We start from the raw sequence: 101900 nt of genomic DNA, 5'->3' as shown, positions 1-101900 counted from the left end.
CCCATGTTGAACTTTCAACTCTATGTAAAACAATGTGTATCTTCTGGGTTGAAGGTGGTTGAAGTTACTAGGTTTTTGTTGTTTTTGAAGTTACTAGGTTTGAGAGAACGTGATCATGTAGGCCTCATGATCAAGGATGGCTAAATCATGAAGATAAAAGCCCCAGTAAGTGGATTCCAAGTAATGCAAACCTGATCCAAGTGAACTGACACAACAGTATGGCCGCGAGAAGTAGGTTGGAAGGAAGAAACAGTGGAAAATGATGCATCAGCACTAATGTTATTTGGAAAAAATGCAACTAGTTATGAAACTCAATCATAAAAGAACACTCTAAAGTATACATTTCATGTAACCACGAAAAAGTATATCCAGTGAACCTGCCATTCTCCACAATCTCTGTCTCGACCCAAGGACTCCAAGTGAGCTCATGTTTATAAGGCCAACGCTGTGTAACGTTGTTACCAGTCAGAACCATCAGGAAAGTTCTTCAGAGCATCTTCCTTCCCATTCACATAATATTCCACAACTGCCTTCATCCTAGGAAGCTTATCAGGATGATAATTGATGTGAACAGTCACCGGCTTTATCTTGGACAAATTGGGATCTTTTCTTACGCTCTTGAACAAAACTTTGCTATTCAAGAATTCATAGAAATCCATGGTTCTCTTCGATGCATGAAGACCATCATATCCAGGGTGGGAAGGAAAGAAGAGCTCCTCGTTAAAGACTGCTTGATCCCACAAATTACGATCATTCGCAAGTCTATGTGCAACGCGATCCAACAACTCAATCGATGGAATAGTGGGTCTGATATAAAAGAAGCCAGAGTTGTAAACCCATATGCGCATCGTATGAGCATAGCGAGCCCAACCCATTGCAGGCTCATCAAAGACGTGATTATACCCGTAAGCTGTCATGTTGTCGTGACCATCAGTCATGGACTCCACATCGCAGTCTCTGTACAGATGTTCAAAGGGGTTCCGCAAGTAGACAATATCGACATCGGAGAGAAGGACGCTATACCCGATCTGCAAGAATTCCCTGAGAACACGGAACTTCAAGCCCGAAATAGCATGGTTGTCGCCGTGCTTAGCAACAGAATCCACACCTTCATCTGGGTTTCTTCTGTAAACTGGAACATCCGCTGCTTTGCAAAAGCTGTGTGTGTCATCGTCCAATGCTACAACTAGATAATTGGGTATGCCCACACGCTGGATGCTCTTGAACCAGACCTCCAGCATGTCCTTAACATTGATATTTGCCACGGCAACTATGAGCTCTTTGTTAACAGCCACCTTCTCGAGTATCTTCTGCAATCTCGGATTGATGGTCGGATCAGGAATAACAGTTGGATTTGTCCTCAGACTCTTAACAGTACCAAAGGGCCCAGCTTTATGCTGTTTCCCCAACATAAGGAATTGCTTCTCTGCATGATCCTTTGCTCTTTCTTCCAACTGAATCTTCAAGTTCAACTCCCTAATCTGCTTCTTCAACTCCTCGTTCTTCTCCGACAACGAATTCAGCTCAGACCTCAACATGTTGATCCGTTCAAGAGATGCACAATTGGTTGAATTGACCTAATAAACCAATCAAAGAAACCGGTCGTTTATCTCTGCTTCCATCTGTGCAATCTCTAGACTCAAAATCTCCAACAAATCGAAGTTTCTTTTGGGGACACAAATCACCCAACTAACCAAACGTATAAAGCGTCGCAAAGGCATAACTTTTGCATACTTCCCAGCATCCAAAGATACTAGAAAAATGATGGAATCTACCACAAGTATTTGGAAAAATCCTCTACAGAAAAAAAATGAGATATATATATGGATTTGAAGTTCAAAAGGGAACCAAAATTCAAAAGCCAAAGATGGAAGGCACCACGATCGTTCGGGGAAGCACCATATCCCATTTTTGCGTATGAGGGCTATAAAATCGACTAGAAACAACAACATTGGAAAAATGCCAATTGGAGGAAGAAATTCTTCTATATCCCTAGGGATCTCCGGGACACGGGAAGAGAAAATCAACCACTGAAGACTACTAATACGTATCATCAAATCTCATCAGAAACATAAGATTTTGAGCGCCATTCGTTTTTGGGCAGGCAGAGTTTTTAATGAGGAAGAAATTTCACCACTTTTTCTCTAGGGTATGAAGATGGGTACCTGGAAACGTTCTTCTGCTTGTGGGAAGCGAAGGAAGAACCCATTGGGGTAGAGGAAAGCAAAGACCGATCCTAGGAGGATGCCGATCCCGATAGCTATGGCGAATCTCGACCCTCGGATCGGCTGGCCGTTGGCTCTCATCAAGGGTGTGTCCCGCCGCCCGCTCATGGCTTCGATTTCCCGATCTCGGAGACAGAGGGGGTGAGGGAACTTCTCTTTCTTTCTTTCCCTTCCTCCTGAGCGGTCAGAGAAGAGTGAAAAGAAGAAAAAGGGAAGTTGGGTGTTTAAGTTTGGATGGTTTAGGAGAGAGAGAAAGGGAGATCCCACGTTGGTTTAATGTTTATGGCCTTGTGGGTTGGCTTCAGAAACCCTAGAAATGTGGTCCTGACAAGGCAGGAGAAGAGAGCGAAAAAGAAGGAGATGGAAGGATTGAGAGAGATCAAGCATCAAAATCGAAAGACGTCTGTCATACAAATTTTTATCACTCCCCGGAGAGAGAGAGAGAGGCTATCACAGGAAGCAGATCAGGTCATGCTGAAAATGAGCGTTTTTGCTCATGCTGACATCGTGGCCATCCGATTTGCATTTTAAAAAGCTCAAAAGTCAACAAAACCACGTGGCATTCATCCAAAATGCAAACAGACGGCCACGATGTCCGCATGAACAAAAACGCTCATTTTCAGCATGACCTGATCTGCTTCGGTTATCACATGTTAGGAGCAACATTGCATTACACTGACGGCCGTTACCAACTCAGCTGCATACTAGCAGCGACTCTCTCTCTCTCTCTCTCTCCAACCAGTGATAACGGCTTTTACTAGATTTTACGGTACTACCATATAGCAAACAACAGATAAATAGATAGTAAATAAATATAAAGCAAACACATTTATTTTCTATATATATATAGGATGACAGTCAATTGAATCTACGACCTAATTGGGATCTCATGATTCAAGTCATTTTGACTCAATCTAATCCTGTAAACATTTTTAGCATGATTGGTTTAGTGGGAATCAAGCTACCGATCGTGTTCTTTATTTCGATGAAAAACTGCCTTTTTTTTTATCTGCTTGCAACAAATGATTTTTCATCGCCTAAAATATCTGCACGTACATTGAATTTCAATGATCGAAAAGACAATTCCTACTAACAGAGAATGTAGATTATTTTTATGAGCTTAGATTTACCAAAAAAATGAAAACATGGGTTTTGCTACCTCGATTGTGGGTGCAATCGAGTGTGGCAAACATTAACCCACATTATATGTGATAAACATTTGATACTAATGAAAGCACAAAACTGTTGAGTAGGAATTACCTTTAACTTTTTAGATATATATTTTTTTATACCTCAGACCCCGTAGATGTGATCTATATGGTTTGTTTGGTAAGAAAAGAGCTTTGAATCATGTGATCATGACATGTAATCAAGTTTTTCAAGAGCTTTGGGTGCATGTGTTTGGTTCGGTTTGTGGATACCAATGTTTATACTCACATGAGGACCAACATTAACAAATTCATCACAATTTTATATCCTTAGCAAATTTCAAAATGTCATGCTTGTTTTAGGCATTAATCTTATTCCCAGCCTGCATTTTAATGATTTTATAAAAACACATTATAAGATGTTTTGCACTTTCAAGATTCAGTTGGTAAATGTGTCATTTATAGCTAATAAATCAGTCATTTTATCGTAAAATTTTCTTAAACACATGCTGACAACTAATTCATAAAAACAACGTAAGCTTTTTACAGGTGCAAGTTTGTGGTGAACATGTTACTGTTTGGCATATATATGGCTATGCATTTTTTTCATATATTTGCACGGAGAAACCACCCCCAGGATCAGAGATCTAGCCGTGTCAGCTTTGCCTGCCGCACTTACAATTGTTGTCCTGACAGCGTAAAACTCCTTGGGCTTATCCTTTGCCCCCAAGGAGTCGTCACGCATTATCCTGTGCAAGAGGTGACTGCCATGAAATTTGAACCTAGATCACCTGCTTAGTTGGCATATAGGTCCCATCCCACTACCCCAAACCCCTTTGAGGCAGACATGAAGTTATGCATGAAAATGCTTTTCTGTACACGAGTTCATCACATCATCATAGACTCCAGAATTGGCTGAGCCATTTGATGTTGGATTGCCCATGACATTGTCAGTAAAATAGATGTTTTTTTTTTACATTAAACACAGTCCAAAATCAATCCAACTATTGGCATCAACTGTATTTGTGACAATGGGGAGTGCAAGTGCTAAGAGTTGATTTCTTCAAGATGGTGTTGACTACAACAATAGTCTGGTACCGACATGAGCTGCGTTATCTTATCTACACTCCTTGGTATATACCAACACAAAAATTGTAGGATGAAAATTAAGCCCAAACCTTAGAAGAATTCAACGAAGAAGTTGACACAAACAACAACGTTAGCCATGGGACAACTGATTGGAACAAGGTTCATGAATTAAATCACTCCAACCGATTTTCGGCAAGGACCATGAAGGTGGCCTTAGATGGTTTAATATGTCAAAGGTTTAAGACTCTCTCTCTCTCTCATATTACATGTTTTTGAGTTCTACTCTTAGTTTGGACGGGTTCACGTTTGGACAAATACAAAATTTCAAATCACACGCCTACTTTTTCCTTGAAATTTCAAAAATATCCTTCGAATTACAACTCTGCCTAAAAGCGTGTTGTTTCCAAAAATGACCATAAGGACGTTTTTTGTCATTTCCATAAAACTTTAGGCACCATTTTTGGATTTAAGAATAAAAAATGTGGCGCAATCTTTTTGGGTAATCTTCATAGTGACGTCTAGGTTATACTAAATTTTTATTTGACCACCTAACATTTCAAAAATCTAAGATAAAGCACATAACCTTTCATGACATACCTTGAGTAGGACTGTAGGTGCTTCCCTTTCCTTTTCTTCAACCAAACATTACGGTATCCAAACCATGAGACCACCCCTCGTTCTTTCCCTCGTACGGTCCTCTTCTTTCCTTTTCTTTTGAAAGGCAAGCTGGGGTTAGGCAGACCCCTACCAGCTATACAACTGTACCATTGGGTTTTGAACCTGCAACGTCCCAATACAAGGTGACGTGCACTAGCTGCTCCTACCAGACAAGAGGAGCCCCCGTTGGTACGTATAGTCCTCTTCTAGCAGTGAACGTCTCTCTCTCTCTCTCTCTCATCATATCTGGGTTTTGAATTCATCTTGGGAGTCCCTGTCTTCATTTTCCCTTACATAAAAGTTAGTCCAACATTGCAGCTAACGCGAAACATGCAATGAACCAGAAAATGCAATGGAGAATCTAATTTCACCTTTCGCCAAATAGTTTCCATTCAAGATTTGGCCGGTAACTCAGGCACTTTCCTAATGTATTTAATCAAATGTAAGGACCCTATTTCAAAATTCCAAAATATTAGGCACTCGAATGTAAATTAATTACGGTAGGCATCTATATGTAAATTATTGAGGAATGATTTTATTCTCCTGTGTGTGCTAGTTTATCAATGATATGGCGTGATCATAGATAGCCGTTGATGCAGCTGCCACATGTACTATCACACCCCTACACAAGATAACATGGCATCGGAAGGCTAGAATTTCAAAACATAAACGTGTGATCACAGCACCATTTTCCACTATTGAAACCACTTTGTCAAGCAATTGTGTGAACACCAAATGCAAACAACCAATCACAACACAAAATGTAAAACCGCTAAGAAAAGATGGAAGCTGCCCTAGGCGTTCTCATTAATCTGTCAAGTGTATATACATGGAGAACTATATAAGAAGATCGAGTTTATCTATTTCCTGCTATCGACAAAAAACACACCTTAATCATGATCCAAACCTTCGCCCTCAGTCGCAGCAGGGAGACGTGGGGGCACCGGCTGAATAATACCCTTCACAGTCTGGTACACTGTCCAAGAAATATCCACAACATTCGTTTTTGAGATGGAAACTACTAAGAAAGGTCACCCAGAATATGGAAACGCAATGGATACCTGCAAATATAGACCTCTGCAACATGACCCTTAGAAATTGGAATTCTTTTTGGTGGGAAGTGACAAATTTGTCCTGGAAACAAAATTGCATTAGGTTTACCTTCATTAATCAATAAATACAAAGCTTAATCCCAACTAGCCAGATCCTAACTGAAGAGAGTAAGGCAACTGGAAAAGGATGAATGCGAAACCCTATAGGTGAAGATATGCACACAGACATGCAGAATGAGATTACTTGAAAGAACTAAATTCCTGAGTGGATCAACTGTAATTGATGGACAAAATGCATTCTTTCGCACTAATAATTAGTAATTTCATGTAAAGATTTGGCACAAGAGTAGAACAGTATGGAGCCCATATAGCAAAAAATAATTTGTCAACAAAAACCCATGCACAAAATATTACTCATGAAGCCTACCATTTCACCATAAATCAAACCCACTGCTTGGTCGAGTTTAGCTTGATGCTTCAGTAGAAATGGACGCAGATACCTCATATACAAATGCCTTGCACCCTGCTCAGCAAACATTTTAAATGAGTGTGGACAAAAAAATTAAAAAAGAAAAGTAGATCTGCTGGCACTGTATGCGGCACCCAGATTAACTTTCTATCCCAGAATATGAAAATATTCCACAAGCCTAAAAATGCAACCTCAAAAGTTGCATCAATTACATAAATATGTAATATTGAGAGAGAGAGAGAGAGGTCAACAGATGGCAGTTGAAGCCAAACAAGAAATGAAAACTTCATGTGACGGTATTTGTTTACTTTATTCTGTTGTATATTTTCTGCATTATATAGCTACATTCATAATTTCCATTATGTATTTTTTCAAATGTCATTATGTCATGAAAATTTGTGATACCAATTTCTTGCAGTTACGATCGAGTTACAATATGTATTTCACAACATTGATAAATGCTGCAAAATATACTTATAACTTTCTCCTTTTTCATTTTTTTAAATAACCTTTTCCCTATTCAACTTTTCTTGGTTTAGATGCCCATGTCTTTGCCCCAACTGTACACATCACCTCCTTCAGTCAATGGTTTTCCTGTTGATTCTATGTAAGAGACAACTCCACTGTTCAGAATATATGACTTAGATTAATACAAAACATGAGCTGGGAAATTAGTACCTTAAATATGTGCAAGAACATGGTGGCTTGGAAATAAAGGGAAATACAAGGATATATAACATATATATTATATGTATGTATGCACACACGCACACACACACACACACAGAGAGAGAAAGGCATACTTCAATGGATGGTAGTTGAAGCCAAACAAGAAATGCAAACTTCATGTGATAGTACAATGGAAACCTGCGAGAGTTCAGCACATTCAATAAGAAACTACTAAGAAATCAGCATCAGACCAGTGAAAAAACTACACTTGTTTTTGTGAGACATCTGGTGGATATCCTACATTATGATTGATCATGCACAATTTTATGCATATTATATACATGTTTATGTGCATGATTAATTTCGAAAAGAGATTAATAACCCTTGTTTATCAACTTTTGTCAGGGTACTTCTTATTTTTCAAAAAAGAGGAAAAATGATTAAAGTGAGCCAATTTGAGTGTTTTTGCGAATTCTAACTTTTATTAACCGTGTTTTTAGTTTTTTTATAGACCTTTTTAAAATTATTGAGGTTTTGGGGGTGTTTTACAAATTTTCTTAAACACACCCCAAAACCTAATCCATCATTATAAATATTAGTCATTAGAGAAGGAGGGTGTCTTTCTCTAGAGATTCACGCCAGCCAGCCTCTCTCTCTCTCCCTCTCTCTCTCTCTCTCTCTCTCTCTCTCTCTATATATATATATATATATATATATATATATATATATATATATATATATATATATATATATATATATATATATATATATATATATATATATATATATATATCGCCGGCTCTCCCCTTGTCTCTTCTCCTCTCCTTCCTCTATTTCGTCGTTGCCTTTTCCCCATGTCTCGCCGGCGTCCTTTCCTGTTCATCGGAGTACGCGTGCAAGCTCGGAGAAAGACCACCTCTCTTCTCAACCCCTCTGTCAGAAGCGACTGCTAGGTACGCTTCTTCTCCCTCGTTTCTTTACTTTTTACGATTTAGTTTAGATTTTTATTTATTTCATCGAGTATATAAAATTGTATCTTAGCATTGCATATAACATAGTTTTTATTTTCTGCAGTTTCATCGCATGTAGTGTAGCATAAAATTTATTTCAGCATCATAGTTTTTTTTATATTGTTTTTAGCACTGAAAAGGAATAGCAAGATCAGGTTCTTGATCAGATCTGCGTCAGATCTGACACAGCACAACCCATTGATCTGATCACAAAGTTTTTTTTTTCTGATCTGCCCATTATTGGTTCATCTATTCTATCCAAATCGAATCTGGACAGAATCGGCTATTAAAACAGCAGGCTAATCTGCGGTTGGGTCAGTCCAACACAGCTCCACATGTTTGGCGTGTGATCGTGTTGATCACGCAGATCAGATCGGCACTGCAGAACAGACTTGCAACAGACTCGATACAGTATTCTTTGGATTTGACAAACTCTTTTCAAATCTGCCTTCTTTGGGAGATCTGATTGGATACTGTCAATCCAAGTCTGATCTGGTCAAAGCAGGCAAAATCGAGCCCAGACGAACGTGCTGGTCTATTCAGCCAGCGGCAGCAGAGTGGATTTGGCCGAAACTTTAAAAAAAAAAAACATCGACCTGCTGGCCGAGTCTGTCACGGAGACCAAACTTGTGCATAGGAATCAGCCTGGTTAATGCCCAATCGGGCCAGATCTAATCGACTAGCTGAATTCAGTCAGCAGACCCAGTGCCCTGATTGTCGAGCCAAATCTGAAATCATCTTTTCGAACCCTTACTGTTCCAGGTCTTGAGCGCCAGAAAAATATTTTTTTAACAGATCAGATCTGGGCTGTGTGTGTTAGCTAGTTAGTATTCCCTTTCTATTTAGGTTGTTTTACTTTTTTTAGTTTGTTCGTTTAGTACTTCATTGCATGTTAGTTTAGATTCTTTTGTTTCTTTACATAGTTAGTCAATTAGTTATTGCTAATAGTTTTTATCGTTTTTAATTATTTTTCATATTCGCATAGACTAACATTCGTTATTTTAGAAACCGTGTGGGCATTTTTGTGTTTTCGTTGTGTTTTGCAGGTGAATTCATGCAACAAAGGGATTGCCATCACGAGGGTCGTGCCTGTGCGAAGAAAAAAGAAGCTAAATCGTGAAAGAAGAGAGCCTTGCAGATTTTTCCCTTTTCTTTATTTTATTTTTTTTGGGCCACAGGCCATTTGATTAAGTTGGGTTGTAATAATTATTTTTATTTTTGTTTGAGCACTCCGCAAAGGGTAGCACGCTTTATTTATTTTTCATTTAAGGCAATAAAGATTGTTTTGTGTGGGGTACAAAAGTATTTTTAAACATGTTTCATGTGTTTGACCCGAACTTCACTACTAGTGTGAACCGAAATTTTAAGATTTGAAGCACGGTTTGCATAAACGATTTTTATTAAAAAGCACCTTTTAAAATAATTTCACGAAAAGTTGCAGCAATGATGCAAAGAGGTGAGATATCAACTTGGATAGTATGACTCAAGAAAGCCAGCTGTTACATTTAATCCCAGAAAAACAGCACATTTTTTCATATCCAACAAACAATTTTCCAATTTAATAGATGAGTTATTCCATAGGTAGATTTCTTTATTCACGAAACAGTTAGCTTGAATAAGAAACTGAACAAAAGGAAAAATGGAACTGGTGTAACAAACACGCTACAGTAAAACACATACCAGGAGATTATTCTGTCTGTAAACATTTCTGCAAGGCTGAATGATCCATATACTGAAAATATCAAAAGGATTTTAAGGTAATTACAATCAAATACAAATGTATAGACTTCAAGTCAATTATTCAAAGCACTCCACATATATTGAGATGTCGAAAGAGAAAATAAAGTAGCCATGTGCAACAATATAAAAACAAAAAACAGAAATTACGATGGAGTCGGATGATCACTTGTCCAATGTCTTCAATGTTTAGCTAATACTCCAAGTTCACTAAACTCTTTTATCTCTGATTAATTGAGTATTATGAAAGTATAATGTGTGTCTCAGTTCCTATTGTACACGTGCATATATGTAGAGTAGGGTTATATTCATCATTTTTAGTATTTAGGAGGGTATTTCTATCTTTTGCCATTCCTGTTTTCTGTCAATTTGTGCTATGAATAAGGTCATTTTCTGTCCATTGTAGGGTACCTTTATAATGAGGCAAACTTAATAACCCTAATAATGAATTAACACATTCTGAATCATCCATTGAAACACCCTCTATTGTGTTAAAAGTTGTAATCTCATAGACAATCTCATATGTAAATATCCTATCATTTGTAATCTTTTATTTGTTTTCTAGTTTAGTTACATTAGGACAACTAGTTAGTTTTATTTTTTTGGTTTTTGGACTAGTGTAAGCTTATGCTTTTTGACCAAGTCAAAAAGCAAAAAGCAAATAACTTTGGACATCCTTTAGACTTTTGCTTTTTGACTAAGTCAAAAAGCAAAAGCATGTAAGAGCTGTTGGACTCTCCAACGGCTCTAATAGAGCTGTTGGAGGGTCCAACGGCTCTTTCTAGCCCCTTCTTTCATGTATAAATATGGGGCCATACCCCATGCATTATGTATTCTTTTTGGAGTGGGTTTTCCCCACATGAGTGATATATTTATCCTCTTTTCCTTCTTGGTGTATATACTCTTTTGAGTATTTTTTGTGGTTCTTGTGAGTATATTGAATGAACTCGTGTGTTCATTAAGAGATCCTTTGTGAGCTTGTCTTCGGAGTTGATTTTGAAGTTCTATTTCCTTACATGGTATCAGAGCTTGGTTGAAGCAAGTTTTTTCGAAGTGTGTTCTTGCAAGAAAGTGATCTTTCTTGAAAGGGTGATCGTGTGGAAGCGTAAAAAGCTTGGAGAAGTATTTTTTTACTCACTCTTGTGGTAGAGTATCCTTCCACTTTTTTTTCTCTTTCTACTCTTACCTACTTCACCAAAAATTGTAAAATGGATGACAATGATAATGTCACCATTAAGCCCATCAAACTAAATGATTCCAACTATATCACATGGGCTTCAATCATGAAGCATCTTATATCGGGGGAAAGGTTTATGGGGATTAGTAGATGGAACCGATGAGGAACCTACTCTAATCCTTACAAAGGTTGAAGGAGAAAGGGAAATACCTCTTACGGAGGTAGAAAAAGTTAAGGCCATAGCCACTTACGAGAAAAAGTGGAAAGAATGGCGTATGGGACATGCCAAGATCATGTCTTGGCTTATTTCAAGTGTTGATTTGAGCATGCAAATGAAGCATGAGACTATCTTAAGAGAATGTATTCTCTTAAAGATATTGCACATGTATGTAACCTTCAAAATAAAGTAAGAAATATGGTTCAAGGGGACAAGAGTATTAGAGAGTATTATAATGGCTTGTCGGAATTATGGGAAAAATTAGTTCTTCTTGAACCAAAGTTGCATTGTCCACATGATATTGAACTCTGCCAAAACCAAATCAATGCGGAGCATTTCTTTCAGTTTATTAGTGGATTAAGACCGGAATTTGAATCCAATAAGTCTATTCTTCTTTATCGTGAAAAAGTACCATCAATTGAAGATACAATAAAGGAATTAAGTATGGAAGAGAATAAACTAAAAGGTAGAATAGCTAAAAGCGATGACGACTTAATTCTAGCCGTTTCGAAACCTGGAAACTTCATAAAGACTTATAGACCTAACTACGGAAGAGGAAATGATGATTTTTGAGAAAAAAAAACCATTTGCTACTATTGCCGTGAACCTGGACATGTGAAAACTCACTGTTTAAAATTAAAAAGGCCCTATGAGAAGAAAGCAGCATCTGTCGAACTACCACAATAATCGAGTGAAACTTCCATTGGAAGTATGTCTCTCGCTCAATTGGTGGAAGCACTTGGACCTCTACTCAAAGGAGCATCTTCATCTACGGGAGTTGCAACCTCCTCCGTGAGCACCTCCAATCCAGGTAAAACTCTATGGCTTCTTGATTCAGGTGCTTCTTTCCACATGACTCCAAATATTGATATATTATCTGAATGTCATAACTCAAAAGGATCAAATGTTTTACTGCCGATGAAACATCACTAGAAATTGAAGCAATAGGGAATTTTGAAAAGGTTTCTCAAAATTCAAAAGGATTTCATGTTCCACAAATTAGATATATTCTCAAATTAAATCTCAATCTCCTGTCTGTTTCTCAACTATGTGACCGTGGATATAACGTTTCCTTTTCTTCTCGTGATTGTCGAGTGAAGGATCGTCAGTCAGAGAAGCTGATTGGGGAAGGCCATAGAGAAGGAAGCCTACACTACATGGATTTTTTGGAAATTCCCAAAAATACTTTTTGTTTTAATGTTCAGAAAATAAACTTAAATATATGGCACAGGAGACTTGCTCATCCTAGCATATCCAAGCTTCATCTGTTTCCAAATATAGAAAACTTTTGTAATTCTGAAACATTCAAGTGTAAAGAATGTATCTTGGAAAAAATGAAGAGATTACCTTTTCAAGAAAGAAATTTTGTTTCATCTTGGCCTTTTGAGTTATTGCATTCAGATGTATGGGGTCCTGCACCGGTTATGTCCGAAGGAGGTTGTGAACACCCCAAATTTTATAAAAATTTTCAAAATGACCATTTTGCCCCTGACCCCGTCTTCTGAGAAAATCAAAGCGATTTCAAAACCAAATTTCAGTTATTCTTCAGATTTTCTGAATTAAATTTCATATTGATATATTCAAAATTAATTCAGGATCCGAATCCAGTGTTTTAAATCCGTATTTCCTCAAAAACCGGATCCAAACCCATTTCTGAAGAAATTTTCTCAAAATCACTTTTAAATTCTCAGAAAAATTCCTTTTTGTAAATATTTTTTTGCAAAAACACAAAAAATTAGTTTTAATCTTTGTTTTCTCGCAAATCTTAGGATTTTTACTTAAAATTACAAAAAAATAGAAAGATAACGCAAAAAAAAAAAAAAAAAAATTGGGAAAATTATGAGAAGAACAAATGAGTTTTTACTAAAAACCTCGTTTTAGAAAAATACTTTTGTGAAAATTTCTTTTTGGGGGAGCCCCCTCTTTGTAAATTTTCGAAATAACAAGGGGCCCCTTTTGCAAATAGGTTTTTTTTAGGGTTTTTTCTTTTTACCTTTCGTAAGGAAGGAGATGGCGAGGACAGCGCCGCCTCACTCTCGTCTCTCTCTCTCCCCTTCTCGGCTCGGATTCACAAACCCGCCCATGGCAACCCTCTTCACGAAGCTTCTTCATCTTCCTCTCTCGATCTCCCTCCATCTCCGAACCATCTTCATCCTCTACCCTTGATCCTCAACGGATTTCCTCCCGAACCTCCCCTGTTCCTCCTTAAAAGGGGATTCAAGAAACCCTAAACGGCATCGTCTTCTACCCCTCCATCTTCTTCTTCTCGAACCGCACCCCTCTTCTCTGTAGACATCCGCTTCCCATCCACGCTCTTCTCTCCTTCTCTCCATCTAAATCTATGACAGGAGCTCCTGGCCCCAACGATGGTAATCAAAACCCTCTGAAGTCTTAGCAGAATCACAGAGTACCAAGGACATCAGGGGATCAGTCTCAAAATCTTACAAAAGCCGGATCCTCCATTGATTCGCCGTGAACATCCCTTCTTCTCATCGATTTCTTTTGGTTTCTTAGAGTTGCTTTGCATTTCCTCCGATTCACTCATTCAAGCATCCCCTGTGATACCGATTTGTTTATAGCAAATCGGTCCACAACAATGCGAAATTGACGGAATCTCTGATTCCCATATCTGGTTTCATGCTATTTTTTTTTATTTGTAATCTTCTTTGTTTTGTTATTTTTTTTCCTCTATTTTCATTATCTCTTGATCTTAATCTTCTGTTGATGCTATTGATTTCCTGCTTTCATCTCTTCTTTATTTCTGATTTCTGGCTTTAAACCCTTGTTTGTATATCAGATTCGATGTTTTTTTTATTATTATTATTATTTTCTTTCATTTTTTTTTATTCGTTTGGGCGTAACACATTTCAGTCGTAGATATTTCTTGTGTTTAGCTGATATCCTTATATCCATGCCAGCTCCATTCGCTTTGATGTGATTCAGTACCTCTCTTTCTATCTTGTCTGCATCTATCCACTTGAGATTTTACAGTTTATCCCCTGCATACTAAGTAGCTGGTAATATTCTTCGCACATTAATGTTCAGTTTCATGCTACAACGTCTGCAGTTGTTAGGTACATTTTTTTTATTGTATGATATCATTTGGAAGCCCCAACGTGATGAAGTCTTTGTCGCTCGTAAGACTTGTTCTCTGCGAATGTTGACAGTAGGATCAAAGAAATTTTTGAGTAATACAAGGGGAAATGCCAAGGGATGTGGTCTTGCCCAAAATCTAGGCACAGAATGCTGATCGAATTGTTGTTTCTTTGTCTCCTTGTGTTGATAGATTCAATATACTATATCGGGACCCTTCTGTTTTCTTTTAATTCTCAATTTATCGCTTGGGTCGAATTGTTACTGCTTTCGGATTTTATGCTGCATTTCTAATTAATCGTGGTTAGCAATTTACTGAAGCTTGGGAGATTGACCTGTTGTACATTAAATAGACAGGATCGACCTACCATATTAAACAATGTTCGATCCACAGGTGAACTCAATCGTTGGCAATCAAAAATCAGATCGTATAAGTAAGTGTATTCCCTCTTCTGCAATCTATTTTAGGTTTGTGCACTTGTTTCTGTATAAATCTGGATGAGCAGCCGCCTCTCCTAGGCAATTGGCTCACAACAACAATTGTCCTATAGATTCTCCTTTTGCGTACTCATTTTTTTCCAAGATTTGTTTTGTTGCAGGGATTTTCTGTGTTTAGATGGGTTTTCAGTATTACGATAAAACTATAGGGTCAGATACACTATTGGTTGGGGTGATCTTAACTGCCCTATTGCGCTGGTCTTATCGGATAATCATCGGGAGCTTTAGAGATGGCGGCAACTATCATTGTGGACTTAATCTGGGACCACCAGGAAATGGGGCAGATGGCGGGGTGGTGGACAATCGAGTATTACGCCAGAAGAAAAAAATTGATTTCACTCATACTATATGTCAGGAGCTTCTATCTTGATCAACTTTATGCTGAACCAATTCAGATGTTTTTGCCTGTATGGTGAGCCTTGAGTTCAACGACCCGTTCCAGTAAATGCTCTCTCTCTCTTGCAGGAGTTCTAGTGATGCAGCCTCCGGCTCAGCTTGTTCTTTTATTTTGATTGCATAAAAATGGTTATCAAGGATGATATATTGGTAGTATGGTGCCTACAGGGTCTGTTTATAATGTTGACATAACCTTCACGCGATGCCATGATGCATGGATTCAATGGGACAAGAAGTAATGCCATCCATGCAGAGGTGGTCGGAGGCATTGTGATCGGTAGCGACAGCATATTGGAACATCCAGCATATTGAACCTTTGTTGCCAACGGTAGCTAAGGATTGCCGATGAAGTCATGTAGCAGAGATTTATCTGCTATAAAAAAAAATTCTCTTTCCTGCATTTGTTTCCCCCAGTTATAATGATAAGTCTGTGTGTGTTTTCCTGTTAGAGCCTGTAATGGCGTCTGCTGCATAATTAGATGTTCTACTCTCAATCTATCATGCTCATATGATTAGCCTCCCATCAATGCACGCTGCTGCTATAAAATTTAGGGAAATTTTTTTTTATATTGATAATGCCTTGGTTGCTTTGTTCATGTCGATTCATCTTTTCGATATGTTTAGTTTCTTCATTATACCCCAGAAAAATATTTGTGGTTTCTCCTCTCATCTTCATGTTTGGGATGTAGACATCAAGAAGCCTCTGCCCGGAGTGAAAGCAGAAGCTCCTGAATATTGATTAAAGCAATGATGAAGCAATAACTTTCTTCATCAGCAAACTTGACCCCCCCCCTACTTTCCTGCTGTAACATCATCAGCACACACTTGCCTATGGCATTTCACCTGAGCACCACATCTCTTGTTCCTATATCTCGCAGCATCCATGATATTCTTCGCTGTACCAATGGCATGTGTTTGAAGAGATAAATGGTTTCCTCAGTTGATTCATTTTCAGCAGAACTAAGAAAGAAGCTCTTGTTTCTCTATCTTTTATGAATCTTGTCCCATGGATGTAGCTGTAACTTATAGTATATGACAGTGATTTTCTTTTCTTTTATTTTTTTAATGGCTTCCTCTGGAATGTGATATGCAGATAAAAACGGAGAAGGAAAATAAATTCCATTTTCAGTCAGTACCAGGTAAGTTATAATCGAGCACAACTTTTTGATTATTGCTCCTTTACATCTCTTTGTATAGGTATTGTATTTAACAAACTTTCATTTTAGAAAATTCACCATAACAGTCTTTATTGAGAACTTCCAAAAGTTTAAAGTTTCTGCATACTTTTAAGCTCCAGACAAGTGATGATCTGTCCGTTAGCAAAAAAAAAAACTCTTATTCAGCATCTAAAAGGTGTTGTAGAGCATGATATCAAGGGTGAGGAGAATTATTCAGGATATTCTTTCATATCCCCTTTTCTTTCTTAGGTGTTTGAGAAGCGAACACCTAAAAATCCTTCCAATGCTAAACACCCCATGTTTGTTCGGGAGCCTTGAAATCAGAGGTTCATTATAGTCTCTTCAATACTCACTTGCTGTTTGGAAGCAGTGGTACTGCCAAGGCTCATATATGCCTACAACAGTGTTTGCCAAAACACTGTTGTGGCCTTCACTTCAGTTCACCTCAGTCCGCTGTATCCACCATACCCAGTCCATTGTGGGATATGCATTTATTTTGATTAATCGTCAGACCCATTTGCTGACACCATATCACTCACTCTCACCCATTCATTTTCTATGCTCTGTAAATGTATATACTCATAGTTTATCACTTGTGCACTACATTACACCTTTGCACATACCTGCACATTTCCACTATCATAACTCACCTGTTATTCTAGGTTACTGATTCAATCCAGCTGTTAGCTATGTCTTCCATGTGTTATTTTTGATATATATACTGTTTGCCTAAGTCATTTGCTGCATATTTTAGCCATTTGCTGTTTGCTTTAATCCCACTATTATTTCAATCATCTGACAGTTGCCTAAATTATATGTTGTTCATCTGATTCATTGACGAATTTGTTTATTTACTGTCTATACTTTCACCTTGCTACCTAATGCACCTTGACCTTTTTGCCGATCCAATACTAATGCCCTATGATGACAGCTGTTTATTCATCTGAAATTTTGTAATTCTTAATTTTGTTTAATCGATTAAGAAGGATTATTTCTGGCAAGATATGAACCGACACATGTGCAGATTCTGTGTGGTATGGCAAATGGCAGTATTTCTGTCATTTAGTAGTGCACAGGTTGGGAGATTTGCCTGGTCTAACAGTTGAGTGTCCAGAACAATTGTTGGAAAGAGCTGCTGGTTTCGTTTGAATGGAGTTAAGAGGGTTGCTGTATAAGTTTCTTCCAATAAGATTGTTCACTTCTGATTGTAATTGTAGCAACTTGTTTATTTCCTATATTAACATCATTTTATTGTTAGTATATGATGATTTTGCATGCCATTGATTATAGCATATATAGTTTGCCTAGTATTGCATTATTTCAGTGTTAATAGATATTGGTAGTACCATTCATTTGCAAGCCTACAAGTTCACTTGTTTTAGATAGAATATGTACAATTTCTTTCTAATAAAGTGTTTTGCAGGGAATATGTGGAAAGGGTTATTCTCTGGAGTTGTAAATTTGATTTTATGTATTGTAATAGTTAGATCTTAATAGGAAATTACATTTCCTGTCTTAGATAGAATGAATGAGCATTGTGAATATCATGAATTGCTTATTTTCCATGCATTTTTGCCTTTATTTCTCAAATTCTCACAATGGTGAAACACGAATGGCACGTGCACTATTTCATAAGAGGTAAATTAATTCTAAGTTAATGATTTACATCAACGGCCATAGCCGGAGTGTAAACAAGACTTAGTATTTTTATCTTTTATGAAATAACACTTGATCCACATTGGATCCTTTTCGAAAGTCATCATATTCTTCAAATATTTCAACCTTTTATCAGAGTTTAACTTAGAATTAATTCAATATATATACCAATGGCCATAGTCAAGGTATATTGAGAGTTAATTCCATTTTTAACTCTATAAAAGCACAAAATATGTTTCATTCTTCACTTGAGTTTAAATATAGATTATTATATAATACATTCAATGACAATAGTCAAGGATGTATTATATTTTCAATCTTATTTCGATTCATGTAAAGAATGAAATACAATTTTCAAAATCTAATTTCAAAATTTAAAATTCATTCATTTAGGATAGAATTGCATCATATTTTCAAAAATTCTTTTCTTTCAAAATCCAAGTGATTGTGAATATCTCTTCTTCAAATTCCTATTTTCAATTTTTATCTCATTTTCCAAAAAATCAAAATTCAAAGTTTAAAATTCAACTTGATTCATTTTATAAATTCTAAAATCAAGTTCAAAGTCCAATTTGACTTTGAAATTCATCCTCAAACCAATTTTGAAATTCCAAAAACCAAAGTTAAAATCTCAACTTGGATCCAGATTCCCAAGTATGAATCCAATTTTACTTTGGATCTCAAATTACAGATCTAAATTCCATCTAGGGTCCAGAACTCAATTCTACTTTGGATCTCAGACTTCAGATCCAAATCAATTCTAGGATCCAGAACCCAATTTCACTTTGGATCTCAGACTTCAGATCCAAATTCACCTGAGGATCCAGAATCCAACTTCTACTTTGGATCTCAAACTTCAGATCCAAATCCATTCTAGAATCCAGAATTCAATTCCACTTTGGATCCTAAATCTTGGATCCAATTCTATTTAAAATCCAGAATCCAACTTCATCTTGGATCTCAAATTGCAGATCCCCAATTCCATATAGGATCCAGATTCCAATTCCATCTTGGATCTTAGATTACAGATCCAAATTCCATTTAGGATCCAGAATCCAATTCTACTTTGGATCTCAGACTTCAGATCCAATTCCATTTAGGATCCAGATTCCAATTCCACCTTGGATCTCAGATTACAGATCCAAATTCCATATTAGGATCCAGAATCCAATTCTACTTTGGATCTCAGACTTCAGATCCAATTCCATCTTAGGATCGAGAGTCCAATTCTATCTTGGATTTCAGATCCAAATTCCATCTTAGATTCCAAATTCTCAAAATCCAATTCCACTCAAAATCTTCAGATCCCAATTCCAAATCTTGAATCCAATTCCATTCAAACCTTCAGATCTCAATCTCATCTTGGATTCCAAATCTTGAATCCAATTCCATTCAAAATTTCAGATCCAAATTCCATCTTGATTCCAATTATTAAACCAATTCCATTTCTCAATTTTATCCAAATTTCCCAAATTCTATCTTTCCTTTTGTTCAAATTCCATTTCTATTCTGATTCAAAGTCCATTTATGACTTTGAACATTCCTTTTATCTCAAAACTTCAAAATCATTTTTCCAAAATCCAAATTTATTTTCCCAAGCTCTTGATTATTCTAAAAACTTAGAACTTTAATCTTAAGTTCTAAGTTAGGAATCATTTCTTCACTTTATCAGATTCACTTAGAAATTCTTCAAAATATTTTTCAAAAAGAGCATACATCTTTGCATTTGCACAAGCATGATTCTTTGTGCATCTAGACTTAGGATAAATACTTAGATGATTTCTTAGCAAAGCAAAAGGCATTAATTCGACCCTTGGTTCGATTACCCCTGGTAAAGGCGCTAGGAACGGTGGAACCTCGTACCGACGAGCGGATCCCGTCTCCCAGTTTTCCCGCAAATATTTCAAAAACGGAGGCGAGTTATTACAAAATTTTTCAAAATTAAGGTCAAGTGAGACCCGCAAAAGAGTTCCTCTTCTCTTCTCTTCTTTCTTTTCTCTTCTCTCTTTCTTTCCGTTCTTTTATCTTTTCTCCCTTCAAAAGGGAGGAAAATAAGAGGTTGGAAAGGAAAAGAGAAGGAAGAGAGAGAATATTACGAGAGGAAAAATTTTGCGATGATCACAGGTTTGGCGACCGAGATGGGACCTTGTCTCCGTCCGGTCGAATTATGCCTTTTCTTTTGCTTTGATATTATCTAAGTCTGTATTCTATATATGTCAGCTTCATTTCCATGCAAACCCTTAGGAGCCTAGACTCTGTCCTAAGCTGACATCATTGCATATAGGATTTAAGTATGGTTTGGTAGGACCATATTGAGGAGATTATATCCATGTTCACATTAGACTTAGGTCTGAAATACAACTCTCCTCAATTCTAGGGATTGAATGTAAACAAATGTATGCAAGTGTATGCTTCTTTTCATTTAAATCTATCTCTTTAGGACTTGCATTAGAGCCTTCTGACTTTATTGCATGTTGATCATATTTTGGAAAACATCCCTACCTATATTGTCCTGGTCTTCACGTTGCTGGGCTGTCTCATTGAACCATAGTTCGGGAGAGAGCCTCACAACTGGACCACTTGTTTGGGCTCGCGCCCCCCTACCACGTACCTAAGGGCCATAGTCCGAGGTATATCAGTAGGTGCTCAAGGATGTTGGGAAGCCATTACCTTAGAACCGGAGGAATATTTCTACGCCACGTACTTCGAGCTTCGGCTTGAGTATATCGGCGTATCTTGACTGAAATCAGATAATCTGAACCCTAGAGTTAGGATTAAGGTCCTACAAGCCATTTCAAAATATTGCATTTAGAGTCAGCCTCTAGGGAGTGTTGTTTGTGCATTCTTGTTTGTATATCTATGATTATATGATATTTGATATTCCCTATATTTTCCAAAACCCTTGGTATATATTATTCAAAATTTCCTCCTTGTTTTAAAACCCAGGTGTATTTTCCTTTTTCTTCTCTTGATTTCTTCTAATTCTTTTTTATCCTGCCTGCAAATTCTTTTCTATATTTTATTCCTTACCCTCATTTACAATAAAACATCTTTTGTCAGGATATGTCCTTTTCAAAATTTATCTTTATTCACATTTTACTTGTCTATCCTTTTTTTAGAAAAACAGTGCGGTTGTCGCAAATTTTGGTGACAACCCGATCCCTCGTAATGGGATGTTTTCATTTTTCAGATTATGATTTCCTTCTTTATTAAAATTTCTTCCTAAATCTTCTTTTCTAAAAAAGCCCATTTATAATCCACAGAGAACATCAGCGTTATCAGTTGAGTCAGGCAAAGCTCAGGAGATTACAATGCTCTGACATCCCAGTTATAAGCAGAAAGAGTAAGGAATGGATTCTCAAAAGTTTGTCAAAAGAGTGGTTCAGGACAACGAAAGTGAGATCGATCCCACGATATATCAATTATTCAAAAAGATGATGGTGGAGATATTATCTGAGCAAGCTGAAGCTGGTTGCGGAAAAGCTCCCACAGAAGGAAAGGCACCTGTCACTTTCCCCATGAATAAGCGCAGCAATATCGATATAGGAAATTCCAAAGTCAGCAGGGGCAGCCATCAAGGCAACCAGGGCAGCTACTTGGGAGAACATAAAAGCCAGATTGGAAAATATTGTGAAAACCATGATAGACCTCTTCAATACAGTCCTCAACAAAAAGGCAAGAAGCAAGAAGAACCAAAACGCAATGATTGGAGCAGGGATCGAGATTTCACTCCTTTGGATGAGCCGCTCGACCAAATCCTCGAATACATGATGTCTAACGGATTACTCAGGCTCCCAATAGCCGCCAGCCCTTCCACAGTCATGGGAAAATATATAGACCAGTTCTGCAGGTACCATCAAGTAACAGGGCATGACACTGAACATTGCTTCGTCTTCAAGAATATCGTCCAGGATTGCCTTGATAAAAATCTCTTTGTCAAAAACGAAGAAGAAAAACATCCGGATCTCCTAAACATGCAAGCTCAGTCCAGCTACCAGGCAAGGGTCAGTGCTCAGCAGAAGCCAAACAAGCCGAAGAAAGCAAAGCATGAAGGTTGGGGTTATGATCGTCAGCTTACTCTTCTAGGTCAGTCGATCGAAGAAGTTCTCCAATACCTGCTCGAGAAAGAAATGATCAAGCTCCCAAAGCAGGATGATCCCTCTGTCACCAAAGGAAAATGGAAGAATCGCTTTTGCAAATTTCATCAAGCAAGGGGGCATGACACGGAGCGTTGCTTCGTCCTCAAAAACATTGTGCAGGATTACATTGATAAAGAGCTTCTGGTACCAGAGGAAGGAGAAGAGCAGCCTGCAGTTTCAGTCGGACCTTTTTCAGACCAACCAGAGAATTGAGAATGTCAAGAATTTTTCGCTTTCATCCCTTTCTGTCAGTCGCTTTGTAGGGGCAAGTCAGCCCAGTCTTTGTGACTTCTTTCTAGTGAAAATACTTGTAAATATTCAGTTCTGTCATCAACTTTTGCTTATCAATGAAATGTCGATTTTCTTTATATCTTTGATATTCAATACTTTCTTCCTTTTGCTATATTGGGGCATTTAAATTTCTTTTTCAAAATTCGGGACAATCCTGACATCGTTCATGAGAGAAATGATATTACCTATGAGGGTCTTTCGAAAATCATGAAAATTTTAGTTCATATATTTTATTACAACCTCATTCAAAGATCAACCCTTGTGTTGATCATATTTTCTAAAAATTGGTTTCAAACCATTGCATTCAAAGATCAACCCTTGGGTTGATCTCATTTTCCGAAATTTGATTTCATTACATTCAAACATCAACCCTTGTGTTGATCATATTTTCAAAAATTGACTTTGAATCATTACATTCAAAGATCAACCCTTGTGTTGATCATATTTTCTAAAAATTGGTTTCAAACCATTGCATTCAAAGATCAACCCTTGGGTTGATCTCATTTTCCGAAATTTGATTTCATTACATTCAAACATCAACCCTTGTGTTGATCATATTTTCAAAAATTGACTTTGAATCATTACATTCAAAGATCAACCCTTGTGTTGATCATATTTTCTAAAAATTGGTTTCAAACCATTGCATTCAAAGATCAACCCTTGGGTTGATCTCATTTTCCGAAATTTGATTTCATTACATTCAAACATCAATCCTTGTGTTGATCATATTTTCAAAAATTGACTTTGAATCATTACATTCAAAGATCAACCCTTGTGTTGATCATATTTTCGAAAAATTGGTTTCAAACCATTGCATTCAAAGATCAACCCTTGGGTTGATCTCATTTTCCGAAATTTGATTTCATTACATTCAAACATCAACTCTTGTGTTGATCATATTTTCCTAAAAATTGATTTCAAATCATTGCATTTCAAAGATCAACCCTACCTTGTGTTGATCATATCTTCCAAAATTGGTCTTTCAAGCCATTACATTTCATAGATCAACCCTTGCGTTGATCATATTTTCTAAAAAATTTGGTTTTCAAATCATTACATTCAAAGATCAATCCCTTGTGTTGACCTCATTTTCCAAAAAATTGATTTCATTCAAAGATCAACCCTTTGTGTTGATCCCATTTTCCAAAAATTTGATTTCATTTCGTTCAAAGATCAATCCCTTGTGTTGATCTCATTTTCCAAAAATTGATTTCATTACATTCAAAGGTCAACCCTTGTGTTGATCATATTTTCTAAAAAGATTGATTTCGAATAATACATTCAAAAGTCAACCCTTGTGTTGATCATATTTTCTAAAAATTGATTTCAAATCATTGCATTCAAACATCAACCCTCGTGTTGGTCATATTTTCTAAAAATTAGTTTTGCAAATCATTGCTTCAAAAAATTAACCCTCATGATGATCTCTCATGAATGATCCCTTTTAAAGATTAGCTCTCGCGGTTAATCCTTTCTTCCAAAATGATTTTCTCATCATCTTCTCTCATTTTAAAAGGTCCCACATGCAGGCAGGATCAAATTCTATCAACCTTTTGTTTATCCATTTTTATCAGTTTTATCAATTTTTATTTTCATTTTTTATCCATTTTTGTTAATTCTCTTTGATTCTCATTTTCAAAAAATTACCCTTTCAGGTTAAGGGATAAACCTGATGCCTCTTTTCCATGAGGTATTTTCTTTTTCCTTCTTTTCTTTCTTTCTCCCCCCCTTTCAGGTTAAGGGATAAAACCTGAAACCTCATCCTACGAGGTCTTTATTTCTTCAAAACAAGGGATAGTCCTGAATGTCTTTTTCTTTTAAAGCTTCGTTAATCTCTGCTAAATTTTTTTTCATCCAATTTTATCAATTTTATTTCTTAATTAAATTTTAATTCTCCCAATTCTTTATTAAAGCTTTTCACCAACTTTTTGCCTAAATTTTATTCCTTTCCCATTCAGGATAAGGGATAATCCTGAAACCCCTCATAAGAGCAACAATGCTACCTGTGAGAATTATTTCCATAAAAATTCCTTGATTCTTCTCTTTCGTCAAATCTCCCATCAATTTCTATCTCTTCTCATTTGTTCTTTTAAATTTTATTTTCTCTCCAATCAAGATAAGGGGGCAATCAGATCATTCAGTCCCCTAAATGGTCATTCTCAATCCCAGGTCCGGTCCTCGCACTGGCAAATTTCCAAAACTCAATCTCTTGTCAAAAACCCGAGTTTTCACTCGGGCTTCTCCCTTTATTCTTTCGTTCGAAGTTCTGAGTTCCGACCAGGACTTCCTTTTGAATCCAATCCTCGCATTGGAAATCCTTCATTCCTTTGAAAATCCGAGTTCCAGCTCGGGGTTTTCTTCTATTATTTTCAGTCGAAGTTCTGAGTTCCGACCAGGACTTCCTTTTAAATCCAATCCTCGCATTGAAAATCCATTATTTCTTCCTATCCCCTTCAGGTTAAGGGATAAACCTGATGCCTCCTGCTAACGAGGTATTTCTTTCCTTCCTTCCTAGTTCAGGATAAGGAGATAAATCCTGAAAACAGACCGCCACACAGTTAGGATGTGATGGTCCATTGAATTCAGAATTCTTCATATTTTACTTTCCAAATTTAACTCATCTTCACAACCCAGTCCTCGCACTGGTTATTTCTCAAATTTTTCAATCACATATTGAGCTCATTTGGAGGATCCGATCCTCGCACCAATAACTTTCTACATTCAATCTTTTGATCAAATTCCTTTCTTCTACCAAAATTCAAGTTCTGATTTAAAATCTCCCAAAGGTTGATGTATTTCAAACGTCCCAGTTTTTACTGGTCAGGTATTTCAAACGTTCCAGCTTCTTGCTGGTCAGGTATTTCAAACGTTCCAGCTTTTGCTGGTCAGGTATTTCCAAAAGATCCAACAACTTGTTGGTCATATATTTCAAACGTTCCAGCTTCTCGCTGGTCATGTATTTCAAACGTCCCAGCTTCTGTTGGTCAGGTATTTCAAAAGATCCAACACTCGTTGGGCATATATCTCAAACGTTCCAGCTTCTTGCTGGTCAGGTATTTCAAACGTTCCAGCTTTTGCTGGTCAAGTATTTCCAAAAGATCCAACACTCGTTGGTCATGTATTTCAAACGTTCCAGCTTCTCGCTGGTCAGGTATTTCAAACGTCCCAGCTTCTGCTGGTCAGGTATTTCAAAAGATCCAACACTCGTTGGCCATGTATTTCAAACGTTCCAGCTTCTCGCTGATCAGGTATTTCAAACGTTCCAGCTTTTTGCTGGTCAGATCCAACACTCGTTGGTTATATATTTCAAACGTTCCAGCTTCTCGCTGGTCAGGTATTTCAAACGTCCCAGCTTTTGCTGGTCAGGTATTTCAAAAGATCCAACACTCGTTGGGCATGTATTTCAAAAGTTCCAGCATTTTGCTGGTCATGTATTTCAAACGTTCCAGCTTTCGCTGGTCAGGTATTTCCAAAAAAAAGATCCAACACTCGTTGGTCATGTATTTCAAACGTTCCAGCTTTTTCGCTGGTCAGGTATTTCAAACGTTCCAGCTTTTTGTTGGTCACGCATTTCAAACGTTCCAGCTTTGCTGATCATGTATTCCCAAAAAAAGAACTCAGCTTTTGGTCGTGTATCTTCAAAAGACCCAGCTCTCATTGGTCATATATTTCAAAAAGTCCCAGCTCACAATTGTCAAGCTCCCAAAATCAACCTATTCCTTCAGGTTGCGATTTCTCCATTCTCTCATTACCAAACCTTCGGGTTTCAATCTCTCAAAAGTCTATCATTTTCAAACCTTCATATCTCTAAATCTCTCAAGGTTATCAATTCTCCAAACTCTGGGTACAATATTTTTCAAAAATTCACTAATTTCTCAACTCTCGGGTTATAATCTCCCAATTGCATTTCAAAAGATTTCAAAAACCTATTTGTCATATATTTCAAACGTTCCAGTTTTTTGCTGGTCAGGTATTTCTAAAAAGATCCAACACTCGTTGGTCATATATTTCAAACGTTCCAGCTGCTGCTGGTCATGTATTTCAAAGGTTCCAGCTTTTGCTGGTCATGTATTTCCCAAGATCAAAAGATTGCAACTCAAGGTCCTGTCAAAATCTATATTGAGTGATTATTTCACAAAGAATTCGGGAAAACTTTGCCAATTTGCTAAAAGCATTTGTTGATTCTAAAAATCTGATTACACAAAAAGAATTTTCTCAGATTACCTCCAGTATTTCTTTCCAAAAAGGTGAAACTTTTGCGAAAAAGAGGTAAAATTCAAATCTTTTCCTGTTGATCAACCAAAAGGAGGTAAGAAATATCTTCGATATGATCAATAAAAGAGATCTTCAATGATATTGAAAAGCCAGAAGCGAATTGATATTGATCTTGGCTATGGCACATGTTTTAAAATGACTTTCTGGCAATCAGGCAGTGGAAATATCTTGAGCTATAAAAAGAATCCACTCAAACCCATATCTTTTCATTTTCGTTTAAAAAGTTGCAATCAAATATCCGCAAAAAGGATCGCTCAATTGTCGTCAAGATGAAGGCGAATTAAGCGAGTAGACCCCCGGGACCAAAGAAGATTTGAAACATCTCCAAGATGACGGAGTTTGTGACGGATCCTTCCAGGGAAAGTTCAGATCACCGTCGAGATGAAGGCAGATGCGATGAACCTACCGACAAACCCTAAAAGATATTTGATAACAGCTATCATCTAAAAGACCTTTTGAGCCAATATAATCCTTGAGAGAAAGAAGGATTGGAGCATCTCCGAGATGAAGGAGTTTGTGACGTACCCTTCCCTGAAAAAGAAAAGAAAAAGTCAGGACATCCAAATGAAGGATGATGAGAAAAACCCGAGAAAGCCCAATGACTCAAAAAGAGTGCAAAAAGATCATCGTGGGAAAACACCCAGATATCAAACTGCCAAAGTTGCCAGAAGTCATCTTTTCTCATGCAAAATTCTTTTATCAATATCTCTTCATTTTCTGCTTTTATGAAATTAAAAATATTTCTTCTATTCTCATATCAGGGAAATTGATAACTTCCTTGAAGAAAATCATCAGTGCTAAAATTTCGAATTTGACTCTTAGAACTGAGGAGTTGACCTCATTGGAGGAAATACTCTAGGTAAAAGAGAGAATATCTTTGCACATAGATGCACATTTAGAAGCGTTTGAATCTACTATGATTTTATCTTATTGGCGAAATTTTCTAGCTATTCCAAGAATAAAATAAACATTCAATATCCATTTTGATGCAACCTAGCGTTGTTTATATCTTCCAGAAGAGTTGCCTCATCCCGTTGAAGTATCTCTTCCCGTCCCATCGCGGTGTCTTCAGTCAAGGATTCTGTATGGTAGATTTGACCCACTCAGGATAAGGGTCAAACCTGAACCATTTGCGAAAGATTCTTTGATTTCAAAAGCTATTTCAGTCTCAGCAATGAGACGCCCAATTTCTTCCCCTTTTCAAAGCTTTAGGGACTCTATATTTCCTACTTTCGCAAAAACCCCTCTCGGATTTGTTCGTCCAAATTCCGAAGGTCCCATTATGGTTTTCTCCATTTTTGAGAAACCTGTATGGTAGATTTCCCCCACTCAAGATAAGGGTCAAACCTGAACCATTTGCGAAAGATTCTTTGATTTCAAAAGCTATTTCAGTCTCAGCAATGAGACACCCAATTTCTTCCCCTTTTCAAAGCTTTAGGGACTCTATATTTCCTCCTTTCGCAAAAACCCCTCTCGGATTTGTTCGTCCAAATTCCGAAGGTCCCATTATGGTTTTCTCCATTTTTGAGAAACCTGTATGGTAGATTTCCCCCACTCAGGATAAGGGTCAAACCTGAACCATTTGCGAAAGATTCTTTGATTTCAAAAGCTATTTCAGTCTCAGCAATGAGACACCCAATTTCTTCCCCTTTTCAAAGCTTTAGGGACTCTATATTTCCTCCTTTCGCAAAAACCCCTCTCGGATTTGTTCGTCCAAATTCCGAAGGTCCCATTATGGTTTTCTCCATTTTTGAGAAACCTGTATGGTAGATTTCCCCCACTCAGGATAAGGGTCAAACCTGAACCATTTGCGAAAGATTCTTTGATTTCAAAAGCTATTTCAGTCTCAGCAATGAGACACCCAATTTCTTCCCCTTTTCAAAGCTTTAGGGACTCTATATTTCCTCCTTTCGCAAAAACCCCTCTCGGATTTGTTCGTCCAAATTCCGAAGGTCCCATTATGGTTTTCTCCATTTTTGAGAAACCTGTATGGTAGATTTCCCCCACTCAGGATAAGGGTCAAACCTGAACCATTTGCGAAAGATTCTTTGATTTCAAAAGCTATTTCAGTCTCAGCAATGAGACACCCAATTTCTTCCCCTTTTCAAAGCTTTAGGGACTTTATATTTCCTCCTTTCGCAAAAACCCCTCTCGGATTTATTCGTCCAAATTCCGAAGGTCCCATTATGGTTTTCTCCATTTTTGAGAAACCTGTATGGTAGATTTCCCCCACTCAGGATAAGGGTCAAACCTGAACCATTTGCGAAAGATCATTTAATTTCAAAAGCTATTTCAGTCTCAGCAATGAGACGCCCAATTTCTTCCCCTTTTCAAAGCTTTAGGGACTCTATATTTCCTCCTTTCACAAAAACCCCTCTCGGATTTGTTCGTCCAAATTCTGAAGGTCCCATCGTGCTTTCTCCATTTTTGAGAAACTCGTATGGTAGATTTCCTATCCAGATCAAGAGTTAACCCGGAACCTCGCTTCGCGAGGTATCTTCCTTGCAGGTTTTGGATTAAACCTGAGTCTCGTTCCAACAAAATTCCTCGTTTTGACGAGATGTTTTCTTCCAATCCCATCATGGTTCTTCCCATCAAAGAACCCATGCTTTGTATATCCATCCAGGATAGGATCCTACTTGAGCTTCATTTCACGAGGCATTCTCCAAAAATGTCCCATCAAGATTCTCATGTATTCCTTTCCTCATTTCAAATTCATTTTGATATATCTTCGTCCCATCCAGGTTAAGGGCTAAACCTGAATCATTCCAATAAGAGTATCTTGTCTCACCCATGAGACCTGATCAAAATTCTCATTTCCCACCATTTCGGAATTTCTACCCAAAAGTCCCATTACGATTTCCTCACTTTTTACTCAATCATATCCTTTTCGAGGATTTCGTCTTCCCGAAACCATTCAGGATAAGGTTTCAAGCCTGAGAAGCCCTGTTTCTAAAATAATTCTTCCACACCCAGTTCAGATCTGCTGACAAGGGCATTTTTAAAATTTGGAGTGTTGTCTTTGCCACTAAGCTCGGCTTTCAACCGGCTTAGTAGCAAAGAGGGGCATCTGTGAACACCCCAAATTTTTCAAAAATTTTCAAAATAACCATTTTGCAGCTGACCCCGTCTTCTGAGAAAATCAAAGCGATTTCAAAACCAAATTTCAGTCATTCTTCAGATTTTCTGAATTAAATTTCATATTGATATATTCAAAATTAATTCCTGATCTGAATCCAGTGTTTTAAATCCGTATTTCCTCAAAAACCGGATCCAAACCCATTTCTGAAGAAATTTTCTCAAAATCACTTTTAAATTCTCAGAAAAAATCCTTTTTGTAAATATTTTTTTGCAAAAACACAAAAAATTAGTTTTAATCTTTGTTTTCTCGCAAATCTTAGGATTTTTACTTAAAATTACAAAAAAATAGAAAGATAACGCAAAAAAAAAAAAAAAAAAATTGGGAAAATTATGAGAAGAACAAATGAGTTTTTACTAAAAACCTCGTTTTAGAAAAATACTTTTGTGAAAATTTCTTTTTGGGGGAGCCCCCTCTTTGTAAATTTTCGAAATAACAAGGGGCCCCTTTTGCAAATAGGTTTTTTTTAGGGTTTTTTCTTTTTACCTTTCGTAAGGAAGGAGATGGCGAGGACAGCGCCGCCTCACTCTCGTCTCTCTCTCTCCCCTTCTCGGCTCGGATTCACAAACCCGCCCATGGCAACCCTCTTCACGAAGCTTCTTCATCTTCCTCTCTCGATCTCCCTCCATCTCCGAACCATCTTCATCCTCTACCCTTGATCCTCAACGGATTTCCTCCCGAACCTCCCCTGTTCCTCCTTAAAAGGGGATTCAAGAAACCCTAAACGGCATCGTCTTCTACCCCTCCATCTTCTTCTTCTCGAACCGCACCCCTCTTCTCTGTAGACATCCGCTTCCCATCCACGCTCTTCTCTCCTTCTCTCCATCTAAATCTATGACAGGAGCTCCTGGCCCCAACGATGGTAATCAAAACCCTCTGAAGTCTTAGCAGAATCACAGAGTACCAAGGACATCAGGGGATCAGTCTCAAAATCTTACAAAAGCCGGATCCTCCATTGATTCGCCGTGAACATCCCTTCTTCTCATCGATTTCTTTTGGTTTCTTAGAGTTGCTTTGCATTTCCTCCGATTCACTCATTCAAGCATCCCCTGTGATACCGATTTGTTTATAGCAAATCGGTCCACAACAATGCGAAATTGACGGAATCTCTGATTCCCATATCTGGTTTCATGCTATTTTTTTTTTATTTGTAATCTTCTTTGTTTTGTTATTTTTTTTCCTCTATTTTCATTATCTCTTGATCTTAATCTTCTGTTGATGCTATTGATTTCCTGCTTTCGTCTCTTCTTTATTTCTGATTTCTGGCTTTAAACCCTTGTTTGTATATCAGATTCGATGTTTTTTTTTTATTATTATTATTTTCTTTCATTTTTTTTATTCGTTTGGGCGTAACACATTTCAGTCGTAGATATTTCTTGTGTTTAGCTGATATCCTTATATCCATGCCAGCTCCATTCGCTTTGATGTGATTCAGTACCTCTCTTTCTATCTTGTCTGCATCTATCCACTTGAGATTTTACAGTTTATCCCCTGCATACTAAGTAGTTGGTAATATTCTTCGCATATTAATGTTCAGTTTCATGCTACAACGTCTGCAGTTGTTAGGTACATTTTTTTTATTGTATGATATCATTTGGAAGCCCCAACGTGATGAAGTCTTTGTCGCTCGTAAGACTTGTTCTCTGCGAATGTTGACAGTAGGATCAAAGAAATTTTTGAGTAATACAAGGGGAAATGCCAAGGGATGTGGTCTTGCCCAAAATCTAGGCACAGAATGTTGATCGAATTGTTGTTTCTTTGTCTCCTTGTGTTGATAGATTCAATATACTATATCGGGACCCTTCTGTTTTCTTTTAATTCTCAATTTATCGCTTGGGTCGAATTGTTACTGCTTTCGGATTTTATGTTGCATTTCTAATTAATCGTGGTTAGCAATTTACTGAAGCTTGGGAGATTGACCTGTTGTACATTAAATAGACAGGATCGACCTACCATACTGAACAATGTTCGATCCACAGGTGAACTCAATCGTTGGCAATCAAAAATCAGATCGTATAAGTAAGTGTATTCCCTCTTCTGCAATCTATTTTAGGTTTGTGCACTTGTTTCTGTATAAATCTGGATGAGCAGCCGCCTCTCCTAGGCAATTGGCTCACAACAACAATTGTCCTATAGATTCTCCTTCTGCGTACTCATTTTTTTTCCAAGATTTGTTTTGTTGCAGGGATTTTCTGTGTTTAGATGGGTTTTCAGTATTACGATAAAACTATAGGGTCAGATACACTATTGGTTGGGGTGATCTTAACTGCCCTGTTGCGCTGGTCTTATCGGATAATCATCGAGAGCTTTAGAGATGGCGGCAACTATCATTGTGGACTTAATCTGGGACCACCAGGAAATGGGGCAGATGGCGGGGTGGTGGACAATCGAGTATTACGTCAGAAGAAAAAAAATGATTTCACTCATACTATATGTCAGGAGCTTCTGTCTTGATCAACTTTATGTTGAACCAATTCAGATGTTTTTGCCTGTATGGTGAGCCTTGAGTTCAACGACCCGTTCCAGTAAATGCTCTCTCTCTCTTGCAGGAGTTCTAGTGATGCAGCCTCCGGCTCAGCTTGTTCTTTTATTTTGATTGCATAAAAATGGTTATCAAGGATGATATATTGGTAGTATGGTGCCTACAGGGTCTGTTTATAATGTTGACATAACCTTCACGCGATGCCATGATGCATGGATTCAATGGGACAAGAAGTAATGCCATCCATGCAGAGGTGGTCGGAGGCATTGTGATCGGTAGCGACAGCATATTGGAACATCCAGCATATTGAACCTTTGTTGCCAACGGTAGCTAAGGATTGCCGATGAAGTCATGTAGCAGAGATTTATCTGCTATAAAAAAAAATTCTCTCTACTGCATTTGTTTCCCCCAGTTATAATGATAAGTCTGTGTGTGTTTTCCTGTTAGAGCCTGTAATGACGTCTGCTGCATAATTAGATGTTCTACTCTCAATCTATCATGCTCATATGATTAGCCTCCCATCAATGCACGCTGCTGCTATAAAATTTAGGGAAATTTTTTTTTATATTGATAATGCCTTGGTTGCTTTGTTCATGTCGATTCATCTTTTCGATATGTTTAGTTTCTTCATTATACCCCAGAAAAATATCTGTGGTTTCTCCTCTCATCTTCATGTTTGGGATGTAGACATCAAGAAGCCTCTGCCCGGAGTGAAAGCAGAAGCTCCTGAATATTGATTAAAGCAATGATGAAGCAATAACTTTCTTCATCAGCAAACTTGACCCCCCCCCCCTACTTTCCTGCTGTAACATCATCAGCACATACTTGCCTATGGCATTTCACCTGAGCACCACATCTCTTGTTCCTATATCTCGCAGCATCCATGATATTCTTCGCTGTACCAATGGCATGTGTTTGAAGAGATAAATGGTTTCCTCAGTTGATTCATTTTCAGCAGAACTAAGAAAGAAGCTCTTGTTTCTCTATCTTTTATGAATCTTGTCCCATGGATGTAGCTGTAACTTATAGTATATGACAGTGATTTTCTTTTCTTTTATTTTTTTAATGGCTTCCTCTGGAATGTGATATGCAGATAAAAACGGAGAAGGAAAATAAATTCCATTTTCAGTCAGTACCAGGTAAGTTATAATCGAGCACAACTTTTTGATTATTGCTCCTTTACATCTCTTTGTATAGGTATTGTATTTAACAAACTTTCATTTTAGAAAATTCACCATAACAGTCTTTATTGAGAACTTCCAAAAGTTTAAAGTTTCTGCATACTTTTAAGCTCCAGACAAGTGATGATCTGTCCGTTAGCAAAAAAAAAAAAACTCTTATTCAGCATCTAAAAGGTGTTGTAGAGCATGATATCAAGGGTGAGGAGAATTATTCAGGATATTCTTTCATATCCCCTTTTCTTTCTTAGGTGTTTGAGAAGCGAACACCTAAAAATCCTTCCAATGCTAAACACCCCATGTTTGTTCGGGAGCCTTGAAATCAGAGGTTCATTATAGTCTCTTCAATACTCACTTGCTGTTTGGAAGCAATGGTACTGCCAAGGCTCATATATGCCTACAACAGTGTTTGCCAAAACACTGTTGTGGCCTTCACTTCAGTTCACCTCAGTTCGCTGTATCCACCATACCCAGTCCATTGTGGGATATGCATTTATTTTGATTAATCGTCAGACCCATTTGCTGACACCATATCACTCACTCTCACCCATTCATTTTCTATGCTCTGTAAATGTATATACTCATAGTTTATCACTTGTGCACTACATTACACCTTTGCACATACCTGCACATTTCCACTATCATAGCTCACCTGTTATTCTAGGTTACTGATTCAATCCAGCTGTTAGCTATGTCTTCCATGTGTTATTTTTGATATATATACTGTTTGCCTAAGTCATTTGCTGCATATTTTAGCCATTTGCTGTTTGCTTTAATCCCACTATTATTTCAATCATCTGACAGTTGCCTAAATTATATGTTGTTCATCTGATTCATTGACGAATTTGTTTATTTACTGTCTATACTTTCACCTTGCTACCTAATGCACCTTGACCTTTTTGCCGATCCAATACTAATGCCCTATGATGACAGCTGTTTATTCATCTGAAATTTTGTAATTCTTAATTTTGTTTAATCGATTAAGAAGGATTATTTCTGGCAAGATATGAACCGACACATGTGCAGATTCTGTGTGGTATGGCAAATGGCAGTATTTCTGTCATTTAGTAGTGCACAGGTTGGGAGATTTGCCTGGTCTAACAGTTGAGTGTCCAGAACAATTGTTGGAAAGAGCTGCTGGTTTCGTTTGAATGGAGTTAAGAGGGTTGCTGTATAAGTTTCTTCCAATAAGATTGTTCACTTCTGATTGTAATTGTAGCAACTTGTTTATTTCCTATATTAACATCATTTTATTGTTAGTATATGATGATTTTGCATGCCATTGATTATAGCATATATAGTTTGCCTAGTATTGCATTATTTCAGTGTTAATAGATATTGGTAGTACCATTCATTTGCAAGCCTACAAGTTCACTTGTTTTAGATAGAATATGTACAATTTCTTTCTAATAAAGTGTTTTGCAGGGAATATGTGGAAAGGGTTATTCTCTGGAGTTGTAAATTTGATTTTATGTATTGTAATAGTTAGATCTTAATAGGAAATTACATTTCCTGTCTTAGATAGAATGAATGAGCATTGTGAATATCATGAATTGCTTATTTTCCATGCATTTTTGCCTTTATTTCTCAAATTCTCACAATGGTGAAACACGAATGGCACGTGCACTATTTCATAAGAGGTAAATTAATTCTAAGTTAATGATTTACATCAACGGCCATAGCCGGAGTGTAAACAAGACTTAGTATTTTTATCTTTTATGAAATAACACTTGATCCACATTGGATCCTTTTCGAAAGTCATCATATTCTTCAAATATTTCAACCTTTTATCAGAGTTTAACTTAGAATTAATTCAATATATATACCAATGGCCATAGTCAAGGTATATTGAGAGTTAATTCCATTTTTAACTCTATAAAAGCACAAAATATGTTTCATTCTTCACTTGAGTTTAAATATAGATTATTATATAATACATTCAATGACAATAGTCAAGGATGTATTATATTTTCAATCTTATTTCGATTCATGTAAAGAATGAAATACAATTTTCAAAATCTAATTTCAAAATTTAAAATTCATTCATTTAGGATAGAATTGCATCATATTTTCAAAAATTCTTTTCTTTCAAAATCCAAGTGATTGTGAATATCTCTTCTTCAAATTCCTATTTTCAATTTTTATCTCATTTTCCAAAAAATCAAAATTCAAAGTTTAAAATTCAACTTGATTCATTTTATAAATTCTAAAATCAAGTTCAAAGTCCAATTTGACTTTGAAATTCATCCTCAAACCAATTTTGAAATTCCAAAAACCAAAGTTAAAATCTCAACTTGGATCCAGATTCCCAAGTATGAATCCAATTTTACTTTGGATCTCAAATTACAGATCTAAATTCCATCTAGGGTCCAGAACTCAATTCTACTTTGGATCTCAGACTTCAGATCCAAATCAATTCTAGGATCCAGAACCCAATTTCACTTTGGATCTCAGACTTCAGATCCAAATCCACCTGAGGATCCAGAATCCAACTTCTACTTTGGATCTCAAACTTCAGATCCAAATCCATTCTAGAATCCAGAATTCAATTCCACTTTGGATCCTAAATCTTGGATCCAATTCTATTTAAAATCCAGAATCCAACTTCATCTTGGATCTCAAATTGCAGATCCCCAATTCCATATAGGATCCAGATTCCAATTCCATCTTGGATCTTAGATTACAGATCCAAATTCCATTTAGGATCCAGAATCCAATTCTACTTTGGATCTCAGACTTCAGATCCAATTCCATTTAGGATCCAGATTCCAATTCCACCTTGGATCTCAGATTACAGATCCAAATTCCATATTAGGATCCAGAATCCAATTCTACTTTGGATCTCAGACTTCAGATCCAATTCCATCTTAGGATCGAGAGTCCAATTCTATCTTGGATTTCAGATCCAAATTCCATCTTAGATTCCAAATTCTCAAAATCCAATTCCACTCAAAATCTTCAGATCCCAATTCCAAATCTTGAATCCAATTCCATTCAAACCTTCAGATCTCAATCTCATCTTGGATTCCAAATCTTGAATCCAATTCCATTCAAAATTTCAGATCCAAATTCCATCTTGATTCCAATTATTAAACCAATTCCATTTCTCAATTTTATCCAAATTTCCCAAATTCTATCTTTCCTTTTGTTCAAATTCCATTTCTATTCTGATTCAAAGTCCATTTATGACTTTGAACATTCCTTTTATCTCAAAACTTCAAAATCATTTTTCCAAAATCCAAATTTATTTTCCCAAGCTCTTGATTATTCTAAAAACTTAGAACTTTAATCTTAAGTTCTAAGTTAGGAATCATTTCTTCACTTTATCAGATTCACTTAGAAATTCTTCAAAATATTTTTCAAAAAGAGCATACATCTTTGCATTTGCACAAGCATGATTCTTTGTGCATCTAGACTTAGGATAAATACTTAGATGATTTCTTAGCAAAGCAAAAGGCATTAATTCGACCCTTGGTTCGATTACCCCTGGTAAAGGCGCCAGGAATGGTCGAACCTCGTACCGACGAGCGGATCCCGTCTCCCAGTTTTCCCGCAAATATTTCAAAAACGGAGGCGAGTTATTACAAAATTTTTCAAAATTAAGGTCAAGTGAGACCCGCAAAAGAGTTCATCTTCTCTTCTCTTCTTTCTTTTCTCTCTTTCTTTCCGTTCTTTTATCTTTTCTCCCTTCAAAAGGGAGGAAAATAAGAGGTTGGAAAGGAAAAGAGAAGGAAGAGAGAGAATATTACGAGAGGAAAAATTTTGCGATGATCACAGAAGTTTTTCGTATTATGTCATTTTTGTAGATAATTTTACAAGGCATACTTGGATTTACTTTCTCAAAAATAAATCAAAAGTATTTTTTCATTTCCAAATATTTCATAAACTAGTCAAGAATCAATTCAAGAATGATATCTCTATCTTTCACACTGATTCAGGGGGAGAATTTTTATCAAAAGAATTTAATGATTACCTAAAATTACATGGAATCTCACATCAAAAATCATGTACATATACTCCTCAACAAAATGGTCTAGCAGAAAGGAAACATAGGTATATCATAGAAACAACACGAACCCTACTCATTACCCATCTAGTACCCAAAAAATTTTAAGCCGCTCTAACTGCAGTATATCTCATTAATAGAATACCATCATCTTTATTAAGCAACATTTCACCTGTTAAAAAACTCTTCAAACAAACCCCAGATTACTCAAGGCTAACGGTATTTGGTTGTAAATATTTTGTTTTTTTCAACAAAAATGACAAACTCTTACCTCGTGCTATTCCATGTGTGTTTCTTGGTTATGCAAGCGATCAGAAAGGTTATAAATGCCTTCATCTTAAAACTAGAAAACTGTGTCACAAAATGTATCCTTCTTAGAAAATGAAAGTTTTTTTTAAATTAAAAACTCTACAGAAGGTGATGAATACTCTTTTCTACTAGACCTAGTTCCAAAGATAAATGAGGAAGAAGCTGATCAAGAAGATCAAAATGTGGTAAGTACTAAATCGTCTCACCCAGAATGCATTCAATATTTCAAACGGGGTAATCTGGAGCAACCTTGTGCTCTAGAAAAGTATACTAAAGCACAAGATCATATGGAAATTAGAAGATCATCGAGAATGTCAAAAGTATCTAAAAATTTTGTATCCTATGAGTCCTTTTCACCAAAGTACCAAACATATATCGCCCCGTTACATTCTTACATAGAACCTTCTAACTATGATATTGCAAAAGAACATCCCGAATGGGTTGAAGCCATGTCAGCAGAGTTAAGCGCCTTAGAAAAGGCAAACACATAGACTATTCAAGATATTCCACCAGAGAAGAAACCTATAGGATGTCACTGGGTATACAAAGTCAAAACCAAGAGTGATGGCACCCTAGAACGATTTAAGGCTCGTCTAGTGACTAAAAGCTATTCCCAAGAATATGGAATAGACTATAATGAGACCTTTGCACCAGTAGCAAGAATGGCCACTATAAGAACTTTAATTGTTGTTGCCTCTGTAAAGAAATGGCATATATTTCAGATGGATGTCAAGAATGTGTTTCTTAATGGTAGTTTAGCTGAAGAAGTCTACATAAACCACCCCCTGGCATCAAGATTCCTCAAGGAAAAGCTCGTCGTTTACATAAGGCCTTATATGGACTTAAACAAGCCCCAAAGGCCTGGTATGATAAATTTAGTCAAGTTATGCTTACTTTTGGTTTTCGATTTTGTCTTACTGACACTGCTTTGTTCATTAAGAAATCTAATGCAGGTATTATTATTTTTCTACTTTATGTGGACGACATGATCATCACAGGAAGTGATAAATAGGGAGTTGACAACATCAAAAAATTTCTCAAAACTAATTTTGAAATGAGTGACTTGGGTTTCTTAAGATTTTTTCTTGGAATAGAAGTAGCCTATTCTCCTAAAGGTTATTTACTAACTCAATCAAAATTTGCTCTTGATATTATCAACAGGTCCAGAATCACAGATGAAAAACATGTAGACACTCCTCGTAAATAGCAAAATGAAGATGGATGATGGAGAACCACTTGAGAACCCAATACCTTACAGACAACTTGTTGGGGCATTGTCTTACCTTTCCATCACTCGACCGGACATTGCATATGTTGTTCACACAACAAGTCAATTTCAGCATGCACGCACTACTGTCCATATGTGAGCAGTATTGCGAATTATTATATATCTTAAAACCTCTATTTGTAGAGGACTTCTTTTGTCTGCTTCTTCCTCATTAGAATTAACTGCTTATACTGATGCAGATTTGGGAGGTGATTCAAATGATCGACACTCAACTACTGGGCTTTGTGTGTTTTTAGGAGAATCATTGATCTCATGGAGATGCAAAAAGCAACAAAAAGTCTCTTTTTCATCAACAGAAGTCGAGTACAGAGTCGTGGCTACAACCACCATGGAAGTAGTCTGGTTGAGGCGACTGCTTCAAGATATGAGTGTTGAGAGCACAAAAGCACCACGGTTATGTTGTGACAATAAAAGTTCTATTTATATTGTCAGCAATCGAACATTTCACGAACGAACAAAGCATATCAAAATAGACTGGCACTATGCGCGTAAGGAATTTCTACAACGAACCATTGAGCTTTCATATGTCTCCTCTAAATATCAACTGGCGGACTTCTTTACCAAACCTCTTGCTGCTCTACGGTTTCACTTTCTTTTGGACAAACTTTCGGTTGTTCAACCGTAAGTTTAAGGGGGGGTGTTAAAAGTTGTAATCTCATAGAGAATCTCATATGTAAATATCCTATCATATGTAATCTTTTATTTGTTTTCTAGTTTAGTTACATTAGGACAACTAGTTAGTTTTATTTTTTTGGTTTTTGGACTAGTGTAAGCTTATGCTTTTTGACCAAGTCAAAAAGCAAAAAGCAAATAACTTTGGACATCCTTTAGACTTTTGCTTTTTGACTAAGTCAAAAAGCAAAAGCATGTAAGAGCCGTTGGACCCTCCAACGGTTCTAGCCCCTTCTTTCATGTATAAATATGAGGCCATACCCCATACATTATGCATTCTTTTTGGAGTGGGTTTTCCCCACATGAGTGATACATTTATCCTCTTTTCCTTCTTGGTGTATATACTCTTTTGAGTATTTTTTGTGGTTCTTGTGAGTATATTGAATGAACTCTTGTGTTCATTAAGAGATCCTTTGTGAGCTTGTCTTCGGAGTAGCTTTTGAAGTTCTATTTCCTTACATATTGCTGCCCAAGATGGTTTAGGGGCAAAAGCTCAAAACTACCAAGGAGGGATTGAAATCAATATTTGAGGCTAGAAAGAGGTAAGAACATAATTTTAACCCCTTTTCCGGTTCAAATCTAGTCTCAAGAAGTAGTATTTGGGTGACATCAACCTTGAACCCAACAAGTGGAAGTCTGGGACTATTTTTTATTCAAGGTGTTACTGCTACAAATAATGGCATTCAAGATGATTTAGAAGCAAACAGCAAAGGTTCTATAGCAGTATTAATTTAGACACAAATTTTCTAATATTTTCTGGTTTTGTTTGAGTAGAGATTTTCTGGTCTGGCTCAAAGTCCAAAGGATATTGACTTGATCTGATGGAAGTGCCAGACTTTAGTTCCTTGAGGGTCGTCTTTTACTAAAGTAACCTAGACAATCACGTACAGTGGCCGTTAGACTGATATTTTTACATATGAACAGGTGATAGAAAGAGTTAAGCAGAGGTTGCCAAGCTATTTGAAATGAAGAACTTAGGAGTGCTACAAAATTTCTTGGGATTGAAGGTTGCAAACTCTAAAAGAAAACATTTACTGTCTCAGCACAAGTATGCTATTAATTTGGTGGCTTGAGCACGACCAGCTTGCGACATCAAGTATGTTGATACACCCATTGAAACAAATTCCAAGATTTGATTAATTGATGGAAAACTACTCAATGATTTTACAGTATATCGTCAGTTAGCAAGGAGCTTGATTTATTTGACTATCGCTAGGCCTGAGATCACCTATGTTGTTCACTAGTGAGTCATTTTATGAGTGCACCATGATTATTTCATATGACAGTGGTAGTAAGCATTATTTGCTATGTGTGGGATACTATGCACTATGTCGTTTCTTCAAGATTTACATTTTGGAGGATTTACAAAAGTTAAGCATTCAACCACAGGTTTCTATCTTGTTCATGCATTACTGTAGGAAAATAAAAAACAGACCAGCTGTACACCAGAAAATTTCCCTATATTTAATTCTGCTACTAAATATCTTTCACCCCTACCACATTAGCAAGTCACATTTGTCTAAACAAAGCTGACCATGTTTATCACACTATTTCTATGCATTTGGAAAGTCAAAACACCCTAGTCTGCATGCAATAGGAAAATGATTTGACCACCCCTAATCTGAAGTAACAAACCCTGATACAAGCATCACATTCAAAAGCCACTAGGTGATTGTACCCACAACTCAAACTTAGCATATGTCACTTCACTTATGCATGTTTGAACAATCGGCGTCTCCCACACCTGAACTCAGCTGCTAGAATACTGTAGGTGATTTTCTAATGAGATGCAGGCCAAGCGGGGGTAGGACTCTGCGGTAGAGATAAGGGAAGAAGAAGGTAGGGTAAAGATCTCCACTTGTGGTCATAAGAAAACAAGTTGCTTTGCACCGATGCAATTTTGAATATGTATTTTGAGGTCCTTCATAATGTTTTTCAGTCCAATAAATGGAAAGAAATTGAATCAAGCCGCTATATGATGTTAGTAAGGACAAGTGAGGCAGGTAAAAGTATGGAAAAAGTAGGCAGTTATTTGTAACTAGTACAAACTTCAAGAAATTACCTATAAAAAATTATCCTTTTTTGGAGTAAAAAAGTAAAAATAAAACAACCTTCAAATGACTTTTTTACCCCGAAAAGTAAAAAAAAATCTCAAAATGCCACCATCTTAGGGACAATTTGGCAATTTTATGCTAGTTGAACACAAACATCCATGCTCTCACTAGGGATGGCAGTGGACCAGGGGGAAATGGGACCCCACCGCGCCTCGCCCCGTTTGGACCGGGGATGGAGGACATGAAACGGAGAATGGATTGGGGATGGAGGTTAAAATCAAAACCCGTGCGGGGATGGACTTACTTTTGCCCCCGCCCTGCCCCGTCCTCGATCCCCGTTAAGAAAAATACTATTATACCCTTATACATATTATAAAATCTTATATATATATATACCTAACCCTAACATAAAACCCTTTCTCAAATTTCTCGTCTTTCCTTCCTCTAACGAGCCACGTGGGCTCCCATTTCTTTCCTCTCCTTTCTCTTCTTCCTCTAACGGCGACAACAACGGAAGGCGAAAGGCAACAATGGTGGAAGGACAGGGGAAACGGGGTCCTACCTCACATCACCCTGTTTGGATCGGGGATGGAGGACATGAAACGGGGAATGGACTGGGGATGGAGGTTAAAATCAAAACCCATGCAGGGATGGAGGGCAAAATTTTGAGACGGGGCGAGGGGTGGAGACCTTATCCGCCGGCGTGATCCATTGCCATCCCTAGCTCTCACACATGCACATATTACCTCATGTTACATGCAAAATCAATTGCAAGGAAAAGATAGACATACCACTTGAGAGATGATGGAAATAAAAAAATTATGTATTTATTAAAATATTCTAAAAAATCTATTAGTGATTGTTGAGACTTATGTAATATAAGTGTCTTACTCTTCTTATACCACCCCTTGTCATATACATTCTTTTGTACATTACAATATTGTAAAGGAGTAGTTTAGTCTTATGGTTCTTTATTGTTTCCTTTTCCTTTGTAATGTTGAGAGGGTTGACCTATATAAGTAAAGTGGGACTCTCATTCAAATATGGTATCAGAGCATCATTGAAATCGAAAGGGTGCCTTGTTGAAGATTGTGAGAGGAAGAAGCTTCATCTGTGTTGGGGCCCACCTTGTTTTGCATGCTAACGTCAGTACCGAGATTTTTTTTTTGGGTTGATTGAGGTTGTATTTCATTAGCTCTTGATTTCTGTGACTGAATGAACCAAAAAATTCAATGATTGATGAAATCTCAATTTTTTGTGGATTTTTTTTGTATTTTCTGAAAAACATGATGAACAGTGCCCTGAATGCAAGAAGTTCGGGATTGTGATGTTGGTGGGTTTTGTTTGCCCAAATCAGTTGTAATCTGGTTGTTTTTTGGTGTGTGATAGATTAGGACTGATTTGAAGGCTGTTTTGGTGTTTGGATGCAGTTTCGATGATAAGTTTTGGGTTATTTTCTGAAAAACGTGATGAACAGTACCCTGAATGCAAGAAGTTTGTGTCTGTGATGCTGTTGGTGGGTTTTGTTTGCCCAAATCAGTTGTAATCTGGTCTTTTTTGGGTGTGATAGATTAGGAATGATTTGAAGGGTCGTTTTGGTGTTAGGATCAATTTTGATGATAGATTCGGGTTTCTAGTTCAGGTGGTAACCCATTTTCTGTGGTTTTTTTCTGTTTTGACCAGCATACTGTGTTGGGTTGCTGGTGCTTTGATATATCTTGATTGTTGTTGGATTTCTATTGTTGAAAGCCTTGATATTACTTGGGTTGCTTGTCGTTGGTTATATACTGTGTTTTGTGGCTGGTGGATTGTTAAATTATGTATCAATTGTAATCTCGTGTGTGTGTGTGTGTATATTGAAATACATATACATATGTACTATGTATATGTATCTCAATATATATATGAATATATTTACTTATTTCCTTTTTTGTTTCTTTTTACCCAAAAAGGGTATTTCTGTAAATTCCTATTTTACGCATATTCCCCTTGGAATATGATTGTAATTCTTTTTTCTTTTTACTTTTTCTTTTCTCTCTTTCTTTTCTTTTTTTCTTTTTCTTTTTCATCTTTGGTTTTTGCGCCACATAGGGAGGCTCCCCAAAGAGTCGTTGGGGAGCCTCCAACGGTCACATATGTGACCGTTGGGGGCTCCCAACGACTCTCTTGGGAGCCCCCTTTTGTGGCTCCTTTGTGTGATTATAAATAGGGGTTTCACCCCTTTGTATTCATCATGGCTTTGGGTCAAAGCCCAAGTGCTCAATAAAGTGATTCCAATATTTTTTATGCCGTTGTGCATTTGTGAGATTTTGTGAGTTGTGCTTTTGTGTACAAGTATTCTTATCGTGCATATGTGCCTAGTTTGTTATCAAGAATATTAAGGTCTTGATCTTAGTATCTTGTTAGAGATACTTTTACAGTGGATTTGTGTTGAAATGCATAATTATCGCTTCTTGTTACTCTATATTTGGTATTGCTTGTTGTATTGGTATTTGTGTGTGCAACTCATATTGTAGTTTGGGGATTGTGAGGTATGGAGAAAGAAGGCATACAAATCATTTATGTAAAACTTGACGGGACAAAAAATTCAATGATCGCTCTGACATTGGTACTCAGTATGTTGGTCTTTCAGCTGCAAGATTTTTAGAATCGTTAGGTGGTAATCAACTTCAGTTGTTGGAAAAGGTGCAGCAACAAATGCAACAACAGATTCAGCAATTGCAACTTCTTGCTTAATCAGTAGTAGCACCTTCTTCTGCTACTCTTGCCTCTTCTTCTGCTACTGCTTTCTCAAGTATCTCAAGTTGTTTCTTTAGATGGTTAATAGACTCAGGGGATTTATGTCATATGACATCTCATGAGCCTATTCTAATCAATTGTCGACCTTGCAGTGGCGTTTTTCGTACTGTAGAAGGTTCTTCTATGTCTGTTTCAAAAGTAGGTTTCATTACTTTTGATTCTTATGCTGGTAGTAAAATTAATCTTTCTCAAGTTTACCATGTTTCATCTTTTGCTATGAATTTTATTTCTATTGGTTAAATTACTAAGCTTAATTGTAATGTTGCCTTCTCTCCTTTTGGTTGTGTAGTGTAGGATCAGTTGTCAGGGAAGAAGATTGAGATTGACCATAGAAGAAGAAACTTATACTACTTGGACTGGATTGATACGAGGGAGCAGAAGAAGCCTGACATTAGTTTGGGAGCTTTTATCATAGATGAGACTGGGTCATATTTCTAGTTCTATGTTGCAAAAGTTGGTATCTTTAAGAAGTTTTTGTAAGCCTAAATTAGTTGTGTGAAATCATGTTAAAGATTTTGAGAGTTGCAGGTTGGCAAAGGGTCATGCCTTGCCATTCAGGTATAGTGATAAGGAATTAGAAAGTCACTTTGATCTAGTGCATTTTGATGTATGGAGTCCTTCGCCTGTTTTGTTATCTTCATAGATGATTGTAAAAGATTTACCTGATTATATTTTATGAAAAATAGAAGTAAACTTTTTAAAATCTTTAAGGACTTGTGTTATGATTGAGAATTAGTTTGCTACTAAGATTAAGACACTTCGAACTGACTCTAGTATAGAATATGTCAGTTGTGCATTTCAAAAAAATTTAAAGGAAAAAAGTGTAGTTCATCAAAGATCTTGACCTTACACTCTTGAGCAAAATGGAGTGGCTGAAAGAAAAAATAGGTATATCCTAGAAAAAGCAAGAGCTCTTCTTTTTGTGGGTGAAGTACCCAAAGTGTTTTGGGCAATACAATTCAACTAAGTATCTATCAGATAAATCATATGCCCTGAAGTGTGCTTAAGGGTATATCTCCCTTTCAAAAATCATGTAGACAAACTTCAAATTATGATGTGATGAGAGTATCTGAATGTAAATGAAAATTATGTAGACAAACTCCAAATTATGATGTGATGAGAGTATCTGAATGTATATGTTTTGTTCTGTTACCTGATAGATATAGAGATAAGTTGTCACTTAAAACTGCTAAGCATTGCTTTTTTTGTTTTGCTAATGGTCGGAAGGGATACAAGTGTTATGATACTGTTGGAAAGAGGATGTGGGTATCTCGACATGTCTTTCATTAAGATATGTTATATTTCAGCCAATATGAAGAAAAGACAAGAAATGAGATTGAGTTGTCCTTCTTGATTCCTTTTGGTGAAAATGAATATGTGAATGAAAAAGTAAAAATTCAAGAGGAGCAAGTTCAGCCTAGAGAGAGTCGGTTTGGACATACCTAATCAAGAAGACATGAAAATGTGGTTAAATCCCTTTCATAGATAAGTGGATAAACAACTAGAGAGAAGAGAAGAAGTTAATTATGATTATATTCCTTTGTCAGCTAAATTCGACCACCAAAATTTAGAGTATTCATCTTCCTTTCTTAATCCTCATCAGATATGTAGAAGCTCTAGAAATTCGATTCTTCCTTCTCGTTTGTATCCTACGAGTATTTCTCCTCTCAACATCGTGCATTTTTAACATTAATCCATTTTTATGTTGAGCTTGAGTCTTATATAGAGGCAACAAAAAAGACAAGTGGCAAAGAACTATGGCTGAAGAAATGAGTACACTGTGAGAGGATGTCGGCGTGAGAATTAGTAAAACCTCCACCAAAGAAGAATATTATTGAGAGCAAGTGAGTTTATAAGATAACGACCAAGGCAGATGGGTCAATTGAGATAGATAAGGCAAGATTAGTAGCTAAGGGCTATAGTTAACGGTTTGAAATTGATTTTGCTTAAACCTTTAGCTCATGTGACAATTATTCGTACATTGCTTGTTATGGCTGCAGTATAACAGTGGAATATGTGGTAATTAGATGTAAAAAATGTTTTCTTGAATGGAGACCTGAAAGAAGTATATATAGAACTATCACATGGGTTTTCAGATCCAGAAGGAAGGGTTTGTAGACTTCACAGAGCGTTATATGGACTCAAATATGCACCACGAGACTGGTTTGCAGAGTTTAGTTCAACAGTAAAATCACTTGGTTTTGAGCAGAGTCATCATGATCCTGCCTTGTTTGTGTCTTCCTCTATGCTCGAAAAATGCATATTCCTTCTTTATGTAGATGATAAGATACTCACGGGAGATGACATGAAAAGAGTTAAGGAGACCAAGAAGAAGTTGGCCATCATGTTTGAGATGAAAGACTTAAAACGTTTAAAATGCCTTTTTGGGTTGAAGATAACATACTCACCAAGAGGATTGTACTTGTTTCAACATAAGTATGTTGCACATTTGTTGGTGAAGGCAAGACTCACAAATGACTCAAAAAGAGTCAATTCTTCCATGAAAGCAAATTTAAAGACAAGAGTCACAGATGGTGTTGAGTTAGAAGATCTTGTAGTATACAAACAATTAGTTGAAAGTCTCGTATACTTACCATATCCAGGTCGGATATCACCTATGCAGTTCATGTAGTCAGCCAAATTTATGAGTGCTCCCAGAACAGTTCATTTAGTTGTTGTACTCATGATCATCAAGTATGTAAGCGGCACAATACATTATGGTATGTTCTTCTCATCCTCATTTGACACAGTGTTAAGAGCCTTTTGTGATGCTAATTTTAGAGACTACTCGGGATAGACTCTCCACTACTGGCTTCTGTATTTTTCTTGGAAGCTACCTGATTTCATGAAAAAGTATGAAACAATAGAGGGTTGATTTATCCACAACACAAGCAGAATACATAGCTATGACTCAAGTCACGTATGATATTATTTGGATATGATGGTTTTTTGATGAGTTGGGAATCTCAATGTAGACAAGACTCAGTTATATTGTGACAATATGAGTGCTTTTCATATTGCAAAGAATCAAGAATTTCATGAGCAAACCAAACACATTGAAATAGATTGTCATTATATAAGAAGGGCTTATGAAGATGAAATTATTGCTTTGGAGCATATGCGCTCAAATAATCAGATTGAAGATGTGTTTACGAAGAGTCTTTCTCCGCATTTCAATTCTTTCATGCAGATGTGTTTACAAAGAGTCTTTCTCCGCATTTCAATTCTTTCATTTCCAAACTCGGAATGAGTCCATTATATCATCCCAAGTTTGAAGGGGAGTGTTGAGACTTATTAAATATAAGTGTCTTACCGTTCTTATACTACCCCTTTGTTACAAAATGATGTGGAACCCAAGACATTCCAAATCATAATTCAAATGCCAAATAAAAAGCATTTGAATACTAACAAGATACAAACTAATACAAGTTTTGAGAATAAATGATTGCATTCACAATGAACTGTTCGTGATTCGCTTCTAAGTTGTCCCACACTTCCCGCTTCCTAAAATTTTGAAAGTGCCTCGCTTCCCGCTCCCGTATCGCTTTCTGCTCTCGCTTCCTCGACTGACAACCATGATATATATATATATATATATATATATATATATATATATATATATATATATATATATATACTTATATTACATTAATCTTAACACCCCCCTCAAACTTACAGTCTCTTATGTAAGTTTGAAATTACAGAAAAAGAAACCCATTAAACAAAATGTCTTCATAGACTTCATCAAGTTCTTCCATTTTGTGTCTTTTCAAAGGGTGCTCAATCACATGCTCCATTACATAAAGGATCTTCAATATCATCAATTCTTGATATTTTCGAAATGCCTTTAGAATCATTCATACCACCAACATTTGGAGAACATGTAAAGAAAGCAAAACAAAAACAATCTAAAAAGAAATAACTATATATATATATATATATATATATTATAGAGAGAGGATGACTAAGCACACAAACATACGATCCGTACAAAATATTTAAGAAGTCAATTTAACATTTTTTAAAATGATTTAAAGTAAGAATTGATTTTAAAAAATCATTAGCTACAAACATGATAGTCATTGACAAACACTACCATAATAATATTAATAGAGATGCAAACAATGATAAAGTTATTTTATGAAAATTATGCATATATATTTATCACAAAAAAATATTAATGTATAACAATATGGATTTTCATCATTATTAATACTATGAAGAAATAACTCAATAACAAATCATCTTTACACATCAAAAGATATAAATAAGTATAGATCAATTAGAAGCAATATTTAAACCAACTAATGCATGTATGAATGAACTATGCAATAATTTAGAACCAATGAAGAAGTTACATATGGACCAATAACAATAAACAATCTTTCAAGAACACATGCTTGAAAATAAGGAGAAAAAAGGGATCCCAATGACGATCTACACAAATACAATAGAAGTGCCCAAGCAACAGTTTTACCAAAAAGTAATACAAAGTGAGATCAATCTCAAGAGCAATCAAATGCACACAATAGCCGCTATGGGCATACATATAAGAAATTTCACTAATGACCAACAACAACAACTACTCCTTCATCCCAAAACAATTGGGGTCGGCGATATGAACCAAAAAAGAAAATCATTCTGGGTCTAATGAAATGTGGAATTACACTAATGAAATGCTTAGAAAAACATGTAATGAAATATGCAGAATTATAAAAACAAAGTGCAAAAGCACATACAAGTCTAAGCATGGACAACACAAAGACACAATACAAGTACAAAAGTGCATAAGTACAAGTCTACCATGGAACAATACAAAGAGCCAACAAAAGGTAACATAAGTATATATATATATATATATATATATATATATATATATATTTGTTTATTGAATATATGCTTGAAAAAACATAACCTTATACAAATTATACAAAACAATTAATTATGGAATAACTCATGCAACTAAAGCATATACAATGCAAAATGCATGAAAATATTTCAATAACTATTTCTCATAAAAGAGCAAATGAGTTTAGAAAAATTATACAACAACAACAACAACAACAACAACTACGCCTTCATCCCAAAACAATTGGGGTCAGCGATATGAACCAAAAAAGAAATTCATTTTGGGTCTTCCACATGAATCCTTTTCCTCCAATCATTTCTATCCAACGCCATGTCCTCGGTGAGGTTCAAAGCATTCATATCCTTTCCTATCATCTCCATCCAAGTCTTCCTAGGCCTACCCCGACCTCTTTTAACTAATATATTTTCCCATTTCTCCAACCTTCTAACTGGAGCATCATTAGGCCTTCGCCGAATATGTCCAAACCACCGTAAACGATTCTCTCGCATCTTATTTTCAATGGGTGCAACACCTACCTTCTTACGTATCTCTTCGTTCCGAATCTTATCTTTTATTGTATTTCCACACATCCATCTAAGCATCCGCATCTCAGCTACACTCATTTTTTGAATATGATGTCTCTTGGCAGCCCAACATTCCGTACCATATAGTAAAGCGGGTCTAATAGTCGTCCTATAAAACTTTCCCTTCAACCGCAATGGCATTCTACGATCGCACAGCACTCCAGTAGCACTTTTCCATTTCATCCACCCAACCTTTATCCTATGATTTACATCTCCATCAATTTCTCCATACTTTTGAATGATGGATCCCAAATATTTGAAATAATCATTCACCGGTATATCTTGCTCACCAAGCTTCACTACACTCCCATCACTACTTCGTTGCTTACTAAACCGACATTCCATATATTCAGTCTTACTCTTACTCAACTTAAAACCTCTAGCTTCCAATGTCTGTCTCCATAATTCTAACTTAGCATTAACCCCAGCTCTAGACTCATCAATCAAAACAATATCATCAGCAAACAACATACACCACGGTACATTTTCTTGAATTGATCTCGTAAGCTCATCCATCACTATCGCAAATAGGAAAGGGCTTAAAGCAGATCCTTGATGTAACCCAACCGTTATCGGAAAATTGGTTGTCACCCCTCCACAAGTGCGGACATTGGTTACTACTCCTTCATACATATCTTTAATTATACTAATGTACTTGAGAGAAACACCTTTCTTCATCATTGTCCACCAGAGAACGTCCCTAGGTACTCTATCGTATGCCTTCTCTAAATCAATAAAAACCATATGCAAATCTTTGTTCCTCTCTCTATATCTTTCAATAAGTTGTCTAAGAAGATGTATAGCTTCCATAGTTGATCTTCCAGGCATAAAACCAAATTGATTCTCCGATATCATGACAACCTTCCTCAACCTAGACTCAATCACCCTCTCCCAAAGTTTCATAGTATGACTCATGAGTTTTATACCACGATAGTTTGTGCAATCTTGTATATCACCCTTATTCTTATATAAAGGCACCAAAGTACTCTTCCTCCACTCATTAGGCATCTTATTTGTTCGCCAAATCAAGTTAAAAAGATTTGTCAACCATTCTAAACCTTTCTCTCCCAAGCATTTCCAAGCCTCGATAGGTATACCATCTGGGCCAACTGCCCTTCTTGATTTCATTTTCTTCAAAGCCTCTGCAATTTCTTTCTTTTGAATCTTGCGCATGAAGTCACGATTTATCTCATGAAAAGGAATGGAGAAGTCTCCAAGATCTTGAGCATGACTATCATTAAATAGCTTATCAAAATAATCTTTCCATCTCTCCTTAATCTCCTCATCTTTGACTAAAACCCTTTGCGTTTCATCTTTGATACATCTAACCATACCCAAATCCTTCGATTTCCTATCTCTCATCTTTGCAAGCCTATAAATATCCTTCTCGCCTTCTTTGGTATCCAACTTGTCATAAACCTCCTTATATACCTTAGCCCTCGCGTTTCGAACAACTTTTTTAGCTTCCTTCTTTGCTATCATATACTTCTCCAAATTCTCATTATCACGACTCTTACTTAGATTTCTATAACACTCTCTTTTAACCTTAATAGCTAATTTGACATCCTCGTTCCACCATGATGTATCCTTACCTAGTGGTGCACCGCCTTTAGACTCACCCAATACCTCCTTAGCTACTTTTCTCATACCACCCGCTATCTTATTCCACATTGATTCTGAATCCTCCTCGAGACACCAATCAACTTCCTTAACTACCTGCGCTACAAACATTCCTTGTTTAGCTCCTTTCAGTGCCCACCACTTAATTCTAGGATCTATCCTATGTCTATCCCTTTTGCGGCATTGTCTAATTCTAAGATCTAAAATTAAGACTCTATGTTGTGTAGCTACACTTTCTCCTGGTATAACCTTACAATCGATGCAACAACCCCTATCTCTCTTTCTAAGTAGGAAAAAATCTATCTGACGGTACATTTTCTTGAATTGATCTCGTAAGCTCATCCATCACTATCGCAAATAGGAAAGGGCTTAAAGCAGATCCTTGATGTAACCCAACCGTTATCGGGAAATTGGTTGTCACCCCTCCACAAGTGCGGACATTGGTTACTACTCCTTCATACATATCTTTAATTATACTAATGTACTTGAGAGAAACACCTTTCTTCATCATTGTCCACCAGAGAACGTCCCTAGGTACTCTATCGTATGCCTTCTCTAAATCAATAAAAACCATATGCAAATCTTTGTTCCTCTCTCTATATCTTTCAATAAGTTGTCTAAGAAGATGTATAGCTTCCATAGTTGATCTTCCAGGCATAAAACCAAATTGATTCTCCGATATCATGACAACCTTCCTCAACCTAGACTCAATCACCCTCTCCCAAAGTTTCATAGTATGACTCATGAGTTTTATACCACGATAGTTTGTGCAATCTTGTCTATATATAATGACACTTAAAAACAAGTGTATCAGCGATTAGAACAAGAGCATAAGGCTAACGAAAGACTAAAATCACACATGAAGGTGTGAATAAACATCTCTTATTTACATATAATGACACTAAAAAATCAAGTGTATAAGAGACTAGATCAAGAGTATAATGCCAACAATGGGCTAAAATCACACGTGAATGTGTGAATAAACATCTCGTATCTACATATAATGACACTTAGATAAGAGGCACTATAGGAGGAAACACAAAAGGTAAAGGAGCTGATAATGAAAACACATTAATGTTATCAATAAAATTAACAATTTTAACCATCTTTCGAAATACCATGGCCTCAAAAATAGATAATCACAGATAAACAAAGTTACAATCATCCATAATAACAATGGTCATACAACAAAATGAGTGATACAATACACTCAGATCCAGAGATCAAATAACTGTCAATTAGAGCCAAACCATAAGTTGACAATCTAAACTGACATAAAACGAGGTGCACACAGCTCACCCCAATATCTCTGAATAAAGAATAAAAAGGCCAAGAGAAATTATGCATCATATAAATTTTTTGTGATGGACACAATAAATTCTATAAGAATACAATAAATATTTGCGAAAATCATTTTCCAAATAAGTGAGTTCATAAAAGGAACTGATTTGAAAAGACAGTTTCAAATAAAAAATCCAATAAAAAAGATGAAATCTTAGAATGAAAGTAGTGTATTGTTAAAAATATATATGTATATATACATATTTATGTATATAAAAATCTGTAATTCCTTTATATTGACTGATAGGGGTATTTTGGTCTTTTCACTTATACAATAAGTTGTTTATTAAAAACAACTTATTTTTTTTTAATCTTTTTTATTCTTTCTTTTTTAGAAGCATTGGGGACCCCACCATTAGAGTCGTTGGGGCCCCCAACGACTCCAAGTGTGGGGAGCTCCCAATGGCTCCCTCTCCTTTTCTTGTATATATATAGGGGTGTCCCCCCTTCATTTGTAAGTAGTTCTCTCTCTCTCTCTCATTCTCAATAATATTTATCTTTTTGCCTTTTGGCATTATCCTTTTGTGAATTTATGTGTGCACTTAAAGTGCTTATTTACTCTCTTTGTTTCTTGTCCATTGTTGGACTTGTAAGTGTTCAACACACGATATTTGTATTTTCGCTTACTTTATTACATGGTATCAGAGCCATTTGGGTTCTCTTGATCTTGAAAGCCTTTGTTATGGTATTTAAAGATCGTGACAAAAGTAATATCATTCCCTTTGTCTCAATCTTTTTCTTATCATCATGGAGCATGAATCAAGGGTGGATCTCTCCTTCAAGTTTAATGGATCAAACTACTTGTTGTGGGCATTGGCTATGGAGAATCACCCTAGAGGGAAGAAACTTTGGGGCTTTGTGATGGGAACCTCTCTTGAACCATCATTGAAGCTCACCAAAATTGAAGAAGGTGTTGAAAAGGCTCTCATTGGGGAGGATCACCTTAAAGCCATTCATGATCATCAAATAAAGGTAGAAGATTGGAAAAGTAACCACGCTAAGATTTTGGCATGGTTTATGAATAATGTTGATATAAGAATTTATGCCAACATTGCTCAATTTAGAAGAGCGAATAAGCTTGGTTCTTCCTTAAGGGTATGTATACCCAAAAGGATCTTGCTAGACAATATTTTTGTCAAGATAAAATTAGATCCACTAAGCAAGGGGGCATGTGTCCGTGATTATTTTAGTATTTTGTCCCCTCTTTGGGATGAATTAGCTCTTCTTGAGCCTAAATGGGTGGCTCCCAAAGACATTGAAATGAGAAGAGAGCAAACTGAAAAAGGACACTTTTTTCAATTCCTTTGTAGTCTAAGACCGGAATTTGAACAAGTGAGGGCATCTCTTCTTCGTAAGAGCAAGGGTATGCATATTGAAGATGCTCTTGCCGAAGTATGCAAAAAAGAAACCCGTCTTGGCATGACTCAAAAGAGTGATGATATTTTGGCCGTTACTAGGCCGGATTCCAATGTAAAAACCTATAAGCCACCTCACTTTGCAAAAACTAATAACTATGAAAATGGACCAAACTATAATAGTGGTTATAAGAAGGGTATCACCTGCCATTATTGTAATGAACCGGGACATATTAGATGGGTATGTCCTAAACTTAAGGGTAAAGTTGCTTCCATTGGTGAAATCACACCTAAGAAAGAAAGAAGCAAACAAAAATGGAGGAGATATTAAAGATTCACTTAATCAAATATCGGAGGCACTTCAACAACTTCTCAAATCATCTTCAACTTTGGATGCTGCCATTGCATCGTGCCCATCTCCTCCAAGTATGTGGATTCTTGACTCAGGTGTCACTTTTCATATGAGACCTCATAAAAACGTTCTTTCTAAAGTTTATTATAATCCTTCCTCATTTTATGTTTCAATGGTCAATGGAACTTTTTTTAAAATAGAAAGTATTGAAACACTTGATTCAAAACATTCTAAAAAAAATTTAGTTCAAAAAATAAGAGTGGTTCCAAAAATAAATTTAAATCTTTTTTCCGTCTCTCAAATTTCTGATCATGGTTGCAAAGTTTCTTTCTCACCTAAAGATTGCACAGTGCAGGATCCCCAATAAGGGAAGATGATTGTGCAAGGCCATAGGAGAGGTGATCTTCATTTTATGGACTTTTTGTCTCTTTCATCCAAGTCATTTTGTAATTTTGTAAATATCAAAAGTATTGATATTTGGCATAAGAAACTTGACCATCCTAGCTTTTCAAAGATGTCTCTTTTCTCTTTTTTGGAAAATACAAGTAATGAAAAAGAAATAGCTTGTAAAGATTGCATTTTTGGAAAAATAAAAGTAATTCCCTTTTCCCAAAGAACTTTTGTGTCTACACGACCTTTTGAATTAGTACATTCGGATGTATGGGTTCCCTCACCTATCATATCAAAAGGAGGTTTCTCATATTATGTGATTTTTGTTGATGATTTCACTAGGTACACATGGATTTATTTTCTAAATCATAAATCTGATGTGTTCTCTTTCTTTAAAGAATTTCACATAATGATTAAAAATCAATTCTTAAGCAATCTTTCTATTCTAAGATCGGATTCGGGAGGAGAATATATGTTTAATGATTTTCAAAACTACTTAAAACAAAATGGAATTTGTCATCAAAGGTCTTGTCCTAGAACTCCGCAACAAAATAACTTAGAGGAAAGAAAACATAGGCATATAATAGAAACCACTAGACTCTTTTAATTTCCAAGAATATTACAAAAAAATTTTGGGCCGAAGCCATTCTAACTTCAACTTAATTAATATAACTCTTTCAATCTCATTAAACAATGTTTATACATTTGAAAAACTTTTTAAAATGACTCCGGGTTTTAAAAGACTAAGAATCTTTGGTTGTAGGTGTTATGTTATTACTCATAAAAATGATAAACTTTCTCCAAAAGACATTGAGTGTGTTTTCTTAGGCTATAGAGAAAATAAAAAAGGATATCGATGTTTTGACCCAATAAATAACAAACTTTATATTTCGAAAGAAGTTACTTTTCTTAAAAATGAAAATGGGTTTGAGAGTAAAGAATCGAGAGAAAACATTGATTATTCATTTCTATTTGATTTATTACCAAAAAATGATAAGTCTAACTCTATTGAGGTTTTTGAGTCTTTTGACAATGGTTCTAATAATGAACATTCTCTTGATGATAAGGATAATAATCAACATGAGAATTTGAATGAACTTATATCAAGTAATACACATGTGTATACTAGACGGGGAGAAAGTAATCATCCATGTACTCTTGACAAATGCTCTCAAAACATATCTTGAGAAGAGTCCTAACCTAGAAAATCAAATCGTATTTCTAATGCACCAAGTAGATTTGTATCCTACAACTCATTTTCTCCAAATTTTAGAGCATGTTTAATAACCCTTCACTCTTACTATGTACCATCTCATTATAATGATGCCAAACAATATCCTCATTGGAATAGAGCTATAAAATTTGAACTTAATGCTCTTAAGAAAGCCAACACATGGGAAATAGTTAATCCTCCCCTAGGTAAGAAACCTATAGGATGTAGATGAGTGTTTAAAGTAAAAACCAAAAGTGATGAGTCGTTAGAAAGATATAAGGAAAAGTTAGTTGTCAAATGGTATGCTTAAAAATATGGAATAAATTATGATGAAACATTTGTCTCGATTGCTCGAATGACAAGTGTTCGAGCTCTCGTTGCCATTGCATCTATTAAAAAATAGCTTATTTATCAATTAGATGTTAAAAATGCTTTTTTGAATGACGATCTTGGTGAGGAAGTTTACATGAAACCTCCTCATGGGGTGAATTTAAATGAAAAAGTTTTAAAATTAAAAAAAGCATTTTATGGTCTTAAACAAGACCCTAAGGCTTGGTATGACAAATTTAGTAATGTGTTGATTAATTTGGAATTTATCTCTTGCTATACTGCTCGCTTTGTCAAGAAAACGGGTGACACTATTGTGATTCTCCTTTTATATGTTGTTGATATGATCATCATAGAAAACAACAAAAAAGGAGCGAATGAAATTAAAACAATTTTAAAGAAAACTTTTGATATGTCTGACTTGGGTTTCTTGAGATACTTTTTAGGCATTGAAGTAGCCTACTCACCTCGAGGATATATTATCTCTTAAATGAAATTAGCTGCTTATATTTGTGCTAAGTCGGGGATCTCAGATGAAAAAGAAGGTGGAGACCCCTGAAGTTATAAATGCTAAATTAAGACTAGAAGATGATGTTTTACTTGAAGATCCTACTCTATATCGTCAATTAATTAGATCTCTTACTTATCTCTTCATCACCTTACTTATCTCTCCATCACCCAACCTGATATTGCTCATGTTGCTCATGCGGCAAGTCAGTTTCAGCATGCCCCTACCATTGTGCACATGGCAGCAGTAATGAGGATTATGCAATATATTAAAAACACTATTTCAAAAGGCTTTTTCTTATCCTCTTCCTCATCTTTTGATTTAACTACTTATACTGACGTTGATTGGGAAGGTAATCCCAATGATAGAATCTCAATTACTGGTTTTTGTATTTTTTTAAGAGATTCGCTAATTTCCTGGAGGTACAAGAAACAACATCTCAACTCCATCGAAGTACAAGAAACAACAACATCTCAACTCTATCCTTAACTGAAGCCGAATATCATGTCATGAATACAACAACAATGGAGATTAAGTGGCTTAAAAGTCTTCTCAGTGATATGGGTATCATCATCTCAACTCCATCGAAGATGTGCTGTGACAATAAAAATGCAATCTACATTGTAAGCAATCATACCTTCCATGAGCGCACCAAATATATTGAGATGGATTGCCATTATGTTCATGATGAATATTTAAGAACTATCACTTTGGCATATGTCACCTCGGAGTATCAGTTGATCCACTTCTTCACCAAAGCTCTTCTTACTCCTCGTTTTCTCTTTCTTCTTAGCAAACTTTCGATTCTTTTCCCGTAAAGTTTGAAGCAGAGTGCTATATATATATATATATATATGTGTGTGTGTGTGTGTGTGTGTAATTCCTTTGTATTGATCGATAGGGGTATTTTGGTCTTTTCACTTGTACAATAAGTTGTTTATTAGAAACAACTTATTTTTCTTTTCATCTTTCTTTTTCTTTTTTTTAATCTTTTTTATTCTTTCTTTTTTAGAAGCATTGGGGACCCCACCATTGGAGTCGTTGGGGCCCCCAACGACTCCAAGTGTGGGGAGCTCCCAATGGCTCCCTCTCCTTTTTCTTGTATATATAGGGGTGTCCCCCCTTCATTTGTAAGTAGTTCTCTCTCTCATTTTCAATAATATTTATCTTTTTTCTTTTTGGCATATCCCTTTGTGGATTTATGTGTGTGCACTTAAAGTGCTTGTTTACTCTCTTTGTTTCTTGTCCATTGTTGGACTTATAAGTGTTCTACACTTGATATTTGTATTTCTGCTTCATTACAGTGCATGTCCCATGACAATTTTTATAATTTTTAACAAGCAAACAAGAATCATGCTTAATATAAGTAATTCTTCAAAAATGAATTCATAAATCCAACAATCAAGGAATAAGTGCACCAAGGCACATCACATACAAAGGATCCAATAACTCTCAACGAGAAGACAAGAGAAATATATATGATCTAAAAAAAGCCTTTTAGATTAAAGTCATAAGTCTACTATGAGACAACAACGCAATGTAACATTAATAGAGATTCTCGATAAACTATTTATAAACCCAAAAGCATACATAATTATCACTAATCATGAATACTCAAAGCAATAAGATAATCTAATAACTTATAGCTACATAGGCTATACAAAAGCTATGAATTTTAATACTACATACTAAATATCACTCACAATACATCAAATATAAACCTTCTAAGGGGCAAAATATAATTCATGTTGAGAATAGGTGGTTTTAAGTAAAGTTATTTTACATTAAGATGCTATTTGTAATTTAGTTTTTATAATGGGGCTTTATTGTAATTATGTCTTTAAGCCTCTCTCTATTTAACATAGAGAGAGGCCCTAATATCAAATTAAGCTCTGAGGTTTTCTGTGCAGCCGCCTCTCTCTCTCTCTCTCTCTTCTCTCTCTAGGACTCGGTTCAGTTTCTACATGGTATCAGAGCGTCGCCAATCGTGGGAGCGTGATCGACTGTGACGTGGGAGCGTGATCGAGTGTGATCAAAGCTCGGCGTGGGAGCGTGATCGACTGTTACGTGGGAGTGTGATCGAGTCTGATCAAGGCTCGATCGATCGTGGAGGCCATCTTGATCGTGATCAAACTCCGATCCAATGAGTAAAAGAAATCAATAAAGAGATCATGTCAGCGATGTAAATTTTTTTTGGATCTGATGACAGATCTGGTCATGCTGTGGGTTCGTGGATGCTTGTTGTTGGTTCGTAGCTTCTTGTTTTATTGTTTCGTGACTATCTACTGCCTCGGTGGTAGTTCCTGCCGTCAGTCTTGTGACTACCTGTTGAGAGTTTGATTGTTGTTGGTATAGTGTGCACTGAACATGTCGTGTGAAATATTGATATCGTTGTTGTTGAGAGTGTGATTGTTGTTGGTGATTCTACATATGGTTGGGGCCCTGTTTTGTTTATCTTGATATCGTTGTTGTGGGGAGATTGATTGTTGTTGGTACAATTTCCACTGAAAAGGTCGTGACTTCCTGCTTATTTTGGGTAGCAATCCAACACGTAGTGGTGTTGCTCGTGAAGAAAAAAAAATGAATGACTTAGTGTCGAACTGTATATGTCTGGGGAGCTGCCCCTGTTATGAAAAAAAATTTACTGTTGCATATGCAGAAGTCATGTTAGTCGTGATTCACTGACGTGCTGAATCATTTTTTTGTTTGTGGGCTGCTGCTCACTACTGTTGTGGGGTTTTTTTTGTTGTTCGTGAGTGAACAACTGCTGATTGGAATATCAGTTGGCGTGTGAGTGTAACACACGGTTTTTCCCTGTTTAGTTTGGAGATTGTCCAGTTTTTTTTTAACCAGAAGTATGGCTGAAACTTCGAAATGTGATTCAAAATTGGAACATATTGGAGAATATAAGGCATTTGCCAATCCATTTTCGTACGGTTCGTCTGTAAGGTTAAATGAAACTAACTATGTCAGGTGGTCCAGAACATTTATGATGTCGGTATCTGGACATCGTAGAAAACATATCTTGTTGGAAGATGAACCCACTGAAAAGGTGGGAAAATATGTTACCTGGGATGAAGATAATGACATAGTTATGTCATGGATTATGAATAGTGTCGAACCCCATATTGCAGATGGTTTAATTTATTATAATATAACCAAACAGATGTGGGACAATCTTCGAGATACATACTCACAAGAGACTAATGTGAGTCGTATCCTACAAGTCGAACAGGAAATATACAATTTACAGCAGGGAGATCAAACCTTGGCCCAGTACTATGCCTCCGTAAAAGCTGCGTTTGAAAGACTTAATGCTCACAGACCTCTCTGTTGTTCGAAACAAAAAGATCATCAAGAACAAACTATGGTCGCTAGGTTTCTTACAGGTTTATCTTCAGAATTTTCTGTTGCAAAAGTCCAAATGTTGACTGGTTCGAATGTACCTACTCTTGCTGAGGCATATAACCGTCTAAGCAGACTTGCGATATCTCTTCCACATTCTAAGCCTGTGACTCAGTCATCTGCCTTAGTTGTCTCATCTGGTTATGGACGTGGAAATCTTCAGAACATCAGAGGACGAGGTCGCGGACGAGGTGTGGGAGGCAGAGGAAAGCTTCAATGTACATTCTGTGGAAAATCTGGACATTTAGAAGATCATTGCTGGGATAAGCATGGCCGACCAACCTCCTCTTCATCAAAGTCATATGCTCCTAGAGCTAATATTACTTCTCTCGAGGCAACAAAGGCACAAGAAAATATCTCTGCAAGTGACAGTAGTATAACCCTCAGTCGTGTTGAATATGATGAGCTGATAGCTCTTCGTCCTTTGAGTTCTACCTCTCCTGTTGCTGGTGTTGCCTATTCAACCGGAAATCTTCTTCATCCGACTGACAGTAAGTGGATTATTGATTCTGGTGCATCCATACATTTGTGTGGAAATTCACTTGTTTTTTCAGATCTAAAGGATATTAAGGCTCAGCTTGGAGTCTCATTAGCCGATGGGAGTACCTCCCCGGTTGTTGGTCAGGGAAATATTTCTATATCCTCCTCATTACAGTTGAAAAATGCTCTTCATGCTCCAAAATTTCCTCAAAGTTTACTGTCTGTTAGTTGTCTTGTAAAAGAACCAAACTGTAGAGTAATATTTGATCCAATGGGTTGTCATTTTCAGGATTTGCTGACGGGGAAGAAGATTGGTGGAGGCTATGAAGAAAATGGAATCTACTACTTACATCATCCAATGGGTATTGTTCATGCTGCAGTGGAACATTCATTTAGTCCTGTTCAGTGGCATCGTCGTCTTGGTCATCCTTCATTGTCAAAGCTTCGTTCGGTCTTTCCTCAGATTCCCTCCACCACATCATTTCAGTGTGAAGCATGTCAGCTGGGCAAGCATCATCGAAGTTCGTTTCCTTCGAGTCAGAGTCAGTCTAGTAATAAAGTCTTTGAACTTCTTCATGCAGATGTATGGGGTCCTAGTAAGATTCCTACTAGGACTCAGTGTCGATACTATTTAGTTATTGTTGATGATTTCTCTAAGTTATCATGGGTGTTTTTAATAAAGGAACGATCTGATGTTCCAAATATTATCAAATCTTTAATTCTTGAAATAAAAACTCAGTTTGAATCTAGTGTCAAGATTATTCGCACTGATAATGCTCTCGAGTTTAAATCAAAAAGTATGTTACAATTTTACCAAGATAGTGGCATCCAACCCCAAACTTCCTGTGCCTATTCATCTCAACAAAATGGGGTGGCTGAGCAAAAACATCGTCACCTACTTGATGTTGCCAGAACCATTATGATCCAATCAAATGTTTCTGCGTTATACTGGGGAGATGCAATTACAACTGCTTGCTATCTGATCAACTGCATGCCTTCCTTTTCTGTGGGTGATCAAATTCCAATTCATATCCTAAAACCAAATACCCCTCTCTTCTCCCTCTCGCCCAAAGTGTTTGGATGTGTTTGTTTTGTACACAAACTTGGCCCTGACCGTGATAAATTAGCTACTCAAGCTACAAAATGCATATTTATAGGTTACCCCAAAAATCAAAAGGGATATCGATGTTATGATTCTACAGAGTATGTCAGTGCGGATGTATCTTTCTTGGAATCCACTCCATATTACTCTAATACTGGTTCCCCGCTGCAGGTTGATCCAGCTGAGTCTTGTCCATTACCTATACCTCCTTTTCCCTTGGAATCCGTGCCCTCATTCCCGAACCACACTTCATCCTCTTCCAGATTTCATAATCCTCCATTGGTATATGTGCGTAGAGATCCATCCCCTGAGGTAAGTTCTACTGACAATAATGATCTTCATGATGATGATAACAGGCCGATTGCTCTACGAAAGGGGACACGACAATGTACTTTATATCCCATGTCTCATTTTGTCTTCGAAGCCAGAATTGGAAATCAGATGAAATCTTTTATTTCAGCTTTATCTGCTGAAGTTATTCCTCTGAACTATCAGCAGGCAGAGCTTGATACTCGCTGGAAGATGGCTATGCAAGAAGAAATGGATGCCTTAATATCTCAGCATACTTGGGATCTAGTTGATTCCCCAGCAGATGCTGACATTGTTGGATGTAAATGGGTATATACGATAAAGTACAAATCTGATGGTTCAATTGAACGGTACAAGGCCAGATTAGTAGCCAAAGGGTATACTCAGACATATGGTATTGATTTCTTTGAAACTTTTTCTCCTGTTGCACGAATGGGTACCATTCGTCTTGTTCTCTCAGTAGCTGTGCAGCATGGTTGGAGCCTGTACCAATTAGATGTGAAAAATGCATTTCTATATGGGGACCTATCTGAAACTGTTTACATGCAACAACCTCCAGGATTCGAGGTTGAGGGGGAGTGTCAGAAGGTGTGTAGATTGAAAAAGGCAATTTATGGCTTGAAACAAAGTCCTCGTGCATGGTTTCAGAAGTTGTTTGAAGTGATGTCAGGTTTTGGCTTTAATAGGTCAGCAGCAGATCATACACTATTCATAAAGAAAACTAGCTCGGACATAGTTGTTATGGTGGTATATGTGGATGACATCATTCTTACAGGTGATGATGTGAAAGCTATTGAAGCCACAAAGGCTCATCTTCAAAAACACTTTGTTACAAAAGACCTTGGTTCACTCAGGTATTTTCTGGGTATAGAAGTTGTCAGGAGCAGTGAAGGGATGGTTTTGTCTCAACGGAAGTATGTTCTTGACTTATTAAAGGAAACAGGAATGTTGGGAGCTAAACCAACAAATATTCCCATGGACCATAAAGTTGAGTTGTTTGAAGAAGGGTCAAAACTGGTTGATAGCAAAAGCTATCGCTCCCTAGTTGGGAAACTACTGTATGTAACTGTGACCAGGCCGGATATTGCTTTAGCAGTAAGTAAAGTCAGTCAGTTTATGGACAAACCAACTGAGGTACACTGGAATGCAGCTATTATAATTCTCAGATATCTAAAATCTTCTCCTGGAAAGGGGTTATTGTTCAAGAAAGGTGGAACTCTGGATATAGTGGCCTATTCTGATGCTGACTATGCAGGATCTGTAGTAGATAGAAAATCTACCACAGGATTTTGTGTGTTCCTGGGAGACAACTTGATCTCTTGGAGAAGTAAGAAGCAAAATGTGGTTTCTAGGTCGAGTGCAGAATCAGAATATCGGGCTATGGCCCAAACAGCTGCTGAATTGATGTGGGTTCGTACTGTTCTTCTTGATCTCCAGGTGAAGGTTTCCTCTCCCATGACCATGATGTGCGATAACAAAGCTGCAACATATATAGCGAACAATCCTGTATTTCATGAGAGAACAAAGCACATTGAGGTTGACTGCCACTATGTAAGGGATATGGTTCAAGCGGGTCATATCACTACCCAATATCTAAAGTCGGAAGACCAAGTTGCAGATATGTTCACAAAACCTCTTGCCAGACCAAATTTTTCAAAATGTTGTGACAAGCTGAGCATGATTGATATCTATGCTCCAACTTGAGGGGGAGTGTTGAGAATAGGTGGTTTTAAGTAAAGTTATTTTACATTAAGATGCTATTTGTAATTTAGTTTTTATAATGGGGCTTTATTGTAATTATGTCTTTAAGCCTCTCTCTATTTAACATAGAGAGAGGCCCTAATATCGAATTAAGCTCTGAGGTTTTCTGTGCAGCCGCCTCTCTCTCTCTCTCTCTCTCTCTCTCTCTCTCTCTCTCTCTTCTCTCTCTAGGACTCGGTTCAGTTTCTACAATTCACAAGGAGAAAAACAAGTTAATATTATGACATACAAAATGCATTCAAGTATATATGAACAAAGTATCCAATGCACGAGTCATTTGTAATACGAATGATAAAGAGAAATGAACACAAGTCACATAAAAATATCCAATATCATTCTCAAGCATAATCAATCGAGGATGTTTTTCAAAGAATTAATTTAGCATAATGAGAGCAATATCTTAAAGTCAATCATTGAAACCACATGAAAATATGAGACATGAGCATGTCGAGATGAGAGCATACAAGATATTCATGATATTACCAAAGAATTAAAATTATGATGACTCAAGACATACATTATACAATAATCTAAATTTCTTAAGGAACACATTTTTAACATAAAATTCACATAATATACTTAATAATCATGCTTTGACACATGCTCAAGGACACCAAAGATCATTACAAAAAAATTAGTATTTTGCAAACAACATGAAAAACATATAAGCATAGTATTTAAGATTTTAAAGAAAACCACATACTCTTGTAAAATATAATTTTCATGACGACATTTTTCAAAAACATATACATATTCATAATCAAAACATATATTTCATGTAAACATGCTTAGACAAAAACATATATCAAAAAGTCCATAACTTTTCACAAGTTCTAATTTTAATTAACTTGAAAACATATTCATTTTTAACATATTAATAAATATCTACTATATTTCAAACACATTTTTTTTAATATATACCATAAATATTTAAGGTAGAGAATCCAAAGAAAATACATACCGGAATACAAGAGTCTCGAGTCCAAGCCGTTAATCAATTCAAATCTTTCTTTTGAAGCACAAACACGAACAGATACCAAGACCAAGATACCTCACGCTGATACCATGTTACGAAATGGTGCAGAACCCAAGGCATTCCAAATCATAATCCAAATGTCAAATCAAAATACATTTGAATACTAACAAGATACAAACTAATACAAGTTTTGTGAATAAATGATTTCATTCATAATGAACAATAAAATACATAAAATAAATAAATACATGAAAACCTCACTACAAAATGCACTCAAGAATACTAAAAAAATATCTACTACTACCCATCTCTCTCTTACCTTACAAAGGTACACACCCACCCATATTTATAGAGAAAAGTAGAGGAGAAGAAAAGAAGTGGAATGGAGAGGGGAAGTCCTCTCTCATTAAAGAATGAGAGAGAGCTCCCAAAGGTTAGAATTCTAGCCGTTGGGAGCTAGTCAAACTAGCCTTGACTTGACTCCCATATATATTATATATATTTACAATATATATACTTATATTAAATTAATCTTAACACCCTTGTCATAAACATTCTTATGGACATTACAATATTGTAAAGGGGTAGTTTAGTCTTATGGTTCTTTATTGTTTCCTTTTCCTTTGCAACATTGAGAGAGTCGACCTATATAAGTAAAGTGGGACTCTCATTTATTTTTAAATAGAATGAAACTTGTATTCACGAGAACTTCTCCTGTCTTGTGCCTCTCTTGTGAAACCCTAACCTAAGATTGAGATTCAAATAGTGATCATGTGTTACTAATAAATAAGTATTGTGAGGTTAATGTGTCAGAACATATAACCATCGAATATACTGTAACGTGATACAGTAAAAAACAAATTGAACAAGATGTTAACATGTATCAACTTATTGTTAAAAGTTTCATTTTGGGAATTTTCTCGTCAAGGAAAATCTTGTGATATTTCAAAAACTCTTCAGGAAAATATTGACAGAATTCTAGAAAATAAAAGAAATGCAAATAAAAAGGAAAATACTTAAGAACTTAAAGAGAATGAAAATAAAAGAATAACAATAAAAAGAGATGATAAACTCAATTTATCACAAATTAATTAGCAATTTCAAGTTACATTCATATCCTCAATGATATTTGTGACTATGTCGCATCAAGTAGAAATTCTTGAACAACCACATCATCTATAAGATTAGAATGCATTTCTCCATCAGATAAAAGTAAAGTGAATGTCAATGAAACAACTTGTATTTCAAAGACAAGAAAATTGGATGATAAATTGGAAAAGAACCAAATATTAGGAAATCATGACAAACCTGCCCAATAAGACAACCACTTCTCTTGTTCCTTGCGATCATTCCTTTCTATGGCCTTGAATGTGGAGTATACAGGCAAAGCAACTCCAACTGAACAGCTACATTTAAAAAGTCCAAAGACAGGTATAAAAAGAAAGGTTATGCTTCAGCTAAATTCCACACTAAACCTACCACCAGGCTCCAAGTCTGAGCGAAATAAGTTTTGATGTACATAGTTTAACACTATAAATGTTGATATAGCCATGAAATGACTCACAGACCATGACAAAAGAAGAAGATCAATGTCAAGCCTTGTGAATCCAACCATATATTTACTGCAGATCAATTCATGTAGCAATTTTACATGCATAGATAACAAAAAGGAATACATTTTGTTCACCAAGAAGGGGAATTTTTTTTTTGGAAGGGAACCAAGAAGGAGAATATGATCACGTAAGCAACATTATAAGTCAAGACAACAGTAACTGTCAATGGATTGGACCAGGCTGACCGAACAGTGCCTCAAGTCAAGAAAGTTTGGCTTTAAATCAACAAGGTACAAGAATTTTAGACCCATAATTGAGCTGTGTCTTGGTCATTTGCCAGCCCTGCCACGGTTGACATAGAAGTAATTGACCAGAAATGATATCCCTCAATAGACAGATCGTGCAAAGTGGAAACCTGACGAATGAGAAGAGGCATGAAAGAAATGTTAATGAATTTGGCAAAAGGCACCTGAGAATTCTGTGAAAAGCTTCATCATTTCTGTGCTACTTCCTATGAAAAGCATTATGATTTCTGTGTTGCTAAAAGCAGGGTATCTTTTAGGTGCTAAAAGGTGGCAGCTGAAAATATTGAATTAAAATAAGGAGATTTTCAATTGAATAAAGTTAAAGCCACAACATCCTACTTTCAGGTCCAAAGAGATGAAATCTCACCAAGCTGTTCGAATGACAATGTTAGAGCCAAGTGGGCACAGCAGTAACCGCAACCCAACCTGCAACAAATTAAGCTTTATAGTACAAATCTGAACTTACAATACGCACAACAAAGAACCAACAAGAAAAAGGGCAAAGAAAAACAGAAGCTAAAAGTAGGAGACACAAATTCTCCAAACTTAGAAACATAGTTATTAAGCAGACCACTATTCTTGTAACATATGTTTAAGATGCGCTTCTCACATGCACGTGCACATGGGTGCACATGGGTGCACACACACACACACACACACACACACACACACACACACACACACACACACACACACTAGTTGCCCAAGATATAATGCTGATTAAAAAGTTCTACCCTGTGAAATGTGAAATGGTCAGAGAGATGGTCAACGTGATAGAACGCAAACTAAAAAACTTTACCCCCAGAAATTGTTAGAGAGATAGGTGCTTCACGCTCCAAAATAAAATCACATTCAGTAATGCAGAGACCATCCATTTATAAGCTCCTACCAGACAACATATTTGGAGAAAGAAAAAAAGTAAAAGAGAAAATAAAAAAAGTTGACTTACGCACCTCACTAGAAACTGCAGATCCCAGAAGAGCCATTTGACATGGATTAGTGATACTTCGCAAGTCAGATTGGAAGTTTACATCAGCATACAAATTCAATTTAAGCCGTCCACTTCATTTTCCTTTCTCTTCTGATACTATGAAAGTTTCAACTTCTGAGTATAAGAGACACAAAAAACTGTGAACTTCAGCATAGGAGCGAAATGATCCAAACAGGATTTTTAATTGATTCTACCAAGCAAGAAAGATCCAGCAATCCGAGGCAACAGCACTCATGAACAATAAGAGGTAAAGGAAATATATCCTCTAGTAAAAATATGAAGTTTGGAGTTTCGACACATCCATGCAAACACAAACACGCAAACCCAAGCATCCCCATGGACACAAAAAAATGCCATATTCTGATTTTTCAGGGTTCCAAACAGAGAATCATGCACATATGTTATTTGTCACCAAAAACAGTAAAGGATGCGTGAACTAAATAGGGGTCACAAAAAGCATGTGTGTGCGCGCGCTCGCATGCGTGTTTGTGTGCACGCCAATGGTTAATCCTTAAAAGAAGTGCGTGTATTCGTGTGGACGCCCACATGTGTGTGTGTGTGTGTGTGTGTGCACGCGCCATTGGTTGGTTTTTCTGGGACAGAAAGGCAACGACGATCGCACCAAAATATGGCACAACATTTTTTCGTCGATTGGACTTGAATACAAATAATCGAAAAAATAACGCAAAAACGTAAAGCAAGAAAGAAAAACCAACATCCGAAGCATCGATTAAACCCCAACTAGTGGCGCCAAGCAAGACCATCACAATCTTCGATCAGAAGATAAAACGAAAATCCCATAACCAGAAACAAATTTCTAAAGGCCAAACACAATCTTTATCATCTTACGCACTCGGCCGACTAACTCCAAAAGAAGATAACAGAAATCGCAGAAACATGAAATACAACGACGAGGGAACCCGATTTCAACAAGAAAACGACTGAACGGATTCGAACGAAAGAAGGAAGAACCGAATAAACAAAAGCATAAACCGAGTTCAACGAGAGAAATAACCATAATTCGATTCCGAAACCCCTCCAAAAATCGGAAGGTTCAGCGACTTTCAGATTCAAATTTTAACAGTAAAATGGGGGAACGGATCGAAAAAAGAAAACCTTAGATCGTTCTCCCAATAGTAAATTGAATCAAAACGGGAGATGAGAGGTGAGAAAGAGAGAGAGAGAGAGAGAGAGAGCGTACCCAAGCAGAATCGATCACCTTCTGAAGAGCTTCGCCTTCGAAACGAAGACGCCTCGAGTTATAAATTATTCCCCTCTTCATCGAGTCGTAAGTCGTAACCACCAACGACCCTTACGGGACGGCCATATGTATCGGTCTGAACCCGGTAAACGAGATACGGACCTTCCTAGTGCCTGATGGGTCCAATTACCGATAAGCTTGCCCCATCAAGGGTGGAACACGGTCCGGTATACCCGACCGAAACCTGATCCGACTCACACTTGACAGACACACGAACCGGGTTCGGATGGGGTCTGCAATTTAGACCCTTCGGTTCTTGGGTAAGCAAAATATAGATCGGAATCCGTTTATATGACGTATGTTTTTATGTGTAACCCAAACAGCTATGTGCAATTTGTGCCGGAACTGAGCTGAAGACGAACCCAGTTTGTATTTAAACCCTTTTTCCAGCCTGACCCAAACTAAAACAACCCATCACTGGATCCAACCCAAACCTAAACTTGTTTTGTACGGAAATATTCTTTTCATTTCCACCGGATCAACGGCCCGTCTTCATGGATCGGCCAATAAAGAAAAAGAAAAAAACCTTAGGGGAGGCAGAGCCAGCACGGCTAGGTCTCTGATATTGGGGGTGATTTCTCCGTGTAAATATATATAAAAAAAAGCAAGAACAGATCACTTACCTAGAATAAGAGCAAACTCTCCTTCAATGGCTATCTTGAAATTCATAATAATAGTAAATCTCACATTCTTCATCATGGGTATGTCCTATAGGATGAAGGAGCCTAATGAATCTCATGCTTAATGGATTTTGGAATTTGATAACTTTTAAAAATATTTATAATTTCAATCATTCGATTATTCTTTAAATAATTAATACTTTCTCTCCCTCTTTTGGTTATTTATCTGTATCTTTGGGTAATTGTTAATATCGTTCATAATTTTTCTTTGGTAATTTTGGTAGGATTTACCTACTCTTTCTCTCTTGGTAACGTCCTCATTGAACTCTCTCTCATTGTTACAAATGTCCTGAAATTTTGAAAACGACACTGAAACCCAACAAACATCTATGTAAATTTTAAAAAGTTTCTTAATTCAAATATTTTGGCACACCAATGCCCTTCTTCCGTTGGTAAGTAGTTAGATAAGAAGTTTTTGTATGGTTTAGAATAATGATTTTTATACGCTTTTCAATTTGTAAGTGTTTCATACTAGAGTTTGTTAATATGTGATCCTGTTAAAAGGATAATATTCAACCCGATTAAAAATCGGTTCAGCTGAGAACCCATCTGGGTCACAATTTTAGTCATACCCAGACCTGAGGACGAATCAAAATCAAATTGGATCAAATACATGCCTAATTTTTCGAACACTATGAAAAATCAAGCCTGTTTATAACTGACCATTTGTGACTGACCCAACTTATATCCGAACCCAGTAACCCATACAGGTGTACAATTTCAGTCATACCTAGGCCCAAACCCCAACCTGAATCAAATTAGGTCAGGTTTGGGTCCAACCTTTAGACTCATTTCAAAGGTTAACTACTGTTGGGATAAAAATGGGTCGTATATGAGTTGGATCATCCATAACCCTGCACTAGATCTGAATTTTGAGAAATGGGTCTGGTTACTGATTTGAATCATACTGGAATCTCACAGCAGGGTGTGATCAGATCCAGTTATCATGTGAGTCCCTGTGAGACTGGGTCAATTGAGAATATCCAAAACTATTTAGTTTCATGTGAAAAAAGTAAAACGGGCCAAGCCAGACCCAACACAGACTCACAAAGAGAAAAAGGCTTCTGGCCGCCCAAAAAGTTGCCAACTCAATTTCTTGAGACATACTTAACGAGCAAGGAAGCATCAGGTTGCCCCCACGTCCTGAAACTTTTCATGTCATGAAACCCACCACTGGTTATCTTTTGAACGTATCAGCTCACTAGCTCTCCTCTTCCTCGGTCACTAATTATTTATGGCAATTATCCTCTCTGGGATCGAGGGAGGGATAAGCCCACAGAGTTTTACGTTGTGAGGACAGCGACCGTAAGAGCCAGCACAGCTAGGTCTCTCATCCTGAGGGTGGTTTCTTCGAGAGGGTGTTGTGTGTTCTCCCCCGAAGACAAATTCACGTATTCCGGTGTGTACAGAGGAATATCTTGGGACCCATGATAATTCATATGCCAATGTTACCCATGTCAATTCTATAAAAAAATAACATATAAAAAAGGTAGATATGCGTTTGACGAAAATATCTTTCTATAAAATAGATATTCGTTTGACGGAAATGTCCTTCCGTAAATAGCTTTGCACATTCTCGCTACTCTTATCGTTGCCTTGGTTTTTAGCTTATGTTATAATGCATTGCCGCCTTCTCGTTCTTGTCTTGTGTTACAAAATATTTTCGGGTTCGTTCCTACATCGTAAAAGCGATTTATCATGTAGCCAATTGGCTCCTTCAAAGGGACAGTGTCTGAGCTGAAGTTTGTAAAGCATATTCTCAAGAGTACACAATTGCTATAGTCTCTAAGAATCAACCTCAGTCCGAGAAAAATGGTGTAGTGGGCTGCCATTACTAATGAGCTTGTTTGCTTGGAGAGGATGTATCCTCAGCTGCAAATAGAATTGCTTTGTACCAGAAAATGAACTTGACGATGAACGATATGAATATTTTGGTGATCTCTTCTTTAAAAATGGGAGTCTCTAAAAGATAGATATGCTTTTAACAGAAATGTTCTCACATAAATAGTTTTCCATATTCCCGCAAGTCCATATTCCCGCGAGTCTACATTCTGGATCGCCATTTGACAACGCACCATCTGCTATAACAGGAGCTCCCTTTGACGATGCACCATTTGTCGTCGTCTATTATCGCTAGAGCACCCTTTGTCGTCGTCTGCTCGTGAGAAATAATTGAACTATCAGATAAATCAGTATTTTTGTCTATTGTTCATCATGATACCAGGGTGCAAGCGTCAAACTGAGTAGACAGAGAATAACGATTTACAGCAGTGATAATGGTGACAACGTCGATCTAATTTTTACTGTAAATTGCTACTATTTAATCTGATTTCTGTTGTAAATCACTACTCTTTGATCTGATGTCTGCTGTAAATCGTTACTCTATGATCTTATTTCTATTGTAAATCGCTACTCTCTGATCTGATCTCTATTGTAAACCATTACTCTTTTATCTGATTTCTACTGTAAATCGCTACTCTCTGATCTGATTTCTAATGTAAATTGTTACTCTCTGATCTGATCTATACTGTAAATCGTTACTCTTTGATATGGTTTTTACTGTAAATCTCTACTCTCTGATCTGATTTCTACTGTAAATCATTACTCTATGATCTGATCTCTATTATAAATCATTGCTCTCTGTCTACTTAGTTTAACACTGCCACCATTATCTCTACTGTAAATCATTATTCTGTCTACTTAGTTCGATGCTTGCACCCTGGTATCATGATGAACAATAGACAGAATATTGATTTTTCTGATAGTTCAACTATTTCTCATGAGCAGATGATGACAAAGAGTGCTCTGGCTGCAACAGATGATGACAAAGGGTGCTCCGACGACAACAGACGACAACAAAGGGTGCTCTAGTGGCAGCATACGACGGTAAAAGGTGTATCGTCAAAGGGAGCTCCTGTTACAACGGATGGGGCGTTGTCAAAGGGTGATCAAGAATGTTTAGGGAAAAATATTGTGAGGAGCTTCTGTTACAGCAGAGGAGTTTACTGTTTAGGGTGAAAACAAAATGTTTAGACTTTAAAGAGTTAAGATCATCCTCTCTTTTCTGGATGGAGGATATTTTTATTCTTTTCTAGAATCATCGTTTCATGGCAGGAATGGCGAGAAAGGGTACTTAAGTCTTTACAACCGCACCAGATTATGATGCTAATTGATGCTGACACAAACAAGGATACGAGCCCCACGTGCTTACATGTGTGATGCTCATTCGAACCCCCAAAGACGCACCTGCGTGTTCGTGGGGGGGGGGGGGGGGACATATAACCCGCTTTGGTTTCTCCCTATAAATATATTCTTAAAAAAAATCAAGAAAACATTTGGACTACATTTTGAAACTAACATTTTAGCTAATATTACCTACAATGGTTGTACACCTGCCTACAACTCAACAATTGCATTTGCAGACCAAACTACTTTAGCTTCATCTTTGAAACCTATCATATGTCATTAATCATTGCCCAGAAGGGAATGAGTTACAGATATTGTGATTCCTAACTTGACATGAAATGGACTACAGATCTTGATTTGTGATCCAAAATGGTAGAGATTTTGGATCTCGTGATTCATGACAAGAAATGGCATGGGCTATATGATTTTGACACATGGCCCAAAAGGGCATGACTTTGAAATCCAACCAAAACTTAGATACATACATATGCCAGGCCTAACCCCCATTTGGGCCTAGGGAAGGAAATGGGTCAGATCCAGCATAGATGTTTTGCAAATTTTGGTTGTTTTGGATCCAAATCCTTATGTATTTAGCTACTCTGGATCCAAACCGTTTGCATCCTTGTTTGGGCCAGCACAAGGTCAAAAAAGCTAACCCATGTCTGTCGTTCATCTCTAGTTGAGGCTGCCAACCAAAGTCGGCCCATGAGTTTTTATCCTTGTAAGGAAATTTAGTGGGGTGTGCGTAGGTGGTGTCCTAGCTAGGTTTGCTAACCGCTAGCAGTTGTCTTTTGATTAGCAATTTTAAGAGATCCCAAGTTTAACGACCAAATTGCACACTTTACAAGAGTTTGTGGTCCTTATTCTTTCTCTGAGGTGAGAAAATGGTTTTGTTTTATATCATTATGGACACAACCAGTTTGGACCAAGACTGATGTGAATCAAGTCTTCTGTCTACCAGCCCAATCCCAAAGCTAACCTACACGAATACTTTGAAAAGTTAGGACTAGGCTAGCTAGTAAAAATAAATATGCCATTGTTATTTGTTGCCCTAAAGTCATCTCTACACTTACAGAGGTGGTGAATCAACTACCACGATCACACAGGGATCAAAGCAAAGATAACCCTTATGACGAGAGGTATAGCAAAAAAAATGCAGGGTTTAGTTTTGGGTTGAAATTTATATGTATGATAGAGAGTTAAAAGTGAATAACAACGTGCACCAAAATCACGGAGATGGTGATAGTCATGAGGTTTGTGAAAGAGAAGCTCATACGAGGACTTGCAATTAAGCACTAAGGTTGGAAGACGATTGATAATATAGATGGTTGTGTGAAAAGCATCTATCGAGAAGGGATAGAATAGAGAAGAAGTGTGTAACAAGCTTAGACCGGTTTCAACGGTGTGCCGATGTTTGCGCTCAACATGCCCATTTTGTTCAGGGGTATATGGGCACAAAAATTGATGGAAAATACCATGTTCACATAAAAAAAAATTAAAATCATGACCAGTAAATTCTCCTCTATTATCAAACTGAAAAGCACAGCTGGAGAGTTGAAGTTGCTTTTCAGTGACATACTTAAAAGTCTTAATACACTCAAACACTCGAGACTTTTTGCTAACTAAATTTACTTACAAGACTATAACTAACCAATTTATTGAAGAAATGTTTGGGTTGAGTGTTTTTTTTTCTTCCTTGTTGATTGCGAGGAGACTTGTCTCCATGTACTACCAACTTATGCATTAGGTACTTCATATTAAAATATCAACATTTTATGTTTTGCATGATGACCACTACCAATAGCAACATCGACATGAGCCTACCTTCTCTCAGTGGTTAGGGCGATGCTTGGTGAGACATTGGCTTGCCTGATGATGGGTGTTGCTAGTTTAGGGACTAACCTGAGGTTTTCTGTTTAGGTTTTCAACCTACAGTGGATTAAATTTCATTCTGACTCAGTCTCATTAAATGGATCATATCTTTCATGATATTAGTTAGTTTATAGAGTTCTTGAACTCGTTGAAAAGCTTCCGAATAGCTTAACAACTTTATTGTTTTGACCATCGCATGATTCGATCGTCTATATTTTTTTAAATAGACTTAAGTTTATGCTTCAGTTTTTAGTATGTTTGTTTTTCAGAGTTTTGACCTAACCTCACTCACCTATGGTATTTTAGATATAACTCTCTCATTTGTGATAAAAAATTACGTGAATTATTTTGTTGAAAAGTTGTCGACCTTTTTGATAATCTTCATGTTTTGGCCATTCCCTGTTTCCAGCATTATCACTATAAAAAATAGCCCAAAACTGGAAGGATAGTCACTCGAGTGACTATTTTGTCCTTAATCAGCCTGCTTAATTGATTAAATCATATATGAACCATTCATACTCAAAAAATTCTAATTTTTTATTTTGTTGAAAAGATAATTAATTTATCTAAAACTTTCATATTTGGACTAGTTGCAGATTCAGTCCATATTGTCTCTGAAACTGGATGTGAACAGTCTATTGTTTGCTTGCCCTGACACCATTTATTTATAGATTTTTTTATCGCAGTGTTTTATTGATAGCTTTACAACCAAAGATCTGTTTCAGGCGATTTAGGAATCATTGAAAAGATTGTTTTGTCGCATATCTTTCCCGTGTTGGGCATTTTTCTTGATTTTGAGTTCTTCTGAGCCGAAATCCAGCATAAACCAAATTTATCTATGAGCAATTCCAGTTTTCAAAAGAAGCATCCACATTTTAGTAGATTTAGGGTGTTCATTGTAGACTGACCCACTATCGGGCTACACCATTGTTGGTATCAAAGGTTAGTAGGATCTTTTCTTTTCTGATCATAGTGTATCTCTTGGGTGTTTCGTCATGTCTAGGAAAATGGGTAGTCATGATCGATGTGAGCATAACCTTGAAAATGAGAATCATGATTTTAAGTATGAAAATCGTGACTTGCGGCAACGAGTTGATCAATTAACTTGAAGAATGAATAAGTTTATCAGGGAGAGAGAGCATCAATCGGAACATAGTATGCACAAATCCTGAGAAAGTTATGATACGAGTATGTATGATCCAAATAGTGAGTTTGACACTCATAGGCATTTATATTTGGATAGGAACATGAGTTTGCCTAGAAAATTTAATTGGAAATCTGGTCTTAAGTTCAAAATCTCTGAGTTTAAGGGATCTAGTACCCCTAAGAGTTCTTGGATTGGATAAATGAGGTTAGAGAAATCCTTGAGTTTAAGGAAGTTTCTGAAGATAAGTGTGTTGGTTTAGTCGCTTTTAGATTGAAGGGTAGGGCTGCAGCTTGGTGGAGACAGTTAAGCAGACCTGCAGGCATTAAGGTCATGCACCTATTGAACATTGAGAGCATATGAAACAAAAGCTTTGAGCTCAGTTCCTACCTTTCAATTATCATAGTATCAGAACCTCAAACAGGGTATAAAGTCAGTTAACCAACATACTGAGAAGTTTCATGACCTAGTTGCTAGGAATGACATATGTGAAAATGAGAAGTAACTAGTATCCAAGTACATTGGTGGTTTGAGTTTTCATCTACAGGATATGTTTTTTTTTTAATATTGGTGTGAGTCTAAAGCTCATAAGAGAGCTAGACAATGGGAGAAGTCTTCGTAAAGAAAAACTTTAGCTAGGATTGGTCAGCCAGTGAAGCCCACTAATCATGCATCAGTTGTACCTGTTCGCAAGTCTGTCCTACCATATAGACATCCTAATGCCACTTAGTTCATCCCAGTCTACACCGATGATTTCAGTTGCCCCTATTAAGTGTTATATTTACGAGAAACTGGATCATAAGTTCACTAAATATAGAGGAAATGTGTTGTTTACTTAGGGTACTTATGAGGAGGAAGATTCAGAATTTGATCTAGCCTATATATGTCATGAAGGATAAAGAAGTTAACGAAGAAATTGAGGTAATTGAGGATGAGGGTTTGTTGTTGCTCGATAGAGGAGAGACACTCATCGCTAGAAAAATGTGTTTGGCTCCTCATCAAGAGCCTAATGTTAGATGACTTAGAACTCATATTTTTTAGTCTGCCTGTACCATTGATGGTAAGGTTTGTAGGTTCAATAATTGATTTTTAACAAATAAAGCATGCTGAACACTAAAACTACAGCAATGTTCATATACAGTAGTTGGAACCATTTTCCTACAAATTTACAATTCAAAAGTTAGTATTTCGTCCTATTTATAAATAATTTTATTTGTGTGTTTTCTGGCCGTTTCAACGTTGACCAATATATGAAGGTCAAGTTTTTGTATTCAGGCTTCATCTTCGATATGTTATACTACTTACTGTCGCATTGCCATTATGATTATGATGATGGTAGTGAGTGCGTTACTTCAGGCCTCCCATGAAAGGAAAAGAAAAATGAATATGCCTGTTCCACCTCACACAAAGCCAGCTTGCCGATATTTAACCAGGGAAAACCCCGGTTCAGATGGCAGGCCTAAAAAAAAGTTGTTGCCTCGTTTTATGAATCGCTTTCAACCGGTTAAGACCCCTTGTCCTTCTGCCGTCCCTTGGTCCATCAGAGTTAATGGCTTAACTGTAAGTAGTGGTCTCAATGGGTTGGGTTTACCTGGACCCGGCCCGTACCAAACCCTATAGGGTCCGGGTATGATGATAAATAAGAAGACCTGAGTTCGGACTTGAATATCCAATTAATACATGGATCCGGGTATAGTTTGTGAAATTTTATATCAGACCCGGGCCTGACCCAAGTTCCGATTAAGATTCACATTTTTTCAATGTAAGAAATGATAAAAAAAATAGTATTTTACCGGGTATGACCCGGGTCTGGTTCATGTAGTTCTTATCGGGGTCCGGGTATGGTGGTTCCAATTAGACTTGGGTTCGGACCCCATACCATACCCAAAAATTGGGGCCAGGTCTGGTTCCACCTGGATCTGAAAACCAAACCCGACCCCTTGACACCCCTTAGCTGTAAGGCAAGAATGCCCCCAATATGAGTATCGATGAGGGAAGATCAGGTGCAACATAATTGCACACTTTTGGTGTGCTGCTGCACCTGATCACCCTCCACCTGTATCCTAAAGGTGGAGGGTGATCAGGTGCAGCAGCACACTAAAAGTGTCAATCTCGTTGCACCAGATCCTCCGCAAGTATCAAGCTGGTTGGGTGTGTTACAGGCATAAATCGGGTTTGGATGCCGGTCCACAGTATGCCTAGCTGGATCTTGATCAGAAAATCACACTCAAATAATGGAGGATTTTGGAACCCCCGCGAGTGAGTAACTTGATTGGCATGACAGGCAATACGTGAAACGGCAAAATATGATTGAATACTGAATACATGATTGAAAAGGCTTTGCATTCACAAAGATGAACGAAAAAAAAAATACTAGAAAATGAGATTAAAAAATCAGCAATTAATATAGTAAGGTTTAATTCAATTTTTATTTTATAGAACGGGGTAAAAAATCCGGACATATATATGAGACTTTTCATTGAAAATCATCTTAAGGTAGTAGGAACTAGCTTTAAATTCAAAAAGATGGGCGAAGAAAAAGACATAATAACATAACTTAAAAAAAATCAGCAAATAATATAGTCAGACTTAACTCAATTTTGATTTTGTAGGATGGGTTCAAAAGGTCGGACTTATATATGCGATTTTTCATTAAATTCAACTTAAGGTATTGGGACTATGAGATTCAAATTGAAGACTTAATGTGATCTTGAGCCTTGATAAAATTGGATCCGTAGTTGCATTCTTTGGAAAAGTATGTTTCTTAACGTAATTTTTTGTGTTTTAAACCAATGTGTTTCAAGCTCAATTTGAAAAAAAATATATGATTTAAAAGGGGTTTTTTAACTTTGCGTAAAAAACCAGGGGCTTGAACCTTTTTTCTGGCATGTTGTTTGTTATCTTGCACAGTCTGTTAATTTATATAAGCTTATTTTAGAGTTTATTGGTGTTTTAGATTGCTAGAATCAACGGGCTAAAGTCATCCTTTCGTTCACTTGTTTCTTATGTCAAAATTTAAATAATATTTAAATAAATAAGTCTTACTTTCTTAGTTCTTCACGGGGGTTTTCTGGTTATTTCATGAGCATACTAATGCCCAAATACTTTAGTTTTTCATCAATTTATGAATCCATGATACAATATGATATGCCAAATATAACATATAATTTTACTTTTTAAAACTTTCACCATAGTGAAAACTTTTACTATTCATGTGTATCATCATTACATCATCACATGCAACATGCTTAACTTCTCATAAGTTAACCATCATCTGATTATTTTGGATCGATATATATATTTAGATTCAAATAATCATAAATATTGCTAAAAAATAAATAACATAACATTGCATTACTAGAATAAACTTCTAACACATAAAAATATTTCTTCATACATCATACAAACAAACCATAAAGAGCATAATTTATGATGATTATTTATTATTATATGCAAATAAATATCTTATACATGTATAAAATTATAATTCATCTCACATCTAAGTGTTATTTCATGTGGTAAGTGAGGTTTTGTGCCAAGCTGAAGGCCTAAGTTCGAATCCCTCTGCCACATGAGGCTTGAGAGATATACGTAGGGGTCTGACTAACTCCAACTTGACTATCAATAAAAAAAAGAGTCAACGTGCTAAAGTCAGGCAAATCCATTATTTGCTCATTTCAATGATTTTGCGACCACTCTTGGGTATGAGCAAAGTCTCGGACCTTACCCAGAGCCGGACCTGTAAAGAGGCCAATGAGGCTTGGGCCTCAGGGCCCCTGGGCCCAAAAAATTTTTAGGGGCCCATTTTTAAGGCCCGAGCTCCCCCCATTTGTTTAGAAAAGGAACAATCAATTCTTTTTAGGAATCAATTCTTTTTCCAATTTACTAGTCCCTATAATGGATCCGAGCTAAAATGTCCAGATATTAAAATAACCTACTTTTTTTACGATAGTGTACGACACAGTGTGTTGTATGATATGTATAGATGCAATGCAATGATCTATATGTTACGGTATCATAAGATATGATCATAAATCTTGTCATTTTTATGACAATTTTTACCACATTGCTTCAAAGTAATTTGTTCTTCGTTTTCTTTTTCACATACAATCTCTAGCATCACGTCTCCTTGATATTTTATTGGACCAAATTTTCATCTTTCTTCTCTTGATGGTTTCTGGCTCCTGTATGTTGGGCATATTGTTTCTCAAATTAGACCTTCCTTACATGTTGTGTTTCTTTTCTAATGTTCTCTTGTTTTAGAACTTCCTTTGTCCTTTGAGGAGTTTGCACCACTGACCACTCTCATTTCTCCATTTATTTTTTCCCTACCCTCACCATCTTTCTTGATTTCTCGTGTTCTTTTAGTCAATTTTCCACCATTAGGTTCTATTGGTCTGTGCCCATTTGCGTGCTTACATGGCTTTTTACTTGCTACTGATCTTTTTTTTTATTCTTTTTTTCTTGAAAAAGGCAATTCTTCTGGTTAATTTTGCCACCACCATGCACTTTTTTCTTCATGTCTTACAGTTCTTATAAATTTAAGGGAAATTGTCAATAAAAATTTACCATTTTACTCTTTGGAATGTGTTGTGTATGATCATGGTGCTACCGTGTTGCCATAAGGATGGTTCCCATCTGTGGTGGAATTGAAAAGAGTCTCGATTTGATCTTCTGAGAAACCAAATGGGTTGGTGCTGAAACCAAATATTAGTTTGTTTTTTCCATATTCAGAGGATTTGTGCATGAAATCTCCCTCTTTGACCATTGTGGGGAGTTTCGCATTCGCTCCCGGAGTTTCCCATTTTCCAGTGTCATGGATGAAGCTAAGAAACTAGCAAGTGACATGAGGTTTGAACCTAAATTTCGAGAAAAATGCATAACCCGAAGAAAGAAACAGTTTGATGAAAGTGGCAGTGACGATGTAATACTATCAAGTGAAGAATCTTTTAGAGTAGAATATTTTCTGTTTATAATTGATCAAGCTCGATCTTTCCTTCAACTCCGGTTTGAACAATTTAAACAATATGAAGAGACTTGGATTTTTGTTAAACTTAGAGAAGTTGAAGACTGAAGCCGATCCCTTAAATAGCTTAAAGAAGTATTGTGAGAAGCTTGATAAATTTTTAAGTCATGATGGACGTTCAAATATTGATGGTTATGATTTATCTACAGAGTTGATGACCCTGAGGTGTTATTTAACCACTGAAAGAACGGCAATTGATGTACTACGTTATTTGGCGAAACTGAATGGTTTATTCTCAAATGCTTATATTGCTTATAAGATTTTGCTAACAATACTAGTTACCGTTGCATCATCGAAAAGAAGTTTCTCAAAATTGAAGTTAATCAAGAATTATATTGGATCAATTATGTCTCAGGACAGATTGAATGGATTGGCTATGTTGTCAATTGAGAAAGAAATGGTTGAACAACTTGATTATACTGATTTGATAAATATTTTTGCATCTAAAACAGCTAGACGAGTAGTGTTTAAGTAGTTTATATAAATATTTTAGACATTGTTATTTGATATAATATAAATATTTAGAATATCATATTTGTTTAGTAAAAATATAAATCTTATCATTATTTGAACTCAGGTTGTGTCTTATTCTCTTGACTTTTTTGTTTCACTGTAATTTCTAATTTCTAATTTCTAATTTCTAATTTTTGTTAGTAGTTAATTTTTGTTAATTAATTACTATTAATTATTGTTAGTTAATTTCTGTTAATTGATGTTATTGCTTGTTAAATATAAAAATAATATAAATATTTGTATTAGTTAATCTCTGTTAATTAATGTTGAACAACTTGATTAAACTGATTTGATAACTATTTTTGCCTCTAAAACAATCAGACGAGTATTGTTTAGGTAGTTTATATAAATATTTTATACATTTTTATTTAATATAATATAAATATTTGGAATATTATATTTGTTTAATGTGAATGCAAATTTTATTGTTATTTTGATTCTTTAAAAAAAAATTGGAGGCGCTGCCCCCGAACTCCTACTATTAATAGGGGGCCCATTTTTTCCCTCCGCCTCAGGCCCCATAAAACACATGTACGGCTCTGACCTTACCACATGGGTCCCACACTGGGTCCAACCCATTTTCCTAACTTATCACTAACTTTACCTACTTAAGTTACATAAACTCTCACGGAGAACAGATCACCTAATGAGCCTGCAAGGTAAACCCCGATAGGATCACCAACATGGCGACACCAAAACCTTTATACAGCCCACTATTTAAAGACACCACCACATCCGGTTGGAGTCAAACCTGGGATGAAAGGGGTCAGCACCTTCACCTCAAACCTGCTGCCACTCGGCGACCTGGATGGGTGTCTAAGTTGCATATTTTGAAATGCCAAATATATCCTTGTACTCTTTTCTTTCTCATTCATCAGTATATTTATATCGATCTCACCCATGCTTGTATGGACTAGGGATGCACAACTGACCGAGCCGGCTCAAAGCTCGTTCATACTTTAAATGAGTCGAGCTTGAACATGGTTCTAAGGCTCAGGTGAGCAAACGAGCCAAGCTTGATGGTTCCATAAGGCTCGGATACAAGTATATATAAAAATATGTTTGCCATTTTATTTAACAAATTATTTTTTAGTGTAATGAGTAATCCGTTGATAAATGGCTCGTAGTTCAAATCACATATTTCACTTTTTTTGCTGTTAATACAAAGTACTTTTAGTATGTATATATTATTTTCATTGTTAATGACTAAAATATATGCTTTTGGCTTAGTGGTGGGTCACTTGGAAAACTTGAGAGAGGTTTGGGTTCGTCAACAATACTTTTAAAAAAATGATTTTTTTTTTGGAATGCCTTGAAGCTCGGCTCAGCAATGAGCTCGGAACCGAGCCGAGTCTGGATAAAGCCATTCATGCTCGGCTTGAAGCTTGAGCCGAGCTTGAACAGATATATTTTGCACCGAGCTGAGTTCGAACAGCCCAGGCTTGGCTCAAACTCGGCTTGTGTGCATCCCTAGTAGGGACTATTACCAAAATATTGGTTATACCTGATTTTGAATTTGGGTTTTAGTTTAGAGATCTGAATCTGACTCAGATCTCATGATAAACCTATTAACTTCAAGTACTAAATGAGTGTCATTAGACCCAATTTTGACTCAAATAGGACTTTAATGCATTTTCGGTTCTAACCTGATTCTGAATAAGCCCAAATATATTTGTTAAAGAGTTAAATAAATCATGAAATTTATCACAATTTTCAGGTACTTCACCTTGTGTTAGGACGTTGCATGTTCAAATCCCAATAGTAGAGTCGTATAACTGTTAGGGTCTGCCTTTAAAAAAAAAGCATTACCTTTTTCACGTTTTCCTATGGATAGAAAATTTAGTTTCTCATCTTTATAGGCAACGAGTGGGGATATCCCACACTCGCAGGCTTATAATGATGACGTGAGGACTAAAACCTATTCTCTAAAGAGGGAAAACCATCAGAATTAGTCTTAACATAGTAGACCGTCAGTGTCAACTTTTGGGGCTATGGTCTACCAGGCTACTCTCAGGTTCAACATATCAGGTGCCATCACATGGCACTATTTTTTGTGCCTTAGGCAGGCACCTGATAGCCCTCCATCAGGTTATGAGCCCCACACCTAAGATGGAGGGTGATGAGGTGCGTAAGGCACAGAAAATTATGCCATGTGATGGCCACTGATCTTTTCACCTTCCACGGGCTGCTAAAAATAATCTAAAATCAAATTTTCTCAACAATAACTAAGGCAACTTTGTTTCATGCAACTGGATGTTGAGTTAGCAACATGACTAATCCAGGATCAGGTGTCATTACATGGCACACTTTGAGTGTGTCTCTCCACCTGGCTGCCCTCCATCTTTGGCAGACAGTCTGAGTTGTGGGAGCCGAGATAAGGTGCCATTACATGGTACACTTTTAGTGTGCCTCTACACCTGGCTGCCCTCCATCTGAGTTTGAGCCCCACAACTGAGACTGTCAGCTAAAGATGAAGGGCAGCTAGGTGTAGAGGAACACTCAAAGTGTGCCATGTGATGGCACCTGAATCCTGGAGCCTAAAAGCAAATGGAGGGCATCCAAAGCACACTCAAAGTGTGTCATGTGATGACACCTGATCCTGGAGCCCAAAAGCAAATGAAGGGCAGCCCGGTGCAGAAGCATACTCAAAGTGTGCTAGCATCACCTGGTCCTAATCCTAGCTCTTCTTTCCCATCATAAATGAAACAAACATCAAACGATGATGAAAAAATGTCATTCTATCAGTTTTTCCACAACCAATCACTTTTATAAGTAAATTCATTCATACTTCTCGTTTATGAAAGCTTTCACATGGCTTAACTGAAAGCACTTTTTAGAAATCAGTGCTCATTTTCATGTAAAACCTTTAATTTACACGAGGATGAAACTGAAGAAGCCTAAGTGGTCAGCACCCAAATATCAATAAAACACATTTTCAAAAAATAAATAGGGCAACTGTTTTGCAAATGCTGCAGAAGAGATTGGTGCTCTCAGAATACCCTTTTTTCTTGAGGGAAGGTGCTCAGAGTATCATTCAAACAAAGTGTATTGCAAATGTTAGTATTGTTACAACTGTGCATAGACTTGATATCAGATAAGTAATTCATAAAATCATGAAACTAAGGAATGAAATATTATTCTTGTCTTTAAAAACAAAACTAATTTTGCATTTTTTTGACAAAAAAAATGACCATACTGCATGATAAAAATGATGGGTTTTCTTAAATACTTCACAATTTGCAAAAATCTACTTGATGACCAAAATCATAAATAGCCAACTTTGTTAGGACCTTTTTATCCTTCACATGTGCGAAACTCATAAAGTTTTTACGATATATCGCTCTACTCATCAGGTATCTCAAACTCCCACTTAAAAGGAGGTCTGCACATTTTTTTATGCGAACCTCATAAAGTTTGTATATTAATATTTGCGAACATCTTTTTAAACTCAAACCTTGAAACTTCGCAAATGCTTAACTAATTGTGCATGTATATCCTTCTAATATGTGAAGTTCTCCCAAATATACAAACTTTCTTTCAAATATGTGAAGTTTCTCCTAAATATACAAATTTCCTTTCAAATATGTTAATTTTCTAAAAGATCTACAAATATATATCGATCTATACAAATTTTTAGCATGTGAACCTGCGTAACTTCGCATGCTTTGCTAAATCATATATAAAATCATTTTTGTTTATTTTTTATCTGTTTTGTTTGTTTTTTAAAAGAACCATAATCTTTTTTCCTCTAGAACCCTAAGTTTTTTTCCTCTCCCCTTGCGGCGAATCTCATAAAAAAAATTTGCTGCATTTTGACAAGGTTACATTATCATCCTTCTCATTAACTTTCTCGGTTAAGTCGAAAGCTGAGTTTCATATAAATAATATAAATGTGCATATTATTATATTTCATTTCAAACTTTTTTTTAGATATGAGCATTTAATAGCTCAATGCGTATTTGTGTTTGTTTGTTATTGTAGGTGTTTTTTGTATGTTTTCTATATTTTATTTAATATTTACCATCAGATTTATCATTTAGGGTTTACTATGTTAGGGTCTTTTTCATATATATATATATATATATATATATATATATATATATATATATATATATATATATATATATTTGTTTGTTTGTGTTGTAGCTTATTTATGTTTGTTTATTTGTTCTTTAGTTAATATTTGATATTTTTGTATTGGTGTAATTAGGCTAGGGTTTACTATGCATAGCCATTGAATATGGGGTTATTGTAGGTAGTTGATTTTCAGGGTGGTTATTGTAGGTGGTTATGTTAATTGATTATATGAAGTGTACATGAATGATTTTTTCTCACATGCCATTTTCATTAAATAAATAATATGTTGTGTAGTTGGTGTAGGTCATTAATGATTTACTCTGAAATGTTTATAGTACACTACCGTATCACTGATCACTCTACTTGGATATCTATAATCGGCTCAAAAAATCATAGCTATAAGAAATTTATGATTTTGATGTATCGTAAAACCGGATATGTGAAAGAGTCAATGATCTCAAACATTCAAGCATGTGGAGGACATGTAATTTTTTGAATAAGTTAGAGATATAAATGTTTGATGTGCATACAATAAAGAACGAATAATTGATGTTGTACATAATCAAAGAATTAATATAGAGGATATGAAACCATATGAAAAACCGGTTTCAGTGATCTTTTTCACAGTAATTTGAATGATATTTAGCCTTCCTTGGCAAATGACACAGCTAAGTACAAGTTGTTGAACTTTATAATTTATGTTTGCAATTTACAATGAATGTAAAGTTTTTAAGGTTAATCTTGAATGTTGAAAATGCAAGGATGTTGAATGTGTGAAAGCAACGAAAGTAATAGATACAATAAATTTTAATTTAGTTCATGCAACTGAACAATCAATTAATGATAGCAGTTATCACGTCGATGGTTGAGAATCGAATGATAACGATGATGATAACTATACCATGTCGATGAGAGAGGAAGAAGACAGTGATGGCATAAGACAAATGAAATTTGAGAAGTCGAACTCTTGGTATGTTGTATAACTTATATAAACATTTGTTGGGTTGTATAATTGTTTTATGTTATTATACTAATGAGATATAGTTTGAATATGTTCTCGTTCCATGGATTCTTCTACAATAAAGATTAATTAAAAATCATTAAAACAAAGGCATTTTGTTTGTACAATGGCTTGCATAATGAACAACTTGATGATTGTGAATAATTTTACTATTTAATAACAGACTCAAATAATTAAGAAATTGCTTTTGGCAAAAGGCTTAATGATGTTCAACATTGTTGCGACTTTTTGAAAGATCATGTGATCAAGAATAACTATAAAACAAAATTACTAAAGAGTTGCAGTAACAAAGTCATTGTCGTATACACGAGAAAGAACCCATAGATGACGGTTGATTGCCTTTGAAAGATCCATTGCACAAAGGTGTGCGGAGAAGGGTTCTTTTAAGTGAAGAAGTATCAAAATGAACATACATATGGAGGATCACTAAGCAACCTTATAATGAAAAAAATATCTTTCAAGTGGATTTCAGGTGTTATTCACAAACGCATATATGCATGACAACTTAAAGATAACTCTAAAAAAAATCATGAATGACATAAGTTACGAAGAAGGTGTGGAGGTTACTTACAAATAAGTATAACATGAATGACAATAAACTAAGGAGGTGCTATATGGTTCATTCGAAGAGTCCTTTAAGATGCTTCTTGTCTATTTGAATCATTTGATGAAGGCTAACCGATGATCACTAGAGTACATTGAGACTAATCAAAAAGATCAATTTTACTATTTGTTCTTATCCTTTTATTTAATAATAGATGGATTTTTTAAAAGATGCTATTTAGTTCTTATGGTAGATAGCACGTTCCTAAAAAAAAAATACATGGGTATATTATTGTTAGCTTATAGTATTGATCCTTAAGGTAAGATATTTTTTGTAGCATTTGTTGTTCTTAATAAGGAGTCGAAGAATTAATGAGCATGATTTTTGAAGCATCTAAAGGAAAAACACATACGCTATGACGAATATAATGAGGAAATACAACTTACAATTATCTCAGATAGGCATGATGGTTTAAAGTATGTTGTCTCTCATACATGTCCTATATGTCGTATTGGATATTGCATGAAGTATTTGACAAAAAACTTTTTTAAAAAATTTGGTTCACCACTTAGTGTACTTTGGTGGAGTGCAACTCGAGCAGCCATGACATTACAATTATTTTCTTCAAAAAATTAGAAAGTAAGACGAAACCACATGCAATTATGTTGCCACTGATGTGAAACTGAAACACTGAGCTAATACTCACTTTTCAACTAAAAGATATGGGTATTTAACGTATAATATAGCAGATAACTTCAATTCATGAATTCTCGATATACGTGATAAACCCCTAATTTTTTTTTATTAAAAGGCTCCATCACATACTGATAAAATTTTTTGAAAAAATAAAGAATATCGGACAACATATGTTAGGCGTTATGGTGCCGAAGGTAAAAAAAAAGCTGAAGGAATTGAAGAGAAAATCACAGCAATTATGTGAGTAAGTAGTGTATTGACATCAATGTCGATACAAAGTTCATGATCAATCTTACAATTACAGTGTTGATCTTCAGAAGCATTTGTGCTCCTATGAAGAGTGTCAGGTTAACAGGATTCTATGCCCCTCCTCTGCCTCTTTCTTTGCCTCTCTCATACATCTTTCTTCGGCTCATCTTATCCTCTCTTCCACCTACTCCTCTGCCTTTTTTTCTCCTTACTGCCCTTCTCTCTCTCTCTCTCTCTCTACAACTCCAACAAAAGGTTGTGATATGGATTAGTTCTTGTTAGATTCAAATCTAAATCCAAAATGTATGCAACAAGACTGGATCTAAGTATGGATCTTAACAATATCCAATGAAATGGGTTTACATCAGATCCAAAATACAAAATAAAAATATTGGATCCATTAAAAGATTACCAAAAAAACAAGATTTTTATATATAAATATTCAAATGGATCATATTTGATATGAAACCAAAGATTAGATCCAGCAGAAAATAGGGTTTTGGATATTGTCTGAACCAAAAACTATCCAATTAAATAATCCAAAACTGATGCAAATGCACATTTAAATGTTGTATTAAGGATCCATACACTACATTAGACTTGGATCAGATATATCAAACCTGATCCATTTCACCCCTACCAGGAAGTGGTTGTGGTGTTCTTTGACTTCTACCTCTTTTTTAAGCTACTAGAGAGGAATGTCAGTGAATTGGATTAGGTTGGCATCCGATCCAATCCAAATTTATAAGATATAATAAATTAGGCACTATTTTATTGATCGAATTTGAATCTCAGAGAAAATCTGACCTGACAAGTAGCTAATGAGCACCAGATTCAATATCATATTTTTTATTTTGACTCTCAACGCAAATCTAACTAGGCATGATCAGATCAAGTCGATTTAATAATGTATAGATCCAACCGAGACTGATCCATTTACATCCTAACATACTTTAATCCGGAAGAGTGAATATTCTTACGTCAAATCCGTGATAAGACCAAATAACAATACAAAAAAGAATGAATGGTTTTCAAAGCATAAGAACGAGTGGGTCCAGGTTATCCAAACACTGGAAATTGAGAGTGAGAATTCTCTTGGTATTTCATTGGATTGAGAATTCATTTTTTAATGAGAATTCTCCTCTAAAGTATCCAAATGCACCCTAAAAGAATTTAAAAATCAACAATCTTTGCACCAAAACTTCACAACTAAACAAGTTCAGCTTTTACATAACCATTAAAACATAATAACCCATGGCAGTGACTTTTGCAGTGTTCGAATCGCTACTTGCAACCATGAATCTATACATCAATTGAGAAAATCACTAATCCAGCAGGTAGAAGGAAAAAATAAATAAATACAATGTGCTAAATCGATTCACCATGCTTAACTCAAATTTAAATTGCAGTAGCAAGGGAGCGCAACCCCCAAAAAAGAATATAAGAAACAGTTTCAGTAAGTAGCAAACATTCTTCTGGTGTACAAGCACGGTCCTGGTTGGTTAAAACAAAAGATGGTTTGCTCATTTCAAAAACAGCCTTTGTCAGAAATGTGACGCCAAAAAAATGGGAATTTCTGAGACTTAACAAACGCCCCGTGATTCATTAATGAAATGGTCATATTCAGCAATCCAGACTCGTATCAAACATAAAACTGGGATGGTCAACAAGCCACAATGCTTGAAGATCTGCTGTCTCAAGATATCTATATTCTGAAAATGCAAAACATCAGGGAATATAACCCGAATGTATGATCAGTTTCACTAACCTACTCAGGCGTCCAAGTAAAAGAGCTCCATATCCATCACATTCACAAGCTCAAAACCATAACCCTGAACTAAACCCACTTAAAAAAAACAGACGTCCAAGTAAAAGAGCTCCATATCCATCAAATTCACAAGCTCAAAGCCATAACCCTGAACTAAACCCACCTAAAAAGGGGAAAAGAAAAACATAACCAATTCCTCAGTTAGAGAACTCAAGAATGGACACAAGTCATATGGTATCCCAGCCTGTTGCAGGAACTGAGTCCAGAGCTATTGCACTCATAGGTGGCGGTGCAGCTGCCCCATCCCATCCTTCACCCGCAACAGCAACTGCATTCACAAAATGAAAGAGATTAACTAAATGCACTATCGACCACATGAAGACCATCAGAATCAGCTAGCTTTCAGAACAGGTAAATGAATAGCTAGACGTACGGTGACAGCACATACAACTTACTGGAGAAACGTATCTTTATGATTAGTTGAGAAACACACACACACACACACACCAAAAGGTTTGTGAACTGATACAAAAAAAGACTCCCATAATAGAAAGCTTTCTAACCAAAACTGGCGAACACCAGCTTTTACATCAGAAATTAGCCACAAGAACCGCTTAACAAAATGGCATCCCAATCAAAGGATACAATTATTCACCGCAAATCAACACTTGAATCTGATGATATGGTGCAGATCGATTTAATTTGTAAAGATAAATCCTATTTTTCAGAAACGAAACCGACATACATTGATGGCTTGCTATCCACATGGAACCATTTCTCCATTCACAAAAAAGTGCCTACTATACTTTTCTTTTATTGTCATTTTTCCAAAACTTTGTATTAAGATTCCAAAAAAGGAGAGAGAGAGTCTCTATTATCAGTCTGACCTTCAGGAGTGTTCCAGTCAGCAGGAGGCATGGCATCCACTGCAGGAGGAGGAGCTACTTCTCCTCCCCACTGAGCATCACTAATTTGGCCAGCCCACTGATCTGGAAGCCCAAGTGCAGCAGCTGGGAATTCAGAAGCTCCATAATCTGCGATAGCAACAACCTCCTCTGCTTCATGCTCTTTAGCCTCCTCAGGCTCCCTGTAGAAAAACAGATCGACCTGTGTATGCCACACGTTCTATAAGAATAAAAGAAGAAGAAGATAACCCACAAAGAGCACAATAGAAGTGCAATCACTGGAGATAACTGAAAGAGTGTGATTTAGTGCCTTACTCAACCACGTGAAATTGGAAATGTATATTCCATGATTTGGTAAAAAGGGCATCAAATAGACATGTCTCAAACTCGTTTAAATATAAATAAAATATCATTAAATTTTTACAAAAAAATTTATGAGCTTCCGTATAAAACCATCCAAAACAAGATGATGGACCCATATTCATCAACATTGGTTAAACGGAAAAGTAGAATATGCACCAATACTTTCTACTTATACACGTCTGATAGATAGTCCCAATGCCAGATGTTTCTTATATACCCCGATCTTTACCAGCTAGAAACTAGTGCAGAGAAATAGGTAGTGTTGATAATTTTTTCTAGCCCAATATATGCTTTAATAATGTATAGACTCTTATTGCAGCTTACCATAACATCCCATTTGTGCCCAGGAAGAATGGTTCCTCGCATCTGAAGTACCATTCTCGCTAATAGCCAGTAAAGGCAGCCTATGCTATGCTTGCCCTTGTTGTTTGCAGGAATACCAATATCAACATGCCGCATAGGCGAATCCGTGTCACAGAAAGCAATTGTTGGAATGTTGCCCAGAGCAGCTTCTTTGATAGGCTGAGAAAGAATTCATCAACAGTCATGATTATACATGTTAGACGCAAGTGTTCAGCATATGTGAAACTTGAGAGACACACCTGGTGGTCAGTTCTAGGGTCAGTGAGAATAAGAAGGCGTGGCTCACTGAATGATGTCTGGAGCTGATTTGTAAAAGTTCCAGGAGTATGCCTCCCAGCAATTGGATTGGCTCCAGTATATTGTGCGAATTTCAACGCAGCTCTCTGTCCATAAGGTCTGGCAGATTGCACAATGATCTCTTGGGGGTTTTCAATAGCAACAATAACTCGTGCCGCCAGTTGAAGTTTCTCCCAAGTTTTCCCAAGGTTTATAATATATATGCCTGCAACAAAGAAGTAAAAGATGCTCTAACTGAAAACTAGGACAGCCTAATCCTGTTAATTAACGTGAATGCTATCCATCAAATATGTGCTGCCCATCCTTCTCAACAGAGACTGGGTTGAAAGCTTCCCAGTCTGCATCAAAACAACAACCAATATGATGGTTTACTCAGTCGATTAATATCATGAAATCCATTAATGTTAAAAGTGGGTTTCATGTTGCAACCAGATGTTGATTGCAGCTAGAACAAAAGGAAGACGCTCACACACACAAGCTTACAAGAACCAAGGTGCATCCCAAAATTACATTTGGCCTATAAAGCACAAACCAATAGAAATCGAGAACAGGTTGCACCAGTACTGCAGTATTTATGGGAACCTAAAACGCAAAATAGCACCATCCAACAACTCTATTCATTTCAAACACAACAAATACAACATGTCAACAACAAATACAAAACCCAGAAAACTAATACACTGGAATAGCAAACACAAACTCCTTAATATTGGCGTTTATATACAATTTTTTTTACTTCATTTACTACCCTCTAATAAACCTTAAACCCCTAAACCATAAACCCATCACAGCAGGCTGCAGCACGAGCATATAAAGAAACAGAAACACTTATCCTCTCTATCCGAAACCCCACGAAAAAAAAACAGCATTGAAGAAAAACCCACCCCTAGAAACACACTGAAAAAATAGACGAGAAATGTAATAAACAAAATGGCTATAAAATTGGGGTTCACACAGCAGATAAATCACACGATTTTCGAACCAAAACGACAATCGAACAGAGTGGGAACGAATATACGGAGAAGAAGAAAGATGGGAAAAGGGAGGATACCGTCGGTTCTCCTCTTGAAGACGTAGCGCTCCATCTGGAAATCACAATTCTTGGTGCCGAGGTGAACATCGGCGGCGAGCATCATCTGAATGTCCAGCTCCTTCTGAGAGAGGTTCCCGTTCGTCGCCATCCTCGCGAGGAAAGCCCAAAACCCTAAACCCTAAAATTTTCGTTGCACTGCACAGGTTAAAGAGAGAGAGAGAGGGAGAAACATGTAGACCGCTCTAAATAAATATGGAGCGAGCCCGTCTCGGAAGCAGATCAGGTACATGAGCGTTTTTTCTCATGCTGACATCGTGACCGTCTGTTTGCATTTTGGATGAATGCCACGTGGTTTTGTTGACTTTTGAAAGCAAAAACGCTCATGTTCATCATGACCTGATCTGCTTCCTCCCGTCCCTCGATACGGAAGTTTTTAAGCAGCAGTCCGAATAGAAATGTCAATGGGTCGGGTTTGACCTGAACCCGACCCGTACCAAACCTTATAGGGTCAGGGTTTGGTGATAAATAAGAAGGTCCGATTATATTCTGGGTCAGACAAAAGAATCCAAGCCAGGTACGGTTTGTGAAATTTCATACCAGACCCAGAATCAGGCTCGACCCGAGTTCTGACTAAGATCCACAAATTTTCAATTTAAAAAAGATTAAAAAAATATTATTTTACCGGGTATGGTTTAGGTCTGGTTCATGTAATCTTTATAGAATTTCGGTATGGTTCCCCTTGTATTGGGTTCAATTGGACCCGGGTCTGAATCTCGTACTAGTATATCTCAAATCAGGTCTGGCTCTTGTTTCACCTGGGTCCGAACCAAACCCACCCGTTGACACCCCTAAGTCCCACTGATCACGGGCTAGCCTATGTGTGTCGCTCGGCTGCCAACTGGCCGGACTGGAGGGCTGGTAGGTGAGCCGAAAGAACCTAATAAAGGGTGCTCAAATTCAGTTTGTTTACTAAAAAAAAAAAAATTAATTAAATTTTAAAAAATAATAGTATTTGAATTCTAAACTCACATAGTTAAGCTCAAAGTCGCTTATTTCCGAAATAAACACGTTCTTCCAAGGTTATACGTAATAATAGGATTTGAACTCTAAATTTTTTGCATTCAAGCCAAACACTTCAACCATATGCATTCCATGATTAAAAATATATTTATTAGTTGGCTTGCCAAGTTTATTGTATGAGCTTTTTATGGACCAAGCATGAACCGATCCATGGTAGCTTCCTTCGTTTTTTTTTTCCTTGAGAAGTAAGATGAGAACATTTGGTTACAAGTATCCTCTGATGGTGGTAGCGCTGTCTTAGGTGTGATGTTGATCATCTTTATCCATCAAATGCTACATACAGCCTTCCAATGTGACGGGCACATGCTATTCATGTATAAGGAATATGCCACACAAATCATAAAAGAATCACAAACACGAGAATGTGTAGCCTATGATTTTTTTGAAAACCGAGAACTTTTAACCTATGAAAGTCGATCATAGCACCTTACAAACATTTTTTTTTTTGTTGGAAAGTTGAAGACATCGATTTACTCATCAGATTCACAATTCAGGTTGGGAAACCAATCAGGAGGTTTATCTTTCCAGATCCTATCCAACTTGGACAGGTCGAGGAAGCATAGTTGTGACCCAAGAAAACAACCCTCTCACTTGAAGGTAGACATCTAGGTTGTGGGATTCACAACTACTTTGAGAGTTTGAGTACCAAACAAGACAAGTGCCGCGCTCGTCTTGTCTTGTATTAGCTTTTCACTTCAATTTTAACGCTACCCATGTGGTTTGAAAGACAATGTAAATGAGAAAAAATGATGATTGATGATGTTTTCATTGAAGTAGCCGACTCAAATAAATACAGATTCGTCATTCACTACAACTCCTTATCGTGATCTCGTCATTCACGATAACACCTTACCGTGATCTCCTTAATTGGAGCAAACAGTCCCTACACATGCAGTAATACAGTTAAATAATACAGTAATTGGTTATATCACAAAAATTTCAATAAGCCCCTCAAGTTGGAGCAAGCACGTGGATTGAGCATGCCCAACTTGTCTTCAACAGAGAAAAATAATATGCCCAAGGCCTTAGTAAACAAATCAGCAGAGATGCTGTGGGAATGAATTGTGTACAGATCAACCCGCTTTGGATGTTTTCACAGATGAGATAGCAGTCTATTTCAATGTGTTTTGTGTGTTCATGATAGATGGGATTGACAGCTATGTGAAGAGTTGCCTGATTGTCACTGAACAATGTTAGGATGTGAGATGCCAAAAAACAGGCTAATAAATATTTGACCCAAGTGGGCTTGCAACTTACCAAGGCCATCGAGTGATACTCTTCTTCAGCGGATGAGCGAGAGATGGTGGACTGCTTTTTGGATTTCCAAGAGATGGAGTTGTTCCTGATCAAGACACAATAGCCCGAAGTGGATCTTCGGCTCATGGGACAAGATGCCCCGTTCGAATCGCAATATCCAATGATGTCTAATGTGATAGATGATGCCATGAGGACCCCTTGACCAAGAGTGCCTTTGAGATAGTGAAGAGAGGGTCGGATCCAGCACCTAGAGAGGGTGGGCACCCGCCCGTGCTGGATCCGACCCGTTTAACTTATTACCCCTCAGCAAAGGCGGAGCTAGGGGGGGCAGGACTGGGTTGTAGCCCAGTCCTGCCTCCCGACCCAGTTAATTTTTTTTTTTTAAAGCCTAGTCCTAGCCCAACCCTGATTCTCCGGTCGGATCCAATACCTGGCGAGGGCGTGCACCCACCCGTGCTGGATCTGACCCGTTTAACTTATTACCCCTCAGCAAAGGCGGAGCTGGGGGGGGGGGGGGGGGGCAGGACTGGGTTGTAGCCCAGTCCTGCCGCCCGACCTAGTTAAAATAAAATAAAATTTAAAAGCACAGTCCTGATTCCTTGGTCGAATCCAGCACCTGGCGAGGGCGGGCACCCACCCATGCTGGATCTGATCTGTTTAACTTATTACCCCTCAGCCCCTCTTCTTCTTCGATCTTGATTTTGAGTGACCTAGCCCTTATCCTCATCTTCCCCAAATCCCCCCACTCCCGACTCCTGATCCAACGTCGCCCAGCCGCCCAACTTCTTCTCCGACGTCGATCGAGCTTCTCCTCCAACACCGACCACCCACACTTCTCCTCCAAGCCTCTGGCGCTGCTCCCGTGCTCCTGAGTGAGCGAGATGACGAGACACTGACCGAGCACGATGATGAGACACCGATCTTTTGGGTAATTTGACTAAGTTTCGTTGGCTAGAGTATTCTCTGACAGAAGATAAAGCATATTATTTTTATTGCTTTCTTTTTCTTGATAATAGCCCTTCTTCGAATCTCTCAGCATTGGCAACGGTTGGGTTTAATAATTGGAAGAGGGTTAATCAAGGAAAAAAATGTGCTTTTCTTACCCATGTCAGTTCTTCACTGTCTTTATATAATAATGTATGTGTAAGAAATGCAGAGATTTTGATGAGACTGGGTCATCATATTGACAAAGTGATGAATGTTGTATCCTAAGAGGAACGTCAGAAAGCTCGTTTCAGAGTAAGAACCTCAATGTTAGCTCTTCAGTGGTTAGCGCTCCAAGGTTGCGCATTTAGGGGCCATGATGAATCTTTATCTTCATTGAATCGTGAAAATTTTATTGAACTGGTTGATTATTTTGGAAAAATGAATGCAGATGCTGGTAAAGTTGTTTTGGCTAATGCTCCAAGAAATGCCACATACACTTCTCCAGATATCCAGAGAGAGATTTTGCACATTATGGCAAACTGAGTACAATGTATGATTTGTAATGAAGTTGGAGATGCATCGTATTATATCCTTGTTGATGAAGCACGAGATGCATCTAAACAAGAACAAATGTGCATTGTATTGAGGTTTGTTAATGAAGAGGGAATTTTAAGAGAACAATTTTTTACAATTAAAAGTGTTAGTGATACTACCTTGTTGAATCTAAAAAATCAAATTTTTGATATTCTTAGTACTCACAACCTTCAAATTCAGAATGTGCGAGGACAAGGGTACGATGGTGCTAGTAATATGCGGGGTGCTTGGAATGGGCTCCAAGCTTTATTTCTGAAGGATTGGTAAGGATGTTCATGACATTTGGCAATTCTTTTCTCATTTGGATAATGTTGTTAATATTATTACTTCTTTGCCTAAGCGTGTTGGTGAGTTGAAAGTTGCACATAGAAAAGAAATTGAGCATTTGTTAAAAACTGGGGAACAATCGACAGGAAGTGGGGCTAATCAGATTGGGAACTTGCATAGAGCTGGAGCTACTCGTTGAAGTTCTCATTATGAATCTGTAAAGAGCTTGAAGGATATGTACGTTGCAACATGTAAAGTATTTGAGTGCCTGATTGAAAATTCTCCAAGTGCTAGATCTCAGGCTGAAGTTGATGGTGCATACACTTGCATTACAAGTTTCAAATTTGTATTTGTCTTGCATTTGATGAATCAAATATTTGTAGTTACTGATATTTTATGTCAGGCCCTTCAGAAGAAAAATCAAGATATCTTGACTGATATGAGATTTGTCTACACTACAAAGACTGTGCTTCAAGCTTTGAGAGAAGATGGTTGGGAAGAATTCCTTCAAGAGGTAACATCATTTTGTTCAACAAATGATATTTGCCTACCTGACTTCAGTGGTTCATATATGGTTGGTCGATCCCGTGGTCGTGAGTACCCCTCAGTTCAGCATCACTATCATTTTGATGTTTTCAATAAAGCTATAGATTTCTTGTTTGTGGAGTTAAATACTAGATTTAATGACACATCAGTCAAACTTCTTTCTCTCAGTGCGACATTAAATCCTAGAAACTCATTTAAATCCTTTAATATAGCTGATATTTGCAAGCTTGCAGAGAAGTTCTATCCTTAAGATTTTACACCAAAAGATATATTTTACTTAAAAACAGAGTTACAACATTATCAGATTGATGTGGTTTCTGATCCTCGATTTCAAGTACCTACTCTACCTGATTTGTATCAAAAGTTGGTTGCAAGTGGAAGGTTAGAAAGTTATGTCATGCTAACTAGATTATTTCATCTTGTATTGACATTACTAGTTTCTACGGCCACTACAGAACGAGCATTTTCAGTGATGAAGCATGTGAAGACGAAAATTCGTAACAAAATGGACGACGGTTTTCTTGATGACTATATGACATTGTACATCGAACGAGAATATACTATGAATTTAGTTATAGATTCTCTTATAGATGAATTTTATGTTGCGGGTAACCGTCGAGGTCCATTTTAGTTGGTACTTTTGTATTTTGATTTATTTTGTCATAAATAAAATTTATGCATTGTTATAAAACTTCAAATTATCGCACTAGTGTTATATATTGCCATTAGATAATGTTTAAGAACTTTCTGTTGAGGTTGAAAAAGACTGCAGCAGATAGTTTGATTTGTCCATATGAAATAGATTTTTATTAATAATTATAGTCATTTTTTATTTTATCTAAAAAAAAAAAATCGGGGGCGCTGCACCCGAACCGCTGACTATCACACCAAATTTTTTTTTTGCTACACCCCCGTTTGCCCCCCCCCCCCCTCACATGAATCTTAGCTATGCCTCTGGCTCCCAGATAACCCATGTCTTCCAAAATGTCCAAGGCATATTTGTGTTGAGAGAGAAAAATGCCTCGTTTAGATTTCGCCACTTCGATTCTTAGAAAATATTTGAGTTTGCCAAGATCCTTGAGACGGAACTACATGTTGATATGGGTTTTGAGCTTTTAGATATGGGTCAGATAATCTCTTGCTATGATGATGTCATTGACATATACCAATATGAAGATCTAACTCTGTGCTTCAATTCTAGCTATAGAACAGGGAATCGTATGCCTTAGACTGAACAAAGCCAACTTACTTCAAATATGTTGAGAGTTTGACAACTAATTTTGGGGGGATTGTTTCAGTCCGTAGGGTGACTTGTTGAGGCGACAAACACGGTGCACCCCTGACTATGAAACCCGAGAGGCAAATGCATGTCGACTTCTTCTTTTAAATCGTCATGGAGAAACACATTGTTGACATCAATTTGGTAGAGATGCCAATTACGTATTACCACAATTGCAAGGAGACAATGAACCATAACGAGTTTGGCAACAAATGCATATGTCTCGTTATAATCAAGACATGCAATTTGATTGTATCCCTTTGCAACCGATCGCGCTTTATATCATTCGATGGAGCCATCAAATTTATATTTAATTTTATAAATCCACTTACAGGTAACTGGTTGTTTTTCTTTCAATAATTCCATCACTGGCTAGGTGTTTTTCTCTTCAAGTGCTTGAATTTATGCGACCATAGTATCACAATATTGATGTTTCATGGCTGGGAGAAAGGTCCTTGGTTCAAAGTTTTAAGTAATAGAAGATAGAAAAACTTGGTAGTGGTGAGAGAACTTACCATATGTGAGATAATGACTGAGAGGGTGATGGGTGCTTGGAACCACATCACACGAATTGAACGATTAGAGTATGGGTGCTGCAGAGTAGCACTTGTAATCCTTGAGATATGATGGTTGTTGGTGTGTTCAATCAGATTTTCTAACAAGTTGGGTGTCTTGGGTATGTGAGGCAAGACTTGTTGGGATAGGATCCACATTATCTTGGGCAATGGAAGGAGGTCGAGTGACGTTGTGGTCAATAAGTATTGGTTTATGGGTTGGATTTTGTCCATCAAGCCCGAAATGAGTTGGAAGAAGCGTTTAAGACACATTTATCATTGATCTCAAGAACATAAAGATTACCTTACAGTTTACCTGCTCCAATCTTCATCTTCGAGTGCAGGTCCTAAAAGAAATAATGATATGATGTAAATATAACTTCACATTTTAGATCGTGAATCAACTTGCTAATGGAAATAAGATTGAATTGAAATTGAGGAACATATAAAACATTAGATAATGTGAGTTATGGCACTAATGTGACATTGCCAATGTGTGTGACTTGAGTGGAAGACCGATTTGGCATTCCAATGGGAGGGTATAAAGTAGTGACAGGAGATGAAATATTAAACAAGTTATTCATCATGTGGTTAGTGGCTCCTAAGTCAATAATCCAGAATTGTGACAGATAAACATGCAGATGAATTAGAAAATTACCTGCGAGGTTGGCCATAGGTGATTGAATTTAGTTACCTAAGTTGGCAATAGCAATGAGTTTGTTGTATTGCTCTTGGGTAAGTTATGGGACAATGGAATTTAGACTCGGCTTCTTTGGTTCGATTATGGAGACATTGGCATTAGCTTGGCCATTTGAAATTCGAGCATTAAGAGAACTCCTTGGTCGGTTTGGAAAATCGTGAAGATGATGTCACTTCGCTTTTATGTGTCCCAATCTACCACAATGGTCACATTCCGATTATACATGACCCTGGCTTATTGGTTTTGTTGAATTGATGGGTCCTATACACAGTTGTAGCAATTGGCTCATGTGTTGGGGTAAGTCAAAGGTCACGTTGTCGTTTTCTTGGACAATCAAAGTGTGCACTTTGGAGATATTTGACAAAGGGGTCATGAGAATAAGTTGGCTTCGAATAGCATTGTAGCTATCATTGAGACCCATTAGAAATTGCATGAGCCTCTCCTATAGCTAAAGTTCCTGGATGACCTTCATGGTTCCGCACGAACAGGGAGGGATGTTGATGTATGTGGACATTTCATTCTACATCCCTTTAAGTTTGGTAAAATATGCTGCTACCGATGATTAAGCTTGCTTCAAATTTATGATTTTCTGTTGAATTTGATATATTCTAGGAGCATTGGATTGCGAGAATCATTCTCGGAGTTCCGCCTAGACCTCGGCAGCAGACTCCACATAGATGATGCTTGATGCAAGATCTTTGTGCATCAAGTTGAGTATCCATGATAATACAATGTTTTGCATCATTCTCATGCAACAACGTTTGATGCAAGCAAACTAGGCTTGGAGATCGTCCCATCGACGAAGCCTAATTTATTTTTAGTGCTTATGGCCATGCATATCGCACGACACCACATGGAGTAATTGTCTCTGGTCAGTGGTTGAAATATGAATGAAGTTCCCGGATTGTCCGAATGATGAAGTATGAATGGGTTTGTTGTCGATTCTGAAATACCAGTTGAGCTATTAATAAAAGAGTCGACATTGCCATTGTCGTCAGAAGCCATTGATGAAAAACAGATACTCATGCACAGAAACGCAGATTCGAAGAGACGCTGATGAGCAAAGAACAGGACATGGCAAGTACTGCGGCAACCTATGAATGGTGGCTAAGCCGCAAGCTACAGATCAAAGGCAGTTGGTTTAACAGTAGGTACTGCGATAGGTTGTAAGGCACACAAACATGCAAATCAGTAATAAAGACCCTTCAAAATCTCCTAAATACACTGGTGTCAATTTTTGTGTAACGATTTTTAAAGATATTTTTATATGAAAACAATATGAAAGCCAGACATCAAAAATACAACCAGCTCGCACGAGTGGTGGAGTCTGGGTCGATCTCAGGGAACATAGGATACTTGTATTCAAACACGCAA

General features: G+C 36.7%; 3 protein-coding genes across 3 annotated transcripts; all 3 read right to left on the bottom strand.

Moving 5' to 3' along the window:
• Positions 1–282: 282 nt before the first annotated feature.
• On the bottom strand, positions 283–2720 carry LOC149838963 (arabinosyltransferase RRA2-like). Its single transcript, XM_090006899.1, has 2 exons — positions 2166–2720; positions 283–1577 (listed from the first exon to the last, which is right to left on the bottom strand). Exons 1-2 carry the CDS (start codon positions 2331–2333, stop codon positions 459–461), a joined length of 1287 nt encoding a protein of 428 aa, XP_089863025.1. The 5' UTR covers positions 2334–2720; the 3' UTR covers positions 283–458.
• A 3174-nt stretch (positions 2721–5894) lies between these two features.
• On the bottom strand, positions 5895–69592 carry HVA22K (HVA22-like protein K). The gene is made up of 9 exons (XM_090007879.1): positions 69526–69592; positions 68287–68438; positions 67701–67759; positions 66784–66881; positions 10000–10051; positions 7444–7507; positions 6599–6694; positions 6181–6253; positions 5895–6095 (listed from the first exon to the last, which is right to left on the bottom strand). The coding sequence occupies exons 2-9, from the start codon at positions 68317–68319 to the stop codon at positions 6010–6012; spliced, it is 561 nt and encodes a 186-aa protein (XP_089864005.1). The 5' UTR covers positions 68320–68438; positions 69526–69592; the 3' UTR covers positions 5895–6009.
• Positions 69593–90423: 20831 nt separating this feature from the next.
• Positions 90424–93556, bottom strand: LOC149838961 (small ribosomal subunit protein uS2-like). Its single transcript, XM_090007876.1, has 5 exons — positions 93341–93556; positions 92232–92494; positions 91954–92151; positions 91249–91468; positions 90424–90689 (listed from the first exon to the last, which is right to left on the bottom strand). Exons 1-5 carry the CDS (start codon positions 93468–93470, stop codon positions 90589–90591), a joined length of 912 nt encoding a protein of 303 aa, XP_089864002.1. The 5' UTR covers positions 93471–93556; the 3' UTR covers positions 90424–90588.
• Positions 93557–101900: the final 8344 nt, after the last annotated feature.

This window comes from Nuphar pumila, chromosome 5 (assembly GCF_984573655.1).
Source record: "Nuphar pumila chromosome 5, dmNupPumi1.hap1.1, whole genome shotgun sequence".
NCBI classification, from domain to species: domain Eukaryota; kingdom Viridiplantae; phylum Streptophyta; class Magnoliopsida; order Nymphaeales; family Nymphaeaceae; genus Nuphar; species Nuphar pumila.
Note: the sequence above shows the minus strand (reverse complement) of the source record. Positions and strands in the feature narration are given on the sequence as shown.

Coding starts and splice junctions, on each gene's coding strand:
- LOC149838963 (XM_090006899.1), bottom strand. CDS start 2,333: ATGAGCGGGCGGCGGGACACACCCTTGATGAGAGCCAACGGCCAGCCG. Junction 1,578..2,165: donor AAGCAGAAGAACGTTTCCAG/GTACCCATCTTC, acceptor TTGGTTTATTAG/GTCAATTCAACCAATTGTGC.
- HVA22K (XM_090007879.1), bottom strand. CDS start 68,319: ATGGCTCTTCTGGGATCTGCAGTTTCTAGTGAG. Junction 66,882..67,700: donor ATTGTCATTCGAACAGCTTG/GTGAGATTTCAT, acceptor TTTTAAATGTAG/CTGTTCAGTTGGAGTTGCTT. Junction 6,254..6,598: donor GTTTGATTTATGGTGAAATG/GTAGGCTTCATG, acceptor TTTTGTTTCCAG/GACAAATTTGTCACTTCCCA.
- LOC149838961 (XM_090007876.1), bottom strand. CDS start 93,470: ATGGCGACGAACGGGAACCTCTCTCAGAAGGAGCTGGACATTCAGATG. Junction 92,152..92,231: donor ACCCTAGAACTGACCACCAG/GTGTGTCTCTCA, acceptor ATTCTTTCTCAG/CCTATCAAAGAAGCTGCTCT. Junction 90,690..91,248: donor TGACTGGAACACTCCTGAAG/GTCAGACTGATA, acceptor TTGTGAATGCAG/TTGCTGTTGCGGGTGAAGGA.